The sequence below is a fragment of the Silene latifolia genome, chromosome 9 (genome assembly GCF_048544455.1).
Source record: "Silene latifolia isolate original U9 population chromosome 9, ASM4854445v1, whole genome shotgun sequence".
In the NCBI taxonomy this organism is placed as follows: domain Eukaryota; kingdom Viridiplantae; phylum Streptophyta; class Magnoliopsida; order Caryophyllales; family Caryophyllaceae; genus Silene; species Silene latifolia.
Window position 1 is genome coordinate 8,991,760 of NC_133534.1, and position 144,179 is coordinate 9,135,938.

Sequence of the window (144,179 nt, forward strand, 5' to 3'; positions counted from 1 at the left end):
AGAAACTCTAATGTCAACTTCGTGTAACATTTTTCCTTGAGATTGTATAACCCTTTCAACTCAAGAATATAAAAAATGTCCTTCATGTCCCTCTCGATCCCTTGCTTCTCTAAGATTACGGTGTCCACACACCTAATGGGTGCCATGGACATCTCCGCAAGAGCCATAAATCCATTACGACTCTCCTTAAGCGTAAGAGTTCCCTCCCTATTCGTCGTGGGTCCTTTAGAGGTCTCAAAAGTGTCTGGTATTACAATATCCCTCCCTCCCCCCTTCCCCTTAAAATGAACTGCGTCCCTAAAATTCGCCTCAACTCGCTTTTGACTAACACTCACCTACTCTCTTTATAACATGTTATATTACAAAATTTGTCCATATTTACCACCATTGTCTCACTCTCACCATGTCGCGCCTTTATTCGTATATACACTCTAATATTCATCATGCACATCCCAAAAGCTATTTATCATACACATCACCATAATTACTTAAAGTTAGCACCGTTAAATCCTTTCAGGATGATATCTAGAACGTTGAGAGATAATAGAGAGGGAAAGTAATGGAGAGTATCCATATTGGTATTAATATAGTATTTGCATATAATCAATCAAGAACTAGTGGTTGCTTTTTTTTTGGTACATAGTGGATGGATTTGCTAATGTTTTTGTTTTTTTAACTAAAAAAAGTCGCCACGCGAGATGACGAATCTATTATAATGTCACCACGAGACATGACAATTCTTTCCGGATCCAAAAATGAAGCTACATAGACCCGAAGTTGACAAATATTTTCAAAACATTTCAATTTGATAGTTTCTTGATTTTTGATTATTATATTAAGAAAAAAATCAATTTTTTTTATCAAATCAATTAACTCCCTCTTTTTAAACTTGAAAAAAAATCACCTCTTTTTCTCACCATGTTACCCGACCACATCCATATAATGATTAAAATTTCGAAACATTCAAGTCCAAATAATATAGTCGGTAAATACTTAGAAAATAAGAATGTCTCAATACTTGAGATTCAATGATCACCTCATAAAATTGTCTAAATGTTTCTTCCCATTGTTGGATAAACCTGATGTTGTGTCTGTTTGGATACGTTTATATGATCTGAATTTCAATATTGGGGATTGGCCTTACCTAAGATTGTTGGTTTAATTGGGAAGCCAATACAGAGTGATCAAGCTACTAAGAAGGGGAGTTTCTTGGATATGCTCGTTACATGGTTAAGGTCAAATTAGGCCAACAATTACCTGAATATGTGAAATTCTTTGATGAAAATGATGTAATTAAGAAACAATTGGTTCCTTGAAGTCAATCTTGTGTTCTAAGTGTCATGTATTGGACATGGGGATAGACTTGTAAGAAAGCTAGGGAAGTGAAGAATGTAGCTCAAGTTCAGAAGGTTTGAAAACATAAAGCTGCTCCAGTGGTGCCATACTGCCACCTAAGGTAGTTATAGTACAACACGCACGTAAACCAAGTGTGGATGGTCAATTGCCTATTCTGGATCATGCTGCTGCTGTTACCTCCAATGCATCTTCAAAGTTCCATGCTTAACTTTATAATTTGAGCACATTTTTTCTCCAAGCTCTACATCCCTTGGATCCTTGTACACACATTATACTCTCTCATACAACTACATTTGGATCCATGGGCATGTTCTCAATGAACTCAAAAGCTCCTTCCAAATCACAAGCACTGCCAAACATACGGACAATACTAGCACATTGCTCCATGGTTGAGGTGATGCCGTAAATCTTACTAATCGATTCAAAATAGAAATATCTTCACCGACATCCAGGGGCGGATCTGGACTTAGGCTTCTCGGGCTATAGCCCGAGTTGTTTTTTGAAAGAAAATTTATACTTTACAATGTACTAAAGAGTCATAACATTATATGTGGCATAGTGGTCTAGTTTTCACTTTCCATTATAAGGGCGGGAGTTCGAGACTTAGTTATCCCACTTTTGTTATTTTTTGCTTCAAGGTTCCACATTAAATGATGTAATGCTGTAGAGAATGTAGCATTTGGATTAAATCTTTTTAACTATTACTTTAACCTTTTGCATTCTCTCATTCACAATACCATCACACTAATGTTGTCTAAGTTTATGCTCAATTTCTCAATTTTTTTTATTTTTATTTTTGTTTTTGTTCGTTTTCCCAATTTATGAAACTTCTATGTGTTATAATTTTCTCACTATTTCGTAATCTCAAACAATTATTTAGTTCATTAGACTCTGAATTATCTGTTAAATTCCTAATATCTTACTCACTCCATTCCAATATTTATTTACCCTTTTTTATTTTGTATGAATAGTATTCTAATCAAAGGTAATTAAATAATTGGGAAGGAGTGATTAGTTTTTCATTCCATTTAATACACCTCATTTAATCAAAGGTATGAAATAAGTTCCACCTTTACAATAATTTTTATACATCTTTCAAAATTTCCGTCATAATTTAAACATTTGTTTTTGGATTGGAGTATGATTACATCACTTTAAAAGAATTTAGCTAAAACTTTTTAGGAGTACAATATAAATACTGCGTCACTAAAATAGTTAGAACAATTACTCATTAACATAAATAGTATGAGTAGGTCTCCTGAAAAACTTCTCTCAATAAATTTATTGAGAGACTAATTACAAATATGTAGCTTGAGCGTATTATTTTATATATTTGGCCCATAAATTATAGAAGTAACGCGTAAAATGTTATTATCCATAAAAACCTTTATTAACAATCGGCTTACCATGTCTTATACGATACGTCAGTAGCTTGTATTTTATGCCTAAAAGAAAAAAAAAATTCACAGTATCACTTTAGCCCTAGGTAGGTTGAATTCCTGGTTCCGCCCCTGCCAACATCACCAACAACCCCACACGCATCAAAGACAACAACAAACAATTGACCGTCTGGTTTCAATCCAGTCTATTTGAATTCAGTGAATACATCAATGACCTCCTTCCCAAGACCATTTTTTGCATATCAACTTATCATGTTATCACAAGATGTCAAATTACAAACAGGCATCATCTTGAATGTATCATACGCATCATTCATAGAACCATATTTCTCATACAACTCAAATATCCTATTAAACATAGTTATGGTAACAAGAGAAACATATGTGAGACTATGCTTATGAACAATCTTTGGTTCTACTAAGACTTTTGGCTCTCCACATGTTTTCATCAGAGTAAAGTATCGGGGTCCTATATCGAGTCTCAATGCTTTCAAGCATTTAATTGCTCTTATAAGATCCAAATCCTCACAATATAAATCTAACCTCTTAAGCAGGTAATTCACACTCATACGCGAATCCCCAACTACCCCAACCTGTAATAAAACAAAAATTATCCTTTCAAGCAAACAATATATTTGGCAATTTCTTCAGTTTACACTTACGATTCTCCCACAATTTAGATAAACAACCATGAAACATACCATAATTGTCATAATTAGTAAAACAAATAGTAAAAGATACGATTTTTTTTAAGAGAATACATACTGGCGTCAATAACTATATATTTCATATAATATAAATACTTGGTCCCAAAATTTTGGCCTCAGCTCAAATGTACCGGTAGCTTCGGTAAATAGCCGGCTCCGAAAAAAAGTGAAACTACATTGTATTGACTACTACAAAATGTCCAGCTAGCGTAACTAATGATTGAGATCGAGACACTACATATTTTTTTTTTACAACTGGATATTTTCATAAAAGATAAACAAATGATTGAGAGTCGAAACGGATAAAATATTTTTCAAGGATTATCAAGCAATGAATATGAAACGCTCTTTCTACTCCATATAAATATATATGTTGAGGATATTGGGTTGCCGTAATTTAGAATTTTGGTGCGATAACTATTTTTTTGGATAATCAATAATTATAATAAAAAAAAGAACGGCAACAATAGCAACAACAATAATAACCATAGTCGTGACAAAATATAAACAAAACTAACAAAAGTTATGATAGAATGCAAATAAATCGTGGCAACCCCGTACTCTATATAAACTTATTAGCGTGACTCCTACTTTCCATTCCGTCAAATTGTAACGTTAAATTGATGATTTGGCAAATTTTTCATGTTAACATGGCAATTACTAGACAATTATTAATGAGTTATCAATGATATGGAAACTCAAATAGAAAAAAACACTTAGTCACTCACTCCCTTTCATTATGATCAAAACACTAATGATATTTCACATGCTCCTCTATCTCTTTAAAAATCCCCTCTTACTTCTCATATCCATGGTTTCTAAACCCGAAAAAATTCATCTTTCATAGAAAATCTGCTGCTTCCATCCTTATTCTTTTAGGCATTAATCATTATTTCAATTTTAATTTCGTTTCAAATTAATGGTGTACTGAGTAATTCGTGTTTTTTGGGATGGATGCAAATGTATTGAACTTAATCTGGCGGTTCACATACTTTTGTTGCTTGATTGTTTTCCTTTCATTTCGTAGAAATAGTCAGTTGCTTTGAATATTGTATAAAGTTTTGAAATCAAAAGGAAGATGGGGATGAAGAATTGTGAAAAATGAGAAATTGAGGGTGAAAAAAATACAAGGAAAGGAGGATGTGAGAGAAATGGGTTAAATTAGAGAGAAAATAAAATGAACAAGAAAAGAAATTAAAAGGGGGGTTGTTAATGGGGTGGGGGTGGGGGTGAGGGTGGGGGAGGGGGTAGTCTATGTCAGCATACAAAATATCCAAATCATCATACTTAACAGCCTAATTTGACGGAATGTAAAGTAGAGGTCATGCTAAAAAGTTTTTATAGAGTATAGGGTTATCACGTGTGTTTAATAGAAAGGCAAGGTTATCACGTAGAATTTGAAAAAACACGGAGTTACCTTGTAGAAAATCCCAACAATTTATAGAGAACAATATTTTTATGTTTTGTAATTCAAATACTCGCCTGGCTGAGGTTGGTTTGGCTGAATCACAGGAGGCCACCTCCATGGCAAAGCAAACTGATTAGCTGCCGCTTCCATTGCATTCCTGTGAGGCGTTGAAGCTGCGACCGAATTACTGAACACATAATCTCCTGCAAGGGCATTGATCCTCTGCTCTAGGTAGTGGGCAGTCCGAAGATGGTTGCGATTCTCGACTCTGAAAGACCAAATAGGAGCAGGACCATGCATCACAGCATGCATGGCCGCGAGAGAAGCAGCATGAAGAGCGTCAGCTGTATTTATCCATTCTTGGTCTAAGTCGACACGTCTCTGACACATCTCCTGATGTACCTGTCTAGCAAGGTTCTCTTGATGGTCAGCCGCTGCAAGGTCTTGTGCCTGGCCTACATAAGGAGTCTCAGCTTGGATAGCATCGTAATGATCTTCAGCATCAACCAAGTCATAATAAGCATCCCTGATCATCCAGTCGGCTATAAGCATCTCAATACCCACATGAGAGAAGTCATCAGCTAGGACACGCCCCAAAACGTCTTGGACACGCCTAAAACCGTGTTCTTTTTTTTTTTTAAAAAAAAAACGTGTCGGACACGGCCCAAGTTGGTTGGACACGACCCGTGTCTTTTGGACACACCAAATATTAGATTTTGAAAACAAAATCTGGTTTCTATTCTAATATCGACATTCATTTTCTCCCTTCTCCTCTTACATCTCCTCTGTACTCTTTGACGCAGTCACCACACTCGCCACTCGCCAGTCACCTTTCCCTCGCCTCCTCCGACCGTCGCTATTTATTGGTCGCCGTCAGCCCTTGCCGACGATTTCTGCTCACTAACCAGGTATTTTTCACCTTTCCGTCTTTCCCTAATTTATCAATCTAGATTTAATTAATGAATATAGGTTTAATTTATCAAATCAATCGTTATTATTATTGTTGTTGTTGTCGTTATTAAATCTAAGGGTTTTCAATTTGGATATTGTTTGTTTGATTTGGGGGTAATATCGAAAATTAGGGTTTGGTCGATTTGGGGGTAATTTTCGGAATACTTTCACACTGTCATTCATGCAGTTGCAACGCGCCTAATGTCCAGCTTGTTATAAAAAAATGGTTTTGCATATATATAATTTTATCTACTGGACTGGAGAATATCTGGGTAAATAATACGGATGAGTAGCAGCTTAGATTTGTGGAGACAATGCTTTTTGAATGTCAGGCTTAATTAGTCATGTACTGATGTGTAAGATTCTCCCCAATTTGACATATCCTTGGTTTTGTTGTTGAATACTTGAATGTCCGATTGTCAGCTTAGAGCATCCTTACTTGAGCTCTAATATTTTGATTTAGCATAAAGGCAATTCAAGGTAGCTTATAATAATAATAGCAGCATTCATAGCATTCATTGCAACCCTGCTCTGCTCAATGCATTATTCTGCTCACTGACCTACTCACTGCCTGCATTTCAGGCCTGATTACTTCTTGTTGCTTTTTGTTGTTGAATACTTGAATGTTGTTGCTTTTTAATGTAAATATTTTGCAGACGATATTCAATTTGATAACTATGGATTCTAGTGGTGGTAGTGCTAGTGCTAGTGCTCAAAGTGATGACATTGAGGATACTCCTTTGTGGAGATTTGTTGATAAGGGGCCCAAAATAGCACAAGGTGGAGGCAATTCGAGTTTTAAGTGTCACTTTTGTAAGCTTGTTAGGGGTGGCACTTATACTAGAGTGAGGGCTCACTTGTTGAAAATTCCGGGGAAGGGAGTTAGTACGTGTGAGAATATTTCAATTGATGATCAAGTTAAATTGCAAAAATTGGATGATGCGGTGGAGGCTAAAAAAAGAGCTGCTGCAAAACCAAAAGTTCCTCTTTTTCCTAATGAATCTTCTTCCTCCGATGTTAACTCTAGGCAACCACATATCCAAATTGGTAAAAAAAGAAAATCCACCAATACCATTCCTATGACTTTTAATATACAAAGTCGTAACCATTTGGATGCGGAAATTGCTAGAATGTTTTACACAGGAGGGTTACCTTTTAATCTTGCAAGGAATCCTTATTATGTGAGGTCTTACTCCTTTGCCGCTTCTAACCAAATTCCGGGCTATACTCCTCCGGGATATAATAAGTTGAGAACAACCTTGCTTCAACAAGAAAAACAAAATGTTGAGAGGTTGTTAGAGCCTATTAAGAGTACTTGGAAAGAGAAAGGGGTTAGTCTAGTAAGTGATGGTTGGAGTGACTCACAAAGGAGACCTTTGATCAATGGCATGGTTGCTTGTGAAAGTGGTCCTATGTTCATCAAAGCGGTTGATTGCTCGGGTGAGGTGAAGGACAAAGAGTATATAGCCTCTTAGCTAAGTGAGGTAATAGATGAGGTTGGCGATCAAAATGTTGTGCAAGTGTTAACGGATAATGCAAGTAATTGTAAAGGTGCGGGGGATCGGAGTTAATTGAGGGAAGATATTCACATATATATTGGACACCATGTGTTGTCCACACTCTTAATCTTGCTTTAAAAAACATTTGTGCGGCTAGAAACACTAATAATAATGAAGAAACTTATAGTGAGTGTCATTGGATAACGGAGATTCATGTAGATGCTTTATTTATAAAGAACTACATAATGACCCATGGCATGAGGCTTGCAATTTTCAATAAGTTTTCTCCTTTGAAATTGCTTTCCGTTGCCGACACAAGATTTGCTTCTATTGTTGTGATGCTTAAAAGATTGAAACTTCTTAAAACCTCCTTGCAATCAATGGTAGTTAGTGAGGCGTGGACTACTTATCGTGAAGATCGTCGTGGGCAAGCTATACTTGTGAGGGAAAAGATCTTAGATGATGGTTGGTGGGACAAAGTTGATTATATCCTTGAGTTCACACGTCCTATCTATAACATGATAAGAGATTGTGACACGGATAGGTCTTCACTTCATTTGGTATATGAGAGGTGGGAGGGTATGTCTTTCAAGGTCAAAGAGGCTATATACAAGCATGAGCATAAGTGTGCAAGTGAAGAGTCCACTTTTTTCAAGGTGGTGGAAAGCATTCTTACAAGTCGTTGGAGTAAAACTAGCACTCCTCTACATAGCTTGGCACATTCTTTGGTTCCAAGGTAACTATACTAATTTATTTGTTTTTTTATACAACCATGAAATTTATGTCTACTACACATTTCTAATTAGGTTTCTGTACACAGGTAGTATCTTTTCTATATACGTATTGTATCTTTAAATTCATGCAGAACATTAACATATCAGACCTATAAGCTAGCCATTAACATTTCTGAACATTAACATTAACAACTTTAAGCTGGTCATTTTCTGAACTATAAGCTAGCCATTATTTTCTAAGTTGCCTATTTTCTACTTCTACTGAACAATTGATGCAACTGGCCATTTTCATCCGTAACTAATTTTGTTGTCATAATCCTTAATACTTGTTTTATTTTCTCTAAGGTTCTACACTCAAAAGTGGCTTGATGAAATTCCCGGTCGAGTTTCTCCACATGTTGATAATGAAGTCTCGTCTTCGAGATTGTCTTGTTTTAGGAGACTTTTCCCATGTGCGGATGATAGAAGAAAAGCCAACACCGAGTATGCCATCTTTTCGAGAAGAGATCATGACATTTTTAAAGACTTGGAATGTGTAGAAGACATGTCTCTAATGGAAGCAAAGCATTGGTGGGCTACTTATGGTTCCATTGCTCCTAATCTTCAAGGTTTGGCATTCAAGTTGTTAGGACAACCTTCTTCTTCTTCTTGTAGTGAAAGAAATTGGAGTATCTACAAGTTTATTCACTCTTGTACTAGAAACAGGCTTACTCCAAAACGAGCCGAAGACTTGGTAAGAATTCATAATAATTTACGCTTACTTTCTAGAAATAGTGAAGAGTATATCAAGGGAAGAACCAAAATGTGGGATGTTGGTGGAGATGAGCATGATAATCTTGATGATGTTGGTTGTCTTGATGTGGCTAATCTCTCCCTTGATGAGCCTGACATGGAAATGATGCTCTTTGGTGATGATGGTGAGATTGGTGACCTTGGTGAGTTAGATGATCGTACATCGGGTAATGATGCTTGATGGGGTTTGTAATTTGAAACTTTTCATGCTTTTTATTTATTTTGTAAGACTTGAAAGTTTATTTAAATTTGGCTTTGTAATTTGGAACTTTGTTGTTGGTAAGACATTTGATTTTCATGTATAAGACATTTGTATTGGTTGTTTTACGACTTTGTAACCTTTAAATGACCAAAGTTTAGATGTTGGTTGTAATGGCCTTTAAATTCCCTTTATTTTAATATGTATATTATTTTTTTTTTGCCGTGTCCCGTGTCCTGAAAAAATTGGAGTGCCGTGTCCCGTGTCCGTGTCCGTGTCCGTTTTGGTGCAACCTAGGTCATCAGTAGCTCGATTAAGTTCTATAAAGCATTTCTGGTTGAAGTCGTGATAGTTATCCGCTGCCATGATAGGTACCTAGAAAGAGAAAATGGTCCAATTTCTCAGAAGCCAACATGTTTGACATCAAAAAACTCAAGAGGCAAGAAAGATGGGGATGTGTGAATGTTCTGTGGCTGTAAATAAGAGGAATAGGAGAGGGTGGGGTAACTGGGTAAGTAGGGTATAATTTAATAAAAGGAGATGGTAGGTCACTGTTGACTGTTGCTGTCCCACTTAGTATTTGTTTTTTTAACTTAATAAGAAAGGCAGTTTGGTAACATACTTACAGACTTACAGTATAGTACTATTTTTTGGTAACATACTTTATTATGACTTTTCTCTAGCACTTCCCAAACACAACAAAGAACGAGAGTATTTATGTATTCCCAAAATCTCATTGACGACGGCACGTATCCGTCACTACCATTTTCTCTCACAAATAACCTAAATAGAGGAGAGAGGGAAGCACATGGGGTGCCTCCACCTTATCCCTCTATCCGTTTTGTGAGTGACATTACCCGTCACTTGCTACGACCCGTCTTCAACAAGACTAACTGATTACATAAAGGTATCATTAGGTCTTTTGTCCTTGTTTTTAAGGGACAAAAGAGATTTGAAGACACGAGCATCGCAAGGCTTGACATGGTCAAATTAATACTAATCAGTAATCACGCATCTTAAAACAACACAAACTAGTGCGAATTAAATGAACATCGTAATGAAACTGACGCTAAACCTAATTGCATAAACGGAGAAATTACATGTGATACGTCCGAATTAAATCAATAACAACAAGAAAGATGATTTTGGTGTTCATCTTACATAATCGTAATGAAACTATGCTAAACCTAATTCTAAAACCTTTTCTGAAAAAATCAATTCATTCGATTAAAAGACAGCGTGCGAATTAAATCAACATCGAAAGATTAGTGCGAATTAAATCAACATTGTAATGAAATTGATACTAAACCTAATTGCATAAACGGAGAAATTACATGTGATACATGCAAATTAAATCAATAACAACAAGAAAGATGATTTTGGTGTTCATCTTACATAATCGTAATGAACTGATGCTAAACCTAATTGTAAAACCTTTTCTGAAAAAATCAATTCATTCGATTAAAAGACAGCGTGCGAATTAAATCAACATCGAAAGATTAGTGCGAATTAAATCAACATTGTAATAAAACTTATACTAAACCTAATTGCATAAACGGAGAAATTACATGTGATACATGCGAATTAAATCAATAACAACAAGAAAGATAATCGGAACGAACCTTCGAGAATTTGAGAGCGAGAAAGGGCGAGCGAAGGTAGCTTTGAGATAGAGAGAGCAGAGAAGAAAATAAGTAGAGAGAGAGAGAAATGGTGAATATTTCGGACCTCAACAAATTTATGTAATTAAGACTGTGGGTTTGCCAGGAATTCATTCACTTACGCGGGAGATTTTTTTTTTTTGAATAAAACATGAATATTACATTGATTATCGGAGAAAAAAAAATGAGTCCTGGAATCTTCAGATGCAATATCAGAATAAAGCGTCTTGCTTGTGACGGGGTAATCCCGTTATAAGCTGAAGACCTCTCACAAAAAAGGAGAGGGCCAAGATGGGGCACCCCTATGTGTTTTCCCACTCACCTCTCATGGGCACTAGTTTTAATCCCGTGCAAAAATTGCACGGGGTTATAACTTGTTAAATAATTGTTATTATTAAATTATGAATGGAGAAAATGTAGAAATATTGAAATTCAAATATACAAACTTATTACATGACAATAGACAATATTGAATATAGTAAAGACAATAGCATCAATACAGTCATTATTACATGAGACGGTTTTACACGGTGAGACAATTTCATTGTATATATAAACAACTTATTTATTAGTAGTATTAGATAAATAGTTTATTAGGAGTAGTAGAAATGAATCGTCTCACAGTATGATCCGTCTTACTCTATAATTCGTGTCAATCTAAATAGGCTCAATAACAAACTTTTGGCCCAAAATCTAAATATAATTAAAATAGACTTAAACAACCTAATAATAACCCATTAAAATCCATGTACATATAGCCAAAGGCCCACCAACCCTCCCTTAATGTAATGTTAACCTAACCTACTTCCAAAACATACTTCATACTCCTCTCTCTCTCCCTTGCTCTCTATCATCAAAACACACCCTCACCGGTCATCGTCATTATATCACCCCCTCAAACTCACTCTTTCACGGCCGTCTCAACTTTTATCTCTTGTAAATCTCATTGATTCATAATCTCTATAATTTCTCTCTATAATCCTCATTCTTGTAAACAATATATCATCTCCTTACTCAATAATGTTTACCCAATTGTCAATCTCTCTCACAATCAACTATCTTTGTTTCATTTTCTGTTCATATTTCTCTATTTTTTTTTCCATTCAATTTCGTGATCTTTATTTTTAAAAAGTTGATTTTAAATTTTTTATAAAATTATTAGTGAATATCATAGATCTAATGAGTATTGTTTTTTTTTTTTTTAATAAAATTCATAAATATATGTATGTATGTGTTTTTAAATAATATTCTTTTTACTTTATTTTGTTGCCTATATTAATTATTTTTATTTATTTAAAATTTATTTTCGTTGATTTAAGAAAATCCCATATTTTGAATGTAATCTTCACCTTTTTTGAATTTTTTTTTAAAAAACAATTTGACAAAAAAATAGAATATTTCAAGAACGGAAATAAATTCTATTCAATTTAAATGACTTGGAAATTTTCTGAAAAATATTTATCAAATAAATTCCTAAATCTTATTTTTAAATATGGTTTTTATGGTTTTTCCTATATTTACTTAGAGCATTTTTAAAGAGATTTTTTTTGAAATAAATTGTTAAATCTAGCTTTCGGATTGTTTTGAAGATTTTGAAACATTTTTTTTTTCAAAAAAATAAGTACTTTTTAGATGTTAAATATTTATAATCACTTTTTTGAGATCATTTAAAAGAATTAGATTATATTAATTCAAAATAGATTAGCTTAGATTATACAGAGTACTAATAGATTGATTTTTATTTTAAAAAAATGTGCGAAATAAACGCAAAATCGTTTTCTTCGGAGTAATTTTTCATATTTGAGAAGAGGAGAGGAGAGAGGGTCATTTTTGTACTAGTGTGGTTATGAACCGGTTTCTTAGGAATCAAAGAGATCAGTTATTTATGACAACTGGTCTCTTAAATATGATAAAAGAGACCATTCAAAATAACCGGTTTCTTACCTAAGACACCTATGAGATAGGGCAGAGTACGGATCGGGTATTTGATCCAAAGTGCTAGTTCGGATCGGATGTCCATATTAAAAATCCTGAAGTTAGATATCCAATATCCAAACCAAATGGTTCGGATATCCAATGTTCGGGTATCCAAAATAATCGGATCTGATGCGGATATCCATCGGATATCCATACTTTTGAACTTACTTTAAAATTAAGTTTGAAACACGATTATATTCATTAGTCTTACATGATGATTTTCTTTAGTATTCTTATTCCAATGTTCTCGACATAAAATTGAAGTACCATCTAGATATTTCTCTAATATTTTAAACATTAATTAAGTTGTTATATCAAATAAAATTTTATTTTCTCGAAATTTTACTAGAAAACTATAGTTTCGGATCGGATCGGATATCCAAATGTTTTAATATTAATATCCATATCCAAACCAAAACCAAAGATTTCGGATCAGATATCCAAACCGAACTTAACTTTCGGATCGGATATCCAAACATTCGGATCAGATTCAGATCGGATATCGGATCAGTTTGGATAATCGGATTTTTTGCTCTGCCCTACTATGAGATATAGACCATATAAACTGGTTTCTTAGGCTATTTTCAACCGGTTTCCTAGGCTTTTTTTGTAGTAGTGATTTTTAAAATGTTAAATCATAATATCAATAATCTCAAAAACATACTCGTGCAATTTTGCACGGGTTGAAAACTAGTTTCTTTTTTAATAGTGGTTAGTTTTGATCTTTATAATTTGTTTGCTCTATTAATTTACCGGTCATATTTTTTATCGTTTATGTTACATAAGATGCTTTATTTTTAAGATCATTTTTATTAATTCCTATCAAGTATTTTTCTAAAGGGTATTTTTAAAATCATTTTTATTAATTGCTATCATTTTTTTATCGTTTATGTACATAAGTATTTTTCTAAAGGGTTATTTAATGAAAATACTCTGAACTATGAGTGTCCTTTTCAAATTACTTTGTACTATGAATTAACTATAAATATCACCAACTAATGTAACATTCCTCTCATATTAGAACAACTGGAAAGGCAACCTGCTTATCCGGTTACCTTTGTTAAAAACACAGAAATTAACCTATTTTCTTATTTCTTTCTATCTAACTTACCTTACCGTATTACATGTTCCTTTTTTTTTTTTTACCTTTTCTTCTTTCTCTCCAAAGTTCAGTTGATTCTTTATCATCATTCCTCGTTTTATTCCTTCCTTACTATGATCAAGACTAAACAAATAAGTAATCATCACTAATATCTTTAATTTTCTGATTAATCATAGTATTATTATCAATCAAAATATATAAAATGATTACTAAAATAATGATGCAGTAATTCAATGATAAGTCAATTTTATATACATTTTAACTCCTTATTTTAGCTCTATTTTACATGTCATTTGCACTATGTTAGTGATTTAATGAGATAATTCCGTGTTCTAGTTGTGTTTGCTTGTTCTCATTGTGTTTTGTAAGAAATTAAGCTTTTAGTAGCTTTTTCCCGATAAATTAGCATTCACTCAAGTTCACGAGGCTAATAAGAGCAAGTTTTGATCATGCAAAGGTGTTTCGGGAAGCATATGGGCATTTTGGGAAGAAATTGGAAAACCCGAGCAAGAGGAAACCAATCTTAATTGGTGGATATATAAAGAAATGAAGACCAAATGAAAGGCCATGATAAGAGTTTGCATTGGATACTAAATGATGCTAAAAATACCTTAGACGGACGCATAAAGACATAAGCATCGAAATCTGTATCAATATTAAGTGCAAAGTTAAGATGGATTTAAGAGGAAAATGGGAAATGCCACGACCCCGATCGGGTGGGGTGGCCCCGATCGGAGTTACCTCCCTCTTGATTGTTTACGTTACTCCCTTCACTTCTATATAAAAGGTGTTGATCCGAGACTTCATAGACACTTCTTACACCTCTTACACACCTTCCACACCACTTTTATACTCTCATTTCAGTTCTTAGTTTATGTTAGATTAGGTTTCCCTCAAACATTTCCTTATTGTAATTTGCTTTAAACATTCCAAGTTCATTTGCAATTTCCATTTCAAATATTTGTTCTTCTATATTCAAGTTATATTTTCATTATAAAGGTAATCGTATTTCTATTACTACTTTGTTATTCCTTTGTCATTTCCATTTACTAATTATATATCATGTTTACTTTATCATTTGTCATTAGTTTAGTTTACATTATGAAATAGTAGTTAAAATTGTCTAGGGAAGAAGGGAAACCATGCATAAGTAGTTCTTGCAATTGTTGAACTACGATGTTATAATATCGTTTCTTCACATGTTTGCATTGTATTGTTAGTCTTTGATAAATGATCACTATCTTAGATTAAACTTGTTAATTCACTTTAATAAGTCGAGAGATACGAAATTGAATTAGACTAAGCATGTTTTAGTAGATGACCTAGTCATAACAAGAGTTCGCTAGAACCCGGTCTATGGTTGACAATAAGGCCGAGATGTGGTTGTCTTTAAGCCTAAACAATTAACAATTTTATCAACTCCTATGTTTAACTTGAACATTTACATAATTTGCATGTGTGACCCGACCTCCCTAAACTCTTCCTTTATTGTTATTGTTTACAAACTCAATCATATAATCAATCGATAACCGACCTAGCTAGATAGAATTAACCCCATAACAACTTATATAACAACTCCCGTCTCCTTGTGTTCCGACCCCTATTACTACATTCATTTGTGCCTAAGGTATTTATCTTTGATTAGGTTTGCGACAAATCCTATTATTCAATCAAAATATATAAATGGATTGAATCTTTGTGATAGATGAGCACCAGGAGTTTGAACTCCATACATCCACCATCTGCTACCACCATTTATCCCATAAAGCCCCCTCAACACTCCCTCACACCCAACAACACTTAAGTTGCCAAACTCCCGCAAGATTCTATGGCTAATTAACCTGGCAGATTCAATAGAAACTTGAGCTTTGGCGGCGACAATCTTTTATCCGTCAGCTTCTTGAATTTTGATGCGAGAATATAAACTAAAAATGTATGAGACAATAAACGGGGGAAAATAAATACGATAACTTGAACTATTACGAATTTCTATGGATAATTTTATTAAAATATATTTGGTCTACTTATATTAGGATAATTTTATTAAAATTTATTTTAAATAATAAGAAATAAAAATGTATGAGACAATAAGCGGGGGAAAATAAATACGATAACTTGAACTATTACGAATTTCTATGGATAATTTTATTAAAATATATTTGGTCTACTTATATTAGGATAATTTTATTAAAATTTGTTTTAAATAATAAGAAATCTACTTTTATTAGGATAATTTTATTTATTTAATTTTTTTCAAAATCTACTCTTGTTAGGATTTCTGAAAAAGTTGGACTCTCTAATATCACTCGAAAAGTTTCTGCTTTATATATATGTATAGATTTATATAGATAGATTAGGATATATTATTAGCAAATTGAAAAAGTGTTAATACTCATGAGTAAGAAAACCAACCTTAATGGTTTTATCGTTGTAGCATGCATGTAGGCTTCAACTCAAATCCTCCTGTAATCAAACATACAAACTTGTTTGAGAGTAATAGCCAATGAAGAGTAATCATAACTTCGTATATTAGATTGCTAAATAAACTATGCATGTCACAAAATTAAATAAATAGAATAGACTCCAAATAAACAATATAAAACAAAAATATATATAGAAGATCTAAATTATGCATATAAGGAGAATAAAAAGTCAGCTAAAAATATGCATATGAGAATAAAATCTCATCTTGATTAATTACTTGCATTTACCTACTTTTATAGCAACTAAAAAATCAAATTTTATCTCATCATGATAAGTAGTTTTTGACTTAAATGGTGAGTCTCGAAGTACTTTCCATATTATAGTCAAACTGATGTAAGTATTTCAGAATAATTGGACTCTCTGTATTCGCTCGAAAAAAGCTTTGTTTATTAATATAGATAGAAGATATATATATATATATATATATATACTAGACTAGATTTAATGACTGGGCGATGCCCGGGCCAATTTGTAATATCTTATGATTTTAATATTATTCTAAGGTCATGTTCTTTTGCACTTAATTTTGTTGAACTGAACATATAGAAGGTGTACTGAACATATATGGGTCTAATTTAACTTTTCTAAACTGAACTTATAAAAGTTGAACTGAACTTAGTAATTTCACTGAATTGAATTGAATAAGGTAAACATTCAAATGGGTTTTTTCCTGACTAAAAGTAGTTATGTATAATAGATTAAAAAGTGCATTTTTAACATATATCGATTTTGTTTTTTTGGTGCGTACGTCTATCGATTTTGTGATGAGACTATTATTAAACTACCTCAAGTCTTTATCTATTAGTTCAATAGTAATGACACGAAGATTTTCACTTATGAAATTGATAGGAGTTTTGTAAGACTTTATTATCAAGTAGTTTTCACTTATGATAATATATCTAAACTAGTGTAACACCCGTGAAAATTCACGGGATTATTTTTAATTTTTTCTAAAAAAATCTTCTATAATGAATTTATGAAATGAATTTTTACATGTGAGGTTAAATTTTATAATTAGCGTGAGTAAATGACTAAATTCCTTCCATATCCATTCAAATGTGTTGTTTTTTTACGGTACATTTTGTTTTTTAAGATAACTAGTGTAACACCCGTGAAAATTCACCGGATTATTTTTAATTTTTTCTAAAAAAACCTTATATAATGAATTTATGAAATGAATTTTTACATGTGAGGTTAAATTTTATAATTAGCGAGAGTAAATGACTAAATTCCTTCCATATCCATTCAAATGTGTTGTTTTTTTACGGTACATTTTGTTTTTTAAGATAATGTTAGGAAACAAAGAAAAATTAACATTTTGTTTTGGAATTCAAATTATTTGTTATAATGATGAGCACATAGCCTGACTTAAAGAGTTATAGAACAAACACGCCATTAAAATTGACATGTTTACTAACTCAATAAGAAATTTAAAAGTTCGTTAATGTAAATAAGCCATCGTCATGGTCACATCTTTCCAGTGTTCACCTTTCACTAACACCTTTCACTTAATTACCCTATAATGTTAAGTACTACTCTCCTCTTGTAACACTTTCTATCTCCATCTATCTTTGAAAAATAAGAGGTAATTTTCTACTTGCTACCCCTTAATTAACGGCTGAATGAAAAATAATTAATAAGTAATTAAGTACCATTGTTAAAAATATTTGTGTAGTACCTACATTTGTGTTTTTCAAAAAAATTATACTATTTTGATATTCCTTCTTGATACGGAGTAGTTCTTTATATCCACACGCACTCAGTAACCCAGCTGAGCTATCCCGTTCCGGACTTCCGGTCGATCATTGTCGTCACAATACTCGCTTACTAACCCGGCTGAGCTATCCTGGAAGAGATGTGACCTGACTAAGCTATCCCGTAAGAGAGCTAATAAATGGTTAGTTTATTTTTGAAAGAAGAGAACCGAGACGACTTGGCCAAGTCGACTCACCGAGGTCATTGACATAAAACATGTATATATATATATATATAATATAGTGACTCCATTATTCTTCTCTTCTTCGCCAATGCCGCATTCAATTTTACCCACTGTATTACAACAATATCTCATTTTCTGCAAGAAATACACACGTGCAAACAAATAAATCAAATTCTGCAAGAAATCAACAATTGAAGACTACGACAACGTTGATGCTGCACATCATAGAAAAGACTGAAAAAATCGTGGATGCGGTGAACTCCTGAGTTAATTGTAAGAGGGGCTAAAAGCCTAAAAATGGGGATGATGATGTACATGAGAGTACATACTTTGAAAAAATACATAATTTTCTCCTACATGATGCTAAAATGAAGTATCCTAGAGAAAAATGCATCATCGAACGTTTGATATCATAGCAAACAAATTTGTTCACGGAAGACTAAAATAAAATACGCTTTACAAATTCCGTATGTGCATAAACAGAAATACATAGGCAAATTTTCTCAGAGGAAGACATAGACATAGACGACATCAGAAAGGCCCAAGCGCTTTTCTCATATGAATTTATAATTTTTTCTCAGTCACCATCACCATGTAATAAAATCTTTACTCGATTTGTAACAAACCATTTTCATTCTAAATTTTAGCTAAAGAGAGTGAACCTAAAAAGTTTTCATTATATGTTAAATACATATACGAAGTAACAAATTAGTCGACAAAACTTTGAAATTGTAACAGCGGCCAACTGTCCGTATTCCATGTTTTAATAAACTAAAACTGAGTGCTCAAACTATTGGAATTGGGATGGGTGGACATTAAACTTAACTCCAAAATACACCCTATTTAAAAAAAAAAAAAAAAAAAAAGGACCCAAAACACAATAGTACACAAAAAAATTAGCATATTGAGGATGATAAAAGTGAGTGAAAACTTGATTGCATCTTTTGGAACTCAGTATAACTTAGACCAAGCACTCCACTAATAATACGCAAGAACCATTATTTCAAAAGTTCAATCAATAACTTTGCCGAAAATATTAGGAAAACATGAATGAACTCTTGCCAAATTAGTAAGTCACAAAGAATGGTACGACATCAGACAGAGACATAAAAGAAAACCATCGCAAAGTATAAGATGTAGTATCTTCTCAATTCACCAAAATACAATAAATAATGGATAGACACAATAAATTCTAAGTGGATTAGGATGGATTAAGTGAATGAAATAATATGTCAGATTAGAATCAAGAAGGCTGGAATCACAAATCCACCATTTTAATCCAAAAATTGAATAGTGCAAATCATGTTGGAAGATAAAGAAATCGATATATTACCAATAAAAGAGACTGGAATCTTAGTAGTTTAATGAAGAACGAATCAAGCTTGCTTATATAAACATCAAGGATTCTCAAATTTCGATAGATTACCTGTTTGAACCTGTATTAAACCTCTGGAAAAAATCGCATTCAAGAGGAAAAAACATGTCTTAAACCCCTGGAAAAAAATCATATTCAAGAGGAAACGAATCAGAAAGTAGTTAGCGATTACAATTGCAGAATAAATTGATTATGCCAGTATGTTTGTACATCTAAACTTTAGTTATTTTCTTTTATAAAAGCAAGACAAACAAAGCTAATCTTCTATACATAATGCATTGCTCTTATGTTATTAGTTTCTTTTTTAATTGATTATAAACTCATATGCTAAAGTGGCATGCCCCACAATAAATCAAATAATACTACTCCTAGGCTATAGTCCTATCTAATCTACCTGCAAGTTGAAGTTGAGACCTGCAATTTCGTTTCATCGTTCAATTATATCCATCACAGTACCTTCTTTACTATAAAATGATTCAATAATTACTACTCATCTTTCTACCATCACCAAAATCGAAGATCTTCATCTTTTAATTACAATAATCAAAATCAAAATTCTCCACAAACCCCCAAAATCCCAGACTACTACTGCTCCAATTAAAAATCACAAATCATAACATTAATCCCCAAAATTGGAACTTAAGTATTAAACGTCTATTATGAATTGATTCAATAATTACTACACACTTCAAATCACAAATCAGTGAATCACAACATTAACTTAATTTTAGAACAAAGGTTTCATAATTACCTCAAACAAAAGAAGCTCCGTCGACCGTCGACCGTCTTTAATGGCAGATTTTCAGTTGAAATGGCGACCATCAATATGACAGCGAGATCAGGAAGGAAAACTGAAGATTCTTGAGTAATTTCTTAATAGGAATTAGAATATGGGTTGAGTTTTTTTGAGAATAAATTCAGTAAGTTGTCTTTTTAATTGAAATTTGTAATATATTTTCCTATATTGTAGAGGTTATTAAGGAAATACAACGATTTGTATGGAGCATATTTTTAATTTTAGGAATTAATAGTATAATTATATCCATCTAATTAGTTTTATGGGGTTGTAAATTATTTGTTTCTCAAAACATTTTTTTTCAATGGTTAGTGTGGGATTATGTTGAGAGATCTGATGGAGATAGAAAGTCATGAGAGTACCGATGGATGTTAGGGTGATGATGAATTGATTTGTTACAGATAAAAATAATAATGGTGAGAGGGGTGAGAATTGTGAGAGACTTTGTCAGGCTTCTTTTTGGAAAATGAAATATTTCTTGTAAGTTGTAGGCTTGTAGCGCACGCATAGGGATAGTGGCAAAGTAATAGACAATTTCTCTCTCAAGAATGTCATGTGAATTGAAAAAAGAGAAGTATTGATCATAGTGGTACAATATTGGGAAATGGTAAAATGTTGGAAATGTACATTACTATTTTACCGTTATTAGACTTTGATTTTTTTTTTTTTTTTTTTGTGTGCTGATGTGGCCATATTGCAAAACCGTGATTGGCTCAAGCAAAACTGATTTTGTGAGGTTGAATGTGAGGGCTGAATTACCTTAATTCTCAAAGGAGATTGTGCCACGTCAGCGGTTTTACAAGATTCTTTTATATATATAATGATATGGAATGATATAGGGATTATTAGTCTCGTAAAATTATAGTTGTGAGCTACTCAAATCAACTTAATAATAATTTAAGTAGTTTGCCGTAAAACTCTCAAATAAAGTTTATTAATAATTCTTAAATTGGGATATGATACTAATACACTGATTTAATTTAAATTAGGAAGGAATATTATTTAAAAATACGAATAGAGGTGCACTACTATTGTATTATTACGTACTCCGTAGTATTTATGTGGTAGTCTTGTAAATTTCTCTGGATTTTCTAGACATGCAGTAATTGTTTGAGAATTTCATTGCTTTAAAAATTAACGAAATTCAAATCTTATCTCATAAGATTAATATTCCCTCCTATTCTAAATAACTCTCCCTATTTCCTTTTTCGTCTATTGACAATACTCTCCCTATTTCCTTATTTGACAAACTTTTATACTTATTTTAATCACCCCACCCCACAACAATACCACACAATACTTATACTTTATCTTATTTTAATCACCTTACCTCATAACAATACTTATTTTAATCATCTTACCCCACAACAATACTTATTTTAATCACACAACACCTTCCCTATCTCCAATCTCCTACCCACTACAATACTTTTATCATATAATACTCCCCTCTCTTAATTCTCGTGCCCTGCATGAAATGGGAGGGTTATTAAGAGTAGGAGGGAGTACCTTTTTTTTAACAATAGAGTGATAAAGTTTCTAAATCCCAATTGGGATATAATTTGACTTGGGTCAATTTCACACATTCTATAACAGAATTTGGCCCACGAGATTGGTTTAAAAACACGGTAATAATATTTTAATCTTTTTTAAAGGAAAAGAGAAGTTAGTTTACAAAGATCAATGGTAGACTCCGTACCTAGCTTCATAACAAAATTTGACAAATTACAATCTCGGCCTCCTTTCTCTTTATTTGAAATTTGAATTTCTCGTTGCCGATGCTTGAATTGAAGATAACATACACTTCGTTCACAGATCATCTCTAGAAAGAACAAAGCAATATGACATCGTTTAAAAAAAATGACAATAACTTGAATATAAATAAGCAGATGTAAATAATTTTTTTTCTTTTTTTTTTTTAAAAAAAGAGATGAGACATGTCATGTATATACACAAGAATAATTGTCGTAAAATTATTGTAGACTACATTCGAAAATCGGCAATGGTATAATTTCGTCTTTTCGTTCCCCAGCGTTCATCTCCTCTGGTAATTTCCGCATCCTACCAAAAAAAATTACAAAGTCAAATCATGAAAACTTAATTATATAATAATAATAACAATGAAACTAACATTGAATTGTAAGAAACATAAAAAAAAAAGGCTAATGGAAGCAAAATTACTAGAGCCATCAAAATAATGATATCAATAATGGCAGGACATAGAGTATTTATACACATTCAATGCAATTATATAATCTATACATAGGGAAGAAGTTAAATGTAGTATTTGATTAGAAGACTCCTTCTAGATTAGTAGTCTTTAATTAATTTTCTACTTTAATATTTATTTATTTATTTGATTGATTATGAAGTTATACGTAGGAAAGAAGTTAGCTAGATAGAAATAGTCTTTGATTAGAAGACTTTTTTAGATTAGTAGTCTTTAATTTTCTTCTTTATCTATTTTATTTATCTATTTTTATTATGAAGTAGTATGTAGAGATTAGACTCTCTGTAATCGCTCGAAAAAAGCTTCATTTATTAATATAGATAGATATATATTGATTATATTACAAAAACTAATTAGATAGGAAGAAATTTTAATTAATTTGGTGGGTGTTAAGTATTATGAAAAGTTTTAATCAATTTATCATATAATGTTTAATTAAAAAAATGAATTAAATAGGAAAAAATGTTAATAAAAATGGTGGGTGCATGTTAAGTAATATGAAAAGTTTTAATTTATTAACATGTTTTATTACAAAAATTTCAATAAAAATGTTAATTTTAATTATAAATTATGACATTTATTAACATGTTTTTATTACAAAAGTTAAAGTAAAATGTCAATATTGATTATAAATTATGAAAATTTGATGTAAATTTGTAAGGGTTACATAAATTAATTAAATTATTTTATATAAAAATGAATTAAATCTATAAAAGAAGACCATTACGTGGCAATGAGTTTTGATGCACATTTTCGTGGCATTTTTCGTGGCATTTTTTGAATTCTACGTGGCTTTGTCTACGTGACGTGTATTAGTCATTTTAGGATAGTCTTTTATTATATTTTATAAATTGAAGTTGTATGGTCATTCATACTTCAATGCTTCATCCATAAAACTGAAATTTATACATAATAAAAATTACTAATTTGATGAAATACTCAAATATAACATTAATCATTAATTAGGTCTCTATCTACAAAGAAAAAATTAACTTAGGTTTGCAAATGAATTGCAATTGAAGAGGAAACAATGAATCTCAGGTTAATATAAATAATTTAAGGAGATAAGGGAGTTACAGTAAGACTGTAAAAGGGAGTGGAGTAATATGCTTTGGAACAATCTTCATACCATCTTGCCTTAATCTCTGAAAACCCGAGTATATAGGCATCATGTCCTTATTCTTAACCTCGGACAACGGCCTATCAACTATGTCAACGACATGTATATTATCACACTTTAATATCAAAACATCTATCCTAAAGCACCTGGCTAGGTAAGCCCCAAACAGCATACCCGCTAACTCGCCCCCATTTAGGTCACCGAAAGCCATATCGCAGGCAACCGTCGTGTACCAGAGAACTTCACCCGTGTCCATATCGCAAGCAACGACACCTATATAAGCTACCCAATATCCACTTTCCTTCAACATGGTAGCATCCGCATGTACCACCACCCTCATATTTGGAGGGAGGGCCTGAACCGCCTCAATTGTCGGAGAATGTATCCACTATTAAAATAGAAAGACAGAAAAATGATGATGATAGAGTTTTGGCAATCAGAGTTATTATAAGAAAGGGCTACTGTTAGTTCATCAGAGGGTCAGAGCCCTTAGTCACTATATTTTGTAGAACAATAGTTTCATTATTTATACGGATCAACACCATTTGATAAGATAAATATAATTTTATATGCTCAATAGTTATCTAATTTCACATTTGACAAGTTTTGGGTGGAAAAACCAATGCATGTAAAAGTGGATGAAATAAAATAAACAATTGAATTATTTAACATTTTCTACCTTTTCTTCAAGCTTTATATCAAAAGAACACATAATTTTTTGTCCAACAAATGAGTAACATTTAAGGCAAAACCTATAAGAGGGAGTGAGGGACAATGAAACACAAAATACAAATATATACTATTGGGCCTAATCCACATTGACCCATGTCTTGGTTATTCGATTCATTCTTTATTGTTTTATGTTATTCAAATCGATATTGGTTAAGATTCAGTTAAATCATTATTTGGTTGATTGACCAAGGAAGAATTGGGTCACTTTATGTTATATTCATATATGCCGTAATGTTCGAGTATGATGAATTCATTTCAATATTGATTGGTTAGGTTGAATCATTAAGCAGTCGAGTTAACATGCTCATGACACAATTTTTTTATTGTAGCAATAGGTCTCACTTGTGACGGATATATCCGTCACAAGTTTGTGACAGGTCAAATATCACCTATACGGGTAGATAAGACATAAAGTAGAGTGCATAGAGAATCACAAATGATTTGTTTTTATTCTCCCATGTGGGTTTTATTTGACCCGAAACTTGTGACGGATATCGGCCGTCACAAATAAGAATTCGTGTAAATGATAATGTATATCAACTCATGTTTGGATTTTCTTGTATATATAACCCAAAACGTATATTTTCACAAGCTCATAAATAATACAGGTCAATAAAAATGTACAATAGGGTTCTCAGTTCATGAACTATACAACCAATTATATATGATGTACGGTGTAGAATCTGCGCTTTGTGATAAAGTATCCGAGCTTTATGTTACAGAATATGAGCTTTATTTGAAAGTATTGAGTTCATCCATTTACACATTAAAAACATGAATTTTGAATTAGCTCAGAAAGAATACATATTAGCTCGGATTCTTATACCTTGGTTGTACAATTCTTATGGTACAACTGGATGTATAAATCCTATTTGTGATTCTCTTATTAATATATGAAACTAGTTTTGTGACCCGTGGAAATCACGGGTTTATTCGTTTTAGGCGCGTTGGTTATATTTTTGACCGTATTTTGTTGGGCTGGTTTTTTGTTGGTCGGGTTTGGTAACATTTTTCGGGGTAAAATGGTTACTCTTTACAACAACAACAACAACATTACCCCAATGCTTCAATGGCTCCCGCAAATTGCGGGATAAGGGGGGTTCTTTAGAAAACTAAAATTAATGTTAATCAAGATAACATGGTCAACTCTTGTTGCGTCTCATGTTTACTCCCATGTCACATATATTTGATCAGAACATCTAATATAACATAGTTCAAAAATACTTTTTAACCAAAAAAATGTCATTGAAATATGTGAGATGGCCTATGTGACTATGTGTCACTTAAATTCAAACTAATTGATATAGTAACTAGTTTTGGAGCCCGTGAAAATCACGGGATCGTTAATAATTGACTGTGTTTAAGTGTTTAATTTGTGAATAACTTATATGGAGTAGTCCCCCTCTCTCAATCATTTGTTTAATTTTAATTAAAAACCACTCACAAATAATAAAAAAAAAAGGTAAATAAATGAACACGACTGAGGGACCGGTATTTTAAAACAAAAGTTTAATACACACCAAATTTTTGATTCTGGATGGTACGCAAACCAAAATGTGAATAGCTTGGTTGTTTTGAAGCGAGGACACAATCCGTCAAATTGAATTTTCGGGTACTTCTGGTCTTATGGACAATCTTGACGCCAAAAAAGTATTGGAACATGAAATTGCGCTCCATTGTCGCCCCTTGTTTTCAAAGGACGGGTAATGTTGGATTCGACAACCTGGTATCAAATAAGACAATATGAATTGGTATTTTGATGAGATTTTATAGAAAGAAAATCAATGACTCTCAATTTTCTCGTTTGAGTTGCTAATGATTCTTCAATTGCCTGTTCAATTAATGGTTCTTCAATTGTCTCTTTAATTAGTGATTCTTCAATTGTCTCTTTATTATTTAACCATTGCTTTGATCGGCTTAAAGATTATAGAATATGAATGGTTTTTTTCACCAACAAACATTGCATTTTGCCTCTTTATTGCTTGAATGAAGATACTGTTTTTATTATCGTTTTGGTGCATTTTAAAGTACTTGGCCCTATGTTTATCTTGCAAAGAAACGGTCGTGAACTTTTATGGGAGCAACTTTAACAACTATTCCAAATAATTCCAAGGAAATGTTACATATATTTAAAATATCACATTTTGTGTTATAATAATATACTCCGTAGTATATATAAAATTAGATTTGAGATAAAAAGTAAGAGAGTAAAGTAAGGATCAAAACTTTATAGGTGAACTCTAATAATTATTATTATTATTAGAATAAGATGAACAAAACTAATTACACATTGGTATTGAAACAATGAATTGGAGAATAAGAATCGGTTTCTAACTAATTACTATTTATGCATATTATAACACTATGATAAGATCAAATTGACATGTGTATCGTAATTTGGCTAAGCAATTTGATTTGTAACCTGTTTGACAAAGTAAAAATAGAACATAAGTGTTACAAAGGAGACTAAAGTGTAGGAAAGAGTGAAGGACAATAATGCAACAATCAACATGTCAACAATTTATTAAAGATTTTTGCTACCATTCGCTATTTCTAATACACCATTGTAGAAAAAAGAAAAACTGACAAAAATGAAAGAGTCATCCAAACCAAGAAAAAAATCTGTAAAGAAGATCCATAGCCATTATTTCAAATTTCGTGCATTGTTATTGATATGTGAGTATGTCATCCTCCTATAATATTAATACAAACACACACAAAAAATAACTAATAAAATTCTAATTAATTCAAAACATAATAAAAAGTGAAACAATTAATTTAGTTCTCATTGTATAGTTTACTGATATATGAATTATTTGCACCTTATTTCCTTCTTTCTTTCACGCATTCCGGCTCATAACGAGTCGGTTTCGTGTGCCTTTCCTTGCATTTGTGCCCGATCCCCGTACTTGTCATTTTGTGTGTCCTTTTGTAGGAACCGAGTCGAGTATGGAGGAATTGGGGCAAGAAAAGGCATCCTAATGCCTTTTCATGAAGAAAAGGGAGACGAAGGATTTTGAAGAAGAAATCCTCTGCCGGCAGGCCGACAGCCGGCCCACCGGCAGAGGATGTGGCTATATGGAGAAAAAGAGGAAACCAGCTAAGAGAGTGTTCTCTGCCGGCAGGCCGGCAGCCGGCCCACCGGCAGGGGACACAACCCCCATACTTAGTCAAATTTTGAAGAAGTTTTTGGCCAAAATTAATTCAACGCGCTACCGGCACAGGTAGCCGGCAGCCGGCCCGCCGGAAAAATGCACCTGGCATGAAGAACTGGAAGAAAATCCCAAGAAGAGAAATTCTCTGCCGGCAGGCCGGCAGCCGGCCCACCGGCAGGGGATTACCCAACCTTCATTTTTCTCGCTTTTTTTTGAAAGAACGCGCTGCCGAGGAGAGGGAGGCCGGCCGGCCCGCCGGCACAGGAGCACTTTACACGAGTTGGGCTTTTTCATTCTTTCTTCACTTAATCCAATTATAGCCTATAAATACCCCCTCCTTAAACCCTCTTGGATATAACCCTAGATCTGAAAAACATTCCATATTTATTGTAATACCTCCTTAATCAAGCACTAATCTTTCAATAATTATTATTAATTTAGCAAGAATTAGTTAGTTCTAGTAATAGTCAATTGTTTACACTTGTTTGTTGAAGTTTGTATTGGGGATTTTGAAGGGTTTTCCTTCCTATTAATCAATCAAGCTTCCATCTTTTCTTTTGTTGGTAAAATTTCTCTCCTTTCTTTTACTTGTTTATCATTTGTTTACATTTTCCTTGTCTTTTGATTTTGTTACAACCTTCATTATGTCTCCTCCTTGTGTTGTTTGCTTTTCCTCTCTATTTAGCATAATTTCCCTTAACATGAGTGAGTAGATCCCTTCTAGGGTTTAGGGTGATTCTTTATGGGATTTATGGGCATGATTCTTTGAATATTTTGGTCCTTGGTGAAATTGTTTAACTTTCCTATGCATTGCACTCAAGGTGTTTGTTGATTTGCTCAAGTGAAAGCTTTGGCCTTTCTTCATTTATTGCTTAATTCTCCCTTAGAATGAAAGTTTTTGGGAGTCTTGATGTATGTTAGGAGAGGAGGGATACTTAATGAAAATTAGTAGCCACCCTTAAGATACCCAAGACATTGGTTCTTCATCTTAGGTTAATCTCTCACCATTGACCCTTTTTGATCTTCATGTTTGCCCCCTAAACCATATTGATGACCCCGAAAGCGCTAGCTTTTAATTAACCGTATTCATTATCATCATCTTGTTTGTCTTTTGCTCTAGTGATTATAACCAAAACCTTTTCTTTTAATTTTGATTAAACTTGACTCTTAATCGAACTTGGTAGCAACCCCCGCCGTCCTTGAGTTCGACCCCGACTAAATACTACGCTTTTTCGGGTTTTATAAATTGTTTTGGTATAGGAAGTAGACGACAAATTTCCTATTATCAAATGGCGCCGTTGCCGGGGATGGCGTTAGGTTATGCTTAGTTTTATTTAGAGTCTTTGCTTTAATCTTGTCTCAATTGTCATTTTTGCTTTAGTAGTTGATTGTTGTTTGTAGAGTGTGTGTGATTTTTGCCTTTCCCTAGTGTGTAAAAACACTAGGAGACTTACGATTTGTCAAGTGTATGCCTAGAAGGAATCACCAAGCTCTCCTATTCAACTCCGACCCCGAAAGGCTTTTTAGAACCTTGAGGACTAGGACTCTTGAAAGAGTGAGGAACAATTCCACCAAAGCAAACATTGATCAACCAAACTCACACATCCCACAAAATTTTGATACAACAACTACGATTCAACCAAATACCACAATTGAGACCTTAGTAGAGAACCCCTTTCATAACTTCCTTAATTACAATAGTCCACCTCAAACACCACCACATCAAGAACCAAACCACCCACCACAAATGGCTCTTAGAGATCACAACCTACCTAACCATAATGATTCATGTAATCCCATCAACTTTGGCACTTTGGCCCCAAACAATTTTGAAATGCATCCCGCCCAAGTCGGGTTAGTTGAGAAGGACTTGTTTGGAGGTCATCTTGAGGAGGATGCCCATGCTCATCTCCGGAAGTTTAAGAGGAAAGTATCAATGATGAAGAAGAATGGGGTGTCCGAAGACACCTTGAGAATGATGTTATTTCCGTTTTCATTGACGGGCAAAGCGGACCGGTGGTTGAACATTCACCCACCGGATACTTTCACTACTTGGGATGACTTAGCCCAAGCATTTATGGCCAAGTACTACCCTTCCTCAAAGACCGCGATGCTCCGCAACGAGATCCATACGTTCCAACAAGAGGATGGGGAGTCCTTAGGTGAGGCTTGGGACCGTTATCAAGATTTGATAGCAAGTTGCCCCCACCATGGAATACCGGAATGGTACATTACTCAAACATTTTTCCAAACTCTACTACCAAGAACTAAGGAGATGGTAAATGCCTCCGCGGGGGGAGGTTTTGACCACTTGAATGATGAAGAGGGCACGGCATTGATCAAAAAAATGGTAGACTCGGAGGCAAACTATGGTTCTAGAGGGAACATGCTACGAAGGAACGGGAAATATCCTAAGGAAAATGCCTCCAACTCCGAGACAAATGCCAAGCTCGACTTGCTCACAAAGCAATTTGAGAAGTTTTCAAAGAATCAAGTGAACCAAGCCGCGACCTCATATGGGCCGCCCATGGAAGAAGTTGCTCAAGTCGCGAGTTGTGAACTTTGTGGAGGAAGTGGCCATACATATGACTTGTGTGGGAACAATTACAATGGTGCCTATGAAGAGAATACTCAAGAGGTGAACGCTTTTCAAAGCTACAACAACAATCCTAGGCCACCAAGGCCTCCTTACAACAACCCAAACACCTACAATCCAAATACCAATTTCTACCACCCCGGGTTAAGAAACCACCCCAACTTTAGTTACAAAAGCACCAATGTTCAAAACCCCCAACATCTCCAACCACAAACCCAAACCAATCCACCCGGTTTTGCTCAACCAAGGGGAATTCTTCCAAACCCAAGAAATAATTTTGGAAATCAAAACCAATGGTCAAGCAACAATCCACCCCAAAACTATGGCAACCAACAACAAGGGCACCAAGAGTTTGGAGGAAACCAAAGCAACCAAGGGTTTTACCAAGGGAATCAAGTAAATCAAGCAAATCAAGGATTTGGGCAAGGGTATGTTCAAGGGTCTCAAGAACAAGGTCAAGGATCGAATTTCAACAACTATGGTCCGAGAGGTAACCTCCAAGTGGGGCAAAACAACAACCAAGGTCCCAATGCTAGATATGACTATGGGTTTCCTTTACCCATAGCCAACCAACCTCATCAAGAACCCCAAGGTGAGCTCTCTCAAGTGGAGCTTTTGAAGATGATCAAGAACATGCAACTTCAACATAGCCAAGAGATAGCTAACTTTGCAAAAGCTACTCAACAAGAACAAGCAAACTTGAGAGCTACATTTCTTAAGGACATGAGGGAAATGGAATCTAGGATGGCTTCTCATGCTATGGCTAACCCTCAAAGGCCACCCGGTGGTTTGTTGGCTCAAGGACAAAGCTCCAAAGATGCCTCAAATAGCCACCATGCTCATGCGGTAGTGCTAAGGAGTGGTTTAGAGCTTGAGGACCCTTACAAAGACCTTGAGTTGGAAGTTGATGAAGATCCCAAGGGGAATGAGGTAGAAATGGATGATGAAGAAGAAAGCTCACCCATTGAGGCTTCGGGTAAAGCTAATGAAGACACCAAAGGAAAGAAAGCTTGTGAAGATTTGACTAGAAAAGGAATTCAAGTGGACAAGGATGTTGATGGATATGTGGAAGACCTCCCTTATGAGGAGGAAGCTATTGAAGAAATACCTTTGCAACATTCTAAAAAGGTAACAAAAAGTTCGGCTCCTCCAAAGGTATCTTCCAATTCCCAACTTGTTTCTAAAATTCCTTACCCTTCAAGAGCCATAAAGAGTAGGGAAAACCTCAAGTATGCAAAATTTTGTGATATGCTTGAGAAACTTGAGGTTACCCTACCCTTTACGGAGGTGATAATGAACATGCCAACCTACTCAAAATTTTTAAAAGACATTTTGACAAAGAAAAGAGTCTTGGGTGACCAAGAAATAGTGGCTATGGAAGAAGCATGTAGTGCTCATATCCTTAACAAATTGCCCACTAAACTTGGTGACCCGGGAAGCTTCTCCATTCCTTGTGTAGTTGGCGGTGTTCCCATCTCTAGAGCTCTTTGTGACTTGGGAGCAAGTGTTAGTGTTATTCCTTTGAAAGTTGCAAAAAGGATTGGCATTCAAAACTTGGCTCCCACTACCATGACTCTCCAATTGGCGGATAGGTCCGTCAAGCGCCCTATGGGGGTACTTGAGGACGTGCCCGTCAAGGTTGGAAAGTTTTTGATTCCCACCGATTTTGTTGTCCTTGATATTCCGGAGGATAGCCACACTCCCATCATCCTAGGTAGGCCATTTTTGGCTACCGGAGGAGTACTCATTGATGTGAAGAATGGGCGGCTAACCTTCCAAATTGAGGGCAACAAAATTGAATTTAACTTGCCAAATTTGATGAAAGGTCCAAGTATAGAAAGATTGAGCACAATCGAAGTAATTGATGAAGTAGTGCACGAAGTAGCCCGTGAAGAGGCGGAGATGGAAGAGGTTTTTCAAATCTCTTTGCATGATGAGGAAATGAAAGAGGATCACGAAGTTGATGAGGAACTATTAAAGAAAGTGGAGGGCTTTCTCCCTCCAAAGGTACAACTCAAACCCTTGCCTCCCTCACTCAAATATGCTTTTCTTGATGAGGGAGAGACCTATCCGGTGATCGTTAATGCTAACCTAAGTGAGTCCCAAGAAAAGAAGCTTTTGGAAATCTTGAAAACTCATAGAGGAGCACTTGGGTATAGCATTGATGACATCAAAGGTTTAAGTCCGAGTTTGTGCATGCATAGAATAGTTTTGGAAGAGGGGAGTCAACCCAAAGTTGATGGTCTTAGGAGGATTAACCCAAAGATGGCCGAGGTGGTGAAAAATGAAGTGTTGAAACTCCTAGAGGCCGGTATCATATACCAAATTACCGATAGCAAATGGGTTAGTCCGGTCCACGTGGTACCCAAAAAGGGGGGGATACAAATGGTTGAACAAGAGGATGGCACCACCCTACCCACTAGACCCGTGACCGGGTGGCGTATGTGTATTGACTACCGCAAGCTCAATGCCGCCACCCTTAAAGACCACTTCCCAATTCCCTTCATTGACCAAATGCTAGAGAGACTCGCGGGCCATGCTTACTATTGCTTCTTAGACGGTTATTCCGGGTTTTTCCAAATTCCCATCCACCCGGATGACCAAGAGAAGACGACCTTCACTTGTCCAATAGGAGTTTATGCCTACCGTAGGATGCCATTCGGGCTTTGTAATGCGCCCGGTACCTTTCAAAGGTGCATGATGGCAATCTTTTCGGACTTTCTAGAGAAAAGCATGGAAGTCTTCATGGACGACTTTAGTGTCCATGGAGACTCATTTGATCATGGTCTAGAGAACTTGACTAGTGTGTTGAAGAGATGTGAGGAGCACAACCTCGTCCTCAATTGGGAAAAATGCCATTTTATGGTAGAGGAAGGGGTTGTACTCGGTCACATTGTCTCTAGTAGGGGTATTGAGGTTGATGGTGCCAAAGTTGCGGTCATAGAGAACTTGTCACCTCCTTCCAATGTCAAGGGAGTGAGAAGTTTTCTAGGTCATGCCGGGTTTTATCGGCGTTTTATCAAGGATTTTTCAAAAATAGAAAAGCCCCTAACCTCATTACTCCTCAAGGATTCCCCCTTTGTGTTTGATGATTCTTGTCTTGAAGCTTTCAATAGGTTGAAGAGAGCATTGGTCACGGCACCGATAATCCGGTCTCCGGATTGGAATCTTCCCTTTGAGATAATGTGTGATGCTTCGGACTTCGCGGTTGGTGCGGTACTTGGGCAAGTTGTGGATAAGAAGCATCATGTGATATATTACACAAGCAAGACTCTTGATCAAACTCAATGTGGATATGCTACTACCGAAAAGGAAATGTTGGCAATTGTTCATGCCGTGGAAAAATTTCGGCAATACCTTGTTGGGTCTAAGGTGGTGGTTTACTCCGATCACACCGCCTTGAGACAATTGATGGTGAAAAAAGATGCAAAGCCCCGGCTCTTGAGATGGGTCCTTCTTCTTCAAGAATTTGATTTAGAGATTAAAGATAAGGCTGGTTCGGAAAATGTTGTAGCCGACCACTTATCTAGATTGACCGTTGAAGACCATGGGATACAAGACAAGAGTGGACCCATCAATGAGTGGTTGCGGGATGATGGACTCATGGAAGTTACCGCCAAAACTCCTTGGTTTGCGGATCTTGCAAATTACATTGTAAGCGGTTTCTTGCCGGATGAAATGGAGCCAAGAGAAAGGCGGAAGTTGAGAAATGATGCTAGAAGATACTTTTGGAATGACCCACATTTGTTTCGCAAGTGTGGGGATGGTATGTTCCGGAGATGCGTGTCTAGAGAGGAAGGCTTAGAAATTGTTGACCGGGTCCACAATTCCGCCTACGGGGGACACTTGGCCACTTCTAGAACAATTGCCAAGATCCTCCAAGGTGGGTTTTATTGGCCCTCCATGTTCAAAGACATTCACCACTTGGTTAAATCGTGTGATGCTTGCCAAAGAGTCGGGAATATAGGGAAGAGAAGTGAGATGCCCTTGACTAACATATTAGAGATTGAGCTTTTTGATTGTTGGGGCATAGACTTCATGGGGCCCTTTCCCAACTCTTGTGGAAATGAATACATCTTGGTTGCGGTGGACTATGTATCCAAATGGATTGAAGCGGTTGCCTCTCCCACCAATGATAGCAAAGTTGTGATGAAACTCTTTAAAGGCACGATTTTCCCAAGATTCGGAACTCCAAGGGTAGTTATAAGTGATGGCGGATCTCATTTCCGCAAAAGTACCTTCAAGGCTCTTCTTGAATCACATGGTGTGCGGCACAAGACCGCACTTGCCTACCACCCTCAAACTAGTGGGCAAGTGGAGGTTTCTAACCGCCAAATCAAAGTCATTTTGGAGAAAGTAGCCAACAAGAGCCGGAAAGATTGGTCTCAAAAGCTCCCTGATGTCTTATGGGCATTGAGAACCGCCTTCAAGACACCACTTGGCACCACCCCGTATAAGCTTGTGTACGGAAAAGCTTGCCATTTGCCCGTGGAGTTGGAGCACAAGGCTTGGTGGGCTCTCAAAGAAATGAATTTTGACTTTGATGCCGCCAGAGAAGTACGCTTTCTCCAAATGAATGAGCTTGAGGAGTTGAGATTGGAGGCTTATGAGAGCTCCAAAATCTACAAAGATCAAACGAAGAAATGGCATGATGCCAAGATCATGAAAAAAGAGGTAAGTGTTGGAGACCTCGTTCTCCTTTTCAATTCCAAGATAAAGGTGTTCCCGGGCAAGCTCAAGTCAAGGTGGTCCGGACCCTTTAAAGTGATGAAAGTGTTTCCTTATGGTGCTTTCGAGCTATGGAGTGAAGAAGGGGGAACTTTTAGGGTCAATGGGCAAAGAATCAAGCGATACTATGATGGAGATAGCAAAGGTCCTATTGAAGTGCTCTATCTCGGGGAACCCCTCCCCGAGGAGAGGGAAAGTTGAAATTCTCAAAAGTGAATTGGTTTGGTGGTGTTCCACAAGAACCACCATTTGTAAATAGCATGCATGTAGGTAGAATTTGAGATAGTTTGGATTGAACATTCTTGACGAAGTTGGATTTGGAGGTAGGACCCCTAGCCTCGCCCAAAATCCCGACACGAGTCGTCGGTTTGAAAGTTGAAAACTCGAAAAAAATGGGCGAGATTAGGATTTGATGGTTTATTTGTGAGCATTGGAGGAAAAGCAAGTTGAAATTGGCGTAGTGTAACTCTCTGCCGGTGGACCGGCAGCCGGTGCCCTCCACCGGTAGCGCGTTGAAATTTCTTGTGAAAATTTTGGAGAAATTAAGTTGAAGATAACTCTCTACCGGCAGGCCGGCAGCCGGCCCACCGGTAGAGAGATAATTACCTGTTGAAAATTCGAAAAGCTGAAGGAGGAGAGGAATCCTCTACCGGCAGGCCGGCAGCCGGCCCACCGGCAGAGGAATGCTTATTGAGCCAAGATTGAAGGAAGTATGAGGAGAAGGATTCCCTACCGGCAGGCCGGCAGCCGACCCACCGGTAGAGGATCTCTTTCATTGCGACATCAAGGGAAATTGAAGAAGAAGGAATCCCTGCGCAGGCAGTGAAGGCTCTCACCGGTAGGGGAATCGCTGAACATCAAAAGGGAGTATAGGGGAAATTCTCTGCCGGTGGACCGGCAGCCGGTGCCCTCCACCGGCAGCGCGTTGGATTTATTTTAAAGAATTAAGAATCCCCTACCGGCAGACCGGCTGCCGGTTAGCCAACCGGCAGGGGATCTTTATAACCCGCGAGAATCAGCCCGTGTCACTCCATTTTCTCAAATTCCTTTCTCTTTCTTTCCTTCCTCCCTCACCTCCCTAAACCCTTACCACCATATCCTCCATCTCCACCCGCGCCTTACGCCTCCTCCTCACCATCACCAACCCATCACCACCACCATTAAACCTCCTCCTCCCTTCGTCCTCCTACATTCCTTCCCTCCTCCTTCCATTTTTATCCTTCTTTCCTTCTTCAACCATGGCAAACAAGAGAACCCGGTCTGAGATGGCGGAAGCTCAACGGCTTTTGGTTGAGGCGGCGGCGAGCGACACTAACCCGGATCCCGACTTCCCGGATGTTGAGTTCGTCACTCAAGAGCAAAAAGGTAAATTTATCTTGTTCAAAAATCGCCCCTTAACCCCGACAAAATTTATTTGTAGACCGGCTATGAGAAATATGGGACTAGACAACGAAACCTTTGAATTGTTTAAGGGTGTTGGTATGAAAGGCTTGTATGATTTGCATGAGGAAACTTATCCCCGCCTCACATGGGAATTCCTTAGTAGTTTCCGTCTTGACAAGCACCGACAAACCCGTATGGTCGAGCAAATCCACTTCCGGTTGATGAACCGTGATCATTCCTTGTCCCTAGCCCGGCTTTGCCGAATTTTCGGCCTTAACAATCCCCCTAAATTTAAGGCACCCGAGACCGCTCACTTTTCTCGGGTGTGGAAAGCCATATCGGGATTTGATGACCAAACCGGCGTGAAAAGGCCGGAAATTGCGTGCCACAATGCCCCCATTCGCATTTGGCATCGATTTGTGGGAGGGTCTATTTTTGCGACCCATGAGCCATGGGTTTTTCGGGTTACCGAATTGGAGATTTTGGGGTCTTACTTGCTCACCTCCCCGGCCTATGAAATCAATGTGGGTCACCATTTGGCCCTCCACTTGCAATCACTTTCTAAATCGCCGGGGCAAAAAGTCCCTCTTCATGTGGGTGGGATAATAACCCGAATTGCCAAATGCCTTGACCGCCCGGTCAACTTGAACAACATGAGGTGGATCCGGGGGGAGACCTACATCACCAAGCAATGGTTAACGAAAAACCTAGAGTGGATCAAGGTAAATCCTTTTGATGGAATCGAGTATTGGCAAGTTCAAAAGAAAAATTCCGTCCCAATTCCCAATGCCTCCAAATTCAAAATCAAGCCCGGCGAGGAATCCTACCTCCTTGAAATTGAGGAGGAGCCCGATCAAACCCAACCTCCCCCGACCAACCCCATCACCTATGGTCGTGACAACCGGAGGGAAACTCCATCCTCCCTCCATTACTCCATGCCCTCCTTCCGACCACCCTCCACCTTCCAACCTCAACCTTGGGGAGGTAATTTCGGTGAAGGTTCCTCAAGCAACGTCCCTCCTCCCCCGCCTCCCATGCATGCCGATTTAGTCACTTTCATGAGTGACATGCGGTTGGGTTTGGAAACCGCCGCTAGTGAAAGGCGAGGTATTGAACAAAGGTTGGATCGGATTTACTATGACACCTCCGTGGGTCAATTTCCGATGTATGATGATTATATGAGGAGGAACTACGAGCACCCCTCCCATCTCCACCCCTCCTACTACCTTGAGCCGGATGGTGGTTACCACAAGGATAACCGGTTTGTCTACGCCGACATCAACATTCGGCCGGATTATTTCGCCCCACCCGTTTTTCCCCCTCCCGCTTCTCAAGAGGAGGGGCATGATGCTCAATGGTTCGACGGTACACCCTCCATTTTCTCCCGCCCCGAGGTTGGGAGTAGCTCCGGGGCGGCATCCGGCGGCTTCCTTTCTTCCGGCGGAAATTTCGGCGAACCCATGAACACCGACGACTTCCTTAGAGAGTCCGCGTTAGGAGCGGTGGACGGAGATGGCAACAATGATGATGATAATGATAACAATGATGATGATGATGACGGGGACTTTGAGTCTTAGGCGGCCTCGACTTTGGCCTATCTTTCCTCCCTTTTCAATCCAAAGCCTTCGGTATGCTCCCCGAGTTCAATCCAAATGTTAAGTATGTTCCCCAACAATCCAAACTTCTCATTCATATTTAAATTTTGTATGCATTTAGTTAGAAATTCATATAGTTGCATTCATATAGAATTGCATTAGATTTCAATTTGTAATATATTGTCACATTTACTAATTGCATTCACTTAGAATAGATTGCATTGTCATTTAAATTTTGCATATAGAATAGCGCATGCATTGCATTTTCAAAATAAAAACGAACTAAAAAAATCGAAAAATGACTAAAATCACCAAAAACATGTTATTTTATTTCACTCAATTGCCCTCCCATGTAAATGAATAAGTGTGGGGAGGGCCTAAAAAAAAAACCAAAAACATGCATTTAAATTTCCAAAAATCAAAAATACCAAAAACATGTTATTTATTTTCAAATATTCAAAAATCCAAAAATATGTTTTTTATTTTCAAAAATTAAAAAAAAAAAACCACCAAAAATACGTTGTTTATTTTTCCTATTCTCTCCCTATACTTTGTTCCATTGAGGACAATGTAAATTTCAAGTGTGGGGAGGGAAATATCCACCTTGTGAATATTTATTTGCACCTTTAAATTTGATAAAAATTCAAAAAATGCCTAAAAATTGAAAAATTACAAAAAATTACAAAAATATTTGCATTGTATATATATGTTTGTCTAACAAGTGGTGCAGGCACATACGGGACATTTGAGGCATTAGGAGACTAGAAGACCGCTCGGTTCAATCTTTCTTATCTCTTTCTCCTTTTCCATTCCTTTTCTTTTACAATTGTTGTATGTATGGAGGAGGATGGGCTATGTTGATGAGGATGTTCCATTTTGGAACTTGGTGTGTGTTGCTTACGTGCTGCTAGGTTTAGACAATTGTTGCATGTTTATTTAGGTTGCTAGTACTTAGAAATGCATTTCGTACCTTGTGAATACGTGTTTGTTGCTTTATTTACATTTTGCATCGAGTTTGTACATAAATTTTTGAACAAATTTGGTCTAGGAAGGGAGTATGATACCTCAATGATGATATTGTCTTGACCGTGCCTTCCCCCTCCCCTTGGCTCGCACGCGTGTCACATGGTTAGCATATGGGAAAAAGGGCATGTCCACCAAGTTTTGGCCGCCTTGTGAGACCGAGAGGACCGTAGGCTAGACCTAGACCTCGACTTAGCTACTCTAATGTGAGGATTAGAGCCTCCTAGGGTCGGTGCATTCATACCCGACCCCCAATTAGGTTTGTGAGTAGGTCTCCTCGCGAGACGTGTTATGTCTAGACGCATAAGTGTGTCATTCCGTCCTTAGGCCATGATTTGCATTTCATTTTTTTGTGCACAAGTCATGAAATGAAATTTGTTTCCACATGCATATGAACCTCACATAGCCAAATTGCCTTGTTTTGTCCCTTCCATTATCTCCCTTTTTGATTCACCCCCTTTGAGCCTCAACCTATTCATTTGGCAAAACTCACTAAAATAGCTACATCCCATAACCACCCTTCCTTTATCAAGAATTGGTCGGTCTTGTAGTAGTGTTGTAGGAGGTGATTTGGGTCATAGTGGTGGATAGTATACATATCCACTTGGGTCGGAACTTGGTATGCATTTGGCATTGTATATAATTAAGAGGTTTTGAAAAAGAAATGAAAAACAAAATAGAAAAGTGAAAAAGTTGTGAAAAATCCAAAAAAAGAATTAGTTGTGTTGTATATATACGTCTTAAGAGGAGAAAAAGGCAAGCAACACCCCTCCTCATCATTAAAAGGGGTAGAGAAAGCCGTTGCTAAATAAAGGGGCAAATTGACGTTTTTCCAAAATGAGTCGGGTTTACACAATTTTTGCAAGACTTGAGAAACCGAGTCTTTGTTAGGGTGTAGACGTTACCATTTGTTGAAATAAGAGGAGTACTTTCAAAGTTTTTCCAATTTGAGTCGGGTTTATGCAATTTTTGCATAGTTTTGGTGATCCATGCTATGTTAGGGCATAGACGTGTCTCATGTGTTGCAATAAGGAAATGGATGTGATGTGTCGACAATTCTTGATTTGAACTCCACATGTCTAAACGGTGCTTGCACCAATCCCGTTCCGTCCTACTCCTTAGCCCCATTACAACCCTTATTTCATGGCTTGCGCATTGTTACATTTTGCATCTCAATTGGACATAGGACTGTTTTACACATTAGATTGCGGACACGTTCTCACGAGTCGTAGTAGGAGAGTGTTTGGCTACTTTTTGTACAAAAACACCCGGTCTTTAAATGAGTGACGAGTGAAATCCGTGAGGTTGTCGATGGTCTAAGTCCCCTTAGCCATGGGTCTCTTTTGGTTGAATCTTGCGCGTGTCGTGTCATTCTTGGAGGACTAGCCTTGCTTCCCCTTTTCCCGCCTTAGAATGTGTTTCTTTGGCTTTTGTGAACATATTTGGGTTGCTTGTGCCACGTTTAGGGAGTTGGCACCCCGCCGAGACTATGAGACGGTATCTCCCGACCAAAACCTTTAATCGTTCAAAGTAAAACGGCCGCTTAGATGAGGAAAGCGGTTTGATTTTTGTGATGCGTCATACTTGTCGATTTGTGCTTAATTGAAGGATTGCATCAAAAATTTTGTAGCAAGACCCAACTTGCCTTGCAATAGGGCACTCTTCCCTCATGAGTGTCAAATTGTGAGTTGAAGGGGCGTTGAGTGCGCTAATACTCGATCGGCTTAAGTAGTAGTTTAGTTGAGTGATGCTTATATTGTGCACTCACTCTCCGTACCTATTTTAGTAGGGACTTGTGCATTGATTTTGGACTTACTCGAGGACGAGTAAGGTTTAAGTGTGGGGAGGTTGATATATGAATTATTTGCACCTTATTTCCCTCTTTCTTTCACGCATTCCGGCTCATAACGAGTCGGTTTCGTGTGCCTTTCCTTGCATTTGTGCCCGATCCCCGTACTTGTCATTTTGTGTGTCCTTTTGTAGGAACCGAGTCGAGTATGGAGGAATTGGGGCAAGAAAAGGCATCCTAATGCCTTTTCATGAAGAAAAGGGAGACGAAGGATTTTGAAGAAGAAATCCTCTGCCGGCAGGCCGGCAGCCGGCCCACCGGCATAGGATGTGGCTATATGGAGAAAAAGAGGAAACCAGCTAAGAGAGTGTTCTCTGCGGCGGGGCAGGAGCCGGCACTGCCCACCCAGGGGGGACACAACCCCCCATACTTAGTCAAATTTTGAAGAAGTTTTTGGCCAAAATTAATTCAACGCGCTACCGGCACAGTGTGGGGCACCCCGCCGCAAAATGCACTGCATGAAGAACTCGGAAGAAAATCCCAAGAAGAGAAATTCTCTGCCGGCAGGCCGGGCGAGCCGCCCACCGGCAGGGATTACCCAACCTTCATTTTTTTCTCGCTTTTTGAAAGAAAGAGCTGCCCGCCAAGAGAGAGGCCGGCAGAGCCCGCCCAAGACAGGAGCACTTTACACGAGTTGGGCTTTTTCATTCTTTCTTCCCTTAATCCAATGATAGCCTATAAATACCCCCTCCTTAAACCCTCTTGGATATAACCCTAGATCTGAAAAACATTCCATATTTATTGTAATACCTCCTTAATCAAGCACTAATCTTTCAATAATTATTATTAATATTTAGCAAGAATTAGTTAGTTCTAGTAATAGTCAATTGTTTACACTTGTTTGTTGAAGTTTGTATTGGGGATTTTGAAGGGTTTTCCTTCCTATTAATCAATCAAGCTTCCATCTTTTCTTTTGTTGGTAAAATTTCTCTCCTTTCTTTTACTTGTTTATCATTTGTTTACATTTTCCTTGTCTTTTGATTTTGTTACAACCTTCATTATGTCTCCTCCTTGTGTTGTTTGCTTTTCCTCTCTATTTAGCATAATTTCCCTTAACATGAGTGAGTAGATCCCTTCTAGGGTTTAGGGTGATTCTTTATGGGATTTATGGGCATGATTCTTTGAATATTTTGGTCCTTGGTGAAATTGTTTAACTTTCCTATGCATTGCACTCAAGGTGTTTGTTGATTTGCTCAAGTGAAAGCTTTGGCCTTTCTTCATTTATTGCTTAATTCTCCCTTAGAATGAAAGTTTTTGGGAGTCTTGATGTATGTTAGGAGAGGAGGGATACTTAATGAAAATTAGTAGCCACCCTTATAAGATACCCAAGACATTGGTTCTTCATCTTAGGTTAATCTCTCACCATTGACCCTTTTTGATCTTCATGTTTGCCCCCTAAACCATATTGATGACCCCGAAAGCCCTAACTTTTAATTAACCGTATTCATTATCATCATCTTGTTTGTCTTTTGCTCTAGTGATTATAACCAAAACCTTTTCTTTTAATTTTGATTAAACTTGACTCTTAATCGAACTTGGTAGCAACCCCCGCCGTCCTTGAGTTCGACCCCGACTAAATACTACGCTTTTTCGGGTTTTATAAATTGTTTTGGTATAGGAAGTAGACGACAAATTTCCTATTATCATTTACCTACCAATTTTTTGAATAAAGTTGAAAATTCATTCTCCTGCAATATTAATATAAACACAAAAAAGTAACTAATAAGATTCTAATTAATTTAAAACATAATAAAAATAAAAGGCGAAATAATTAATTTAGTTCTTTAGCTATACCTTACCTACCAATTTTTTTGAATAAAGTTGGAAATTCATTCTCCTGCAATATTAATACAAACACAAAAATAATAACAAATTAATACAAAACATAAGAAAAATAAAAAACGAAACACTTAGTTTACTTTTCTATGTATACTTTAGGTGCTATTTTTTGAATAAAATTGAAAATTAGGGTGAATATAATAGTTATATATATGAAAAATTCTATTACAAATTCTCTCAAAATTTTATGAATGAAAGAAAAATAAAAAAAATATGGTACATAAATATTAAATACGGAGTATATATAGTAACGATGAAAGGAAAGTTAAAAGGTCATTTCATTAAATAAAGGAAATAATGGTTAAATAAATAAATAAAATTATGAGAGGAGTTCAATGGTTTACAATTTTTTTTTCTTTTTTTTTTTTTGTTTACACCTTATATTTTTTAACTTTTTTTACCTTATATTGGTAATCCATATCACTTTTTTTTTTTTTACCATGTCACATTAAAAGTTGTCACGTCACAATTAAACTTGCAATATCACATTTTTTAAGTTAGCCTTTTAATAAGCTTTTATAGATAGAAACTATTATAGGTTTTATAGCCATTATACAACCATAAATTCCAATATTTTAATTTTATTTTAAATTTATTTTGTGGTATTATTTAATTAGATAATTGATTGCCGAGAAACTCAAGAGGTGAATTAAATAGGAAAAAATATTAATGAAAATTATGGGTGTTAACTGTTAAGTAATATAAAGAGTTTTAATCAATTTATTAACATATTATATTATAAAAATTAATTAAATAGGAAAAAAATTTAATTAATTTGGTGGGTGTTAAGTATTATGAAGAGTTTAATCAATTTATTTCCATGTTTAATTAACAAAATGAATTAAATAGGAAAAAATGTTAATAAAAATGGTGGGTGGTAAGTAATATGAAGAGTTTTAATTAATTTATTAACATGTTTTATTATAAAAATTTCAATTTCAATTTTAATTATAAATTATAAATTTTATTAACATGTTTTATCACAAAAAATTCAATTAAAATGTCAATATTAACTATAAATTATGAAATTTTGATGTAAATTTCTAAGGTTTACATAAATTTGGGAAAACAATATACTTAATATACAAAAATCATTTAAGAATATATATCTTTTAATATTATAGATAAGTGAACTAAATTAATATATAGATAAATGAATTAAATTAATGCCATGTAATAATAAATTAATGTCGGTTAACAAAATGAGCGGAAAAAGGGGGATTATCGTTGACGGTAGGAACAACGATGATAAGAGACGGGGTAATTGGGTATGAATGTGTGTGTGACATTTGGGTTCTGCGGCTGAGTTGGGTTTCAAATGTCTGCGTGGCTTTTTTTTATCCTAAGTGGCATTGTCTACGTGGACTTAATTGGACATTTTAGGGTAGCCTTTTAATAGTATTTATAGAAGTAATTGTCGAAATATTATTTCATCAGATAATCCTATAAATTGATTTCCACTATTAAAAAGCGGCACACGAATCAAATACCTTTCTCCGGAAACACTAAACGGATTCAGGTTTAACCATGCCTAGATACCCGAGGATCGATTTTCCAGAAAAAGTAGAAACGTAGCTATTGATATTTCCTAATTCCTTAAACCAGTCCTAATCATTTTTCCCAGCTCTTTAAGTAGTCATCACATATTTTCCTTGAAGTGGAAAGAGAGCTTAACTTGCATTAAATTGATTAATTTCCATCAATACAAATTGATCATATTTCCCTGGATTCTTCATCCAAATTTCATCATCAAATACACATGGTTTGGACTTTGCCAAGAGCAACTTGATTACCACTTGACCAGCATAAGACAAAGTACCAAACTCAAGAATGCCGACGAATGACAATAATACTCTTTAAGATAAGGCCTAATGTGTGGTTTCATGCCCATCAAACATTTCAAGCCCGTCAATAACCTTGAGTGAATCACTCTCCATGCCGAGTTCAGTAAAGTCGGTCTCTAAATTAGTCTTCATTACTAAATTTTATTGCCAAAGCTTTGGAAACATACGCCTTACAAACCTTTAGAGTTACTGACTGCCACTGATAAACAACTCTACCTTGACCAGTTCCCCCCTTGTGTCGAATAAAGCAGCATTAAGGGCTTCCATACTGCTCATGTGACCAAGTGCCGGTTAAAGCAGCATCATAGTTGAATTTAACGTGACCGCCAATCTGGACTAACTAAGTAGCATTTGAGGTATTTCTTTCACCATCCAAAGACCTCTGATCTCATTTAATATGAATAAGGTAAGTAGAATATTGCCTAAATTTAAACAAAGAATATGTAGCAACCAAGATCGTTTAAAAGAAATGGAATTTAATTTTAATCAAAACGACTTTTAGTGAAATGTGAAAGTAAATGGCTCTATCATTAGCCGAATCAAAAAGAGTAATAAAACCCATCTTCAAAAGCATAAATGTCGGAGAGGTGCGAAAAGAATATTTTCGGAAATCTTCAACCATGTAGCCTAGAATCGTCTTACCCATCAATGTGCATCTATGGGTGGATAGGAATGAAAGGTAATCAGTCAATGGAATCTTAATACACACTATCAGTTTAAAAGTACCGAGTAATCAACAAAGAAAATGCAAATCAAGCGAAAACTAAAACTGATCAAAATTTATATTAGATCAACACATTGGTCATAGCATCTCATGCAATACATTACACAGTCAAATACATTAGCTATACTACGTAATAGACATCTTAGAGTATACTTTGTATAGAAGTAGAGGAATTTCATTTGTTAGTTTTAACTTTTAAGAATAGCATGCCTAAAGTGAGTTACTAACCATTCATTTTTAGGTTAACTATAACCATGTGTCCCCTATAAACACTGTAAAAAGAGTAGCTAACATGCTTAACATGCTCCATTTGATTCATTGTATTTTGATTAACCAGATGTGCTTTGAAGTGTAGTCGTTACCAAGAGCCAATATGTATTTAACAAAGTGATCACTGGAGTCACAAACTACTTACCAAGTTCCACTAAAAACTTATGAAGCAAAAAAATGACTACATAAACATATGACAATTTGTGTAGTATTGGAATGGCAAGGATTGACTCATGAAGTGTTGATACATTTGAGTATAGTCTTGGACAGAAGTTTAACTTCAAACTTGAAGAATTAAACTAATATGGTACAATCTACATTAAACATTATCTTACCAAATACCAACACTTTTCCGCTAGAGTTGTTTTGTAGGTCATTGACTCATTTTATCAAATACCTCACATACGCTATTCAACGAAACCAAGCACATAGAACAACAAAGAGTCCTAATTCAGCTCGAGAGTCTCAACCATCTTTTCAGTAACTATTAAGCGTCCTCGTAAATCAATTAAGCAGAATCCATGAGTATATGATGAACATTGAACAATGTCTAAAACTTTCACATTAGGACGGAATATCTAACCTCTTTTAACCAACCTATCACAAATGAATTTTTTTAACTTCATCCAAATGCACCACAAAAGATTAAAAAAAAAAATCAAAATTAATCACACAAAATGGACAGAAGAGAACTATAGAAAATTAAAATCGAGAATTGGATTACTATTATGTAGAAGGCTAACCTGATATCCTCTTGTTAACCAACCTATCAAGCGTTGAATTTCTGTAGTAAGCGCACAAAAAATCTTAGATTACAACATCAAGAATGATGGAAATGGATAAGTCATATATATAAAAGAAATTGAGAGAGAGGGGGATGTGAACTTTACTGTGAAAATAGAAGCAGTTTAGATTTTAGATCATGTACTCGAAAAGTAATATGCCTCACGGCGTATGTTCAAGGAGGTAGTTGTATAAGTTGAAGGGATAGGAGCATTTGGGGGTTTTGTTGGGCGGGAAAAAATTTTACCAGGGATAGACACGTGTACTAATAGCCTAAGGTGGTTTTTGTTTTATAGTATTGTATAGATAATCCGGAACTAAAGAGTAGTGAATGTTTGGCTCCATAAAAAAATGGAAACTGAAATGGTTACTCTCCATGAAATTTAAAAAATGAGATACCTAACATTTGTTTTATTTCTGAAGTCTATCTTTCATTTTTTTCCAAAGAAACCTTGTTGTTCTCTCTTTCTCTTTCTCCATTAAACCCACAAAACTTCGTTGCGCTGTTGCACAATCAAAAATTGAATCAATCAGCAGCCGAGTATATTTGCATGCCTGAGGAGCAAGAAGAAGCTGATGGTCCATCGGTGGGTATTGAATCGATTGTTGTGAAGAATAAATTGCTCTATTCAAAGTTGTTATTACATTAAAGGTTGTTCTTGATGTTGGTCCTTCATTCAAGCCTTTTCCATTGTCTGCAATATCAATAGTCGAATAACATAGTAGAATAACAGGCGGTATTGTCAAACTTCAATGGTTGAAGAAAGTGTGAAATTTAATGATAAGCAAAGTGAGGCGTACTTGAAGGTGGGTTGCTTGATGTGTCGGAACTGTAAACCACTTGTGGGACGCTAGCAGCCGAAACAGGGTTATCAACATGTTGGGGTCAGAGGTGTACACTGCACGTGTTTTTTGTGAAGCAAATAGTTATATGGAATTCGTTAGCTGATGACATTGCTTGAAGAAAGTGTGAAATGTAATGATAAGCATAGTGAGGCGTACTTGAAGGTGGGTTGCTCGCTACCTCGGTATTGTCCATACTTTCATTTGTGGCTGCCACTGTTTTTTTTTTTTTTTTAAGTGTGAGTTTTTTTAACCAATGACGTGTTTATAGTGGATCAATAAAGTACATTCAAGTAAATTAATTATACCTCGAGTGTTCTTTTCGCAACCTAACATCGTTGGTCTCGGAGTGGTAAGGCCGATGCTTGACTTTCCAGGATTTGTAGCCTTGCGTGGTCAGCCTATTGGGCGATAACTCAGCTCCACGTCTCCACTACCTATGTAATTGTAGCAGCAAAAATAATTATTGTTAGGTGAAATAAGCTAAAGTACTAAAGTTAATCAAGTGTCCGGCTAAAAGCATTACTATGAAGGTGATAAAATAGAGTACACAAATAATAAAGTATGGCGTACTTGTAATTGGGTTCATCATCGGCGTAGCAGAGACTGATCATGCATGGAATCGGAGGTGTACCCTTCACCTTTTTTTAATGATTCAAATAATTTAAACATTTAGTGTATCATAAACTGCAACACATAAATAGAGTGGAGTAAGCTTACCGCTTTTTTTGTTTTCGGAACTGAAAACTAATTGTGGGACGCTAGGCAGAAACAGGGTTGTCAACATTTGTTGGTCTCCCTAGACGTCCTCTCCTACGGGGACTGAATGCCGTGTCACCGGTGGCTGCGTTTCTCTTACGTCCTTTGGTATTTAAATTAACCAAAGTGTCTAAGGACCACACACTTAAGTTGGGTATTCACCTTTAGTTGCCTTTCTGGAAAATGACAATAAAAGACAACCTGCAAGCGGAAAGTGTAACTATATCATTGAGATTCTTATCACAATAGATACTCTAACTTACAACTGTTCCTTACACCTAAATACAGTAACAATTATCAGCTTTTTTGACCTTTTGAGCTTCAATACAGGTATGTATGACGATGGAGACTTGATCGGCCAAGATAACATCATAAGGGGGCCACATGAGCAAAATGCATCGGAAATACGCGCATACAACATGAAGTCGGTAGAATATATGCTGTGGTAATAAATTCCCATATACGGTAACCGGGTGAGATGCTTCCGTCTAAACAGAGCCTTGATAGGGTTCCATTAATCATGCATCACACATAATTTCCATATCCATATTATAATTTCCATTTCCGTTTTCCAACCTAGACACCTAGTAGACAGCTAACTAAACCAATGTGTCAAAACTGGCAATCAAATACCATAATCAGATTAATAACTAAATACTATTAGCTCAATTGTGGAGTTAACAATTCAATAGCAAAAACAAAGTCCAAAGAATTGACAACCCCAATCATACAGGTTGTTAATCTACTATTACATGACCACAAATTCTCTAATGCCACAATGGAAATTATAATATTTTTAGTTAAAATTTTTGATCTTTTTTCTAATGTACCTTATTTCAGTAGTAATTAGCCCCTAACGACAGATTCAGGCTCCGTCACAGTTTTCATGATTGAAAAAATTGCATGAAAAAAGTAATAAATAATTAAAAAAAACATATACCATCAGCAATTTCATCATCAACCAAGAGGACCATCATCTACAATACCCTTATCATCATAAGTTTCAACATCATCATCATTATCTTCTGAAATTTATTGAATTACATTAGGAAGAACTGATCAGATGAAGATAAAGCACAACCCAAAATTCGCAAACACGGACGAAACGAATGAAGCACAATTAAGTCCAATATGAACACAAAATTACATCTAAAAATAACACATTGAAGATCAGGCCATCGACTAATTATACACACAATAAACAGACCACCATCCATTAGTTAAGAACACAACCAAAAGACTACCTCAGGCTACCGACTAATTACACAATAAATCGGCCACCATCGATTAGTTAAAAACACAATCAAAAGACTACTTGGTTGCATAATTTCCTCTAATTGGTCGAGGTTGAAAGCTAGGTTTGTGTAATGTCTCTTTGAGGAATGCTTTGAGACCGTATTTAATCATATTGAATGGAATAATTAATCTGGGGGGGCAAAGGGATGAAAATTAAGAGTGTCATCAATGTCGGAGCTAGTAACAGCCAGAAGAGGAACTTGGAAAGGGGCAATAAATTTAAGGCGGCAGTAACACACCTTCGATTAGTTAGAACCGCCACCAACCCCGCACATAAGTAACACCAAGTGATCCAACACGGAGATCATGCGTTGAATAGAATCATAAATCAACGGCTGCGCCGAGAGGCTCACCGAACTGACCATCTTCGGCAAATGTGTGGAGGTTAAATTGGGGGAGATATATTTTTGGGGTTATTTATGTGGGTTGGTTAAAAGAAGAGGGGACTGGGAAGGTAAGAAGACGGGTTAAGAAATGACAGGCAAGAATGGTTAAACGAAGAAAAAGGGATTAGGAAGGCAAGGAGACGGATTAGCGATTAGCCAGGTCCACGGTGTATAAAAATAGTGACGTGTGTTTTTCATAATGCAAGGTGATGTAAGAGCATCCGCAACAATGAGCCTCCCCTTATTTTCTCTTTCCTTTTCTTATTCGTCCACCTTATTTTCCACTAACTTTTCCATTTACCCTCCCCATTTCATAACTACACTATGCAACAATGGGGTTCCCCAACAAATATTTATATTTAATAATGGACATGGATGATTAGAATTTGTTAAATAAATCGATTATTAAGATTTTAATTAACAATTTTAATTAGTAAATTACATTGAGAATTAATTTATTATTGTTAAGTATTTTTTTTATTTGTAAGTAATTGAGTTAATAAGTTGATTAATTCCGAAAATAAGACAAGAAAGATAATTTTTTAAACTTGAATTTAAACACGAGAAAGATTAAACAACCACACTAAATAGATTTGAAGTTACAAACACAATGTTAATTAAGTAAGTCGTTATTTCAATTATTTTACGATCTCCTACAATGTTGCCATATGTGTTGAACCATGTCTGTCTGCAACGCTGTAGCCCTTCTCTGCATATACGATTGTAAACTTAAGTTTTTGTATCGTCCCGGTTGTATGGTAAATGACTGTGTCCTACCCCCATTAGATGATTCACCAATATGCTCAATATTTACTTGCTCAAATTCCGTTGTATCTTGATAATTTTGGTCTACTGCATATTAGTCTAGATCATACTCCCTCCATTCAACTCCACTTTACATGTATTCCATTTCCGTCCATTCAACTCCACTTTACATGTATTCCATTTCCGTCCATTCAACTCCACTTTACAGGTTTCCTTATTTGGCTAAAAAAATGACAATTCTATCCTTATTGAAAATCTTTATTTACAAAAAATGCCACCCAAACCCCACACTAACCCACCATAAAACCCCATTTTTATGTTTTTTTAATATTTTTAACCTCTTCTTTCTCTTTCCCCATGTACTTTTAATACTTTTTTAATCCGCTCCTTAATATCCGTGTAAAAACCAAAGTTGCAAAGTGGAGTTGAATGGAGGGAGTATTAGTCTACTGCAATCTAGAGCATATTAGTCTACTGCAATCTCCCATGTGCAAGAATCAAGTACATCTTGGCCCACTTTTTCATTTGGGAAGCTCCTCCACAAAAAGAGGAACCCCAATTATTGGGGAGCTTAGTGCAATAATGAGGAGCCTCATATGAGGAAAGAAGGTGTATATGGGGAGGTCCGTTTCCACATTTGCGGATGCTCTAAGGTGACATTTACCCAATGCTTACATGGCTTTTTATATCTACCCTTTTAATAGTATTTATAGATAGATGGTTTCCAACTTTAACTATACGAGTTTTTGTACATTTGATACGGGTTTTATATCAGACGCATATAAGCAAATAAACCATATTGAAACGATTTTTAACAATAAAATAAGGGAAATTCCCACTTGTACACCTCTGGTATGAGTTAATCCCACTTGTACCATTACTTTTCAGGAAAGTCCACTTGTACCCTCCAACTTCTTAGTTATTCTCACATATACCCCTTAAGTATAGTAAATGATGAATATTGAGGATGAAGACCATGAAGTGTGTAAAAGGGTAAAGGATGAACGTTGAAGATGAAGTGGAGGCATATAAAAATGAATGTGAAGGGAAAAACGATGTTTGTTGGAGAGAAAACGAATATTTCAATTAAAGTATTACATTGTTTACATAGCTCTTAACATCGTACGTAAGGGTACTTAACAATTATTCCACGCTTAATAATGACAAGCGAGAATTCACTTAACGTCTTAGTTGTTGGTGCTTAGTATTATGATGTTTGAATGTGGACTTTCCTTAAAAGTAAGGGTACAAGTGAGACCAGTCTATACTTGAGGGGTATAAGTGAAAATAACTAGTAAATTAAAGGGATATAAGTGAGCTTTCCTGAAAAATAGGGGTATAAGTTAGATTAGCCCATAGCAAAGGGGTACAAGTGTAAATTTCCCATAAAACAATTTGAAATAGCAACCCCTTGCAAAGTTGCAAATAAGTAGTCCTCGATTAAAAATCAAACCCCTCCCAAAACCCTCAACTCACTTTCCCCAATTAAACTCAATTGAAAATGCCTTAATCAGTTAGTTAGGGTTCTTCATTTCTGGAATTTCTGGGTTTCAATTCAGTTAATTCACAATGTTACTCCATGCTTCACTACTTCTCGTCTTTATATTCGTGCTCAGTACACTCAACAATGGCGTCCAGTCTCTGTCTGGACCTCACATTGCTGACGTCAACATCCTTTTACCCCCTAAAATGACGCACCCTGTTGAATATCGTCTTCTTGCTAGTGACGGTTGCTTCAAATGGTTCGTTTCGTTTTTTTAATTGGTTTAATTAGCTAATTAATGTTTAATTATTGTTTTAAATTAATTTGTCTGCTCGAATTTGATTGGAGTTTATTGTGTTTTGGATTATGTCGATTATTAGTTGTAAGACTGCGTACATTTGACACCACTTAGTGCTTTAGCGGGGTTATTGGGGAGGTGGGTTTATAGGTATCAGGGTAATGTTGTTGATGTTAAGCTACGATTGTCGAATAATGTTGATGTTAAGTGTCGGTTTTCAGGCCTTTTTATTAGCTTCTGTTAATAATAAGCTAGGTTGGTGCTTGTGGGTGAGCTATTTTGTTGTGCATTAGCTGGAGTGGTACTCGTTGGTGCTCTACAATAATGGCCTGCTATAAGCCTATGATTGGGTTTCTTATTCACTTAATTCTAGTGTTGAGTGTTTTATCGACGTTTCTACATTTAGGGTCTGTGATTAATGGCATTTATTGTCATTTTTAGTGGCAGCGACACCGTTATCACAATGGCTCAGATTTTGGGGGGGGGGGTGTTGGGGTTTTATACCTTAACCCTCTGACAAAACCACAAAGAGGCTGTTTAGGATAACCATGATGAAAAGTGAAAACTGCATTGTAATATGGAACGACACTCTGCTACGTCATAGTACGTGAAGTCGTGAACCGTAGGCGGTTTAGTGAGGCACATTTCTAGTGCCTGAAAAAGTAAACCAAGCAAGCAGGTTTGCTATATTTGGGTTTTTGAGTATTTTTGCTGTTTAGATTGCGCGCCTGTTTTTTTCCGTCTCTCCTTCTTTCGCCATCAGCATGTCCCTGTGTAAATATATAAATATTGAAGCTAATAGACTTTTGAGGAGGAGAGAGATTTGAAGTTTTTAATTATCTTTTTTATTTTGATTTTTAATAGGTCATGGGATCATCACGACATCTTATCTGTTGTGCCTGAGTATAATGAAAGCAATCATTGTTCAACTAGTGCTCGGCTACAATCAATTGCTCCTTACGCTGGACGAAAGGAGACAGCAATCTATGCTGCTGATGTTCTCACAGGAATGGTTGTTCGCTGTAAAGTGTACATTGATATGTTTACCAGGATCCAGATTTTTCACAGCTCGGTTAAACTTGATTTAGATGGTCTTGCGACTTTACGTGTGCGTGCTTTTGACAGTCAAGGTAACTTTCAAATGCTGATGATGCAGTGGTTTCCTAATGCAGTCACTGCACATGGTCACTCTTAGGTCTTTGCAGCTTTTATGTGATAAGTTGCTGACTACTTGATAAAATTACTACTTTGCATACTTGTTTCATGCGTGTAACTGTTTTAAAACTTAGAATCACAAGTGGATGCTACTTATATACTCCGTATGAACTATTTACATACATTGTAGTCTCCTCGAATTTGAAGTTTTTTTTATCTCATGTTTCTCTAAAAACTGTAATAATACTTTCGGTTTCTGTTATCTTAGTACCTCCTCTTTCGCAATGTTATTACCATCTGACTTTATGCAGTCTCGAACACAGTAATTTGACCATATTATCTCACATTAATGTATTAACTTTTTTTGTTAATGTATTTTTGGGGATTTGTTTTCTGGTAACTAATGTAAATATCTTTGTATCATATAATACTTTTTTTTTTACCTTTTAAGCATTTTCACAATCGAAGTGTCACTATTTCACCTTAAAATGGGAAGAACGTTATTAAACTGATGAATTATTTGATAGTCTTATGTTTAGTTTTTTTGAAGTTATAGTCTTATGTTTAGTTGATCGCCTGTAAATTTGCATTGATACTATCTGGACATATGGTATTCACCTAAGATTTGCTCTGCAGAAAATGTGTTCTCCTCATTGGTGGGATTGCGGTTCGTGTGGCAGCTGATGCCTGAAAGTGATGGGTCACCTCATCACCTTGTTCATGTCCCTCTGAGCGATTCTCCCTTAAGCGACTGCAGTGGGTATTGTGGCGACCTAGAAATTCAGACAAAGCTTGAAGATAGTGTATGTCTACCATGCTCAGTAGAGGTCTAGTTGTTTTCTGTGAATTCATAATCTAATATAAAACTTCTGTGCAGGGGGTGCATTCAGACCTCTTGGTAGTCAAGGGAACTGAAATAGGCCAGGAAGTTGTCTCGGTTCGCTTGTTTGAAAGAGAGTATGATAGCATGACAGATAAGATTCATTTGACGGTAGCTGAAGCTATGTCACTGGAACCTCCGTCTCCGGTCCTTGTTCTTGTTGGTGCTGCACTGCCTTATAGCCTTAAAGTCATTCGTGGCAACATTCCTCAAGGTTCTTTTTCTTATCTAACCTGACTATGTTGTTTCATGGCTCATCTGATGGTCGAGACATGAAGGAATATGGCAGTTCTTTCCGGTCACATAACTATTCACACTCGGCCTTTCATGATTTCATCTATTGTATGCCATGGCCTTCTTACATATTGATTTGTGTGGTATTTTATGTTTGTTACCGACTTACTGTGCTTATGATGTGGAGATCCCCTAGATTATTGCAAAGCATGAAAATGTGGCCGGTATGTTACATATTGATATTTCGACAGCGACAACCAATAGTTCAAAATATCACCTATACAGCCGAAATTATTGCGGGATATGAGGTGATGGAAAATGAGGCCCTAGGAAAGAGAGCATAGCTTGCTAACATGTAAATTCAACTAAAGTACACATTTCTAGCCATATGTTTTTATAATTATAGCCAGCCTGACTTGGCCTTGTTACCTTGGAATTGTGTCTTTTAGTGGTATTGGGATCATTGTCTTAGGCCAGGAGTGAGTGTTGGCAATAAACAGTGACTGATGTTTGACCTTCATTAGAGAGGGAAGCCACCACTGATCCAACCATTGGCTGCCACCAGGGGAAATACTACTGAGTAGTGCCAAAATTATTTTCTTTACATTTGATATTTGTTAGGTTGTAGATTTCAACAAGCTTTTATTTTGTTTGGCTTTTGGTTGAGTGGTTTGGAAGGAGGCTCTATGGTTGGCGATGGAGAAGTAGTGGGCGTTGGCAAGTGGCTGGCAAGGGAATGATGTTTCTGGCTAGGGGAGGAGAGATAACGATGGATGTTGCTGAAGAGAGGTGAGGGGGGAGCATCCTGGATCGCTCATCATGGGTTGCTTATGTGTGGGTGATGAGGGGAAGGATCGGAAGGTTGTCGGCGACGAGAGATGACAATAAGATTGTCGGCTATGATGATGAAGAGGAACAATACCGCACGAAGGAGAAGAGATTCGGTGGTCTCATGGTGGTTGACTGTGATAATTAAGTGGTTGGGGAGGTGCGACAGGTGTGGGAAGGAGAGGTGGTTGTTAGGGAGGGGAAATGAGGGGGATGACTAATGATGGGAGGAGGTTGGGGAGGGTTTTAATTGGGTTTGGGTTATTTAATTATAAGTGTTAGGCTTAATAAGGATAATTTGGTGGTCATTTTACGAAAAAGCCTACCCAAAGAGGACAAAAATGAAAAAAGATGTCCCAAAAAGGAATGTTGGGAGGGAATATTGTGGATTGGAGGGACTACCTTTTATTCTTTTCCCTTCCCTTCTGCTCTTCGTTCTTCATTTTCTTCGTTTCAATCACACCATGGAACAAACACGCTTTAAGAGTCTACCTCCACTTTTGCAAGATGTGCCTCCGAATCTATATGCTTTCACATATGATCCTTGTAGCCTGTTCTTTGGCCTTTATTGGTCCATTGTAAAATATGTAAGCATGTATGCATAGTTTCTGCAAGGAGGTTATCTTTTGATTCCTTTGATAAATTGTTTCATGACAGTGAGGTTTTTTGTCCTTCAGTGGTGCCTTTGCCTTCTCCATTTCACCGTTGGTCTTCAACAAATTCATCCATCGCTCAAGTGGATTATTCGATGGGCATAGTCCATGCAATGAACCTAGGTGAAACAAGTATTGTAGTTGAAGATATCAGGGTTGCTGGACATGTCCAGATATCATCTCTGAATGTAGTCGTGCCAGATCATATTTATTTATTCTTGTCACCTATATCTATAAATGGCGGTCCTTTGGAGGGGGTAGAACCCGTAGTGTCAAATGGCCGTTGGTTCGTTGTTATTGGCAGACATTATCTTGTTGAAGTGAAGGTGTTTTCCCGAGGGCCTACGGCTCGAGTGATTCATACTACACTGGTACTTGTACTTTTCGTGTTCTCTTTCGTCTTTGGTTACTAATATATTTTCTTAAATTTATCAAACAATTAAACATGTGAATATTATTAGATCAAGCCGAAATTCTGCATTCTGTTTTTTCTTACAGGATGTGCTTGTATATTTTAAGATAACTCTCCCATCTATTGGTGGTTATTATTTTCATGTCATTTTTTTTTCTCATTCCTTTTATTAGTTCACGTGAACATGTATACGAAAATATTTTCACCTTTTATTCTTATATGTACCTTATTCTTCATTTGTGAGATTAGTGCGTTGCCCAATATTTAGTAGTCAGAGAGATTGATTCTGACTATCCAGTCCCGTGCCTTAAACTAGTAACCCTCCCTTTCTATCTCGGATTATTATGTGATACATATGAATTATGCTAGTGCATCTGAATGCAGAATGAAAATGTGCAACTGGATTATTATGAGCCGGAGTATTGGAGAAATTTTTCGGTGCCAGATAGTACTGCTGCGAATTATGGGTGGCAGAATTCAAGAATGCTGGAGCCAATTGCACAAGGACTTGGAAAGTTGTCAGCTTCTTTAACTTACTATACCAGTCACCCTGAAAAAAAGGAGGTGAATATTTCTTTACTGTCGTTCTATGTTCTCCTCATATTGACACTAATGGGCACATTAAAGTGCTTCTATTTACACATTTTTTTCTTGGGTCAGTCCAGAATAAAATTTATTCGTAGGGGAAAAGAAGAAAAGCATACAAGCAGAGTGTAAGAGTTTCCAAAAACTTCGAGTACCCAAATATATAACAAGATTCACTGTCAAACTTCACAGAGGAATCCTCTCTTAAAGGAGGGTGCCTTGTAATTAATATTAAAAAATGTGTGCTGTCAAGGGTATCTGAGTTTCAAGTTCTCTAGTATCACAAGCAGAGCAAGTCGGAACAAGAGCAAAATAAGAGGCAACAAGTGCTCATGACGTGTAGATGTAGTTGGTTGACTCTATGGCAAAAGACCTACTACCATACTGTCAAACCTATTATAGAAAGAAAATTTGGATTTGTATATTAGGAATTTGGGATCAGAGATTACTTGACACAATCACGGTCCTAATGTATCCTCCAATATTTTCTTTTTCTTTTTGACAAGTAAGATACTCCGTATAAAATTAATTAAGTGACATCAAGAGGATGGGCGCCCGTGTACAAAAGGATAGCATAGAGGTGATGTCATATACAAAAAGACATCATGGGGTGACACCTAAATGTGATATCCATATAAAATGAGCGATGGATACTTGTGCTTTCAAACTATCGCTGGTAATATCTACGATAATAAGAAGGGTCAGGTTTCCATTTTGGTGAAATATATGGTTCCGAGTATATCAAAGCTTCAGAAAATGAAACGTGGAACTCTTGGGACTCATAACAGACTAATGTTTTTGAAATGGATCTTTAAGGGTGGATCCTTAAGATTTGTGTTTCGGATCTCGAGTCAACCTTATCGAGCCAGGTGCGGGTTGGGTTGGTTTTGCTAAGTATACCAATATTACCAACAACTAACAATTTTTGAAGTATTGTTTGTTGCAGCCAAAATAGTACTTTTTTTTTTTATGGGATGCTTTTTTTAAAAACAGTAAATGACACAGGGGTAGCTTGAAATTACTGTACATGTACCACAATTCAAAGTGCGGAAATGCCTTATATAAACCAATCTGTGACATATCTTCCCTATTTCATCGTTTTTGCAAGGTTACTAGAAGTGTTATTTAACTTCCACGTCAAAATTGGAGTTATACAGAAGTAAATAGGTCCATCCATACAATTGTCATCATACTCCTAGAGGAGAGGTTGGATTCCTAACCTACTTAACTCAGCGACAACCTCTCAGTCGCTGGATCTGCTACAGTTTTTAGTTAAGGGTAGCCAAAAGGAATCCAAATAGCCTCCTCATACATGACCAATAATGGATCCTTGAAAAGCACGAATAATGTCATAAGAGGTCTACAAAAAACAACATAAACTAATGAGCCATGAGTTACCTTGTGAATTTTTTTACAAAAGTATGAAAGAATAGCTCTCCCGGCTCAGTTAGATTCTTTCCAGCTGATTAGATAAGTCTTAGGATTTGCTCAATACTACCACCTTCTGAGGTTTTTAATAAAAAATTATACGTGTAATTTATACTTCCTTCAAGGGGCACCATGCCACCACTTAGGTTAGCAATAGCGTAGTTGGACTTGTTTTTTTGGCTTGTTTTTACTTTTATTTTCTTTTACACCCACCTTCTCCCTTTTGAGACTCATGATCCCTGAATGTGGACATTTGGCTACAGATTATGAATGTCGTGCAAGAAATTATGGTTTGTGAACAAGTGAGGTCTGTAGATGAAGGAAGGAATACTTTATTGTCATCTCTTCTGCTTCCTTGGTCGCCAGATGTTTATCAAGAGGCAGAGCTACATACTGTTGGAGGTTTCTAACCTAGCCCACCTTCTCTGTCCTCTAAAATATATTCGTCTTTTTTAATACTGGATTTTGTGTCTCTTAACTTTATTCTTCTTGTTTTTGTAGGTTGTGCAAAAACACCTTTTGATTATAAGTGGCTTTCTTCTGATGATAGCATTGTATCTGTATCTGTTATGGGTGTTGTCCAGGCTAAGAGACCTGGGAAAGCGTCTGTTAAAGTTGTTTCAGTATATGACAGTCTCAACTTTCATGAGGTGACAACTTTTATATACAACTATACTATTACGTTTTTTTGTAAAGATTTTCGGGTTCTAAATTCTATGATTACACTTTATAGTGTCCCTTAAGGAGATACATTTAAAATATGCTTTTGTTTCTTGATGATTCGTGATAATTACCATGTTTTATGAGACAATTGTTTATGATGTTAGGTCAATTCTATGTTTGTGACTGTATGAGATGTGTAAACAGTGATTTGCTGTCTATGCATATTATTTCTTGCAGAAGCTATGAAACCTCTACTCACCCAAGTAAATCTGTAAGATGTTATGCTTACTTAAAAATAATTCAACTGGACGAATTAGTGACTAATAAATCTGAAACCTCTACTCACTCAAGTAAATCTTTTGGATTTTAATTATAGATACGATTACAAACAAATGTGTTTAATTGAAATGCAGAAGTTATTTGTCAGATATTAGATTCTTTCAGAGAATCTTCCGTGAAGGATGAATATTGATCCTGAAAATTGGTTCATTATTCGATAGGAAAAAGGAATCACGGATCACTCTTCCTCTTTTGTTTATTTCTTGTTTTTTTCATCGTTGTTGGAATAGTGAAGGTCACTCCCTCCATTTTTCTATTTTTGTCCCATTTGCTTTTACGTGGTCTTCATGACATAACTTTGACAGACTTTTATATGTTACTACTTTTTTTTGTTGAAAATAATATTTGTGAAAGATTTTGCGATAATAACTGTAAATATTTGTTTTATGTATCAATGTTTTTGGATTTGAAAGGTTTACCCCTCAACTATGTTGTTTTGAAAGGTGTACCCCTAACTTTTTGCAAAACTTTTTTGACTGTTACGAGTTTGGAAAAGGTTTATTTTTATTTTTTTCAAACCAAAGATCTTGTAAAGACTGGGAATTTGAAAAGAACAAAATCACCACTTTCTGAACTCTTACATGGGATTTATGGTCAGTCAAAGTTTATTTGAAGTAAAACTTTGGCTTTTCATAACTTTCGGCTGCGAGTTTATAAAGCGGTGATTTTGTTTTCAAACTGAAGATCTCGTAGAGAAGTTCAATTTGAACTCGTAGTCGAGTTATGGAATACCTTAAAAAACGAAATAGCTGAGGGTACAAGTGAGAAAACCCCTAATGATTTTTACTCTCCAATATATTTATGGTCAATGTTTGATAACTTTTACGGTTTTACCCTGAAAAAACAAGTGGGAAGAAAATAAAAAAACGAAGGGATTATATGTTTTCAAGACTTGTTGCACAAAATGTATTTTGATACACATGAATCTGGAAAATTTCTTTTGAAAATGAGAATTTGGTCGCATAATAATGTGCATCATGCCATCATCCGCATGAGGCGCCTACCTTTTTTGCGCTTTGCACCTTGTTGCAAAACCTCGGAAAACTGACCCGACCCGGTTAGATTGGCTTGAGACCCGAAATTGCATTACACAAATATGACCGGAATCTTCAAATTGACGTGACCCGAGCTTGACCCAACTGAATTTGATGGACCTATAACTGTTTGCAATCACTATCGAATTTGTTGGGTCCTTGTTGCCTCAATACACTCTTGCCCCTTTTAAACCTAAGATTACCACACCCGCTACCACTTCCTTATTTTTAAACCATTGTACTACTTTATGATTCATTTCAGTCGAAAGTAAATTGTGAGTAATTGACACCTGAGGTAGCTCACAGTGAGCTTTTGAATTTATGCTGATGGTTTGTACTTATGGTGCTGGGATATGAGTATGTTACATGTAGAAATCCATCTTACCATTACCTGGTCTGGTAGATGAAGTTGCGGAATACTCTTTATTCCTAGGCTCTATCCCTTTTATCGCATTGCCTTTTTTTTGTTTAAAAAAAAAATTACGAGGAAGCAAAAATACCAATAGCCCACTATATACTTTAAAGATGTGAAAATTTCTCTTTGCCAAACATGCTAATTTTTCCTACTAGAGTTTTAATTATACTTTGTACGTACTCCGTAGTAATTTTTCTTGCTTTTTATGGCTCCCTTGATTGAAAATTTTCACGTGGAGGTTCATATTCGTGACTTTGAAATGGTTCCTTTTGTCTTCAGTTACTTATTGCTCCTTTGTATTTAATCTCATCACAGGTAATGATTGAGGTTGCCATCCCTTCATCTATGGTTATGCTTCCAAAATTTCCTGTAGAGACTGTTGTTCAGTCGAACCTTTATGCTGCTGTTGCTATGAAAACATCAAATGGTATTACGACTCAACCCTTGAACGACCCCTGATAACTTTTGCATGGAGCTGTTGTACGTTATGATTGGCAAGTTTTTGTTTACGTTACATAATTTCAAACCCTCGCAGGTGACTATTTCCATAAGTGTGACGCTTTCCATTTATTTGTAAAGTGGTCAACTGGAAGTGATTCGTTTGTAGTACTCAACAACACTGCGGACTCGTTTCACAAGAATCAGCTGAAAAAAGTTGAACGTTCCGACCTTGATCATCAAGCTGCTTGTTCCTGGATCTCTCTTTATGCCTCTAGTCCTGGTCAAGCGATTTTGCATGCAACCTTTTCAAAGCCTATTGATTTTGGTTACAGCAGGCAAATTCTATTGAAGGCATCTGCTTCGATTGCTTCCTTTTTACCAGTTACTTTACATCAAGCTGGGGATGGTAATAAGGTTGGTGGTTATTGGTTTGACTTGGAGAAAGTTGGAAATAATGATCTATCTGGAATTTTAAATGAATTATTTCTTGTACCCGGGGCCTCTTTAGATGTTATACTTGTTGGAGGACCCAGAAGGTGGGGAAAAGGAGTTGATTTTGTTGAAACTGTGGATATTCATTATGAACGGTCTCCTCATAACATTGAAGGCCTTGTTTACCAAGTCCCTATTTTGGAAGGGAATGGATACAGAATAGTATGCCAAAAAGCTGGAAACTTTGTAAGTCCTTTTTTTTTTTTTAATATTTAAATATATTACTATTTGATGTCAAACTTTTCCTTATTATATGAATTTTCTTAATCTATTCCAGACAGTCGTTTTCAAACGTGGGAATTTGATTGGAGATGACCATCCACAACCTGTGGTAGCTAAGACAAGGTTGCATCTTGAATGCAGCTTTCCTTCTTCAATTGTGGTGCTAGCTGATGAACCTGGTTCGTCTCTTATCCTCCGACCACTGTTTTTTTAATAAGCTAACCCATGATTTTGGGTGGGTTACTTTCTCATGGCCACATTGATATTTATCATAGAGAGCAATTCAAGTGGTGTCGATGCTTGTTGTGCCTATTTTGTAATATTTTTTTATTTATATCTGCTATATACTAATCGACTTATGAAAGGACTGGCTAAACTGATATGTTCTATCATTTATCGATTGATATTATAGCATGTATTAGAAAAAAAAAAAAAAATCAATAGCTGGTAAATGTGCTGAGCAGTGGAAAATTAGACCTCAATGTGAAAGAAAAATAAATACATGTGCACGAAACTAATAATGAAGTACTCAGTATCCATGACTAAAAAACAGCACTGTTCCGTGTAGAGAGCGCCAAAGAATATGGAAGCTTACTTACTGTTACCAAATTGAGAAAGATAAAAGTCTATAAGTTCTCATCTCAATAAGTATTTACTGAAGGTGGAGAAAACATGTATCCATGGTGCTTTCTCTTATAAAATATTTCTGTGTTACTTTGAGTTGAGATACGCCGGGGGAATAGGAGTTTCAAACTTTAAATATAAGGCTTCTGCTTGCTTTATCTACATTATAACATGTAACATTTGCAGTCAACAAATTGGATGTCGTACAAAATGCTATCCTAGCTGACCGTGGTCCTGGACGTCTTCGCTCCACACCTGTAACCGTAGCAAATGGACGGACCATTAGAGTATCTGCAGTTGGGATTAGTATGTCAGGAAAAGCCTTTGCAAACTCCTCTTCTGTTCCTTTGCTATGGGAGTTGAAAAATTGTGAAGACCTGGCATCATGGGATGAACCTCATGATCGTGAAGTACCCGTCGTAGGTTGGGAAAGATATCTAGCTTTAAAAAATGCATCAGGCCAGGTACCATTAAATTTATTGCCTGTGGTGCTATTTTTACTGGTGCCATTTACATGCTGGATCAGTTCCTTGAACGTTTTCTGCAATTTTATGATTTTTGTTCACCTTTTATTTATTTTAAGCTGCTGTTTTTGTTAATACTTCTTATTTCATTTACCATTGATGTTTAATTTTTTTGTCGTTTAGTTTCCTCTCATTGATGGCCTCAAACGTTACATCATGTTAACGACTTATTTTGAATGAGAGTGCCTAAGTGCGCTTAAGCTTAAGACTTAGTGAGGCACTATCTTAGACCCTCGGGGAGACCGGGACCTCAGGTGCACCTTGTGCATAACGCGCAACAAACGATGCGCATTACCATGCAAATCCATATTTGCTTCATCCAATACTTTTATTTTACCCTCCTTTTGCTCTGTTATCCATATTTTATATTGAACTAGAGTTTGTGTTCAAAGACGGTGAACCTTTGTGTTTTAGGCCTTCACTGCATTCTTTGTGCCTCATTGTCTCTGGCTCTTGTCGCTACGGTGTGACTCGCCACCTTTTAAAAACAAAGGATAGTCAATTCTGTGTCAGTTTAGGAATAACTTCTCCTCTGGAAATTTTGGATGGAAGCAAAAGGAGGGGATTTGGGGACACCTTTCCTTATTGGTGAGAAAGTTGGGTTGGAGGGAAATGGCTAGGAGGGAATCCACTTTCTTTCCTAAAAAGTCAAATCAAAATCCTTTCAACATAGGACACTTTCGGAAGGAAAACATCATTATAACATTTCCCATCCCCTTGCTTTCCCCCCGTTTACATTTTCTTCATTCTTGTCCCCTCTTATCCACTTCTCTCCTACAATTATATCCAAATAATTGTTATTGTTGTTGGTGCTCTTTTATTTGACTGTTATATGTTTGGGACTTTGGGGTGTTCATCATGGTTTAGGCTTGTCCATCTTGCTAGTTTGTGACTCTTCCAGGAAGAAGTATCTGTAGCCTAATTTTCCCTGCCGATTCTGTTGCCTTGGATTAATTTCATCGTCCCTTATAATAAAGAGCTACAGGACATGTTGTGTTAGACCATGCACCTCTTTAAAAAAAAGGCTTGCCTGCTTTCTTAACAAATGGTTTATTTGCTCATTGATCTTCACATTAGTCATTTATAAGGGTGCTAGAAGCCTGGAAGTGTTTTATTTTGTTTCACCATCTTTTTAATTTACTGATAATGTTATGTATTATGGTCACTGTTTGACATTGATGTGTACGTTAAAGTTGATTTTTATGTCTAAGTTCAGCTTTTGAGAGTGGCATTTCAATAATAAACAAAAGGAATATTACATGTCAGATTTTAATCTGATTCTCATCTGTGTTGTGTACTTTCTTTTGTAGTGTGTTGTTCGTGCTTTGGTTCAAAAGACTCTCTTCAATGACTTTCCTTCTTTATCTGAGAAAGTTCTTACAGATGCTATCTCTCTTCAAGTAAGTTACATATCATGTGTTGCGACTTTTCAAGGTATAATGAAAAATGTAGTCGTTGTTGAAAACATAGACGGAGTAAAAGGATAAAGGCTTTGAAGTTGTGTTACTGTGACACTTCAATTTGGCGATACTAAACTTATGCACATCATTTAAGACTACGAAAATAACATGTTTCACAAAAATGGGTTTGTCCGGCTTACCAACATGTACCCCTGTTTGCACTTGCTCTCGAGTATGAATAACATACCTACGAAGACATCCACGATAGTCCTGGACAGCCGTTAATGCTAACAAAAGTCCGCCTTCCCTCCTAAGAGGGCAACTTTAGCAAATGTACTCAAATGAATATGCCCTTGTATTACTTTAGTCATTCCATTATCAACTGGTCCCTTGTGACCCAAACAAGCTATTATGTCTTTAGAAGAAATAATAAATATTTTAAATTTCTCATAAATCCAGGTTGTTTCAACCATGCAAGTATATCCGGATTTCTGCTTGCTTTTCTTCCATCCCAATGCAAAGGTAATTTGTTTTTGCTAAAGGCTTATTAATTCATTGTAGAGTTGCTTGTGTGTCTCTGGTGGGTACAACTAATTTTTATTTATTTATTCAGTGTGTGAATCATAGGTCTCTTTTAGTTAATTTATGACCAAGCCTTTAATCGATATTCCCCTTCTTTTTCTGTATACGTGTCTGGTGTACAGAGTTTATGGTTTTGGTATATCTAATTCTTCTATGAATGTGTTTGTTGGGCTTAAATATATAATGTTCACTTTAAGGTTCTCCTTGGGAAGTAAAGTAGTAGCTCCTATTTCCTAATGTGTATGGTGTCACGATAACGATTTATTATGTGTGGGCGCAAGTGAGCAATGCTTTTATAATTTATCGAGGCGCCTCTATCTAAATGAAAGCTGGCTAGAAATTTATTTTAATTTATTTTTATTATTGAATTGCTACTAATCTCTTATTCTAATTTCAAGTCCCGTGAATTTGTTGTTTTCAGATGAATCTCTCTGTTTTTGGAGGTAGCTGCTTGCTGGATGCTGTTGTAAATGATTCTCGAATTGTAGAAGTTTTACAACCTGCGCAAGATCTACAGTGCTCACGGTTAACTTTGGTTCCTAAAAGTGTTGGATCGGCAGTTGTTACTGTCTATGATGTAGGACTTTCACCGCCACTCACAGCTGCTTCAGTGGTAATTTCTCCGGTGAAGTGACTGTTTTTTAATATCAGAATGGAAAAGACTTTTATCATGTGAACAAGGCTGTTAATTTCCGTCAGTTTATCTGTGATCCCTTAGAAACCTCATAAGAGTAGGCCTACATTGTTAATGTGCTGATTTTGTAATTAAAAAGTACCAGTAGCTAGTGATTCATGCAATTGTTCCTCTATAATAGTTTTGCTTTTCTTTCTTGGTCGACAAGTAAATATTGACACAGACAACATATCTGAGTGTAGATTTGACACTAGTCAATTGGATAGGTTTCGGTTGCATCTTGTTAGATTGGAATGCTTTGGGTCTTATCTTGGTTCAGTTTGGTTCATTCAAGTCTAACTATGTTTGGGTCTATTTCGAGCCGAATTCTATTTCAGTTCAGTTTTATTTCACGCATGATGCATTTGGTCAACTTAAATTAATATTACAGGGTGGTATGTTGTTGAAGAAAATATCTATATCAATTGTTTATGCTATAGTATTAACTTCATTTTACAACTTTATTTCTTTATTGTTTCCTTAATATTCGAGGTTATAAATCTGAGATATATCAAGACTCCTTTCTAGTTAATTCGGGGTTATGGTCCTTTTTTATCGTGTTTCATCATCGGGCCTGCTTTTTCAGATTGAGTTCGGATTGTTCTGAGTTGGTTCGGTCATAATTGATATTATCATTTTCGTTGTGCTATCTATCAAGTATCGGTCCGTATACTTCAGATCAGCTTATGGCTATGGTTCTCTTTTGCAGGTGTATTAGTTATTTAGTATCATGCTTCTAATATCTTTTCCAAATTGATATACCATTTCCATTGCTGTTCATCTTGTTATACCACAACTTTTACCCCTCAAGAAATTTAAACATTATATAGTCTTCGACTTAAATTTGAAAAATATTAAATGTTGCAGTGTGTTTCTTTAACTTCCCATTTTGTTTGTGTCTTATTCTCTTACTCTTCTCTTAATCTTCCGATGGATGATATACCATGTTTGATACTGACATGTCCAAGTCTCAGGTCAAAGTTGCTGATGTAGACTGGATAAAGATTATGTCGGATGATCTTATAAGCCTGAGGGTATGTTTGAATATCGATGGTGATCATTGTAATGTAATGTGTAATTGACATAAATGACGTATAATTGGGTATGTGCAGGAAGGAAGCACTATTTCTGTTGTTCTACTTGCTGGAACGAATGATGGATATACATTTGACTCTTCGCAGGTTTGACTTTTTTTACCATACCTGCTCGTCAAAAAATCTATCGTGAGACCACCAAAAATACACGAAGCTCTCTACTTAGCTTTTGAAGATCTCATTTAAAAAAATGATCTCACTGGAACTTCATATATATATATTTGTACACAATAGGTTTAGTCAACACTTGAGGAGTTGAGGGGCTCTATAATGCAATGTTGTAGCGACAAAAAGGAAAACAAGTGAATTAATGCAACTATTCGTTGATAAAGCTGTCCCTCAGCTTCTTTTTCTTTAGAATTTTTTTTTTTATATCAGAATGGTCAAATTAAAATACGCTGATAATAATATGCTCTCTAACTTTTTATGAACCTTCTCATATTTGAGTTTTGCAGTATATTTACATGAACATTCATGTACATTTTGAAGACCAGTACATTCAACTTGTAGACAATCATACTTTGTCAAAGAATGACGATGGGAACGGTAGTGCATCTAACTTCACAATATATGGCAGATATGCTGGAGTGACCACGCTCTTTGTAAGTTTCTATATTTCATAATACAACTTGGAATCTGTTACTGCTTGTTCATTGCAGTAATGTTTTTACTGACATGATAACGAGGGTATTACATTTGATAACAATAATCCAGGTTACAGCCAGACAGCAATCTGGTCTGGAGATATTAAGTCAGACCATTAAAGTTGAAGTCTATAATTCTCCTGTGATGCACCCGAGCGATATTTTTCTAGTGCCTGGTGCCTCTTATGTGGTATGAGCTTGATGCTATTAGTTATTAAGAATATTAGTAAATCAATCAAAAAGTAATCATGGGAAGTTCAACACAAGAATGCAATGATTTTTATGGTGTTTCTTTGCTTTTTATTTATGAATTAGCAATTTTTAAGTTCAATAGTCTTAGTTCTGACTGACTGTTCAGGTTACTGTGGAAGGAGGACCCCAAGTTGCTGCCTTTGTTGAGTACACAAGTATGAATGATAGTACTGTGGCGGTACGGGAATCTTTTGGACGGCTATCTGCCATCTCTCCAGGAACTGCTGTAAGATTAATTTTTTTTTGCATGTACCTATTGAACCTTTGTTGCGTTTATAGGGATAAAAATCAAACTGATTTCATGTTTATATGGTAGATGGTTTGCTATGAGGATAAACTGAAACACTCCCGCACTTTAATTTCTCTTCTTTTTCTATTTTACACTTGAGTGACTAGTTGCTATTGATCAGAACCTGCATTTGATTTTAGCTTCTGCTTGTATTTGTTATTGCCAGAGAATTGTGGCAACTTTTTATGGGAATGAGCGTAGAGTTCTCTGCCAAGCGTATGCTAATGTCAAGGTAGGAATTCCAACTACAGCTATCCTGAATGTGCAAAGTGAAGAACTCTGTGTGGGATGTGACATACCAATTTTTCCTCTCTTAAGTGAGGTAAGAGAAGTGTGATCTAGGTTTATTTGTTACCGACCTTCTCTAAATGATCTTCAGATTTTACTGACACCTTTGATCATTCTAGGGTGATCTGCTCTCATTTTATGAGCTTTGTAAGAACTACAAGTGGACTATAGAGGATGAAAAGGTGATTTATGACAATATTTCATTTTACCTACTTGATAATGTCATATTAATGGCCATACTTAATAGGTACTCTGCCTGTAACTAGGTGTTGAGTTTCCATCCCACTGAGGACATGCATGATAATTACCGACTGCCCCTTTCTGGCCATGGTGGCTATCAGGATGAGTATGATATCAACTTTATGAAAGTTCTGTATGGAAGGTGTGCTCCAGACTCCAGTTGCATAACTCTTGTATTTCCTTTGCTTTGCTTGATGTTTTTGATTCATGGACGTACTGCTTACAAACAATCGATCATTTGTCAATTTAGCCGACTAAGCAAAGCACTCCATAACTTATTGTGAGGCATGATTGCTGAAGCCGAGAAAAGCATCATATGGCATATTGACCCCAAATCTTGCATTCTTTTGTGTTAGTGCCAAATGGTTTTTGATCTTTTGTTAGCTTAAAAACAAACAATGTATTAGCACAATATTTGAAACTGGGAATCCCCTAAATCCATTATTGTGATATATCTGCATTGTATAGAACACTTAAGTTTGTATCTGAGGATGTTTCTATTCTCTTAAAGAGGAAAGTCCTATGGAGTATTTGAAAATAAGATTAAATATATGTAGCAGTAACAACCTGAAGGCCAAAATTAATAGCAAGAAAAGGTTTACTGCTTCCTATGATAGCTTATCAATGCCTGACTAAGCTTTTTTGAATTTCATAAGGGTCAAATTTACATCGGTACTAAGTAGGCATGTTTTAACGTACTCTTTTTTCCCGTGCATTCAGGTCTGGAGGAAGGAGCAAGGTTGCACTTACATTTTCTTGCGATTTCCCATCTCCTAGTTCATTTTCAGATTCCAGATCTTACAGTGCATTGGTTTCCATAATGGTGGTGCCTGATCCTCCTCTTGCTCAAGGGATTCCAATAACATGGATTCTTCCTCCACATTACACTACATCAAATCTCTTGCCTGCACATTCTGGATCACAAAGCAAAAGAGATTTGCAAAGTCAAGAGGGAACTGTTTCTTACTCTATATTGGGCTGTTGTGGTCGTGGAGATGATGAACTGCCAAAGGGTATTGTTTCTATATTTGGAAGTAAAATAAAAACCACAGAAAGCAAGAATCTTGCTTGCATCCAGGCTAAAGATCACAGCACTGGAAGAATAGAAGTTGCATCTTGTGTAAGGGTTACTGAGGTAGGCGTGTGAAAATTGCAGCATGGCCTTCTTGTTAGAAATTTCTGCTCATATGTCAATTTCATCAACTATACATACAATAAGTTTACCACCATGCCTTGAGGGATCCTGCAAATAGCGAGGTAGGGGGGTTGGATATACACAACCTTACCATTGTGTTAACATAACACAAAATGGTTGTTTACAGATGGCCCATGATGAAATCGCGTCAATAATTGCATCAGCTGACTGCTATTTTACAATAAGAAATTGCAGCAGTTTGGTGAGCCATTTTATGTTCTATTCCATCAACAATCCAAAACCAAAGAATATTGCATCTTTTGCTCCATTAGAAATAGATAAATGTCCACGTGTTGATCATTATTTTGCAGAGTTCAAGGGTTTAATGGACTCTGTTATAAGCCATTACTATCAATATTACTAATTGGTAATGTGCTTCGTGTACAGGTTGCTCAGATCAGGTTTATTAGGAAGTCAGCAATGTTTGTACTTAATCTTGCTGTTGGTGCTAAAGTTGAACTTCCACTACATTATTATGACAATTTGGGTATGTTTATTTCATGTCAACTTTGGTTAGAAACTACTGAGGTGAAAGCACTGCGATGGTTCACAATTGGATTTCTTTTTGGTCAGGGAATCCCTTTCACGAAGCTCATAATGTGGTAGCCTTCAACATTGAGAGCAACTACCGGGATGTTCTTGCTCTTGATACCGTCAGTCAGGACAATGGCAGTATTATTGTCAAGGTATGATGTAGAATTTTAATACTTCTAGACATATTGATGTCGCCATAAGAACGTTACCTGAATTTTTTTTTGTTCTGTAATAAGCTACTGTTTCAAAAAGTAAGCCTATTTAATACTCCCTCCAATCCCTTTCAATTTACCCATTCACTATTTGAAGTCAAACTTGTAAAATATTGGCCTTGATTATAATTAGTCAAATAAGAAAAATAGAAAACTGAAGTTATTTACATTTGTATAAAAAAAAACAAGTTTCAGAAAATTATAATCTCAACATCAGAAAAATAATACATAAATGAAGACAAACGTGGTCAAAGTATCGTCTCATATACCGTGAAGAGTCCAATGGGTAGTTTGGAATGGACAGGAGTCACAGGACGGAGTAGTATGTTTTTATTTATCCCTTCTCTGCTTATCTAAATTTGGTTTTTCTTTCTCCAATTTATCCCCAAGGCTGTGCGACATGGTAGAGCTCTTGTTGGCGTTAGAATGAATGGCAGAGTGGAGAAATCGGACTACATCATGGTAATTGCTTACCTAAGTCTGCTTATTTACTTGATGCAAGAAGGTTTTTATGGCTTTCCTTTCAATTGTTCAGATTTCTGTCGGAGCTCATATACATCCACAAAATCCTGTTCTGCTGCCTGGAAGCTATGTTAATTTTAGCGTAGAAGGTAAACTTGGTTATTTTATAATTTGAAGCTAGTGCATACCTTATACCTCCATGTGTTGATGATTTGACTAGCTCATATTATTGTTGATGTCTCAGTTTACTAAGTTCTTTTTGGTGACTATGTCTCAGTTTATTAGGTGTGCATATAATATAGATACATACGGAATTACGGAGTATATGGGAATGTTTAGGACCTCAGGTACAAATATTTAACTTAAAAGATGTGAAAACTGCACATATAGCTCCTAGCCTCCTAGCTCGTTCATCTTTCATGAGTATATATATTTCTCATGTTAGGCCAACAAATTTTTTTTTTGTCTTGTTTCATTATAATCTGTCCTCATCTCATCCTTGGTCTGCTTCTCTGCCAAAATTGCTGGCTCCAGTTTCCCCAAATTTTCTCCTCTATTCTCCTTCCTCTACTTGGAGGGGAAAGGTTGTTTAGAAAACACTGAAATGTACCCAAGTATGAAAAATGAAATATTTATCTACTGATGAACAATTAGCAATAGATTGGTGAAAATAGAGTAATAAGTCGATAAAATGTGGTTTATGATTACTGAATGTTTATTAATAAATTATTATTTTTCGGTTTCCATTTAAGAATTAATTTTTATAAGAAACCCAGATTTGTTTGTAAAGAGATGTCCATCTCTTTCTTCAGCCGTTTTCGTCACCTTCTTAACCAGCATCTACCGTCATATCTCAAGGGACATTGGTGTTGGTGATAGTGAAGTACCCCTCGTACATTAGATTCACCGATGTTTTCTTATTAAACAAAAAGAAGCGGTAGTCCCATAATGATGACTTAAATAATAAATTAGTGTAAAGGACATCAGGCAAAAAAAGGACTGCTACCTTATTGTTGAGAGATAAGAAGTCATAAGACTGGAATCACTTAGAAAAAGAAAAAAAAAAGAAAAAAACTTGAACAACTAGATTTCATTTATCTGATTTTGATAGGATCTGATGGTTAATTTGGTTTATTGTTTCTTCATTCTGGTGTTGTAGGGATGGATAATCAAGCAGTGGGTCAGTGGTCAAGTGTCAATGAAAGTGTGCTCTATGTGGACTCTTTATCTGGCAGGGCTTCAGCATTTGGAGAAGGGACAACATCAGGTAGACCTCATTTTTTTTTATTAATGTGAAATTCAAATTTTACTGCTTTTAATTCTTTAGCAATAACTCTTGCATTGGCATTTTATTGTGAATAGTTGCATTTCAAAGTGCCACTATGAAGCTTGAAACAACTGCTAAAGTGATGAATAGGGATATCATATTTGTTGATGCTCCGAAGGACACCTTAACCAATGTTTTTGTCCCTCCAGAAGGATATAAATTTCCAGTGAAATTCAGGTTTTTGACTCACCTTACTTTGTCATGTACTCCCTCCCCTTCACACTGATCTACTTGTTTACTTTTAGGCTATCGACACCTTAACCTTAGATTTTGCAATTTATATTTCTTTTTTTTTTTGGTTGAACCTATATTTTTATGGGACATTTTGTTTTAGGACATGTAAATCTGTGGTAGAGTTTAAGATTGGTTAATTAACATTTTTTTTTTGTTATAGGTATTATTAGGACCACTTAGTAAACTTTTATATACTGGGAAGAAAGAGAAATGGAAAGAATTAGTAAACTTTGTAAAAAGGAATACAACAAGAGAAAAGGCGGTGGAAGGAATATGACAGTGGACTATAAGTCTTGGGAGAGATGGGAATTACTGATTTTTTTTTAATGTATTTTTTTATATTTTACACTCCGTATGTAATATATGACTTCTGCTGTTGTAATTGAATCACTCTGTGTTAACATAAGTGAAGATGCATATGCCCTATCCTTACGATGATTTCCATTCTCTTCAACATCATGCAGTGTCCAAAAATTTGGATCTCGAAGCAAAAATGTGGAGGTTCTTTATGACTGTCGGGTGGATCCCTCCTTTGTCGGGTATGGCCATCTAAAAGAGTGTGTAACAAAAGAACAACCTTGTTACCGCTGTTGACTCTGTGAACAACCTTGTTACTCATTTTCTCTAACCTGTTACTAATTTACAATGCTTGCAGGTATACTATTCCATTGAGGGACCTCAACACCGGTGAATCATATTGTCATTTCTTCCCTCATAATCCAGAACATTTAGCAAATTTTGCACCCAAATCATCATTTAAAAGACAGGACATATCTATTTCTATTCATGCGAAACTAAGAGAAGCTCATGAAGTGTCAGGCTCCGCAACTGCACTTTTTGTTGGCGGTTTTTCTGTCCTCGATATGAATAAGGTTACTTGTTTTCTCAATCATTTTAAACAATAGTTGCAGAATGTGTTATCATGTTCTCTTTTTCCTTTTTTCCATTTTTCTCTTATTATTTTGTTGACCAAAATGAAGATTCGTGTTACCTCAAATAAGTTTGTGATTTACAATTGTCTTTGTCAGGATTCTTTGCAGCTGAATTTGACACCTAATTCCAATAGAAGCATCTTAACAATTTTGGGTAATACAGGTACGTCGTACATGAAATACTTAAGTAGGAGTATGGTACTCAACTTGATGAGCCTGATAAGGAGTATGGTACTTCGTATTCACTGGAGCGGAGCAAAATATAACTAGGCCTACACTTCTTTCCATACATTAATGAATCAGATTTGCTTCATACAGATGTTGGCATCCATTGGTTGAAACGAGATGTGCTGATTGTTCGGAACTTGTTTAAAGAAGCTTTCCGTTCAAACTTTGAGGTATTATTTCCACCTTTTCAGAAATTATGTAACCTCAATTATTCTCTGTAATCTAGATATGGGTTATTGGAGGAATGGTCAATTCAAAAGGTTTGAACAACTCACTGATTGTCGCTTACCGTGTATATTCCAGGTGAAAGTATTAAAACCAAAGAGTTTCAGAGACAAACTCATATTTACTCTACCCGCCAATGGTTAGTCTACTTTATAAGTCGTGCTTTCACACGAGGTTCTGCCAGCTTATTAGTATCTTGACTAGTTATCGTGTTTTACTTTCAGTTTCTATCGTTTGCTGTTATTTTACTATCATTCATTGTTTCAATTGATTGATGATTCAATTAACAGACCCCAAATCAATTTAGGATTAAAGCTCTATTCTTATTGTTGTATGGTACTCGATCCTACAGGTCAGAGAGTAGAGATAGATGTCAGCTATGATGCAGGCGACACGAAGGCGACGATTCTGCTTCTAACGCTGTGGAAAGGACTTGCAGGGTGTTTAGCTCTCCTAATACTGACATTTATTATCTATAAATGTCTCCTGGACAGACCTGGTGGACCCGAGCCATTGCCTACTCCGGCAGGCCCAAGTGATCAAGCACCTAGGACTCCTGAACGTCATAGCCCGGCTAATTCAAATGAACAATCTCCGCGGACACCTCAACCCTTCATGGAATATGTGAGGAGAACAATCGATGAAACTCCATACTACAGACGGCAAGGAAGAAGGTTTGATCCACAAAATACATACTAGAAAGTGGTTTCAACATGTACTATCAAATGTACCGGAGATTAGTGTAAAGATGTAGAGCCGCCGTAATTAGCTTGTCCGTTATTGTGTTTAGTTACCACTCGAAATTTTGCTAATCCCTTCAGGAAACATGTACCGAGTGTCTTGGCATGTGAGTTTTGATTGTGGTCGTATAGTGTACGGAGTAATTTGTAAGCGTCTTTGTACAAACATTCGGACATTTCTATGAGGTTCTCCATTGGATCCCAATTCCCAAGTGTTGGGGCATTTTTATTTCTAAGTATTTGGACCTTACCATTCCGAAATTGTAATCACTATATAGACATGATCAGGTGACATGGTACGATTTAAAAACAGAGAAATTTTTTTTGGCTACGAGATCATTGAGAGGCAGTTTTCTTCAAATTAATTGATGTGATTAAAGAAATTATCAATTTGGGTCGTTTTGAAACTATTTATCAATTCAGAGTTCATGTAGGCTGGGTTTGGGATCAGGAAAGAGTTGCGCCCTGTGGCGACATGGTAAATAAAAGTCGTCACACCACATGGTGACTTTGTTAAGAAAAATTGACTACTCGTATTATTCTATGTGCAATTCAAGAAACAAAAACAACATTAACCATCTCGTCTGCTAGTTCTGGAGGTGGCAACCTGGATGGGGCACGACGGGTGGCCTGAGACCGGCATGACATGGCCCGGGTTACTGTAGCGGGCCACATCACAACTTTTGGTAAAATCCCGTGCCTAGGAAAGCCCCGGCCTGAGGCACGACAGACACAATCAGGCCAAGCCCGAGTTTTAGCCAAATGAAAGTACAAATAAACTAATTATTTCTAATGAATTATAATTATATAATTCAACCAAAAGGACAGTTCTCTCGAACGACACATTTTTTTCACATTAATATATATTCCATTTATTAGAAATTCTTGTTTTAGATTAAAGTTGCCGCTTGCAATTGTGACCTCCCTATAAGTAGCTATATGATAAGCAAATCTTGCTTATGACGGTCTTTCTAAAAAGATCTCTCATAAAGTCATAACCATCTCTCCCGGTTTCTCTTAGTTTAATCAGTAGTGAGAGGTCTTTTTGAGAAAACCTTCTACAATAAGATTTTGTGCTATGTGATATAAAAGGGTATAAAATTGTCAAGTTTCTGAAAATGTTCTTTTATAACACCAATTCGACAATTATTTTCTAACCTAAATGAGTTTGAGAGTTAATATTTTTGTGAGCATTATATTTTTAAGACCGTAACAGAGAGAGTTACCAATAGATATGCCCTGTCAATTTTTTTTGACAAAATAAACTTTGACTGATCATGAATCTCTACTACGAGTCGGGTCCATTTTAAGTGGGTGACTGGGTGATAACGTCATAGTGGTGGCTTAATTTGGGCTACGAAAAGAAGCATGGGTCCTTTACTTGGACATCGGATTAAGTACGAGTCGCGTCAATTTTGCGCTTTTTAACCTTAAGTCCATAACGGAGAGAGTTATCAAAATAAACTTTGACTGATCATGACTCTTTACTACGAGTCGTGTCAATTTTGAGTGGGTGACTGGGTCATAATGTCATAGTGGTGGCTTAATTTGGGCTACAAAAAGAAGCCTGGGTCCTTTACTTGGACATCGGATTAAGTACGAGTCGGGTCAATTTTGCGCTTCCTAACCATAAGTCCTGACTATAAAAAAGTGATATATAGTCGGTAATCTATAAAGGAGTCACCCAAGGCAAGACAACCCACGGGATCTAGGGTTTTAACATCTTCATACTTCAACCATTCATTGCATTCAAACTCCTCTTTTTCTCTCTCCGTCATCTTCTTCTCTTCGATATTCTTTCGAGCTTTCTTCTGCGGAATCAATGGAGTCGAGAGAAGCAGAAGCCATTAACAACTATGAAGGCGGTTACGATGCCGACCAAAACGACGCCGTTCGCGATATGCCTTCTCATCACCATGACTCTGACGATAGGCCTCATCCTCTTTCCGGCGACGGCGCTAGCCCTGGGTTCGTACCTTCCTTCTTTACTTTTCTATTATTTTAATTATTCTTTTAATTATATTTCAATTATTATGTACGAATTCGCTTTTGATTGTCACTTATTTGTAGTTCAATGGTTAGGACTTAGAATAAGACTGTCTTACAGTGCGAGACGGTTTAATTACCCAATAAGACCGTTTTATAGTGTGAGACGGTAAAATACTCTTTTATTACTGTCAATACGCCGGTGTCTATGTATAAAAGAAGTAAAGAACGGTATTTGACTGTTCTTCATGGAAAATTTGCTTTGTTTAATTACTTCATGTTCTTGATTTTGATTGATTGAAACATAGAATTTGATTTCATATGAATCTGTCGGAATTAAATTGGGATAGGTTAATGTTTATGTCAATTTAAATCGGTATTTTTCTTTTGTTTAAATGTCGGAAAATTCTCATTGTCATGTTCCTGGTATTCGATTAATTGGTAATGTTTGCTTTTTAGTTAGTTTACTATAAGGTGGTCTTACACGAATATTGTGTTAAACCGATCCAAATACCAAGAAATCATGACCTGTACTAATAGAGTAGTTATAAAACCAAGCCGTTGGGAAATATACTCGTGTGAAGCCGCCTGTTCAATGTCGATAAGATGGAAGGGATTTGGTGTAAACTGTTCTTCATGGAAATTTATTTAGTTTAATTAGGTTTATGTTCTTGATTTTGAAGGATTGGAACAGAGAATTTAATTTCATATGATGATGCTGGAATTAAATTGGGATAGGCCGTTGGCAAGACATGTCAATCTTAATGCTTACCTATGGGATAGGTCGTTGGCAAGACATGTCAATCTTAATGGTTATGTCAATTTAAACCGGCGTTTTCTTTTTTATATGTGGGAAATTGCTCATTCTCATGTTCCTTGCATTGGATTAATTGGTAATGTTGTTTGGTTAGGCGGTTTTAGATGACTAATCAACTTTTATTTAGACGGTTTTATTCAGTTATTGTGTAAAACGGATCCACCCATCAAGAAACATGATCAGTATTAGTGAGGAACTAGTTGTAAAACCAACCCGTTTAAAAATATACAAGCCTCCCTTAGCAAGTATTTGCATTTGATTTCGGAATTTTAAATAATTTGTACTTCTATTATTGATATGACTCGCAATTGTTTCTGCTTGTTTGATTTGGAGTGTGTATTTTTGATGTTCAATGCCGATAAGATAGAAGGGATTTGGTGCAAAGAATACCAATTGTGCTTGTATTACATTATTACTACACGCCTCTTGGGCATATTGTCAAGAATTTTTATACTTTTTGTTGTGCTGTTATGTGCAATATAGGGCCAATAGTGGTTGTTTTTCTTGTATTCACACTCTTGAGGAGAGGATGTTGTGTGTGCGTTCACAATAAACTCAAGCTCAAAGGAAAAAAGGAATACTAGATAGTTTTTAGTGATATAAATCTTAGATGCATCGCTGTTTATTTAGTCTTCGTAGTGTTGATTTAGTCTCAAATGTTTCAAGTCTAGCTTTTCTTAGAGATGCACTTTAAGTACATCTTGAAGTTACAAGTTTCTGATCATAGTGAACATGTAATTGCAGAAAGATATTCATAGGAGGTTTAGCTAGGGAGACAACTTCTGGTTAGTTGTTTGTTACTGCCGTTCCTGGTAAGATTATAGGAATACATCATTTCCAAAGTGCCTGGTTGTTTACAAAAACTATTTTTCCTGCAGCACAATTTGTCAAGCATTTTGGTAAGTATGGAGAAATCACCGATTCCGTGATTATGAAGGATCGGAGGACAGGACAACCCCGGGGGTTTGGGTTTATTACTTATGCAGACCCTTCTGTGGTAGATCAAGTCATTGAGGAGAATCATATCATAAATGGAAAACAGGTACGTACATTTCTGTTGATGTAGCACAGTCCAATACTGTAATAGTGTCCTTTTTCGTTGTAGTGGATAAGTGATTTATAGATATGAATTTTTGGCCTAAGATAGAAATAACTCAGGAATAGTTATGGAGCCTGTGATGAAGGCTGTTTTGCACTTGTATGCTCTGAAATCATAGCTTCTTCTCTTCTGTTGCATTTTTATTTGATGAAACTCAAGAACATTTTTGTCATATATTTGAACTAGTTTGGATGTTGTGTGTGCTGTATTGTTTCCGTATTGATGAGGACGAATTGAACTCTGGAATAGATGAACTAGTTTGTGTTACTCAAACTTGGTATGGCTGTTGTACATGGGTACATATCCGAGTGTTAGACTTGGCATGACTTTTAGACACATGTACTTGCTTGTAAAATGACGATATGGTCGGCATGTTTCTAAACACAGATATAATAATTTTGAAATATTTGCAAAACTGACGATAGATAGACTTTGGGAAAAAAAGGCTTGAAATGATTCATGTCATACGAAATGCTTTATACATAATGTTCGACTCTTCCTCTACTTAGGCATGTTTCTTCTTGTTTGTCTTTTATTGGTCTAGTGTTTGGAGTGGTAAGGATCATTAAGAAGTGAAGAGTGAGGCCCAAATGGAAAAAAGTTGAGTCATAGTAAAATTTTGGTTTCCATATCATTTATTCAGGCTGCTTATGGTATGTTTCTGTTATTTCAGGTGGAAATCAAGCGAACTATACCCAAAGGAACTATTGGATCAAAGGATTTTAGAACCAAAAAGATTTTTGTTGGTGGAATTCCAACTTCGGTTACTGAAGGTCAATACAATTTACTTCTTGCTATTGTGGCTCGTCCTAATTTCTGTTCCTTTTTTTGAATTATGCTTCTGATGTCATGACACTTTTACATTTACATGAAACACAGATGAGCTTAGTGATTTTTTCTCCAAATTCGGACTAGTAAGAGAGCATCAAATCATGCGAGACCACTCTTCCAACCGTTCTCGTGGTTTTGGTTTTGTTACTTTTGACTCTGAGGAATCTGTTGATGAGCTATTGTCCAAGGGAAACAGGATCGAGTTTGCTGGGACCAAGGTAGTACCTTAATGGATCATTTTGTTTATGTTCTTTTTAGTGTAGCTGGGTTCTGGTAGACTTTGATCAGTACCATAGTTATTGTTATTTAATTGTGTGTATTTTAAAATGTGGATAAATTGCCATCTGTACATTCAGGTGAATATGAATCTAATGTTTGTTGCTGGGTTAGGTATAGCCTGAATATGAAACTTTGTGGAGTTTTGATCTCTTGACTTAATATTTTTCGTGCATTCAGGTGGAAATCAAGAAGGCAGAACCCAAGAAGCCGAATCCTCCAGCGCCTTCTGCAAAACGTTACAATGATTCTAGATCTTCTTATGGTGGCGGTGGTGGTGGATTCAGCAATGATACATACGGTGGAGGGTATGGAGGCGGTGGATTTGGTGGCCCTTATCGTGGTGGGGCAGGATATGGTGGTGGCCGAGCTGGTGGATATGGCGGATATGGAGGAAGTGAATATGGTGGTGGTTATGGAGGAGGATATGGTGGTACGGGTGCAGGTGCAGGTGCCATGGGAGCTTACAGAGGAGGAGATCTATCTTCATATGGATACTCAGGCCGCTATGGCGGTGGTGGCTATAGTAGAGGAGGTTACGACATGGGAAGCGGTTATGGTGGTCCTGGCGAAGGTTATGGAGGTTATGGTGGGGGTGCCGCTGGTGGCAGTGGTTATGGTGGAGGTTATGATTCATCCCTTGGAGGTGGGTATGGAGGAGGTGGCAGTGGTGGGGGTTCCATGTATGGTGGTGGTAGCAGCAGTGGTGGTGGTGGTGGTTCCATGTATGGCGGTAGTGGCGGAAGAGGGGGATTTGGTGGTGCAGCGCCAAATGGGCGCTACCATCCTTACTCACGGTAATAATGTGGGGCATACACCGGAAAGCTGCCGGAAACCAAAAGGACCCCTTGATTGTGGGTCTGTCGCAAAAAGAGCTGCTGTTTTTGCTATTTTGATGTATTATTGAGCTTGTTAGGACTATAGAACACCAAACTAGCTTTTCTAGTGACCTTGTGATTTCGCTTCGTTTTTGCTGGTGGAGAATTGATAGTGAACTCGTGCCTTGAACTTTAGTAATGGAGCTTAGTTTGTTAATTGTACCAACATTCTGAATCCTGATCCTGCTATCAGGAACATTAAGCATGTTACTAGAACATCAGTGTAAACTATTTACAGTTTCATTCTGATAAATCTAACTGTGCACTTTCTCACTTGTGTTTGTTGGTTGCTATTTTGTGTTTGCCAAAGCGTCTTGCTTGTGACGGACAATATCCGTCACAAGCTGAAGACCTCTCACAATAAAGCAAGTGGGTTGGCAAGTGGGAGGGAAAATGGAGCACCCATACATATTGCCACTTGCATCTTGTGAGAGGGACACTATCCGTCTTCAGCTTGTGACGGATAGTGCCGGTCTTCAATGAGATTTTGTGTTTGCGAAAATTGCCAGATTATTTGTATAATCTCTGTTGAATTCCCCAGATGCCTAAGCCAATAATTATTACGCAGTAACTGTATATATATTTGTTGTGGTTCTTGTTGTGGTTATATATTGAGTTCAGCGAAACAGGCTCCATGTACCAGAAAGCGTTTTTTCGTAGCTAACTAAGAAAAAACCTTATTCCTTGCAGTTTTGTTAAATTACACAAAAACTCAAATAACATGTTTGCTATGTTACATTCTAGGTGAACGAAATTTTAACGAGTCAATTAATAAATAGCCTTGAGAGTTTATGCACTGCGCACCTCGTTAAAATATTGCATTGCAAACTCCCTCGTCATCCAAGAAAAATTACTCGGTACATAATAAAATAAATAAAAAACTTAATAATAGTAACAAAAATCTACCTAGTATAATACATAATAAAATAAATAAAAAACTTAATAATAGTAACAAAAATCTACCTAGTATAAAAGGGGAGTTTTTTAGAGGAATTCTATTGGCTCCTCTTTTTTAGGGAATTGAAGAAGAAAACATATATTTTTTTTTAAGATGTAGGACTCCCCATGTTCATATGTCAAATTTAATTACTCTTTTTTTCCCATGTTATTAATTTCTCACCTCTTATGATTTCATTTAATACAAACTTTACAAAACTATATATTATACTGTACATTACGTTGCATAAATATTGCTAATATAAGATCATACATGATTATAAAATTATAAATTAACATATAAAATTATAATATAAACAATACGATTTGTTTTCAAACAAATATTAGTGCTAATAAAAAGCAAAAAACAGATCTAATATAAATGATTTTGTTGATTGTTAAAAATTGTCAAATTTGTTGCGCAATATCCAGCAATTATGCTCTAATAAAATCATTGGTACTGCAAAAATCTTATCATTAGTTGTAAAAGCATAAAATTGGTCAGTATACAGTAAAAAAAAATATCAAATCAAATACCTATTTATAAATTGTTACGTTGCTACGGACCTATAATACTCTGGATTAAATTTTATATAAAAAATAGACGTAAGGAAGAACATTTAGATTTGTATTAATCTTGCTGTTGTACGTCGAGGATGAAAAGACATAAATGCTTCCTATGATAAACTCTACAACTTATGTGTAAGCCAGTTTTGTAATTGGTAGGTAAGGTAAATCCTTATCTCAAGGGAGCATGTATCTTCCAAAGCCGGTCTTTAGTTATGGACAACTTTATATAACGATCTCCATTACAAGCAATTAAGACTTGACGATATTGTCTACTATTACGACCCGTGCATTTTTTTGCACGGGTTTAAAACTAGTTTTAGAAAAAGTTGAGGCCTCAATATTTTATTTTTCTGGCTTTGGTTTGTTCTCCTCCAATCTCCTGCCACTGTTAGCAGAGATTATTATTCCCCAAATTTGTGAGGCTACAAACACAAAACATCATCATCATCATCATCAATGGCGTGGTCAAGCTTGTCTCCATTACCCAAGGTATTACTTCATGCTTTCATCTTTTTCTTAATATTCTTCTTCTTTCAATTTATATCATCAACATTATAATAAGCTAAATTGCTTCAAATCTTCAATTGTTTTGATTTGATGATCAAATTAAATTATATAATAAGAATACTAATATTAGGGTTAAAATTGTAGGGAAATGTGGGTCAAATTGTATGCAAAAAGAGAGAAAAGGAAAAAGAGCAATACCCTTATAAAGTTATTGAGATCACTCCTCCTCCTAAACATCTTGGCGTACGTTGTCTTCCGTTGGTCAGTTCCCCCCTTTTTTTTTATTATTATTATTCTTGTTTTTTCTTTCTGCTTATGAACAAGGTTATTGTGGTTCGCTTCGGAATTATGATGGAATAAAGTAAAATGGTTTATTGAAATGATTGCAGTGGTGAAACTAGGGGGGCTTGCAGGGATGGTCGCCCACTCGTCCCTGAAAAATGGAAATTTTTCGAAACTTTAGTTTAACTTTTTGATTTTTTACCAATTTGCTTTAATCCATAGTAATTTGACTCCCTGAATATGGAAAAAGATAACAAATGACCGGGACAGATGGAGTACATGTTGATTTTTTGGTGATCTAAGTGTAATGAATGCCTGGATGGGTCTAATTACATGAATTCCCCCTCCGTTACACCATTTTATGTCTGGTTCGGGCACTATTATTAAGGATTTTTGGAGGGAGAGTGTACATGGGTGATCTATTACTAACTGAAAATTGGTGTTGGTATGAAATGGACTGGACACCCAACTGACCTAAGTATGGAAAATGTCAAGGGAAAAGAGTTTATGGATAGAAGTTTGTGCTTGTGCATTGTGGTTTTGGGTTGATTAGCAGACACTTAGGTGAAGATTTTAGATCTTTTGCAACGAGAGTACCGTTTTTGAGTGAGGAAGTGAAGTTCTTGAAACAGTTATAACTTATAAGGACAACCTAGAAGTTTGTAAGCTTCACAACTAGTTCCTCGGACCCTTGGTTAGAAGAGCCTACTATAGCAATATCATAATTTTGTAACGGTGTATATTTTCCGAAGCACTTCACTTCCTTTCTGTATATGGTATATGCTTGAAAACTCGTTGTTGAGTGTCGAGTAAAATATTTTTGCACGAGACAATTTTAGCGACTTTAGTTCATTGTGGGAAGAATGTCAATTGTAAAGCAGCAGCATATATCTCTTTCTAACATGGCCACCGACCCACCACTAGTGTACCGCTGTGTGCTCTAGTTGAGGAAAACACTTAACGGGTTATGATCATTTGGGATTATTAGAGCTTTAAGTTTCAAATCAGAGTTTTCTCTTCTTTTGGTTAGGGTTTTCGGATTCAAGTTTTCCTGTTATTTATTTGTTTGCTCTTCAGTAGAGTGTTGGTGTAATGTATTAAGGTCTCTTGGTGGTGTTACGTCCCTGTAATCCAATTCGTATTGAACTTTTGAATTTGTGATCTAGAATGCTAACCTGAATCAGGAATCGGCGAATTGCACTCTTAGTATCCATTCCCTGCATGTCAAATCTAAAGGCTTTTTCTACTGCACAGTTTTCTCATGGAAGAAACTGAATTATCCTTCGGTGATTGTCCTTATAATTTGTGCCTTTGTGGTGAATCTTGCCGCGGAAAATAGAGGCTAGGTTTGAACTCTTGATCTATTAGAAAATGCGATCATCGCTGCCATATTTTTTTAATGGTGGATATTACTTGTCTGTGGTTGGCCTGGATTATAAATTATAATGTTAGCCAACATAGGTTATCATGCATGCCTGTCATGTTTACCTGCACTATTATTCTGTTCATGTAAACTATCATATGATCACTTGCATAATGCTGTACCCGTCATGATTCGAAACATAGGTTTCAGTTGATTGCAAATCACTCATTGTTGCATGATTTCTGTTTTTGCACCATAAAGACCAATATCGCCTCAAGAAACAGTTGCGATAAAATCTTTAACCAGATCAATGTGACCCTTGGACTAGTTTTTAAATCCTTGACTATTGACCCAACTAGATGAAAGCGATTTCAACAATAAATTCAGGACTTTGACAGGGCATCCTGAATTTTATGTTTCGGAAGTTATTGTACTGTTAAGATTTGAGCTCGACTTCAATAGTTTGTTATGTTTCGGATGTTATTATCCTTTGATTTCAACTATACTCATGATTGACCATTTACTCATATAGTTGTTGCTCTTGTATGTATTTGGTAGAATCTTCAATGTGGCGAAAGCGTGACAATTGAAGGACAAACATACACCATCTCAAGCGTAACTCACCGGTACCAACTCCGGAAGGGCAAGTATGAACCTAGTGAAAAAAGGCTTGATGTTCTTTCCACTGGAAGATATATATTGAATTTATATCTTGAAAGTTTATTAGAAAAATCTTGACTTTCTGTAATTAAATTCAGTAATTGAACAAATTATTGTATTGATGGATGTTTGTAGTTAATATAATGTAGGGGTGTAAACAAGCCGAGCCGAGCTCGAGCTTACCTATGATCGAGCTCGGCTCATATTGCAAAAATCGAGTTCGAGCCCGAACCCGAGCTATCGAAATCAGGGATCTGGATCGGCTCATATAATATTTTACGAGCCCGAACCCGAGCCCGAGCTTTGTTTGCGTACCATTTTTTTAATTATAACGTAATTTTTGATTTAAAAATTCAAATTCAAATGAGAATATTATCTTTTTGTTAGCTTATAATAACAATTATTATGTAATTTATCTTATAAACTAATATTTTAATTTATTTATTTTATAATTGATACAATTTAAGTAAATATATTGAAAAATATTAAGTTATTTTAAAAATAACGAGCTCAAACGAGCTCCCGAGCCGAGCCTTAGTGTGCTCGAGCTCGGGTCGGTTTGGGCTCAGCTTAGTTCGAGCCCGAGCTCGAGCTCAGTTTGACCGATCTCGAGTTGAGCTTTGACCGAGCCGATCCCGAGGGCTTGTCGAGCAGGTTCAGTTCATTTACAGCCCTAGTTTTTATAATGCCATTAGTAATTTAGTATTAGATGTACATCATTCATCTGACTTTTTTTATGCCTTGCAGAAGTTCATTTATGTCACCTTTAAGGACTAAGATACCTCAACTTTATCTCCAATCACCATCTCAAAGACCTCAACTTCCTTACTACGGAGTACAAGCAAAATAGTTGTAGCAGAAATGTCTGCATATTTACCAACTTGGCGAATAAGATTGGCTAGTGGAAATGGTGGATAATTTACATTTGTTTTATTTTTCTCTCACAAAATAAAATAAAGGTAAATTATTCACTAGAACATAGGGAGTAATTTTCTCAATAACCTGATAACCGTCAAGAAAACTATTTTCTTCCCAATTCCAGGATCTTGCCGTAACTTGCACTACTTGGTCATGGACCGTTTTCGCTTTTAAGGCGTACTCCCATAGAAGACGACCCGACATGAACACTGATGATCCGTTTAAAGTTGACACGAACACGAACACGACACGACCCAATCTGTTTGCCAGGTCTAGTGGTTGGGTTATCAGATTTAATGCTAGTGTACCTTTGGCCATAAAATAAGGGCCCTGCTATACGTCGTCGACAAATTACTAAATATCGTCGACAATTAACGTAAATTTCCAAGTTTGCCCTCCATATCATAACTCCATATCCGTCTCACCAAAATGCAATTTCCGTCTCAAAACACAAATGCAATTTCCGTCTCACTAAAACACAAGTCACCGTCTCACTAAAATATTTCAAACAAAAAAAGAAGTCGGGTTTTGTAATTAACAACATGAACGGGAACGATTTTAACAACGATTCCAACAATGAAGCTAGTAACGAGGTTAGTTTACGATTTAGTTTTGTTAAAAATTTATGTTTTATTATCGTTTGAATCCCGAATTAGGATAGATGCCATGAATGTAGACGGAATTATGATAGATTTTGTGACGGATTTATTTGAAAAAGCAATTGAAAAAAAAAAAAAAAAAATTACACGGACTTGGCCTGGACGAAGAAATTTTTCGTCCAGACCAGGTATTGGACGAAAAATTCCTTCGTCCATAATGGGCCTTGGACGAAGGAATTTTTCGTCAATACCAGGCCCTGGACGAAAAATTCCTTCGTCCAAGGCCCATTATGGACGAAGGAATTTTTTTTCGTCTGTTTGGTAATTTTGGACGAAAAATCCTTTCGTCCAAGGCCCAAACCGTGTATTTTTTTTTTCTTTTTTTTTTTGTTTCCGACTCGTTTTGTATAAAATAATTAATTTCCGTCTTTGTATTATATTTTTTTATTTTTTATAGTTTCCGACAATTCAAATAATTAATTACCGTCTTTATATTATATTTTTATCTTTAATATTTCCGACTCGTTGTGTATAAAATAATTAAATACCGTCTTTGTATTATAAAACAATTGAAATAATTAATTACCGTCTTTATATTAAATTTTTATCTTTAATATTTCCGACTCGTTTTGTATAAAATAACTTATTACCGTCTTTGTATTATTTTTATATTATTTTTTATTTACTCCGACTCGTTCCGTAGCAAATAATTAATTAATAACAAATTTATCGAAATGCGTGCGCAGGTGATTAACGATGGAGACGGTATTGATTACTCAGATCATTTTAAGACTAGCTTGTTCTTTGCATCTAGTATTCAAGTGTTTAATTGGACATATGAGATCGGACTCCGACTCGGGTTTGGTATAAAAAGAGCAAGCAACAAGAAAGTTGGTCGTAAAACGAATTTGAGACAACATTATTTTGTTTGTCGGATGGGTGGAAAAGGTCCCGTAAATAAGGATGCCGATTCTTTAATGAGGGGTAGCACCGCTACCGCGTGGTGCAATTGCAAATTTTCAATGAAAGTTGTTGAATTAGAAGAGAATAAGTGGCAGCTTGTGATGAGATCTGGGTTTCATAATCATGCTTTAACGTTGTATTGTGACGGCGACAGATACTTTGCAAAGTTTGATGACGAGGAGTTGGCTTATATCGATGCCCAAGTTAGAGCTCACGTTAGACCGGCAATTATTAGTGCGGGTTTGCATCAGCGGAATCCGGAAAAGTCAAGACCTAATCGGCGACAAATCTACAATCGTTCTCAGAAATTAAGGGCCGAGGAAAGAGATGGGAGAAACCTAAGACAATGTGAGATGTTAGCACTTGCGGTTCAAAGATAAGTACGTTCATTATTGGGTCACGATCGGAGACCGATGAGCTAACCCACGTGTTCATGGCTCATCCAGAAGCCGTTAAGATGTTTCGATCATACTATTATGTGGTACTGATCGATTCCACGTACAAGACAAATGAATACCGTCTTCCGTTTGTTGAGATGGTTGGAGTCACACCCGTCGGGAAGAGCTTTGTCATCGCGTATGCTCTTGTGACGCATGAGTCCAAGGAGAAATATCTGTGGATCCTACGGAAACTGAAGGCCCTTCTCAATGATGTCGTTCAACCTAATGCTATTGTTACTGATTGCGAGGCAGGTTTGTTGAACGCGATTCCCACTGTTTTTCCGGATTCGTCTCACTTGCTATGTCTTTGGCATATATATTCTAACGTGGAGACGAAAACACTTGATATCACGAAACAGGATAGTTGGGCTAAGCACATAAGTTATGACTTGTTTAAAGCGGTTGTCGAGGCGGAGACTGAAGATAAGTTTAATGTGGCGTGGGGCAATTTGGCAAGGCAATGGGCGGGAGTGGCGGCTTATATTGAGAGGCAATGGTTCCCGCACTTGGAAAAATGGGCCAAGTATAAAACGAACAAGATAACTCATTTTGAGAACACTTCTACATCCCGGGTTGAGTCGGCTCATGCGAATTTGAAGAGATGGCTGAATAGCGCGAAACTGGCAGTTGATAGCATCTGGATTCGGTTTCATTCTTTGATGGAAACGCAACATGTTGAGATCCGACACTTGTTGGAGTTATCTAGATCGAGGCGGTTGACGGGGATTCAGCGATTATTTTCCAGACTTTCCTATAAAATACCAAAGAATGCCATCAGTGAATTGCGTGAAGAATTCGAAAGAGGTGCCAAGATGACGGAAGATGCCTTGATGATCGATTGCGGTTGTGTAAAGGCTACTACACTTGGTTTGTTATGTGCTTGTTCACTTCATCGCATTGCTAGAAACGGATCTCGGGTCCCTGTTGATGTGTTACATGCATTTTGGAGGAAGTTGGAGTACGATGGTTCGGAGGCAATGCCGACTTGTGACGATGATCGATTGGAGGAGTTATTCGATGAAATTCGGAATGCAGATCCGAGTATGAGATCATCCATGTTCGATGCCCTTTACTCTCAGATACAGCCGGAACAGGAGGATGTAAACGAGCCTCGGGTGAACGAGAACCCTAGAGGACGTCCGAGTAGGGGAACTCGTAGAGATTCGTCCGCCGTTGAGCATGCACGGGTTCGGGTTCGAGTAGGCAGTGCTACGCCCCAAAGAAACGCGTCTTCCCAACGTACTCCGTCTAGTACCCCCTGTTCTACTCCGACGGTTCCTGTTACTCCATCGTCTACTCCCCGTTCTACTCCGACGGTTCGTTTTACTCCGTCTAGTACACCCCGATCCACTCAAACGGGCCCCAGTACACCGTCTACCACTGCTACCACGAGTACGGGGAGTTTCGGCACATCGTATTGCGCACCTCTTGAGGTAGACTACACCATTGGTCATTGGAGGTACTTTCCTTATCATCAATTTTTGCCTTCATGGTTTCACGAGCATTTAGAAGCGTGGTTTAATCCTTCCGGAGACGGTCATTGTGGTTTTCGAGTTATCTCACATGCTGTTCGGGGTGACCAATCTCATTTCACGATGGCTAGAACAGATTTACTTAGGGAAATCTGTAGTCCCGTTTACCGTGATCATATTTATGGCCCAGGGAGATTTGATGCGGAGGTAGCTAGAATTACATTTATGGATCAGATACCGTGTGGCTCGGGTCATTGGATGGACGGTTTCGATCTATATGGTTATGCTACGATGTACAATTGGGTGATATGTTGTATTTCTGCATTTGACGATCGAGAAGGTCAGCGACATTGGAATGATAGTTATACTTATTTGCCTTTACGAGCCCTCCCTCCCCTCCCCTCCCGGAGTACGTACCCCATATGGTGTCTTATGGGTATTACATGCGGGAAACCACTATTTGCGGCTCCGGGTACGCCCCTTGTCACCTATGCCGCCAATAGCCCCTTGTTGGATACATGATGCAAGCGTAACTCATTATAATGGCCTGTATCGACATCAGCTATCTGTATGGCGCGATTTCGCGAGTTGATCTTAGCTTTTATTTGACCGATTATTGTACCTTATATTTTATTTTATTTATCCGATTATTGTAGTTTATTATCCTCTACATCCGATTAAATGACTTAAAACGTAATTTAATTAAAACATTCCTTAAAACACAATTTGACATATTTTAATTAAAATATTCCTTAAAACGCGTTTTGACATAATTAAAACATAAACCAATAAAAACATAATTAAAACATACCATACCCCAAATACCAAACCCTAAACCCTAAATACCAAACCCTAAACCCTAAACCCTAAACCCCAAACCCTAAACCCCAAACCCACACCATAAACGATTATTACTTAAAACATAACATAATTAAATAACTACCGAACTTAATTATCTTCCGATGATGAAGATGACGATTCCTTATCTTCATCATGATCTTGAATCTCAATTTCTTCAGGTTGGGTAGACATATATTGAGTCAACAAATCATTCAAGTAGAGATAAAGAATTCCTTGTCCCGACACTCTACCAGCACATAAGTCTGATAGTCTTGGGTATTCGATCACGGTGAGAATGCGCTCAAAATATGTAAAGATATCACTTTTTAACCTGCGAAACTCCCACATCTTCTCGTTTAATACTTCATCAGAAACAACCTCATCTCTAACTGCTGGAGTTAGAACATGATCCGGGTTTCCTTGTAAAATTATACAAAGGGTACCAATTGGAGGCTCTTGATATACGATTAATTTACTTCTAATTCCCTCTTTCTTTTATGCATACCGACTCGTATCGAGTCGGTTTCGGGTGTTTTTCCTTGCATTTTGTGCCCAATGCCCGTACTTGTTACCTTGTGTATCCTTTTGTAGGAAACGATCCAAGTATGGAGAAATTGGGGCAAGAAAGGCACCCCATTGCCTTTACATGAAGAAGAGGTGAAGAAATGAAGACTGTGTGTTTTCTTGAGAGGCCGTGCCGGTCTAGCCACCGGCAAAACACACCCTTAATCACTCAAGATTTTTGAAGAAAAGCTAAGAAGGTGCTTTTTGCCGGCAGGCCAAGCAACCGCCCACCGGTAAAGCACAACAAGTGGAATTAAAAGAAGAATTGGAGGAAAAACAAGCTTGGCCTCATTGCCGGTAGAGCACCGGAATGGCCAACTAAGCATTTCACACATCAAGAAATAAGAAGAAGTCTGAAGAAGGTGTTTTGCCGCCAGGCCGGCAGGCCCACCGGCAAAACACGGATGCCAGCAATTTTTAATCCTTGACGGTTTTGCGGTAGGACCACCGGCAGCCGGTCCACCAAAAGCAAAAACGCAGCATGCGGAATTTGGCTTTTCTTCCTCTTTTCTTCCTAATCATATACAAGCCTATAAATACCCCTCTCCTTAAACCCTTTGACACACAACCCTAGATCCAGAATATTTACCCTTTCAAGTTTCAAACTTTGTTAATTATTTTGTTAATCATTCCCTAATTAAGCTAGTTCTTCAATTAATTGGGGATTGAAGTTGGGTTGTAAGAACAAGATTGAAAGTTTATCCTTATTTATTCTATCCTATTTCCTTTCTTGCTTTGGATTTGGTATTATTTCTCTCCTTATTTTCATTTGTTTACATTTTGTTCTTCCTTCATGTTTGTTTGATTGTTTATGTTAAAATTGTTGTTGTTGTTTGTTTGTTGTTGTTGATTTCATCATTGTTCATCTTTTCATTGTTCCTCTTTCCTTTGTTTCTCTTTCATTTGTTCATCCTTGGATAGTTGTCCTCAAAGACTTAATCTTTGAGTTGATTTGGTTAAAGATTGTGCCTTTTGGATTAGTTAACCTTGTTATTAGATAAAATCTCTTTCTCTCTTAATTATTGTTGAATTTGTTGCATGATTAGTAGTAAGATTCATCTTCCCACCATGTTTGTGACCAAAGTTTCCATCTTTATTGTTTATTTTGCAATTAAGACCATGATTAGTGAGTAGTCTTCCACTAGGACTCGGTTTGACCCAACATGAGTAATTTCGCTAATTGAATTTCATAAGGGCTAATTATTTGGGGAAATTGGTGAGGGTAGTTTAGAGGATTGACTTGGTTTATGGGTTGACTTTTGGGTAGTGTCGACTTGCGACCCTTGACCACCAACGAGAGTTGGTTAGGTTGTGATTTGGATACCCGAGATTTGACCCTATTGTTGACCTCGGTTGAGACCGAAAGGGAGAACCGGGGTAGGACACCTCTAATCTAGCGTTTGAAATCGACCCTCGAGAGAGGGAGTGGGATGACCTGGGAATTGATGGGGCTTAATGACCTTAGCAAATAACCGGACTACCTTGGGAAAATGCATGTTTTTGGGGTAGTCGGGTATTGAGTTAGGGATTCCGACCTTCGAACCCGAGAGGGGGGTTGGTGGGTAGTACTAGTGTCCTATTTCGAACCCGAGAGGGGGGTCTTAGGCGAATTAGAGTCGTCACCTCCTCACCTAGCTATCCTTGTGATTAGCCTAGAGATTTGATTATGTGGAATTACGAGTTGTTTGGGAAGAACCGAGTCTTAGGTTTTTAATTTATTGGATTTACAACCATTTATTCTATCTTGCCTTTTCTCCTATTTCTTATTTACTTTGTTTTACCTTGTTGTTAGTAGTTCTAGCATAACCTTCTCCCTTTATTGTCGACTTAGCTAAACCATAGAGTTAAAACGATTAGTAGTCTTCCTAGCTCCTTGTGGGATCGACCCTTAATAGTGTACAACGATAAAATCGTGCACTTGCGAGGTATAGCTTGATACCATCAAGTTTTTGGCGCGATTCTTCGGGAGTTCGGCTAGATATTAATTGTTTTCGTTCTTGTTTAGACTAAGTCTTTTGTTACTAATCCCTCTCTTAAGTGTGTAGGACTTTTTGCATGGTTAGGAGAGCTCGAAGAGGTCAACCAATTCGTCCGATTGACCACGAGATCGAAGCAACCGCGAGAAGACTAAATTCACTCCGTAGAAGAGGGCTTATAGAAACACCGATTCCTCAAGAAAATCCAAGGTGAGGACCTTCAAGAAGAACCACGGGTCTTTGAAGCTTTCGAAAATCCTTTTGCAACACCGGAAACGGAAGTAAAAATGGCCGCGGTTCCTATGAGAGACAACTTGGCTCCTAAAAAGGTGGTGAATCCGAGTATCGTCAAACCACCCATTCAAGCCAACAATTTCGATGTGAAAGCCACCTTGCTACAACTTGTCCAAGGGAACCAATTCGGAGGGGGAGCCACCGAAAACCCCAACGAGCATCTCAACGAGTTCTTGGATAGTTGTGACATGTTCAAGGCCAATGGAGTGACGGAGGATGCCGTACGCCTTAGGCTTTTCCCTTACTCTTTGAGGGGAAGTGCCAAGGAATGGCTTAAAAGTTGCGAACCCGACTCTCTTCGGACTTGGGACGATGTCTCTAAGGCTTTTCTCAACAAGTATTTCCCACCCCAACGAACCGCAAGAATCAAGAGTGAGCTCCAAGGGTTCACCCAACAAGAAGATGAGACCCTTTATGAAGCATGGGAGAGGTACAAGGGCCTCCAAAGGCTATGTCCTCACCACGGTATTGGGGATGATGAGCTCATCAACAATTTCTATGAAGGCACTACTACAATAACCGACAAAGAGGATGGTTCAAAACCGTCCTTAAATCTTAAACAAACCGTCCTAAAATCACCCGTCCTCGTTGCCTAAGAGGACGGTTGGCATAAAGTCAAACCGTCCTCTTTTGCTTTTCAAAAGATTACGGTTGTGGATTTGAACCGTCTTCTTTTCATTTAAGAAGAGGACGGTTGCGCGTCTCAACCGTCTTGTTTTGTATATATGACCCGCGTAATTTTTGCGCCAACTTCACAACGGTTTGTCAAGGAACCGTCTTCTATACATTTTTTTTTCAAATCAATTTAGCGCGAATTTATGAATATAGCCCGCACTATTTTAGCACACATCCATGCTCCGATAACTAGATTTTTGAAATGGAAATTGTTTCATTCATACCCTATACGACAAGCTTAAATATTATATTCATCTACATTTCAGAAAATCTTACATTTATACTCTATATCCAACCAAACAAAACGGAATAAGCGTGAACCTCCAAAATACAAACTATCAACACAAGCACTAACACGAATTTTTCATGCACAAACCATCACTTATTAAGCTATCTAGATAACATCCAAGCATTCAGCCAAAATACTTCAAAAACATTGTCGTCAGATACTCGTTCGCTCGCGCCTGAAACTGCAATGCATATTTAGTCCAAATTTTCGGCACCTCATCAATTTGCTCAACCGAATATGTCTTTGGGCTTTAATCATTAACTACATACAAAGTAGCCAAAAAAACACAATTACAATTATTTACATATCTACACGTGTAATTTATGTAAAATGAAGTAAATATTAAAACAAAAGAAACAAATGAAGGACGTACACTTGGAATAATATTAATATATCGCCCTCTGATAATCTGCAACATATATCAGCAGACACATTATCTACATAAGACGGTCCCATAGGGCTGCATAAGACACTAAAATCGAAATCAGGTCAACTACAACGTATAAACAATAACCCACAACAATAAAACATAGACTATATAAGTTAGGAGATAAACGTATTATTATTTGTATCCTTCAAAAATTTACAAGGCTCACACCAATATACTAAATTATCCTTTGGATTAATGGCAGCCAACATCCAATGTTTACTACGAAGTACCATTTATAAAATAAAACAATCATCATATCGTATTAATAAGTAGCATCGAATAATATATTAATAGTAGTATGAAAATAAAAAGGTACATACCCTTCATAATATGGAGCAAAAACAAGCTTTCGACCCCTTTCACAACCCTTATATGTCATAGCCTTAACAATATAGCCGCATTCTTCTTGTTTTTCTCACTAATAATGGCCTGTTTTTCATCCAGAAATATCGTTTTACACTGTATAATCATCAATTTGCAACCTCTATAGTAGTAGCTTACATAACAAAAAATGTATGACAGCATAGAACCATCTAATTTTAGCCTCTAACTAAACATCAATTTATAACATCAGAACAAAAAATTGTGTCATCAATTTGCAACCTCTAACATCAATTAGCTAAAAAAAACCGTCTAACAGCATAAAAACATCTAACTAGTGCCTCTAAATATCAATTTACACCACAAAATTCTTCTGAGAGCATAAAAACATCAATTTGGAGCCTCAAAACATCATTTTACACCACAAAAAATCGTCTTTCAGTAAACCTGAACTGGAACCAAATTTATTTAAGCTTTTTATAACACTTTAAAATTACCTTAAATGCATCAGTAGTATGAGAGGCCACAAATACATTCCATTCATCTTGTGTAATCTGCTTCCACAAGGTCGGTTTGTCCACTGGATAGCTCTCGTCTCCTCATCATATAACCAATCACAGACAAACTTACTCTTCCGTTTTCTCCATAACTCTCCTGCCTTACCAAGAGTCCAAGACACCAATCTTCCTTAATAACTGTGAATGCCCTGATGACCATGAGTCAAAGTATTTAAAAACTAGCTAACTTAAAGATATTCATAAAAACTAACCTTTTGTATTTGAAAACATAAATGAAATTTAAGAACTAAGTAGTTTTCTACATACTCTGATACTATCCAACATATCTTGTCTTGTCGGCTCATCCACATCGTCCCATCTTTCTACCGTGCAGCTAACATGTCCCTTAACAGTAATTCTGATCCAACTACCGAATTTCGCAGCCCAATCTCCAGTCAGCAACGTCAGCTCACTATCCCAATCTAACTTATCCTCATCTCTAAGAGCATTTGCTGCTAACTTCAGGACCGATCAACCCCTCTCAGAATGCTTCTCTCTCTCTCTCTCTCTCTCTCTCTCTCTCTCTCTTTGTCGTACCGTCATCAGATTACCCAGAGCTATTTTTTCTCTTACTTCTTTTTCTCTTTTGTGTTAAGTTGTCATCGATCAACCTGCACATAAATCTTTCAAATTTGAATTAGTATTCATAAATCACAAAGTTACCGCTACTCTTTGCTACTCTTTACAAACTGGACAGTTGGTATAAAAGAAAACTGGCAGCCAAGGAGCAAAGAAACAGATGCAGGACTCCGTTCAGCAGATAAAAAAGGAAGCCAATCAGGTATGATTCGATTAAATATCCACTGAATGAGAAGTAACTTTGCAAGAAGTAACTTTGCTTTTGTTTAACTTAGAATTTCAGGTTCAACAACGATAATAATACGTACTCTATTGCAAGAGCCTTTTTAAAGCCAACACGTATTTTATCTAACTATGGAGCATAAGCAAAACAAGCAACAAATAACAAAATTAAATATCTGCTTACTTTCGGTTGTTCACGCGCAAAAGAGAGGCAGAAAGGTAGAATGTAATTCCGTCTCCCACAACTACTCTCTTGCTTTTAAGTACAAGACTACAAACAAACATATCAGCTGATTAAGAAATTAAACGTATGACCACGAATATAGGCATAATTAAAGTGAGGTATTAGACCTAGTGCACTTACATCAGAACACTAACTCGTACTACCATAAAAGCAGGAAAATAAAGAACGCTTTCACATTGACCAATCCATACAACCAGGAGAAAATTTGATTTTTAGTTATATGTGTAAAACTTGAATGGAAACGGGGGAAGATGATTCGTAATAACCTGTTACTTATACTCACGTTCTGGATATTAGCTTATGTTTACTTGATGCGAAAAAGCCCCAAGTTCTTTGATTTAGATGATTCATTACCTGATACTTATGCTTGGAGCTTGGTGTATATTATATTGCATGACAAAAATTAGAGGATGTAACATTTTATACTCTCTGTAATCTGCTTTGTGTTGACAAAATTAGAGGATGTAAAATTTTATACTCTCTGTAATGATGCTTTAGACGTAGGAACTATGCTAATTTTTATGGCTTTTGAAACCTAACTCTACTTAGAAATTATGATGTCTTGCTAGGCTAACCACACCATACCAAAGTTCTCTATTTTCATTTTCTTTTTGTACTAATGAAGTATTATCCCCAATAACTCCAACACTCACTCAATTTAACAATAATGCAACTTAGAAATAACAAGAAATGGAAGAATACAATAACTTGTTAAATACAAATCAGCCATTAACAGCAAAAGAACCCAAGTTTTCAATGGAAAAAAAAGAACTAATCATCATCAGATTTTACCGGGTTTGTGATAATTTCGCTCAATGAGACGACCCACAAAGAAAACAGTAGACATTCCCAGATTATATGACACAATAATCCTCAAATCAGCAAGTATTTTTTTTCAAAATATAACTACCCACAATTAGAAACAAAAATATGAGCAATATAAACAAAATCGTGAGCAATATAAGCTTGAGTAACTCGGTACCTCGTCAAGGAGATGAAAGAAGGCGATCGATGGTGCTGCATTAGGGCGATGATGAAGGAGAATGCGGTGGTGATGGGTTACGATTGATCGATATAGCAGTGGTGTTTATGAGGGTCGGTGGTGGTGGTGGTAACGAAGCGTGGTGGTGGCAGCGTCAAGGTAGGTGGTGGTGGTAACGAGAGGCGATGGTGGCAGCGTCAAGGTGATGGTGGTGTTATATTAGGGTAGAATAGTGTGTGGTACTGTGTGAGGGGAAGGCAAATGAGCGAGGAGTTTGGGAATATCAACATTATTGGTCATCACTATTAAAAAATAAGAAGACGGTTCTATTAAGTGACCGTCTTGTTTATTAATAAGAGGACGGTTGTATTGACCAACCGTCATTGTTGTTTTTACAATGAGGACGGGTCTATTTTTGAACTGTCTTAATGATGTGTTCATTAATAGCGCGAAATTAATTGGCTGGTATATGACGGTTTCATCACCAACCGTGCTCTAAGGGGCGTCTTCTTAGCCTAAAATTGTAGTAGTGAGGGTTAAACAATGAGATGAAGATGAACCTTGATTCCGGCTCGGGGAAGGGAGCATTGGATAAGATAGATCACAAGACGGCGAAAGAGCTTATTGAAGAAATGGCTTCTCGTACCTTTCATTGGAACAATGATAGGCACAAGAGGAAAGGGAAGTCAACGGTCGAATCGGCCAACAATGTGGAAGTGAAAGAGATGATAGAAGAGCTTAAGCAACAAGTTGCCTTGATGAGCTCAAGCAAAACATCTAGCAATTCTTCTATGAGAAACCAAGTCTATAGTTATGAGCTTTGTGGAGACCAAGGACACCCACCCAATGAGTGTCCTTTGGTGGTTGGAGATGGAAGTTGTATGGAGCAAGTGAACGGGATATGGGAGTCTAGTCCGGCCAAGCAAGCATTTAACAACAACCAATATCACCCCGGAATGAGAGCCCACCCAAACTTCTCCTATGGCTCTCAAAATGTCCAAAACCCAACCTTCCAACAAAAGTCACAACAACCAAACTTTCAAGCTAAAAAACAAAACACAACATTCAACCAAGGTCCACCGGGTTTCCAAGGAAGAACCTTCCAACCAAGACAACAACAATTTCAACCACTTAACCCACCAACCTCCCAACCTTTCCAACAAAATTTCCAACCATTCCAACAACCCACCCAACCAAAGTCAAACATGGAACTCATGATGGAACAAATGATGACATCTCAAACGCAATTCATCAACCATACGACTCAAAAACAAGAAGAGACAACAACATCCATAAACCAACTAAGAACCCAAATGCAAGCTTCTCAACGAATGACGGACAACCAAATCTCCCAATTGGCTTCCCAAATGAGCCAACTACAAGCCTCCCAAGGGAAATTCCCGGGTAAAATCGAGGAAAATCCGAAAACCATGAATGCTATCCACTTGAGGAGTGGTCGAGATTTGGAAGACCGGGAATTTGTCAAGAAGAGGAAGAGTAGTAGACCGGGTGATGTCGTTAAACCTCAAATTGTGGTTGAACCTCCTAAGGTAATTGAAGAAAAGGAGGGAGAAGAGGAACTCGTGGAAATTGTTGTGGAAACTCCAAGAGTGATTGATGAACCAACAAGGGTGGTTGAAGAGCCTCAACAACAAGTAGTAAGAACTTATGTACCACCGGTTCCCTTTCCACAAAGGTTGGCAAAAGCCAAACTTGAACAAAAGTATGGGAAGTTCATGGATATGATGAAGGGTATCAACATTACTATGCCTTTCATTGATGCCGTAAAGGAGATTCCAAGCTATGGAAAGTTCTTGAAGGAGCTCATCTCAAACAAAAACTCCTTAAGCCCGACAACCACGGTGAACTTATCCAAGGAGTGTAGTGCAATTCTCATGAATGAGGCTCCTCAAAAGCTTGAAGACCCGGGGAGTTTTTCCATACCTTGTAAGATTGGGACCGTGCACATTGAGAGGGCTTTGTGTGATTTGGGGGCAAGCATTAGTCTTATGCCTCTAAAAATTTTCAAGAAATTGAAGGGTTATGAGCTTTCACCAACAAGGGTTTCTCTCCAACTTGCGGATAGGTCGGTAAGATACCCAATTGGTCTTGTGGAGGATGTCCCACTCAAGGTGGGGAAACTTGCATTCCCATGTGATTTCTATGTAATGGACATTCCCGAGGACTCAAATATTCCCATCATATTGGGGCGCGCTTGCCTTGCTACGGGGGGTGCCATGATTGATGTGAAGAATGGGAAGCTTTCTCTACAAGTGGGCGAGGAAAAGGTTGAATTCTCTTTGAACAAGGCTATGAAAGAGCCTTCGGAAGAAAAGTCTTGTTATATGATTGATGTGGTCGAAGAATGGGTTGATATGAAGAAATTTGATGAAGACAAGGGTTTGCAAGGGTTCCTTGAGGGCAAGGTAAAAGATTGCAAGGAACACCGGGAGTATGCTTTAGCTATGGAAGCAACGGTTGAAGAAGACCCGGACAAAGAATTTGAAAGCTTGAGAGGAGATGGTAAAAAGGAGGAGAGATCTACGCCTCCTCAAGTGGAGTTGAAACCTCTTCCCTCTACTCTTAAACATGCTTTCCTTGGCCCTAATGACACTTACCCTATTATTGTCAATAGTGCACTCAATGACACCGAACTTCAAAAGTTACTTGATGTTGTAAGAAAATACAAGGATGTCATTGGGTACTCAATTGATGATATTAAGGGGATTAGCCCTTCTTTTTGCACCCATCGCATTCACTTGGAGGATGAGAGTGCATCTTCCGTTGAGCCTCAACGCCGCCTTAACCCCGCTATGAAAGAAGTGGTTAGGAAGGAGGTGTTTAAGCTCTATGATGCGAGCATAATATACCCTATCTCCGATAGTGCGTGGGTGAGCCCGGTGCATGTTGTGCCGAAGAAGGGCGGGGTCACGGTAGTCACCAATGATAAGAACGAACTCATTCCAACAAGGGTCACAACCGGGTGGATAATGTGTATAGACTATAGGCGCCTTAACAAGGCAACTAGGAAAGACCATTTCCCCCTCCCTTTCCTTGACCAAATGTTGGAAAGACTTGCCCAACACTCTCATTTTTGCTACCTTGATTGGTTTTCGGGATTCTTCCAAATCCCGATTCACCCTAATGACCAAGAAAATACCACCTTCACGTGCCCATTTGGCACCTTTGCCTATAGGCGCATGCCCTTTGGGCTTTGCAATGCGCCGGCTACGTTTCAAAGATGCATGCTAGCGATATTTTCTGAGTATGTTGAGAATATCATGGAGGTGTTTATGGACGATTTCTCCGTCGTAGGCACCTCATTTGATGGATGTCTAGCTAATTTGGGTAAGGTCTTGAAAAGATGTCAAGAGAGTGGTCTAGTCTTGAATTGGGAGAAATGTCACTTCATGGTGACATCCGGGGTCGTTTTGGGTCATGTAGTGTCAAGTAAAGGCTTGGAAGTTGATCAAGCCAAGATTGAAGTGATCAAAACTTTACCCCCTCCCACTAATGTGAAAGGAATTAGAAGTTTTCTTGGGCATGCGGGTTTTTACCGGAGATTTATCAAGGATTTTTCTTTGATTGCCCGACCTTTAACATTGTTGCTTGGAAAAGATGTGCCATTTGAATTTACTAATGAGTGTTTGGATGCTTTTAATAGGTTGAAGGAAGCTCTCACCACAGCTCCAATTATGCAACCTCCCACTTGGGGAGAACCTTTTGAGTTGATGTGCGATGCTAGTGATGTAGCGGTGGGAGCGGTGCTTGGACAAAAGAAGAATGGTAAACTCCATGCCATATATTATGCAAGCAAGACCTTGGATGAAGCTCAATCACACTACACCACCACCGAAAAGGAGCTTTTGGCGGTCATATACGCCATGAACAAGTTTCGTTCTTATTTGGTGGGCTCTAAGGTAATTGTGCACACCGATCACACGGCGTTGAGGCACTTGCTAATCAAGAAGGAGTCAAAGCCACGCTTGATTCGGTGGATACTTTTGCTACAAGAGTTTGATATTGAAATTCGAGACAAGAAAGGTGTAGAAAATGTGGTAGCCGATCATCTTTCTCGGCTATTACATGTGAAGGGTAAGGATGGATTGCCAATTGATGACTCCTTGCCGGATGATCAATTATTCGCACTTGCTTTGATGGATGTCCCTTGGTACGCGGATTATGTCAATTACTTGGTATCCGGGGTCATCCCACATGGTTATGACTCCCATAAGAAGAAGAAGTTCTTTCACGATCTTAAACAATATTTTTGGGAGGAACCATGCCTTTACAAGTCTTGTGCGGATGGGATAATTAGAAGATGCATCCCGAATGAAGAGGTACAACCCATAATCTCTCATTGCCATGACATGCCAAGTGGAGGGCATGGTAGTTCACGAAAAACAGCCGCAAGGGTACTTCAATGTGGTTTTTATTGGCCTTCTTTATTCCATGATGTGGCCACCTACGTCAAGAAGTGTGACAAGTGTCAAAGAAGTGGTAACATTTCAAAGAGGCATGAAATGCCAATGAACTACATACTTGAAGTAGAGGTATTCGATGTATGGGGCATAGACTATCAAGGCCCTTTTCCCTCATCAAATGGGAATGAGTATATCCTTGTAGCGGTGGACTACGTGAGCAAATGGGTGGAAGCAATCCCAACAAAAACTTGTGACGCAAAATCGGTGACCAAACTCATGGAGACGATCATATTCCCACGGTTTGGAGTTCCACGAATTGTGATTAGTGACCGTGGAACTCATTTTCGGGAAAGGACTCTTGATGCTCTACTCAAGAAACATAGGGTGCAACATAGGCGGAGTCTTGCCTATCACCCACAAGCTAACGGCCAAGCCGAAATCTCTAACCGCGAGATCAAGATGATCCTTGAAAAGACCGTGAGCCGGTCAAGGAAAGATTGGTCAACCAAGCTCAATGATGCGTTGTGGGCTTACCGGACCGCCTTCAAAACACCAATAGGAACTTCACCGTTCCGGTTGGTGTACGGGAAGCCTTGCCATTTACCGGTCGAGTTGGAGCACAAAGCGCATTGGGCAATCCGCCTCCTTAACTTTGACTTGAAAAGCGCCGGAGAGAAGCGGCTACTTGACATCAATGAGCTTGAAGAATTTAGGCTAGAGGCTTATGAGAGCTCTAGATTGTATAAGGAGAGGACCAAAAGATTCCATGACAAGGCCATCATTCAGAGAGAGTTCAAGGAGGGAGAGTTGGTTCTCCTCTTTAACTCAAGGTTCAAGTTGTTTGCGGGGAAGCTCAAGTCTAAGTGGTCGGGGCCCTTCACCGTGGTCCGCGTCTTTCCACATGGTGCCGTTGAAATATCCGATGGGGATCAATCCTTCAAGGTGAACGGGCAAAGGCTCAAGCACTATGTTGCCGGAACCCCTATTATCAAGAATGTGAGCTCCATCGCCACCTTTCTTCCAAATTATTGATTGCTATTCATAACTCCGTCGAGCCTACGACATAAAACAAGGGCGCTACATGGGAGGCAACCCATGCATCTTTGTATATAGCATGCATTCTAGACTAGTAGAGAGAGATTTGGAGTCGTATTTTGTCTATTTGGATTGGTGACGGAAGTCATTTTTGAAGAACACAAGTATTATTTTCGTTGACCCGAAATCCCGACATCATGCGTCGGAGTAATTGAGGAAAACAAGAATCCCGGGGGCAATGAAAAAGCTCGAATCCCGAGTTGAAGAAAAATTGAGCAAATTGGAAGAACACAACAAAAAAATAGCTGTGTGTTGTGTTTTGCCGGTGGACCGGCAGCCGGTTGGTCCACCGGCAGCGAGGCCAAACGAATTTTTTTGAAAAATTGAAGTAGTGGTGTGTTTTGCCGGTAGGCCGGCAACCGGCTCACCGGCATAACACACCTGGCAAGTTGAAAACACGAAGAATTGAAGATGAGGAGTGTGTTTTGCCGGTAGGCCGGCAACCGGCTCACCGGTAAAACACTCATATATTGAAGTTGGGAAGTTGATTATTGAGTGAGGAGTGTGTTTTGCCGGTAGGCCGGCAGCCGGCTCACCGGCAGAACACACCTGGTATATGGGAAATTTAATTGTGGAGAGTGTTTTGCCGGTGGACCGGCAGCCGGGTGGTCCACCGGCAGCGAGGTCAAAAATTTCTGAAAGAAATTCGAAGAATTGGAAAAAGGGGAAGTGTGTTTTGCCGGCAGACCGGTTGCCGGTTCGCCAACCGGCAAAACACACCCGCAGACCAAAATTAAACCACGAGAAACCCCCCCTTTCTCATTTCATTTCTTCATTTCTTCTTCATCTTTCCTCCTTATTTTCCCCCCCTTTTCAACCCTAACTCCATTAAAACTCAATCAAACTTCCCCCTACCTTCACCAATCTCCTCCAATCATCAAGATGTCGGGAAGAAGGACAAGAGCCGACGTAGCAAGGGACCAAGCGGCATTGATTGCTCAAGCGGCGACTGATACGACCCCCGATCCGGACTTCCCTACGGTCCAATTTGCCACACCAACTCAGAAGGGTAAGTTTATTCTCTTCAAAAATCGCCCCCTCACCCCTACTAAGTTTCTTCATCATCCGTCTTTGTCTACCCTTGGGATTGCTAGGGAGACGGAAGCTTTGTTTACGGGGTGTGGTATGAGGGGGATATTTACAATGCATGAGTATACTTACCCCCGGATCACTTGGGAATTTTTGAGTAGTCTTAAGATTACAAAGCACAGGCAAAACAATATGGTGGCTACTCTTAGCTTTAGACTCATGAACCGGGAACACAACATCACTTTGGGTCGGTTGGCTCACATGTTTGGGCTGGAAAATGCGCCGTCACATACCCCACCCGCTGATTTTCACTATTCCCGTGTTTGGAAAGCGATTTCGGGCATTGATGATCAACCTGGGTGAAAAGGCCCGCGACTAGTTGCCACAACCCCGTCATTCGGGTGTGGCATAGATGTATGGGATGCACCGTTCTTGCGGTAGATGAGCCATGGGTGTTTAGGACCCACGAGCTTGAAATTTTGGGGTCCCACTTGTTCACTAAGCCCACCCCCTTTAAAATTAATGTGGCTCACTACCTAGCCCTTAACCTATCCAAAATTGCAAGTTCTCCGGGGCATAGAACCCCGATACATGTGGGTGGCATGATCACCCGAATTGCCCGCAATTTGGACCGTCCAGTTGACCTTTCCACGATGAATTGGATAGTCGGGGACACTTACTTGTCAAAGCACTACTTGACCACAAAACTTGAGTGGCTCAAAGAGAACCCCGACGACGGTCTTGAATATTGGCAAATCAATCACAAGAACTACATCCGGCTTCCAAATGTCACCGCCATTAAGATTGAGCAAGATAAGGATGATTACCTCCTCCCAATTCAAGCGGAGGCACCCACCGACCAACCTCCCCCTAATCTTACCCGTGTTTATTCACGAGACCGCCGAGTGAACACTCCTTCCACCCTCCAATACCAAATGCCACAAACTCATCAACCTCCACCGTGGCAATTTCAACAAGGTGAGGGGTCCTCCTCGGGCACACCTACTTATCCTCCCTTACCACCATCTCTCACCGAGTGGATGGAGAGTATGGACATTGCCACGGCGAAAGCCGCTAGTGAGAGGGACGTTTTGGGGAAAAAGTTGGACCGGATATACTATGACCAAGCTACCGGTACTTATCCCATCTACGATGATTTTTGTCGGCGGGAATACGTGGGCTATGAGGACCCTCACCCCTCTTACTTCACTTGGCCCGATGGGAACTACTCGAGAGAGGATGGGAGTATGGCCCGCGGAGGTTTGAACCTCCAACCGGACTACTTTGCGCGCCCCGTTTTCCCACCTATGCCCGAGTCTAGACCGGAGGGGCATGATGCCCAATGGCTAGGGGGAGTTCGGCCCTATTTTGCTAGTGATGCGGGTGCGTCGGGATCCGATGGTGGTTTTACGGGAGGTGATGGCGGCGTGATGAATATGAGTGGAGACTTCACGGGAGGTCTCATGGGTACCGGCGGTAGTGGAGGTAATTTCACCTTCAACCCCGATGATTTGATTCAAGGCTCCGACTTCACTACCGGAGATAACAATGATGAAGATGATGATGATGAGATGGGGTCTTAGTCCCCGAGTGGATGGCCTATTTTACTCCCTTTTCAATCCAAAGCCTTGGGTATGCTCCTTATAATCAATCCAAATGACAAGTACGATCTCTCCCTTTTATCCAAATTCTCTCCTTCACGTTTACTTTTTCGCATGCATTTAGTTGATAGTTCATTTAGTTGCATCATATAGGATTGCATTAGATTTCAATTTTGTAATATATTGTCACATTTAGTAATTGCATTCACTTAGCATAACTTGCATTGTTATTTAAATTTTGCATATAGAATAGAGCATGCATTGCATTTTCAAAATAAAAACCAACTAAAAATTGAAAAATGCTTAAAACCACCAAAAACATGTTATTTTATTTCACTAAATTGCCCTCCCATGTCTATAAATAAGTGTGGGGAGGGCCCAAAAAAAAATAAAAAAATAATAAAAAAAAAAAAAAAAACCAAAAACATGTCTTTTCATTTTTATTTCCTCCACACATTTATTTCCATAGGAAACATGTAAATAAATAAGTGTGGGAAGGAAAATCCACCAATTTAAAAATACAAAAACATGTTATTTCTTTTCAATTATTCAAAAATCCAAAAACATGTTCTTTCAATTTTCCAACTTGCCCTCCCATGTAAATGAATAAGTGTGGGGAGGGCCTAAAAAAAAAACAAAAAAAAAACATGCATTTCAATTTTCTAAAAACAAAAATACCAAAAATATGTTATTTTTATTTCAAAAATTAAAAAACCAAAAATATGTTCCTTTCTTTTTCTTATTCACTCCCTATGCTTTCGTCCATTGAGGACAATGTACATTTCAAGTGTGGGGAGGGAAATATCCACTTTGTGAATATTGTTTATATTTGTTCATATCATTATATACTTGTAAATTTGATAAAATTTCAAGAAAATGCCTAAAAATTGAAAAATTTCTGAAAAATTCAAAGAAAATTGCATTGTATATATATGTTTTGTCTAACCTTTGGCATGGCGCATTGACCACTTGAGGCAAAAAGGAGCTAGAAGACCGCTTGGTATAATCCTTCCTATCTCTCACTTCTTTTACTATTCTTTCTTCTTGGTATCTTGGATATTTTGAAGGAGAACGGGAATTTTTGTTGCTTTGGGTGCCTCCTCGGGAGACCGTTTGGAATTTTGGTGTTGATGTGCTGCTAGGGTTAGCCAATTTGTTGCACGTTTCATTTCACGTTTGTTTAAATTTCCGTATGCATTTGTTCATATGTAAATACTTGTTGCATTTCTTCCTTTTTGCATTGAGTTTGTAAATAAATTTTTAAGAAAGAACATGGTCAAGGAAGGGAACCAAGTACCCCCATGATGAGCTAATGTGCCCAATTGTGCCTTTCCCCTCCTCGTGACTCGCACCCGTGGCCTCTTAGTTAGCCGAGGAAGGAGGGCTTGACCAATGAGTCTAGACCGATCCTGTGAGACCTAGGGCCGTTGACTAGACCTTTGGCTCGACTTAGCTACTCAAAGGTAAGGGTAGAGCCTCCTAGGGTGGGTACATTCATACCCCGCCCTCATCTAGGTTTGAGAGTAGGCCTCCTCGCGAGGCGTGTCATATCACTACGCATAAGTGTGTCGCATCGTCCTTAGACCATGAAATTGCATTACATTTTTGTGCACATGATATGAAGCAAAAATCAGTTTTTATGAACCTCACAATAGCCAAATAGCCATGTTTTCTCCCCTACATCGTTTCCCTTTTTGATTCACCCCCTTTGAGCTTAGCCTTTTCATTTGGCAAACCCACTTAAAATAGCTACATTCCCATAACCACCCTTCCTTAATCAAGAATTGGTCGGTTTTCGTAGTTGTGTTGTAGGAGGTGATTTGGGTCGTGATGGTGGATGGCTTGCACGTCCATTTGGGTCGGTATTTGGTATGATTTGGCATTATATATGTAAATAAGAGGTTTTGAAAAAGAAATGAAAAACAAAATAGAAAAGTAAAAAAGGTCATGAAAAAAAAACCAAAAAAAAATGAGTTGTGTGTTGTATATATTTGTTTGTTGTCAAGAAAAAGAAAAAGGCAAGCAACACCCCTACTCATCATTTAAAGGGGTAGAAAAAGCCGTTGCTAAATAAAAGGGCAAATTGATGTTTTTCCAATGATGAGTCGGGTTTACACATTTTTTGCATGGCTTGAAAAATCGAGCCGATGTTACGGTGTAGACGTTACCATTTGTTGAAATAAAAGGAGTTTTATCAAATTTTTCCTACTTGAGTTGGGTTTATGCAATTTTTGTATAGTTTTGGTCATCAATGCTATGTTAGGGCATAGACGTGTCTCATGTGTTGCAATAAGAGATGGGATGTGATGTGTCGACGATTCTTGATTTGAGCCCCACATGTCCAAACGGTGCTTGCACCAATCCCGTTTCGACCTACTCCTTAGCCCCGTTGTAACCCTTGCTTCATTTTTGTGTGCATTTTCCCATTGTTTGCATTTCATTGGACATAGGACGGTTTTACACGTTAGATTGCGGGCACGTTTTCGCTAGTCGAGTTAGTTGAGTGATTTTGGTTACTTTTTGTCACAAAAATCACCTTGTTCTTTCATTGAGTGACGAGTGAAAACCGTGAGGATGTCGTTGCCTTGGTCTCCTTAGTCGTGGGTCCTTTGGTTGAATCTTGTGTCGGATTTGTAATTCTCGGCGGACTTGCCTTTCTCCCCTTTCCCCGCTCTCGAATTTGTTTCTTGAGCATTGGTCACACAAGGGTTGCTTTTGTCACATTTAGGGGGTTGGCACCTCAATTGGCACTTCTGAGACGGTACTCCCGACCAAGACCGTGTTTTGTTGTTTGAAAAATTCGGCCACTTAGATGAGGAAAGTGGATCATTTTGCTAGATGCATTCTATTTGTTGTTTACGTGCTTTCATGGTGAATGTGTCGAAAGTTTTGTAGCAAGACCCAACTTGCCTTGCAATAGGGCACTCTCCCCTCATGAGTGTCAAATTGTGAGTTGAAGGGGCGTTGAGTGCGCTAATACTCGATCGGCTTAAGTAGTAGTTTAGTTGAGTGATGCTTATACTGTGCATCCACTCTCCATATCTATCTGAATAATGCTTTGTGCATTTGGTTTTGGGACTTACTCGGGGACGAGTAAGGTTTAAGTGTGGGGAGGTTTGATATACGATTAATTTACTTCTAATTCCCTCTTTCTTTTATGCATACCGACTCGTATCGAGTCGGTTTCGGGTGTTTTTCCTTGCATTTTGTGCCCAATGCCCGTACTTGTTACCTTGTGTATCCTTTTTGTAGGAAACGATCCAAGTATGGAGAAATTGGGGCAAGAAAGGCACCCCATTGCCTTTACATGAAGAAGAGGTGAAGAAATGAAGACTGTGTGTTTTGCCGGCAGACCGGCAGCCGGTCTAGCCACCGGCAAAACACACCCCAGAATCACTCAAGATTTTTGAAGAAAAGCTAAGAAGGTGCTTTGCCGGCAGGCCGGCAACCGGCCCACCGGTAAAGCACAACAAGTGGAATTGAAAGAAGAATTGGAGGAAAAACAAGCTTGGCCTCGCTGCCGGTAGGAGCACCGGCAGCCGGTCAACCGGCATTTCACACATCAAGAAATAAGAAGAAGTCCTGAAGAAGGTGTTTTGCCGCCAGGCCGGCAGCCGGCCCACCGGCAAAACACGGATGCCAGCAATTTTTAATCCTTGCACGGTTTTGCCGGTAGGACCACCGGCAGCCGGTCCACCGGCAAAACGCAGCAGCAGCGGAATTTGGCTTTTCTTCCTCTTTTCTTCCTAATCATATACAAGCCTATAAATACCCCTCTCCTTAAACCCTTTGACACACAACCCTAGATCCAGAATATTTACCCTTTCAATTTTCAAACTTTGTTAATTATTTTGTTAATCATTCCCTAATTAAGCTAGTTCTTCAATTAATTGGGGATTGAAGTTGGGTTGTAAGAACAAGATTGAAAGTTTATCCTTATTTATTCTATCCTATTTCCTTTCTTGCTTTGGATTTGGTATTATTTCTCTCCTTATTTTCATTTGTTTACATTTTGTTCTTCCTTCATGTTTGTTTGATTGTTTATGTTAAAATTGTTGTTGTTGTTTGTTTGTTGTTGTTGATTTCATCATTGTTCATCTTTTCATTGTTCCTCTTTCCTTTGTTTCTCTTTCATTTGTTCATCCTTGGATAGTTGTCCTCAAAGACTTAATCTTTGAGTTGATTTGGTTAAAGATTGTGCCTTTTGGATTAGTTAACCTTGTTATTAGATAAAATCTCTTTCTCTCTTAATTATTGTTGAATTTGTTGCATGATTAGTAGTAAGATTCATCTTCCCACCATGTTTGTGACCAAAGTTTCCATCTTTATTGTTTATTTTGCAATTAAGACCATGATTAGTGAGTAGTCTTCCACTAGGACTCGGTTTGACCCAACATGAGTAATTTCGCTAATTGAATTTCATAAGGGCTAATTATTTGGGGAAATTGGTGAGGGTAGTTTAGAGGATTGACTTGGTTTATGGGTTGACTTTTGGGTAGTGTCGACTTGCGACCCTTGACCACCAACGAGAGTTGGTTAGGTTGTGATTTGGATACCCGAGATTTGACCCTATTGTTGACCTCGGTTGAGACCGAAAGGGAGAACCGGGGTAGGACACCTCTAATCTAGCGTTTGAAATCGACCCTCGAGAGAGGGAGTGGGATGACCCGGGAATTGATGGGGCTTAATGACCTTAGCAAATAACCGGACTACCTTGGGAAAATGCATGTTTTTGGGGTAGTCGGGTATTGAGTTAGGGATTCCGACCTTCGAACCCGGGAGGGGGGTTGGTGGGTAGTACTAGTGTCCTATTTCGAACCCGAGAGGGGGGTCTTAGGCGAATTAGATTCGTCACCTCCTCACCTAGCTACCCTTGTGATTAGCCTAGAGATTTGATTATGTGGAATTACGAGTTGTTTGGGAAGAACCGAGTCTTAGGTTTTTAATTTATTGGATTTACAACCATTTATTCTATCTTGCCTTTTCTCCTATTTCTTATTTACTTTGTTTTACCTTGTTGTTAGTAGTTCTAGCATAACCTTCTCCCTTTATTGTCGACTTAGCTAAACCATAGAGTTAAAACGATTAGTAGTCTTCCTAGCTCCTTGTGGGATCGACCCTTAATAGTGTACAACGATAAAATCGTGCACTTGCGAGGTATAGCTTGATACCATCAGCTCTTCAAGCATGTGCCATACAGTGTCACTGGGAACCACTGATTCAAGACGCTCAATTAGAATTGGTAAATTTTGAACAATTAAATCGATTCTTATTTGATAAACTCTGATTTTTTGAGCATTTGTGAGAACCATTTTAGGATTGGATGTTGTGAGTGAATAATTAGTATTGTAGTGAGTGAATATGATTGGATGTTGTGATTGAAATTGACATAGAATGGCCTATTTATAAGCTATTAATTGTAACGGTTATTTTTGAATTATAACGGTAATTTTGAATTATAACGGTCACATTTGAATTGTAACGGTTATTTTGAATTATAACGGTAACATTTGAATTATAACGGCTATTTTGAATTATAACGGTAACATTGAATTATAACGGCTATTTTGAATTATAACGGTAACATTTGAATTATAACGGCTATTTTTGAATTGTAACGGTTATTTTTGAATTGTAACGATTATTTTGAATTACAACGGTAACATTTGAATTATAACGGCTATTTTTGAATTGTAACGGTTATTTTTGAATTGTAACGGTTATTTTGAATTACAACGGTAACATTTTTCCCTATATAAACATCTACATAATGTTGTATTTCTGCACTCATCTTCAACTTTTTCTATTTTCCAATCATCTTCATCTTCTTCCATTATCTTCTTAAAATCTTTACTTATGTCAACATCATCCTCAATGTGGGGAAACCACCCAATTGAAGGCCTTGATTTTAAGAATCAAATTTGCAATCGTTGTCAAAGAAACACTATCATCAAGATTTCCGAGTCAGTTACTAATCCGAAGAAAGCGTATTTTAAGTGTGTACCTTGCGATCATTTTGTGTCGTGGTTAACTGAAGATCATTTGACAATAACAAAAAAGTTGAATATAGCATGTGAAGATGAAGGTGATGATGCATCAAGTGAAAATGTCATGAAAGAGCAAGTGATAGGTATAAAAAAGGAGATTTCGGAAATGGCAAGGTTGATGAAGTTTTATTTCAAGTGTATCTTGTATTTGTTTGTTTTCGTTATGTTGGCCATTGTCATGAAGTAGTGAGTATTTCCAGAAATGTATGATTTTGCATCAGTTGCTATGTATTCAAGAAATTTAAGAAATTTCAGAATTTAAAACCGTCATGTTTTTTGAATTAACCAAGGTTCAAATAGTTAACTAACATAATCATCCAACATAAAAAATGTTTTCAAAAACGTACAACATAAATGAAAAAAAAAAAACTAGTCTCCTGACTACTGATCATCCTCTTCCTCGCTATCAGTGTACACACCATCTGCTCTACGCTGAACACGATCACCTGGTGTTTGACGAGGTCCTCGCTCACGTATGATCGCCCCAGCCTTCTCAACCAACGGGTCGATGTTCTTCATCATCTTGCGGAAGAAGGAAAGCTGTTTCTTGTCATCGGTAATTCTTTTGGCTTCGGCAAACTGAAACACTAAAGCACATGCAGTCTGCAAATTGACAAAAACAACTAAAACATTATAAACATTATCGACGAACAGTAAGAAAGTTAAACAATTATTACAACAACTGTAAGTAAAATTATTACCTCAGCAGGAATATCAAAATCATCATGTGGCGCGGGGGCATCATGGTGGTCGGGATCAATGATGAACGGGTGAGAATTCCCATTATACCAAGCCTCATAATCTGGCGCCGTCTCACCCGGGAAACTAACTGGTCTCGATCTACGAGAAATGTGAACCACGTGATGCTGCCAGCAATCCCAAAGATGATCAGTCTCCGCAACCCCAACCCTAACCTCGTACCCTATCCCCGAAGCAGGACGATGCGCTACCAATCTCATAATGGGATTGGGTATGATCTGCACATACCCAAACTGTCGTAAACACCGATCAGGCTGGTACGGCTCGGCTATGTCCATGAAACGAACACAACCGGCATACAGGGTACGAGGATGATACTCCTCCTGACGCGGCCCATACGGATCCCACCTAATGGAAGCACAAGTAAGCCCATCTAACAACCTCCGATACTCCAACAATTTCTCCGCATTTTGAGCGAAGGGACCAACGGATCTCCAAGAACACGACCGAGGCTGAGTAGGGTCAATTGCCGAAGGTGGACCGGGTCTGAACATAGGAAAATACTCATAGATCCACGATTGCAACAAAGTCAAGCAACCACCAATAGTCTTCACACCAGCACGTGAAGCCACACCCAACTGTCGGTACATGAAGGCTAGTACACCGGCTCCCCAAGCGTAGTCGTGTACACCATCAGTATCATACACTAAAGGAAACAACTGAGGACGTAACCTATCACCTGATTTGTCGACAAAAAGTGTCGACCCCAACACCGCAGCCAAAACCCCCTGAGCAAAAACAACATCACAAGTAGCTCTCGCCACTTCACATACTGCATGCATCTACCAATATACCCCCACTCTTGTAAATAGGGACCTTCTTACTAGAGTTTAACGGCAACTTCAACTGGTCAGATGAAATCCAAAGAAGCCACAAACATACATAAGGGGATCCGCCAACGTCCCGTCATTACTCTCCACCTTACAACAGTTACCATCAACCCGAACACCTAAGATCTGCGCAACATCGTGAAGGAGTATGGACATCTCCCCAAAAGGCATGTGAAAACTGTTGGTGTCGGGTTGCCATCTCTCAACAAAAGCAGAAATAAGGGGCATGTTATAATACTCGGCCATGGAATCTAATAGGTGAGAAAGACCAGTACCGTCATAAATAGTCTGAACGGCAGGAGGTAGTTCCCAACAACTCAACAACCTCGTCTTACCAAACCGGTGGTAACCCTTCAAAACTGGTCGACCGACCTCATTAGGAGTCGGCCATAAGGTGTTGGCAATGTGGCCCCCAAAGCTAGGAATCACGTGGGGAAACATCGGACCACCCGGAACACGATGATCGATCAACCAAGAGACATCCTTACCCGACTTCTTCTTCTTCGGAGCCACCACACTACTAGAACTACCATCCGACATCCGTTGAAAACGCCCCTCCTCATTCCGTCTACGTGGCACCCTACGCACTCGCTCATAACCCGCCTCCTCCTCACCTATCACATCACCAGACTGAACCAGCTCCTCCTTCAACCGCTCCTCAGTCCACGAATCGGTACTACCATCTCCAACCGCAGACTCAAACTGGAGCCCCTTTCGAGCTCGAACGTGACGGTCATTTCCTCCACCGGCCATCTATTCAAAAAATAAAACAAAGAATTTATAAATATAAGTTTAAGTAAATTAAAAATTTAAAAAAAAAAACAAAATAACCCGGAACGGGGTTTATTAATAATAATTAATTAATATTTTACGTAAACAAAACGAGACGCAACAAAAATATATTTACAACAACTTGATTACTTAAATTAATAAAACAAAGAATTTATAAATATAAGTTTAAGTAAATTAAAAAATAAATAAAAAAACAAAATATCCCCAAAAGGGGTTTATTAGTAATAATTAATTAATATTTTACGTCGACAAAACGAGACGGAAAAAATATATATTTACAACGACTTCGCCACGGACGACAATTATTATTAATAATTTATTAGTTTATAATGATAACAAAACAAGACGGAAAAAAATTTATTTAAAAAAAAAAAGAATCGAGAAATTCAAAAACATAAAGAAAAAAAAAAAAAACACATGAAACGGGCCAGACGAAGAACTCCTTCGTCCAACTCCTGGCCCAGACGAAAGAGTTCTTCGTCCAGAGCCCATAATGGACGAAAAATTCTTTCGTCTGGGCCAGGTGTTGGACGAAGGAGTTCTTCGTCTGGCCCAAAACTGTGTTTTCCTTTTTTTTTTTTTTTTTTTTTTTCGATTAATTGTTTCGATTATTCCGTTTGACTTTCGCGTAACACGACTAAATCCGATTGAAATCAAAGCATATATCCTAATTCCGTCACAATTTTGGCATCTATCCTAATTCCGTCACACATTTACAAACTAAGCAAAATACTACAAATTTTTTTTAATACTAATCACATACCTTGTTGAATGTTTGAATTCGTGACGGAAATTATGCGGTCGATACGTTTTTTTGTTGAAATTTGATATATGGTTTATTTACACCTAATTTTCCCTCTTCTTTTACGCATTCCGACTCATATCGAGTCGGTTTTGTATGCCTTTCCTCGTATTTTGTGCCCGATTCCCGTACCTGTGATTTGGTGTATCTTCTTGCAGGAATCGAGTCAAGTATGAAGGAATCGGGGCAAGGAAGGCATCCCTATGCCTTTACATGAAGAAGAAGGTGAGAATTGCTGAGTGTAGTGTTCTGCCGGCAGGCCGGCAGCCGCCGGTCCACCGGCAGAACACGTCCCCACCTTGCAAAGAAGAAGAAGAAATGACCCTGAGGTTGTGTTCTGCCGGCAGGCCGGCAGCCGGCCCACCGGTAGAACACAACAGGAAGAATTAAATTGAAGTAGTGATGACCGGGTTTTGCCGTCACTTCCAGTACCAAAAACTATTTATAAAGAACCAAATAAAAGTAGTATTTATTCGGGTGTCGAACACAAAGATGGCGGGGGTTAGATACTTGGTTTGTTTAAGTCTTTAGTTTAGTCAAACAAAAACAAAGTTGATTAATTATAAACTAAGATGCAACAAGGTATAAAATTTAAACTAAATGAAATTGCTTTTAATTAATAAGGGAAGGCTAAGGTCTTTGGGTTCACAAAGGGCAATTAGGGGGAGAAACAAGGTCTAACAAGAGAAGGGTAATAATAGTGGTCAAGGGTTTAAGACTAATTTCTTAGTCACCTTAAGCTCCTCAATAAGTGGTCACTTGATCGAGATGAACTAGCTACAAATAAGCATAAAGACTACCCAATAGCATGAGCACCAAGACGGATCGAATGCATCAAAGAGATGTTCTAACTTTCATTAAAACTCATCTATAAGCACTTCTAAAACTATCTAATAGCACAATGCACCAAGGTAAGCCAAACATGTTAATGAAATGTCCAATTTTCATTGAGGCATTTCCACAAACACTTCAAATGCATTAAGAGTAGAAACCACATAATCACCCAATTCAAAAGGTTAACAACCCAAATTCATCCCCTTAATTACCCAAATTCCCCCTATGACCTTAGATAAGACTACTCACTCATGTTCATGGGTGAGAAATTAACAACAAATTGCAACAATAAACAAGTAAACATTGCAAACATGATAAAGACTAATACTTTTGATGAATAACAATTAAACAACATAAGAAATGTAAACAAATGAAAATAATGTAAATAAAAGATGAGAATTGTACCAACAAAGAGGAAAGTAGCAAGCTTGGAGAATAATGGAAGAATGAATTTCTTCAAATCTTCAAATACAACCCAAAATACTAAGACTAGGACTAAATCTAAACTAATTTGATGAGTAATTAAAGTCTAATTAAGGAAAGATTACAACTTTAATAAGAGGAAAATTGAGAGAGGAGAAATATTTTTCTAGGGTTCTACAAATATTTGAGAGAGAATAATCTAATCTAATTTCTATTCTAATTTCTAAGGTATATCTAAGTTGTCTAATGTGTCTTTTATACTAGTGGGGTCTAATAATAATTCTAATAATAATAATTAATAATAATATTAATAATTATTATTATTATTATTATTATTATTATTATTATTATTATTATCATCATTATCATCATTATCATCATTATCATCATTATCATCATTATCATCATTATCATCATCATTATTATTATTATTATTATTATTATTATTATTATTATTATTATTATTATTATTATTATTATTATTATTATTATTATTATTATTATTATTATTATTATTATTATTATTATTATTATTATTATTATTATTATTATTATTATTATTATTATTATTATTATTATTATTATTATACTACTCGAGTACAACGCGCCCAACATATCCATACACGACCAATCTCACGGCCCAATATCAAATCCCCGACTCTCCTATTATTTTATAATTAATTATCATCTTTAATATAAATGTCTTTTAATTAGTTATTTGAATTACGTAAATTAGTTATATAAACTTCACTAAATTACGGGGTATTACACTAGCCCAAATCCATGGTAGCAAGGAAATACAAGACAATACGAGCCATGATCAAAGACAAAGGCTCAATCAAGAGAAATGACCAAGATCAATATCCAAGGCCGCAGTTATGCCTGTAATCCAAGTCAAAAGAGTCAAGGCTCAATCAATAAGCAAGTCAATATCCAAAGTCAAAGTTATCTTCAAAAACCCGAATCAAGAATCTGAGCAAAAGCCAAGATATATTCCAGACCAAGAATCTGAGTCCTAATTAAGAACGAGTATGAAATAAAATGCTGAACGGAATAATGCTGAAGTCTATATAGAATCAAGACATCGATGAAAATGGTCAGCTAACACCCTCACTTAGCCCATCACACGCCCTAAGTCCTTCTCAAGACCGTCACAGGAGATAGTTAGGAATTTTGAGAATCCTCTCAAGCTCGTCGAGTATACCCATCCTTAGAGCCAAGACATGGAAACTTGATCCCACATCATTTTAACCTGCCTTTATTTGCTCAAGCTATATCAAGTCAGGAGATTCCATTTCCAAGCCATAATCCCCATCGAGCCTTAACTCCACAAAATCAAGCTCTAGAGATTTGCTCATCAAAGCCTCTTATTTCTTAGCCCCACACCCAAATATCCAATCGAGTTTCACCTTGACCCATACACGGAGTCTTCAAATACTTTGCTACCTAGGACGGTACATGCCCAACTCACTCTTAGGGTTCACTTTTAAGTGTGCTCACACGACAAGGAATTTTTTTTAATTATACCTCTTTGGTCTATGATCAGAGGGGGTTATCTCAAATCAATTTTTCGAGTCACCAAAGGAATATATTCTCCTGACCCATGCACTTTAAGGCCCTGACAATATAGCTTAGGCACACCCCTGTACTACTAACATGGTTTGATTTCACCTCTTCAGGTAGATACGTAGGCAGTCCTTTCTTACACAAGAAGGATACAACCGCAACACCCAAACAAAATTAACCAAAACTCAGAACTACGATATGGTTTGATTTCACTCCACGTGAATATGTAGGCAGTCCTCATGGACACAACCATCCCAATTATAAAATTTCAACCTTAAATATCGACTCCCATTTTAAACCCATCCCTTTCCATTTAATAACCTTCCAACCACAATTTCCATTTCTACCTCTTTACTGGGGGCTCATTCTTGTCGCCCAGTCTCCTTTTTACCAAATTCCAGAGTCATCTTTGTAGGGAAATATCCGTAAAATTCCCTTAAAATTAAGGATTATAACGCAAATTTAACATGTGAATAATTGTCATAAATGAAAAACAAGAGAAAACGATAAGAGAATAAAATCAACCTCGGGTCCTTTGTGAATTCGGCCTAAGAACAGAAATCAATATAGATTTCCTCCTAATCGTTGCACCCAAGACCGTCTGAGACTATGCCCCTTGTGCTAGAAATTACTCTCTAATTGCCTTGCAATATTGAGAGAGTTTTTGTGAGTTTTTCTGATGTGAGATCTAGGTTTTCAGAGAGAAATGCTCCAAAAACCTAATTTTTGTGCAAATGAAATGAATTAGGTCAAAAGGAGAGAAAGACTCTCCTTTTGTTCTTCTTTGGTTCGGCCGTGAGTTTCCAAGAGGAGGGAGTGGGCTTTCCACTTTCTCCTTATTTAACTTGTGGTCCGACTCGAATCGCTAAAATGTATATGACGGGTTTTAATTATAAATCGTCATCCGTCATCGGATATTAAAATATCAACTAGTAACATGACTCAGTCGATATATTAATACTTGTCTGACAATGACAATATTGTATAATTAATTAATTCAATATACATTAATTAAATATAATCGTTTATATTCAATTACGAATTAACTGCTTAATTCACCTTAGCCATTATTATTTAATCCGTATTAAATAATTATCTCAACATCGCGTTTTACTAATTATTAGTTAATAACTCCGACTAACCGCTTAGTCATATTAGGCATCAACATGACTGTATTTTCATACCGTCACATCTCTCAAACGTATCATATAGGTGTGACTTTTAGGGACCAGTTGATCACCGCCATCAGTATGACAATAACGTCAAACTTATCTAGCAAGCCAACCGTTATTGATAAACGTGGACCAACTGATAATAATAGAAAAGTATACCCTTTGATCCTTTTAGAGATTTATATGTCATTGCACTAACTATGGAGGACACCAGCCCCAACAAACTCCCACTTGTCCCGTACCGATTACGTGCAATAACGTTATCCGCACTAATCGGAGGACACCGGCTCCAACAAACTCCCACTTGTCTGTACAAGTGTATGTGCGATAACCGATTCTCATATCCATTTAAAATTTCTCCCACTCAATGTAAAACAATTTGCAGATCCGTATCCGCAAAGGTCGTATTTTACAATCGATCTGTATCAAGAGTGGTTTCCCCGACTAGAGAGTAACTTAACTGATAAAACTAATTCGTATTCGAGCATGGCCATGCATTTCGATTCTGACTCCTCGAGTGGCCCCGAGAAATATCGAGTACTGACGATAAAGGCTGAATATTTCCTTCAACTCGACTCCTGCCGATCTAAGCACAGCATGAAATGACCCAGAAACAATCTACTTGGCCCCCTTTTACGGATGATCGTGAGAAAGAAACCAAAGTCACCCAAAATATGCCTTAATCTCAAGAGACAGTCGATAGTCAAAAGAATCGACTCTTAGGATCACCATGGAGGTCCTATCCACGACCTGGCACTGAATGTTATAAAACATTTAGGACTCCACGTCGTTGTCACAATTGTGTCCTACGAGATATCCGTATAACTCGCCTCTGTGATTGGTCAGTCAACCGTTTAACTTATGGCTCGTTGAACCCACCATCAACCAACGTCACAAAATAATTGCAAGAGTTATCAGCTTACGTGGGCAATTAAGGACCATAATATAATGTTTGTTCAGTTCACTTTGTGGTGTTCAAAAATTGTCGTACAACTCCACATGAAAAACAAAATATATAAATATCAAAACGATGATGTCGTATAGAGTACACAAGAAAATGAATCTAATCCATAAAAGAGTACTACAACTCAGGAACACGTTTAATTCCCATGGAATTAACATGCCCTTCATGCTTATCTTGTCGTAATGGTTTAGTGAGAGGATCTGCTATATTATCATCTGTAGCAATCTTTTCTATCACTACCTCCTTTTGCTCCACGTAATCTCGGATTAGATGAGCTTTCCGTTGTACATGTCTAGACTTGTTGCCAGACTTAGGCTCCTTAGCTTGAAAGATGGCACCTCTATTGTCGCAATAGATGGTGATCGGGTCATTCGAACTAGGCACTACAGATAGTCCTTGTAAGAACTGACGCATCCATATCGCTTCCTTTGCAGCTTCAGACGCGGCATAGTACTCGGACTCAGTCGTAGAATCTGCTTTGTAATACTTTGTTTGGAACTCTTCCGGTGATCTGCAGCGCCATTAAGAGTAAAAACGAATCCAGACTGAGATTTCGAGTCATCTCGATCCGTTTGGAAGCTAGCATCTGCGTAACCGGTTGCGCATAGCTTTTGATCGCCTCCATAAGTCAATGCCCAATCTTTAGTCCTCCGTAGGTACTTAAGAATGTTCTTGACAGCCATCCAATGTGATTCACCTGGATCTTTGTTGGAATCGACTTGTCATACTCAATGCATATGCCACGTCCGGACGTGTGCATATCATGGCATACATGATTGATCCTATAGCCGAGGCATAAGGAATCCGTGTCATGCGCTCTTTCTCTTCCAGTGTCTCCGGTGCCGAGACTTGCTCAAATGCACCCCTGGAGCCATAGGAAGAAACCCCTTTTGGAGTTAGTCATCTTTGAATCTCTCTAGGATCTTGTCTATATAAGACTCTGATCGAGAGATAACATCCGACGTGATCTATCTCGATAGATACGGATGCCCAAAATTCTTTGTGCCTCACCCAGATCTTTCATCTGGAAATGGTTCTTCAACCATACTTTTACCGAAGTTAAGAGAGGTATGTCATTCCCAATTAGGAGTATGTCATCAACATACAATATTAGGAAGACAATCTTACTCCCACTCGACTTGATATATAGACATGGTTCCTCGACCGATCGAGTAAATCCATTTTCTTTTATCACTTGGTCGAAACGATGATTCCAACTCCGAGAAGCTTGCTTAAGTCTATAAATGGAACGCTTAAGCTTGCACACTTTTTTAGGATGTTCAGGATCGATGAAACCTTCGGGTTGTACCATGTACAACTCTTCCTCCAAATAACCGTTTAAGAAGGCGGTTTTCACATCCATCTGCCAAATTTCATAGTCATGAAAAGCGGCAATCGCTAAGATAATCCGAATGGAACGCAGCATGACTACGGGTGCAAAAATTTCATCGTAGTGCAAACCTGGCACTTGGGTGAAACCTTTAGCAACTAGTCGTGCTTTATAGATATCTTGTTGACCTTCCACAGAATGCTTTATCTTGTAAAGCCATTTGCATTGAAGGGGACGAACCTTAGCAGGCAAGTCAACAAGATCCCATACGTTGTTCTCATACATGGAGTCCATCTCGGATTGCATGGCCTCAAGCCATAGCTTTGAGTCGGAACTAGTCATGGCACCTTTATAGGTTGCGGGTTCATTACTCGTTAAGAGCAGAATGTCATCTATGTCATGTTCCTCGACCATACCAATGTATCTGTCCGGAGGAATAGAGACTCTTCCCGACCTCCTAGGTTCCTCAGGAATATTAACCGCAGCCGGGATTGAAGGAACTGGTTCCTCCAATGGTTGCTCGACATTTGGTTCTAGAATCTCCGACAGCTCGAAGGATTACTCTTCGCATTCTCGAGAAACTCCTTCTCTAATAATGTCGCACTAGCCGCAACAAATACACGTTGTTCGGTTGGCGAATAGAAGTAATGACCAAATGTTCCTTTAGGATAACCTATAAAGTATGTCTTGACCGATCGCGGGCCGAGCTTATCCTCGTGTCTCCACTTGACATAAGCCTCGCAGCCCCAAACCCGTATAAAGGACAAGTTAGGGACCGTTCCCTTCCATAGTTCATATGGAGTCTTGTCAACAGCTTTAGACGGACTTCGGTTAAGTATTAGAGCAGCTGACAGAAGAGCATAACCCCACAATGAATCAGGCAACACGGTGTGACTCATCATGGATCAAACCATATCAAGTAGTGTTCGATTTCTCCGTTCGGACACACCATTCAACTGAGGTGTTCCAGGTGGAGTTAACTGTAAGGCAATCCCACAGTCCTTAAGGTGTTGATCAAACTCGTGAGAAAGATACTCGCCACCACGGTCTGATCGTAGTGTTTTAATCTTTCTACCCAGTTGGTTCTGCCGACCCGATTCGGTATTCTTTGAATTTCTCAAAGGACTCACTTTTATGCTTCATCAAGTAGACATAGCCATATCTACTTAAATCGTCCGTGAAAGTGATGAAATACCTATAGCCTTCTCGTGTGGTGATTGACATAGGTCCACACACATCCGTAAGTATGAGTCCTAATAGGTCAGCAGCGCGTATTCCAACACCTTTGAAGGAAATTCGAGTCATCTTACCAATGAGACATGATTCACACGTGCCAAATGATTGAAAATCAAAAGCCGAGATAGCTCCATTCTTTATGAGCTGTTTAACGCGTTTCTCATTAATGTGTCCCATACGGCAGTGCCATAGATAAGTTTGATCTTTGTCACCAACCTTTAACTTTTTATTCATTACGTGCAATATTTCAGTGGTCTGATCTAAAATATAAATTCCATTCATGGAGACTGCCTTGCCATAAATCATATCGTGTAATGAGAAAATGCAGCTATTATTCTCTATTACAAATGAAAAACCAAGTTTGTCAAGTGCGTAAACCGAAATAATGTTTTTGGATAGATGGGTACATAATAGCGATTATATAAAAATAACTCAAATCCGCTAGGAAGTGGATCACATATGTTCCCCTCGAGACGCGACCACTCGTGATCCATTCCCGACACGCAGTCCACCTCACCCTTTACGAGGGGTTCGATGTTTCGGAGGCCCTGCACATGATTGCACAGATGAGAACCACAACCAGTATCTAGTACCCAAGTTCCGTAACTTGCGTGGTTAATCTCAATCATATGAATAAAAGAAGAAGAAGAAGAAGACATACCAACAGGGTTAACGCGGCCTGCTTTTATGTCCTCATGGTATACAGGACATGTACGCCTCCAATGCCCAGTCTTGTGGCAATGATGGCATTCCATGTTACCGGTCTTGCTCTTTGTCGCGCCTGATGAGGTGCTCGACTCACCATGCCCACTCTTACCTGATCCCGACTTCTTAAACTTTGGTTTACCTCTCGCTAGGTCCGCTCGAGCTTTGCCCTTACCCTTGCCCTTGTTTGACACAACGAGAACATCCTGTTTCAGGCTCCCACTAAACTTCATATCCTTCTCTGGTCCATACGAGAAGGAGTGTAGTGCATGAGGACTTTTCTTCAAATCATTCATATAGTAATTGGCTCTAAAGAGCGCAAAACCATCATGGAGTGAATGAAGCATGCGGTCAATCACGATGTTCTCACTGATCTTACAATCAAGTGCCTCCAGTTTCTCGACATTCTCAATCATGCTGAGAATGTGTGGGCTAACCGGTTGGCCCTTCTGGAGTTTCGCCTCAAAGAAGTGACAGGTATGCTCATAAGTCACGATTCTCGGTGCTTTCGAGAATTCCTTAGTGAGCGTGGTGAAAATCTTGTTCGCACCTTGGGCTATGAAGCGTTTCTGCAAATTGGATTCCATTGCAAAAATGAGTACGTTTTTAATCGCACCCGCTTCCATGACGAAATCGCTATACGTGGCGATCTCGTTAGCTCCAGCCGTGGGGCCTGGGTTTGACGGGATGGGCTCAGTCAGATATCTGAGCATCCCGTCAGCAATGGCAGCATTCCGTAATGCCGCCTCCCAGTCCGCGAAGTTTGATCCATCATTCTTCAGTCGAGTAGACTGATTCATCTGATTCATGAAGATCCGAAGCCAGGACTCAAGGTCCAATGTGGCACTTGGCTTTGGGTCGTTCATACGGCCAGCCATTTTGTTATACGCAGTTTAAATGATCGTGATCTACACTGAAAAAGAAAGGAAAAACAAAACGAAATAAGCAACTCATCGAGGTGATTTTAAGTCTAATTAAAGTTCATGTTAACGTGTAGACTCATTGCACTTGTATAATCGATCTACCTCAAGAACTATACAAATGATCCCAAGACTCAATTTCTGTAAATTGATAAGCCAACTGTTTGGCTAGTTCTACCGTTAGAACTCTCGGTCGATGGATTTCCGTAAATCCTATCTATAGTCCACCATAATCACAGGATCGTACGAGTGACCATAGTGTTGAGATAAAGATCGGAAATTCTCTCGTATCTCGGGACGGGCTCGGGTGGCCATTTTTATTTTTTTACTAGCTTTAGCTTTGTTGCTAAGGGTGTGGGGAGCCCTTTTTGTTTCTCGCTCCCCCAATTTTTCATGTAAACTTTTATTTTCTTATTTTAATGAAAGCTGCGCGCATCCCCTTATAAAAAAAAAAAAAAAAAAAAATATTAATAATAATAATAATAATGATACTAACAGTGCGCCATAAATGACGACCAAAATCCAAAAGACAAAAGGGATTTTGGATTCTTTATACACACAGCAAAACAACCAAATCAGCGAAGTGTAAAACAAAACGAATCACGCAGCAAGGGATGCCCAGCCGGTTGGCCGTCCGCCGGTCATGGCACCGGCTGGGAACCTCCTGGAAACTTGGTGAATATTTGATGTATTCCCAGCCGGTGGTGAGGGCGGCAGACGGGTGCCCGTCTGGGAGAACAAGTTTGTGTTGTGAGCCGGTTGGGAGGCAGCCGGTGACCCGGCTAGGAGTGCACTTGTCTTCAATCGTATCCAAATGACTCGGTTTCGATTCCGAGTCCAATATTGATGGTGGCCGTGATTGATGGATGCCGTGGTGATGATGAACAATGGCGGTGGTGATGTCGATGACGATTTGAATGGTGTCGGGTTTCAGCTATGGTGGTGTTGCGGATTGGTGATGGTGAATGTCGAGGTGATGATGCATATGAAGTGGTGTTTGTGGAAAGTGTATGAAAATGGTGGTGAATGGTTGCATTTTTTTGTTGTTATTGATTGAAATGGATGAAGGGATTATAGGTGGTTGGGAAATGACGGTAATGGTGATGAGTAGAAATGGTAGTGATGATGTAGAAGTAAGGTGATGACGGTGGATGCATATGGTGATTCACATGGTCAAGCTTGAGTTTGACTTTGTCTAATTTTGCTCCATTGCATCACATATTACTTGATTCCGTCCATCTTGACCCGCTTTGCTTGTTGAATCGTCTTACTCCTCGTTCCTTCTTATTTATCCCATCTCACCTACGCATTATAGTAATAATACTAATATTATAATAACAATACGACTAAATATTAAATGTAACCAATACGACTAATTATTATAAATTAGTAATTAAATGAGCTTTTTAGACATTTAAGCACACAAAATCGAGTTGGAATAAGGTATAAATGCGGGGTAAAATACAACTAAAATGCTACTTATCAAATCTCCCCACACTTAAACCTTACTCGTCCTCGAGTAAGCTCATTTATTAAACTAAGACCCTTAATACAAAATGACTAACTAAACTACTAATAACCGATGAGAGGCAATTAACGGGCCTTCTCCGTCCCTTCAACTCACAACGAAACACAATGAGGTATGTGCTCCTTTGCAAGGCAAGTGGGGGCTTGCGGAAAATTTTGATACATCCAACATTTAAGCACGAATCAACATATAAGATGCATCACAAAAAGTCAAACCGCTTTCCTCATCTAAGCGGCCGTTTTTTTTTCTTTCAAAAATTGAACAAAGAGAATCGTTAGTGGAGGATGTCATCTCCGGGTCTTACCAAGGTATCGATTCCCTAATTCAAGCTTAAGTAGCCAACATTGACAACACGGGATGCCAAAGAAACAAATTCTTGGCGGGAAAGGGGAAGTACTTAGCTATACTCCCAAGAATGACACGACACACGCAAGATTCGACTCCATATCAAACCTTTGACCAAAAAGAGACCAAAGCCTGACTCTCACGGGTTTCACTAGTCACTCAAATGAAAGGACGGGGTGATTTTTGTGACAAAAGTAGCCAAAATCACTCTCCTAACTCGACTTGCGAAGCATGCCCGCAATCTAATATGGTACTATATCCAATTTCCGCAAGAGAAATGCCAAATGATGCACATACAATAGACAATCGGGTTGTAATGGGGCTTGGGTTAGGTGAAAAGGTATCGGTGCAAGCACCGTTTTATGACATGTGAGGCTATCGGATCGAGTAGTCGCCACATCTAACCAATTCACTAAACTGTACCAATGCAAAAGAATTCTTCCACAATCACTTGACAAAGATTGCCATTTCTAACCATTCATTTCATTCTTTTCAAAATAAGACTCAATTGCAAATCCATCAACCCTTTATTTTGCACAAAAATATAAATTCTTTTCTTTTTGTTTTTTTCATTTCATTTTTTCTTTTTCTATTTGTTTTTCTTTTCTTCATTTTTTTTCTTTTTGATTTTCTTTCTTGCATTTTTCATGACTTGTTCACCTCTTATTAAGCAAAAGTAGCCAAAGTTGAAGCACGATTTCACTCATGTGGCATTGAGATCATACACCTCAAGGTGAGCCAAAATTTCAACCCAAATATACTCCACAAAAGAACCACAATGACGAACTACTCAACCAAGGTGAGTTGTTTATGGGATGTAGTTATTTTGTTGACAATAGAAATGATAAGGCTTAGGCTCAAAATAGGTTAACAAAAGGAAACAATTGACTCAAGGGTAGAACAAAAGCTTATATGGTTATTGTGAGGTTACTTTATTTGAACAAAATTGTCTCAATATGCACACTGACACTTCTACGGTAAGGAATGAGCACCATACTTGTGCGTTTTGACATGACATACCACGTAAGGAGGACTACTCACATGACCTAAACGGGACCGGTTTGATGGACCGGCCATATGGAGGCTCTATCCTCACATTTTAGTAGCTATGTCGGACCTAGGTCAAGTCTCGGGCCTAATACGGTCTCACAAGGTGGTCGCAACTTGGTTGTTAAGCTAGACTTCCGGGTTTTTGCAAGCAAAAACCCTAACATGTGTCATCAAGTGGCACGAGCTATCAAAAGGGAAATGACACGGGCAAAACAAATTATCATCATTGTCAACATATGCCCTCCACTTTTAGACTCACTATGCAAATTTTTACAAACGAAATGCAACGTGTATGGATGCAAACTACACGTATGAACAAGCTATATGAATGTAAGAGTGAACACATATATACATGTCTAATCTAAATGCATACAAGTTCTAATCCTAACAACACACCAACAACACAAGCATATCCAAAACGGTTCCCATAAGGAACACCCACATCACATATCCCGTCCTCCTCCATACTTATATATACAAAAAGGAAAGGAAGGATAAAAGAGAAAGGATTGGAAGAATTTTACCAAGCGTCTTCTCCGATGATTCATGTGTTGCCTATCAAAATGGTTAGGACAAATGCAATATATATAATATAAACAATGCAATTTTTTTGAAATTTTTCAATTTTTAGTCATTTTTGTAATTTTTCAAACTAACGAGTATATACAAATATGAACAAATATAATATAAACAAATATGCACAAAGTGGATATTTCCCTCCCCACACTTGAAATTTACATTGTCCTCAATGGAACAAAGTATAGGGAGAGAATAGGAAAAATAAATAACATATTTTTGTGTTTTTCAAATTTTTCAAAATTAAAGACATGTTTTTGATTTTTTGAATATTTGAAAATAAATAACATGTTTTTGATATTTTTAAATGATGGAATTTCCTCCCCACACTTATTTATTTACATATTTCAAAAGGAAATAAATGTGTGGAGGAAATTTCGAAATAAAATACATATTTTTTGAAGATTTTTTTATTTTTCAAATTTTTAGTGGTTTTTGGTTAATGAATGTAATGCATGAACTATTCTATATGCTAAATTTAAATGACAATGCAAACTACACTACATGTATGCAAAGAGAGCTAATTTAGATTAACTCCTACTCGGATCATGTCACTAAATGCAAAATGCGGTAAAGACTTAATTAAAGAGAAGGAGAATATATACAATGCGGTGGTTCTTAAGTAACTCCACCAAACCTCTTCATTAAGGAGACTTCAATCAACCGGGATCCCCCTCTTGGAATCCCGCTATCCCTTTAACAACTTCAAACTTTCTCATGGAGCAAGAGCTCCCAAGCTTTGATAACACTTCATGTACACCGTTTATGGCATGGTGCACTTCCGACCATTTTCGGGCAATTTCTTCTTCAAACTTCTTCTTGTCATGGACAAGAACTTCTTCATTTTCTAGGCTTGGTTCACATTTCCGTTTTCTTTTCGCCTTCTTTCTCCATCTTTTTGGTTTCTTATTCTCAACCCTTGGCTTCATTTTTGGAGGGGCATTAGTGCTAGAATCAAATTTGGGAGGGATGACATTGGGGTGATCCTCTCCAACATTAAGCTTCAACTCTTCTTTCCCTTTTTCATCTTCTATCATCAACACTTCACCTACCCGTTTCTCATCAATCTTCTTTGGGGTTTCTTTGCTTGAAGTGACCGAGCTAAACTCTTCAAGGCAAGTAAATTGGTAGGAGGTGGGAGGTGGAGGAGTCAACTTCTCAACATTGAAGTTCACGATGTTGTCATTTTTAACCTCATTTTCTTGACCCTCCAAATGAACCGAACCATTTCCAAAGAGGAGAGTTTCAATATCTTCCAAGCTAGTGTCAAAACTACAAATATCATAGTTTTTCTCATGGCTCCTCAACTCCCCAAGTATGGCAAGTTCAAATTCATCAACCTCCATTTCCAAAGTCCTAACCTCTTCCCCACACTTATCATTGACACACACTTCATCTTCATGAATTTTAGAAGGAATTGGTGGTGGGAGGTCTTCCTCATCATCATAGATATTCTTTTGCTTTGAGATAACTTCTTCAAGAAAGTTGGTGTAGTGAGGTGTCTCTTCCGTGGATGGAAGAGTGACTTCCATCATTTTCATCAAGTTAAAGAACTTATCAACACATGAGTATTCATTGGTCACTTCCACCCTTTGAGGAAAAGGCAAAGGTGGTACATAAGAAGGTTTTGTTGTAACCTCGGGTTCCTCTACTACCAACTCACTAACTTCTTGCTTTTCCGGTGAGTTTTCCTCCCACATAACCATTTCTTCCTCTTCTTCATCGGTTTCAACTTCTTTTATCTCAACTTCTATCCCCATAATTTCTTCAAGAACAAACTCATCCTCAATTTCACACCTTCTTTGATCAACAATTTCGGAGGTAGTTGATACAATCAAATCATCATTCTCTTCACTCACTTCAAATGATATTGGCATTGACTCATCACCAAGATTAGGGGACATGCATGCTTCTTCCATTGCTACTTCTCCTCCCACAATGATTGTGTTGACCTCATTTACCTCTATAGGATCCTTAGCATTTTGCCCTTGCCCTAAAAATCCATCCGGTGGTGTTTGAGGGTCAACAAGAGCTTTGGAACCCATTAGACGAATAAGGGTACTTTGGGAGGCATAGAGTTCCTTTATTTGTTCGAAGACTTGGGTCTCAAGAAATTTTTGATGGGTGGAGAAGTTATTCATGCTTTGTAGGGTTGAACTTGCTAAGTCTTCTATCATCTTAAACAATTTGTCATATTGAGCATCTCCTAAGAAATTGCTTGCTTGAGGTGGTGGCTCTTGATTGGAATATTGGTTGGCAAGTGAGAAAGAGGAATCATGGTTATATCGGTTTTGAAAATTTGAACCTTGGCCTTGGTCAAAGCCTTGGTTGAATCCTTGATAGTTTTGATTGAAATTTTGGTCTTGATAACCTTGGTTGTACCCTTGCTCTTGATATCCTTGATTGTACCCTTGGTCAAAACTTTGATAGTTTTCATTGCAATTTTGATCTTGGTACCCTTGATTGAAGCCTTGATTGGCTTGGTTCCCTTGGTTTCCTTGGTAAAAGTCTTGGTAACCTTGGTAACCATGGTTGAAACTTTGGTGATTCATGTTTGACTTTGTGGTGGGTATTTGTATGTTGTGAAAGGATTTTGTAGGAAGGAATCAATTGTGTTTTTTGGTTGTTCTTTGGTAAAGGTTTCTTGGTGTGATTGGGTGGGTGTGCTAGCTTGGTTTAAAGTTGCCAAGTCGGAATTCCCAATCCTTGCTAATGTCCTTCTTCTTAAAGCTCTAAAGAGCCTTTTCGGTTCCGGGTCACTAAGCAAAGGATTACCATTTCCTCTTAGGCATATACTTCAACAAACCGTTAGTCTCCTAGTGTTTTTAGGCACTAGGGATAAGCAATAACACACTCACTCTACAAGAAACAAATAACTACTCAAACAAGCAAACAACAAGTAAAGACTAAAGCTAGAAACTCCAACTAACTAAGCATAACCTAACGCCATCCCCGGCAACGGCGCCATTTTGATGACCGGGTTTTGCCGTCACTTCCAGTACCAAAAACTATTTATAAAGAACCAAATAAAAGTAGTATTTATTCGGGTGTCGAACACAAAGATGGCGGGGGTTAGATACTTGGTTTGTTTAAGTCTTTAGTTTAGTCAAACAAAAACAAAGTTGATTAATTATAAACTAAGATGCAACAAGGTATAAAATTTAAACTAAATGAAATTGCTTTTAATTAATAAGGGAAGGCTAAGGTCTTTGGGTTCACAAAGGGCAATTAGGGGGAGAAACAAGGTCTAACAAGAGAAGGGTAATAATAGTGGTCAAGGGTTTAAGACTAATTTCTTAGTCACCTTAAGCTCCTCAATAAGTGGTCACTTGATCGAGATGAACTAGCTACAAATAAGCATAAAGACTACCCAATAGCATGAGCACCAAGACGGATCGAATGCATCAAAGAGATGTTCTAACTTTCATTAAAACTCATCTATAAGCACTTCTAAAACTATCTAATAGCACAATGCACCAAGGTAAGCCAAACATGTTAATGAAATGTCCAATTTTCATTGAGGCATTTCCACAAACACTTCAAATGCATTAAGAGTAGAAACCACATAATCACCCAATTCAAAAGGTTAACAACCCAAATTCATCCCCTTAATTACCCAAATTCCCCCTATGACCTTAGATAAGACTACTCACTCATGTTCATGGGTGAGAAATTAACAACAAATTGCAACAATAAACAAGTAAACATTGCAAACATGATAAAGACTAATACTTTTGATGAATAACAATTAAACAACATAAGAAATGTAAACAAATGAAAATAATGTAAATAAAAGATGAGAATTGTACCAACAAAGAGGAAAGTAGCAAGCTTGGAGAATAATGGAAGAATGAATTTCTTCAAATCTTCAAATACAACCCAAAATACTAAGACTAGGACTAAATCTAAACTAATTTGATGAGTAATTAAAGTCTAATTAAGGAAAGATTACAACTTTAATAAGAGGAAAATTGAGAGAGGAGAAATATTTTTCTAGGGTTCTACAAATATTTGAGAGAGAATAATCTAATCTAATTTCTATTCTAATTTCTAAGGTATATCTAAGTTGTCTAATGTGTCTTTTATACTAGTGGGGTCTAATAATAATTCTAATAATAATAATTAATAATAATATTAATAATAATAATAATAATGATACTAACAGTGCGCCATAAATGACGACCAAAATCCAAAAGACAAAAGGGATTTTGGATTCTTTATACACACAGCAAAACAACCAAATCAGCGAAGTGTAAAACAAAACGAATCACGCAGCAAGGGATGCCCAGCCGGTTGGCCGTCCGCCGGTCATGGCACCGGCTGGGAACCTCCTGGAAACTTGGTGAATATTTGATGTATTCCCAGCCGGTGGTGAGGGCGGCAGACGGGTGCCCGTCTGGGAGAACAAGTTTGTGTTGTGAGCCGGTTGGGAGGCAGCCGGTGACCCGGCTAGGAGTGCACTTGTCTTCAATCGTATCCAAATGACTCGGTTTCGATTCCGAGTCCAATATTGATGGTGGCCGTGATTGATGGATGCCGTGGTGATGATGAACAATGGCGGTGGTGATGTCGATGACGATTTGAATGGTGTCGGGTTTCAGCTATGGTGGTGTTGCGGATTGGTGATGGTGAATGTCGAGGTGATGATGCATATGAAGTGGTGTTTGTGGAAAGTGTATGAAAATGGTGGTGAATGGTTGCATTTTTTTGTTGTTATTGATTGAAATGGATGAAGGGATTATAGGTGGTTGGGAAATGACGGTAATGGTGATGAGTAGAAATGGTAGTGATGATGTAGAAGTAAGGTGATGACGGTGGATGCATATGGTGATTCACATGGTCAAGCTTGAGTTTGACTTTGTCTAATTTTGCTCCATTGCATCACATATTACTTGATTCCGTCCATCTTGACCCGCTTTGCTTGTTGAATCGTCTTACTCCTCGTTCCTTCTTATTTATCCCATCTCACCTACGCATTATAGTAATAATACTAATATTATAATAACAATACGACTAAATATTAAATGTAACCAATACGACTAATTATTATAAATTATTAATTAAATGAGCTTTTTAGACATTTAAGCACACAAAATCGAGTTGGAATAAGGTATAAATGCGGGGTAAAATACAACTAAAATGCTACTTATCAAATCTCCCCACACTTAAACCTTACTCGCCTCTCGAGTAAGCTCATTTATTAAACTAAGACCCTTAATACAAAATGACTAACTAAACTACTAATAACCGATGAGAGGCAATTAACGGGCCTTCTCCGTCCCTTCAACTCACAACGAAACACAATGAGGTATGTGCTCCTTTGCAAGGCAAGTGGGGGCTTGCGGAAAATTTTGATACATCCAACATTTAAGCACGAATCAACATATAAGATGCATCACAAAAAGTCAAACCGCTTTCCTCATCTAAGCGGCCGTTTTTTTCTTTCAAAAATTGAACAAAGAGAATCGTTAGTGGAGGATGTCATCTCCGGGTCTTACCAAGGTATCGATTCCCTAATTCAAGCTTAAGTAGCCAACATTGACAACACGGGATGCCAAAGAAACAAATTCTTGGCGGGAAAGGGGAAGTACTTAGCTATACTCCCAAGAATGACACGACACACGCAAGATTCGACTCCATATCAAACCTTTGACCAAAAAGAGACCAAAGCCTGACTCTCACGGGTTTCACTAGTCACTCAAATGAAAGGACGGGGTGATTTTTGTGACAAAAGTAGCCAAAATCACTCTCCTAACTCGACTTGCGAAGCATGCCCGCAATCTAATATGGTACTATATCCAATTTCCGCAAGAGAAATGCCAAATGATGCACATACAATAGACAATCGGGTTGTAATGGGGCTTGGGTTAGGTGAAAAGGTATCGGTGCAAGCACCGTTTTATGACATGTGAGGCTATCGGATCGAGTAGTCGCCACATCTAACCAATTCACTAAACTGTACCAATGCAAAAGAATTCTTCCACAATCACTTGACAAAGATTGCCATTTCTAACCATTCATTTCATTCTTTTCAAAATAAGACTCAATTGCAAATCCATCAACCCTTTATTTTGCACAAAAATATAAATTCTTTTCTTTTTGTTTTTTTCATTTCATTTTTTCTTTTTCTATTTGTTTTTCTTTTCTTCATTTTTTTTCTTTTTGATTTTCTTTCTTGCATTTTTCATGACTTGTTCACCTCTTATTAAGCAAAAGTAGCCAAAGTTGAAGCACGATTTCACTCATGTGGCATTGAGATCATACACCTCAAGGTGAGCCAAAATTTCAACCCAAATATACTCCACAAAAGAACCACAATGACGAACTACTCAACCAAGGTGAGTTGTTTATGGGATGTAGTTATTTTGTTGACAATAGAAATGATAAGGCTTAGGCTCAAAATAGGTTAACAAAAGGAAACAATTGACTCAAGGGTAGAACAAAAGCTTATATGGTTATTGTGAGGTTACTTTATTTGAACAAAATTGTCTCAATATGCACACTGACACTTCTACGGTAAGGAATGAGCACCATACTTGTGCGTTTTGACATGACATACCACGTAAGGAGGACTACTCACATGACCTAAACGGGACCGGTTTGATGGACCGGCCATATGGAGGCTCTATCCTCACATTTTAGTAGCTATGTCGGACCTAGGTCAAGTCTCGGGCCTAATACGGTCTCACAAGGTGGTCGCAACTTGGTTGTTAAGCTAGACTTCCGGTTTTTTGCAAGCAAAAACCCTAACATGTGTCATCAAGTGGCACGAGCTATCAAAAGGGAAATGACACGGGCAAAACAAATTATCATCATTGTCAACATATGCCCTCCACTTTTAGACTCACTATGCAAATTTTTACAAACGAAATGCAACGTGTATGGATGCAAACTACACGTATGAACAAGCTATATGAATGTAAGAGTGAACACATATATACATGTCTAATCTAAATGCATACAAGTTCTAATCCTAACAACACACCAACAACACAAGCATATCCAAAACGGTTCCCATAAGGAACACCCACATCACATATCCCGTCCTCCTCCATACTTATATATACAAAAAGGAAAGGAAGGATAAAAGAGAAAGGATTGGAAGAATTTTACCAAGCGTCTTCTCCGATGATTCATGTGTTGCCTATCAAAATGGTTAGGACAAATGCAATATATATAATATAAACAATGCAATTTTTTTGAAATTTTTCAATTTTTAGTCATTTTTGTAATTTTTCAAACTAACGAGTATATACAAATATGAACAAATATAATATAAACAAATATGCACAAAGTGGATATTTCCCTCCCCACACTTGAAATTTACATTGTCCTCAATGGAACAAAGTATAGGGAGAGAATAGGAAAAATAAATAACATATTTTTGTGTTTTTCAAATTTTTCAAAATTAAAGACATGTTTTTGATTTTTTGAATATTTGAAAATAAATAACATGTTTTTGATATTTTTAAATGATGGAATTTCCTCCCCACACTTATTTATTTACATATTTCAAAAGGAAATAAATGTGTGGAGGAAATTTCGAAATAAAATACATATTTTTTGAAGATTTTTTTATTTTTCAAATTTTTAGTGGTTTTTGGTTAATGAATGTAATGCATGAACTATTCTATATGCTAAATTTAAATGACAATGCAAACTACACTACATGTATGCAAAGAGAGCTAATTTAGATTAACTCCTACTCGGATCATGTCACTAAATGCAAAATGCGGTAAAGACTTAATTAAAGAGAAGGAGAATATATACAATGCGGTGGTTCTTAAGTAACTCCACCAAACCTCTTCATTAAGGAGACTTCAATCAACCGGGATCCCCCTCTTGGAATCCCGCTATCCCTTTAACAACTTCAAACTTTCTCATGGAGCAAGAGCTCCCAAGCTTTGATAACACTTCATGTACACCGTTTATGGCATGGTTTGCGGATCTTGCGAACTACATTGTGAGTGGTTTCTTACCGGATGAAATGGAACCAAGAGAAAGGCGGAAGTTGAGAAATGATGCTAGGAGATACTTTTGGAATGACCCACATTTGTTTTGCAAGTGTGGGGATGGAATGTTCCGGAGATGTGTTTCAAGAGAGGAGGGCTTGGAGATTGTTGACCGGGTTCACAATTCCGCCTATGGGGGACACTTGGCCACCTCTAGAACAATTGCCAAGATCCTCCAAGGTGGGTTTTATTGGCCCTCCATGTTCAAAGACATCCACTACTTGGTTAAGTCTTGTGATGCTTGCCAAAGGGTTGGGAACATTGGGAAGAGAAGTGAAATGCCCTTGACTAATATATTGGAGATTGAGCTTTTTGATTGTTGGGGCATAGACTTCATGGGACCCTTTCCCAACTCTTATGGAAATGAATACATCTTGGTCGCGGTGGATTATGTATCCAAATGGATCGAAGCGGTTGCCGCCCCCACCAATGATAGCAAGGTTGTGATGAAGCTTTTCAAAGGCACAATTTTCCCAAGGTTCGGAACACCAAGGGTAGTCATAAGTGATGGCGGATCTCATTTTCGCAAAAGTACTTTCAAAGCTCTACTTGAATCACATGGAGTGCGGCATAAAACCGCCCTTGCCTACCACCCTCAAACTAGTGGGCAAGTGGAAGTTTCTAACCGCCAAATTAAAGCCATATTAGAGAAAGTCACCAACAAGAGCCGGAAAGATTGGTCCCAAAAGCTCCCGGATGTCTTATGGGCATTGAGAACCGCCTTCAAGACACCCCTTGGCACCACCCCGTATAAGCTTGTGTACGGGAAAGCTTGCCATTTGCCGGTGGAGTTGGAGCACAAAGCTTGGTGGGCTCTTAAAGAAATGAATTTTGACTTTGATGCCGCCGGAGAAGTGCGCTTTCTCCAAATGAATGAGCTTGAGGAATTGAGATTGGAGGCTTATGAGAGCTCCAAAATTTACAAGGACCAAACGAAAAAATGGCATGATGGGAAAATCATGAAGAAAGAGATAAGTGTTGGGGACCTTGTTCTCCTTTTTAACTCCAAGATCAAGGTGTTTCCGGGCAAGCTCAAATCAAGATGGTCGGGACTCTTTAAAGTGATGAAGATATTTCCTTATGGTGCTTTCGAGCTTTGGAGTGAAGAAGGAGGAACTTTTAGGGTCAATGGTCAAAGAATCAAGCGCTACTATGACGGTGATAACAAAGGTCCTATTGAAGTGCTCTACCTCGGGGAACCCCTCCCCGAGGAGAGGGCAAATTGAAACTCTTGAAAGTGATTTGGTTTGGTGGAGTTCCTCAAGAACCACCATTTGTATATAGCATGCATGTTAGGTAGATAATGAGAGATTTGGAGTCGTACTTTGTCTATTTGGATTGGTGACGGAGGTCACTTTCGAAGAAAACAAGCATTATTTTCGTTGACCCGAAATCCCGACATCATGCGTCGGAGTAGTTGTGGAAAACAAGAATCCTGGGGTCAATGAATAAGCTCGAGTCCCGAGTTAAAGAAAAATTGAGCTGATTGGAAGAAAACAACGAAAAAATGGCTGTGTGGTGTGATTTGCCGGTGGACCGGCAGCCGGTTGGTCCACCGGTAGCGAGGCCAAACTTATTTGCTGAAAAATTGAAGTAATGGTGTGTTTTGCCGGTAGGCCGGCAGCCGGCTCACCGGCATAACACACCTGGCAAAGCTGAAAACACGAAGAATTGATGATGAAGAGTGTGTTTTGCCGGTAGGCCGGCAGCCGGCTCACCGGCAGAACACACCTGATGACTTAGACGATTTTGGAAAATTGGTGAAGAGGAGTGTTTTGCCGGTCGGCCGACAGCCGGCTCACTGGCAAGACACTCATACCTTGAAGCTTGGAAGTTGATTTTTGAGTAGAAGTGGTGTTCTGCCGGTAGGCCGGCAGCCGGCCCACCGGTAGGACACACCTGGTATATGGGAATATTAAGAGAGGGGAGTGTTTTACCGGTGGACCGGCAGCCGGTTGGTCCACCGGCAGCGAGGTCAAGTTCTGAGGAAGGAAATTCGAAAAAATTGAAAAGGGGGAAGTGCGTTTTACCGGCAGACCGGCTGCCGGTTCGCCAACCGGCAAAACACACATTCAGACGCAAAATATAACACGAAACTCCCCTTTTTTCTAATTCATTCCTTCATTTCTCCTTCATCTTTCCTCCTTATTTTTCCCCCTTTCTAACCCTAACTCCCTCAAAACTCAATCAAACTTCCCTCAACCTTCACCAATCTCCTCCAATCATTAAGATGGCCGGAAGAAGAACAAGAGCGGATGTAGCAAGGGATCAAGCGGAGTTGATTGCTAGGGCCGCAAGTGATACAAACCCCGATCCGGACTTTCCTACGGTCGAGTTTGCCACTCCAACTCAGAAGGGTAAGTTTATTCTCTTCAAAAATCGTCCCCTCACCCCAACTAAGTTTTTGCATCATCCTTCCTTGTCGGCCCTTGGGATTGCTAGGGAGACGGAAGCTCTCTTTACGGGGTGTGGTATGAGGGGAATATTTACCATGAATGAGTACACTTACCCCCGTATTACTTTGGAATTTTTGAGTAGTCTTAAGATTACAAAACACCGGCAATCAAACATGGTGGCTACTCTTAGCTTTAGACTTATGAACCGGGAGCACAACGTCACTTTGGGTCGGTTGGCTAACATTTTTGGGTTGGAAAATGCGCCGTCACATACCCCACCCGCTGATTTTCACTATTCCCGTGTTTGGAAAGCAATTTCTGGCCTTGATGATAAAGTTGGTGCGAAAAGGCCCGCGATGAGTTGCTACAACCCCGTCATTCGGGTGTGGCATAGATGTATGGGTTGCACCGTTCTTGCGGTGGATGAGCCATGGGTGTTTAGGACCCATGAACTTGAAATATTGGGGTCCTATTTGTTCACAAAACCCACCCCTTTCAGAATTAATGTGGCTCACTACCTAGCCCTTCACCTTTCAAAGATAGCGAGTTCTCCGGGGCAAAGGGTCCCGATACATGTGGGTGGCATGATCACCCGAATTGCCCGTAATTTGGACCGTCCGGTAGACCTCTCTACCATGAATTGGTTACCCGGGGAAACTTACTTGACAAAGAACTACTTGACTACCAAGCTTGTTTGGTTGAAAGAAAACCCCCTTGACGGCCATGAATATTGGCAAATTAATTACAAGAACTCAATCCGGCTTCCCAATATCACCGCTATCAAAATTGAAAAGGACAAGGATTTCTACCTCCTTGATATTGAAGAAGACCCACCCGCCGACCAACCTCCCCCTAATCCTACTCGTGTTTATTCGCGAGACCGTCGAGTGGACACCCCTTCCTCCCTTCAATACACCGTGCCTCAAACCCACCAACCACCACCTTGGCAATTCCAACAAGGGGAGTCCTCCTCCTCGGGCCAACCGTCTTATCCTCCCTTACCACCATCTCTTACCGAGTGGATGGGGAGGATGGACATTGCCACGGAGAGGGCCGCTAAAGAGAGGGAAGTGTTGGGGAGAAAGTTGGACCGGATTTATTATGATCAAGCTACCGGTACCTATCCCGTCTACGACGACTTTTGTAGACTGGATTACGTGCCCTTCGATGCCCCCCATCCTTCCTACTTTACTTGGCCCGATGCCAACTATTCAAGAGCGGACGGGAGTATGGTCCACGGAGGTCTTAACCTCCAACCGGACTACTTTTCGGCCCCTATTTTCCCGCCTATGCCCGAGTCTAGACCCGAGGGGCACGAGGCCCATTGGATAGGAGACGTCCGGCCCTATTTTGCTAGTGATGCGGGTGCATCGGGATCCGGTGGTGGTTTCACGGGAGGAGATAGCGGCGTGATGAACATGAGTGGAGACTTCACGGGAGGTTTTCCGGGTGCCGGCGGTAGTGGAGGTAATTTCACCTTCAACCCCGAGGATTTAGTTCAAGGCTCCGACTTTACTACTGGAGATAACAATGAGGACGATGATGATGATGAGATGGGGTCTTAGTCCCGAGAGGCCGAGTTGTTGGCTTATTATCTTCCCTTTTAAATCCAAAGCCTTTGGTATGCTCCTCATATTCAATCCAAATGACAAGTACGATCTCTCCCTTTTTATCCAAATTCTCTCCTTCACGTTTAATTTTTCGCATGCATTTAGTTGGTAATTCATTTAGTTGCATTCATATAGGATTGCATTAGTTTTCAAATTTGTAATATATTGTCACATTTAGTAATCGCATTCACTTAGCATAACTTGCATTGTCATTTAAATATTGCATATAGAATAGAGCATGCATTGCATTTTCAAAATAAAAAAAAACCAACTAAAAATTGAAAAATGGCAAAAACCACCAAAAACATGTTACTTTCCTTCCCTAATATGCCCTCCCATGTCTATAAATAAGTGTGGGGAGGGCCTAAAAAAAAAACAAAACAAAAACATGTCTTTTAATTTGAATTCCCTCCACACATTTATTTCCATTTGGAAGTAATGTAAATAAATAAGTGTGGGGAGGGAGTTCTTATATCGAAAATTAACAAAAATATGTCTTTTTAATTTTTCAAAAACAAAAATCACAAAAATATGTTATTTTCCCTTTGAAAAATCAAAAATTAAAAAATATGTTCCTATCTTTTTCTTATTCACTCCCTATGCTTTTGTCCATTGAGGACAATGTACATCTCAAGTGTGGGGAGGGAAATATCCACTCTTGTGAATATTTGTTTATATTTGTAAATGCTTGTAAATTAGATAAATTGCCTAAAAATTGAAAAATTTCTGAAAAATTCAAAAAAAATTTGCATTGTATATATATGTTTTGTCTAACCCTTGGCATTGCGCATTGACCACTTGAGGCAAAAAGGAGCTAGAAGACCGCTTGGTATAATCCTTCCTATCTCTTACTCCTTTTACTATTCTTTCTTTTTGGTATCTTGGATATTTTGAAGGAGAATGGGAATTTTTGTTGCCTTGGGTGTCTCCTTGGGAGACCGTTTGGATTATTGGTGTTGATGTGCTGCTAGGATTAGTTCAAATTGTTGCATGGTTACCTTGCGTTTATCCCCTTTTCTTACTTGCATTTGTTCACTTGTAAATTTGTGTTGCATTTCTTTCTTTTTGCATTGAGTTTGTATATAAATTTTTAAGGAAGAACATGGTCAAGGAAGGGAACCAAGTACCCCCATGATGAGCTAATATGCCCAATTGTGCCTTTCCCCTCCTCGTGACTCGCACCCGTGGCCTCTTAGTTAGCCGAGGAAGGAGGGCTTGACCAATGAGTTTAGACCGATCTTGTGAGACCGAGGGCCGTAGACTAGACCTTTAGCTCGACTTAGCTACTCAAAGGTAAGGGTAGAGCCTCCTAGGGTGGGTACATTCATACCCCGCCCTCATCTAGGTTCGAGAGTAGGTCTCCTCGCGAGGCGTGTCACATCATTACGCATAAGTGTGTCGCATCGTTCTTAGACCGTGAAATTGCATTACATTTTTGTGCACATGATATGAAGCAAAAATCAGTTTTTATGAACCTCACATAGCCAAATAGCCTTGTTTTCTCCCCTACATCGTTTCCCTTTTTTATTCACCCCCTTTGAGCTTAGCCTTTTCATTTGGCAAACCCACCTAAAATAGCTACATTCCCATAACCACCCTTCCCTAATCAAGAATTGGTCGGTTTTTGTAGTTATGTCGTAGGAGGTGATTTGGGTCGTGACGGTGGATGGCTTGCACGTCCACTAGGGTCGGATTTCGTTGTGTATTTGGTTTTGTATATAAATAAGAGGTTGTAAAATTGTAATGAAAAGCAAAATAGAAAAGTGAAAATGTCGTGAAAAAAATCGAACAAAATAGTGAGTCATGTTGTATATATGTTATAAAGAAAAGAAAAAGGCAAGCAACACCCCTCCTCATCATTAAATGGGGTAGAAAAAGCCGTTGCTAAATAAAAAGGGCAAATTGATGTTTTTCCAATGATGAGTCGGGTTTACACATTTTTTGCATGGCTTGGAAAATCGAGCCGTTGTTACGGTGTAGACGTTACCATTTGTTGAAATAAAAAGGGTTTTGTCAAATTTTTCCTACTTGAGTTGGGTTTATGCAATTTTTGCATGGTTTTGGTTATCATTGCTATGTTAGGGCATAGACGTGTCTCATGTGTTGCAATAAGAGATGGGATGAGATGTGTCGACGATTCTTGATTTGAGCCCCACATGTCCAAATGGTGCTTGCACCAATCCCGTTTCGACCTTCTCCTTAGCCCCGTTTTAACCCTCGCTTCATTTCGTGTGCATTCTACCATTGTTGCATTTCATAGGAAATAGGATGATCTTACACATTAGATTGCGGGCACGTTTTCGCTAGTTGAGTTAGTCGAGTGATTTTGGTTACTATTTATCACAAAAATCACCTTGTTCTTTCATTGAGTGATGAGTGAAAACCGTGAGGATGTCGTTGCCTTGGTCCCCTTAGTCATGGGTCCTTTGGTTGAATCTTGTGTCGGCTTTGTAATTCTCGGCGGTCTTGTACTTTCTTCCCTTTCCCCGCTCTTGAATTTGTTTCTTGAGCATTGGTCACGCATGGGTTGCTTTAGTCACGCTTAGGGGGTTGGCACCTCAATTGGCACTTCTGAGACGGTACTCCCAACCAAGACCGTGTTTTGTCGTTTGAAAAATTCGGCCACTTAGATGAGGAAAGTGGATCATTTTGTTAGATGCATTCTATTGCTCAGTTACGTGCTTACATGATAGTTGCATCGCATTTTTGTAGCAAGACCCAACTTGCCTTGCAATAGGGCACTTTTTCCTCATGAGTGTCAAATTGTGAGTTGAAGGGGCGTTGAGTGCGCTAATACTCGATCGACTTAGGTAGTAGCTTAGTTGAGTGATGCTTATATTGTGCACCCACTCTCCATATCTATTATAGTAGGGACTTGTGCATTGATTTTGAACTTACTCGAGGACGAGTAAGGTTTAAGTGTGGGGAGGTTGATACATGGTTTATTTACACCTAATTTTCCCTCTTCTTTTACGCATTCCGACTCATATCGAGTCGGTTTTGTATGCCTTTCCTCGTATTTTGTGCCCGGTTCCCGTACCTGTGATTTGGTGTATCTTCTTGCAGGAATCGAGTCAAGTATGGAGGAATCGGGGCAAGGAAGGCATCCCTATGCCTTTACATGAAGAAGAAGGTGAGAATTGCTTTGAGTGTAGTGTTTCACGGCAGGCGGGCGGCAGCCGCCGGTCCACCGGCGCAGAACACGTCCCCACCTTGCAAAGAAGAAGAAGAAATGACCACGAGGTTGTGTTCGCGGGCAAGGCAGGCGTGCATGCCCACCGGTAGAGAACACAACAGGAAGAATTAAATTGAATTAGAGAAGGAAAAGAGGCTTGACCTCGCTACCGGTTGGAGCACCGGTAGCCGGTCCACCGGCAAGACGCAACATCAAAGGAGTTTGAAGACTCTGAAGGTAGTGTTCTGCCGGCCCTGCCGGCAGCCGGTCCACCGGCAGAACACACTTGCCAGCTTAATTTCCAAAATTGAAGTCATTTTGACCGTTCTGCCGGTAGGAGTGCTTGCGGAATGGTCCACCACCTAACGAACAGCAAAGAGCAGCGATTTGGGCTTTTCTCTTCTTTTCTTCTTAATCTTGGGCAAGCCTATAAATACCCTCCCCCTAAAACCCTTTGACACACAACCCTAGATCTGAAAAACATTCCATATTTATTGTAATTTTTCCTTAATCAAGTTCTAATCTTTCAATAATTATTATTATTATTTAGTAAGAATTAGTTAGTTCAAGTAATTGTCAATTGTTTACACTTGTTTGTTGAAGATTGTATTGGGAATTTTGAAGGGTTTTCCTTCTTATTATTCAATCAAGCAATCATCTTTCCTTGTGTTGGTATATTTCCTCTCTTATTTACTTATTAATCATTTGTTTACATTTCTTTTGTCTTTCATAATTGATATAATAATCATCATGTCTTCTCTATATGTTACTTGTTCTTCTTCTCTTATTAGCAAGATTATCTTCAATATGAGTGAGTAGATACCCTTCTAGGGTTTAGGGGGAGTCTATATGGAATTTATGGGCATGATTGTATGATTATTTGGATCTTTGGTGGATTGTTTATCTTTCTTGTTCATGCACACAAGGTGTTTGATGAATCGCATGAGTGAAAGTTTATGCCTTTTTTTCATTATTGCTTAATTCCCCCATTGAATGAAAGTTTGTGGTGGTCTTGTTGTATGTTTAAGAGAAGTGTGACGCTTGATGAGAGTTAGTTGTCACCTTTGGGATAATCAAGACATTGATTTTACATCTTAGGATAAACTCTTATCTTAGACCCTTTGATTCATCATGTTTGCCCTTAAACCATTTAGATGACCCCGAAAGCCCTAGCCTTTAATTAATCGTATTCATTTTCATCAATTTGTTTGTTCAATTGCTCTAGTAGTTAAAACCAAAACCCCTTCTTTTATTATTGATTAAACTTGACTCTAAGTTGCACCTAGTAGCAACCCCCGCCGTCTTCGTGTTCGACCCCGACTAAATACTACATTTAATTGGGTTTTACAAATAGTTTTGATAGAGGGAAACCGCGACAAATTTCTACTTATCAAAATTTGAGTCGGGTTTTTTTTTCAAAATTTGGAACGTGAAAGGTAGTTATTGAATAAAAAGGAAAATATAAGGGGGAGTGTGAGGGAGGGGCAAATTTGGAAGTTTATTAAAATTGTCGACGATATTTAGTAATTTGTCGACGACCTTTAGCAGCTAGGTAAAATAATCCCCTAATTGTACTCCATTCTACCCAAACCTATAAACAATAAAAAAATTCACCCCACTTGTACAAGACCCGCCCCATTTGCTTGTGAAATGGCACTATTCACTCCGTCTCTCCCTTATGACGGATATAGGCCGTCACAAATGAGAATTTGTGTAGCAGAATTTGATGACAGGTTTGACTAGCATATTCGATTAGCAGATTTTATTAGAGGTATTTCGTAGTAAATGAGTAGATTGTCTTAATCATTTGTAAAATGACAAATAAGG

General features: G+C 37.9%; 4 protein-coding genes, 2 long non-coding RNA genes and 2 other non-coding genes across 13 annotated transcripts; 4 read left to right on the top strand and 4 right to left on the bottom strand.

Moving 5' to 3' along the window:
- Positions 1 to 5,637: 5,637 nt before the first annotated feature.
- On the top strand, positions 5,638 to 9,174 carry LOC141602405 (uncharacterized). The gene is made up of 3 exons (XM_074422700.1): positions 5,638 to 5,779; positions 6,479 to 8,057; positions 8,401 to 9,174. Exons 2-3 carry the CDS (start codon positions 7,567 to 7,569, stop codon positions 9,026 to 9,028), a joined length of 1,119 nt encoding a protein of 372 aa, XP_074278801.1. The 5' UTR covers positions 5,638 to 5,779; positions 6,479 to 7,566; the 3' UTR covers positions 9,029 to 9,174.
- A 20,553-nt stretch (positions 9,175 to 29,727) lies between these two features.
- On the bottom strand, positions 29,728 to 29,834 carry LOC141603427 (small nucleolar RNA R71). Its single transcript, XR_012525305.1, has one exon. It is a non-coding gene; the product is annotated as a small nucleolar RNA R71 (small nucleolar RNA).
- Positions 29,835 to 44,276: 14,442 nt separating this feature from the next.
- On the bottom strand, positions 44,277 to 47,523 carry LOC141602406 (uncharacterized). The gene is made up of 3 exons (XR_012524430.1): positions 47,403 to 47,523; positions 47,053 to 47,310; positions 44,277 to 46,946 (listed from the first exon to the last, which is right to left on the bottom strand). It is a non-coding gene; the product is annotated as an uncharacterized LOC141602406 (long non-coding RNA).
- A 4,221-nt stretch (positions 47,524 to 51,744) lies between these two features.
- LOC141599015 (nuclear pore complex protein GP210) lies at positions 51,745 to 74,766 on the top strand. Of its 2 annotated transcripts, none has more exons than XM_074418881.1 (36): positions 51,745 to 52,042; positions 52,946 to 53,211; positions 53,873 to 54,039; positions 54,114 to 54,330; positions 55,856 to 56,202; positions 56,628 to 56,807; positions 58,520 to 58,658; positions 58,758 to 58,906; positions 61,023 to 61,134; positions 61,243 to 61,826; positions 61,918 to 62,041; positions 62,673 to 62,950; positions 64,321 to 64,410; positions 64,870 to 64,932; positions 65,414 to 65,605; positions 66,640 to 66,699; positions 66,778 to 66,846; positions 67,215 to 67,361; positions 67,474 to 67,593; positions 67,762 to 67,881; positions 68,111 to 68,266; positions 68,352 to 68,414; positions 68,499 to 68,614; positions 69,193 to 69,607; positions 70,055 to 70,154; positions 70,241 to 70,353; positions 70,804 to 70,875; positions 70,949 to 71,024; positions 72,035 to 72,142; positions 72,238 to 72,379; positions 72,901 to 72,975; positions 73,092 to 73,308; positions 73,465 to 73,531; positions 73,687 to 73,766; positions 73,900 to 73,960; positions 74,174 to 74,766. In XM_074418881.1, the coding sequence occupies exons 1-36, from the start codon at positions 51,870 to 51,872 to the stop codon at positions 74,518 to 74,520; spliced, it is 5,805 nt and encodes a 1,934-aa protein (XP_074274982.1). In that variant the 5' UTR covers positions 51,745 to 51,869; the 3' UTR covers positions 74,521 to 74,766. The 2 variants fall into 2 exon arrangements, with proteins under 2 accessions (XP_074274982.1, XP_074274983.1); XM_074418882.1 differs by having other exon boundaries at positions 51,761 to 52,042; positions 55,836 to 56,202.
- A 1,466-nt stretch (positions 74,767 to 76,232) lies between these two features.
- LOC141599016 (uncharacterized) lies at positions 76,233 to 80,721 on the top strand. Its single transcript, XM_074418883.1, has 6 exons — positions 76,233 to 76,529; positions 78,109 to 78,149; positions 78,243 to 78,406; positions 79,137 to 79,236; positions 79,343 to 79,512; positions 79,751 to 80,721. The coding sequence occupies exons 1-6, from the start codon at positions 76,384 to 76,386 to the stop codon at positions 80,369 to 80,371; spliced, it is 1,242 nt and encodes a 413-aa protein (XP_074274984.1). The 5' UTR covers positions 76,233 to 76,383; the 3' UTR covers positions 80,372 to 80,721.
- A 1,547-nt stretch (positions 80,722 to 82,268) lies between these two features.
- On the top strand, positions 82,269 to 85,157 carry LOC141599017 (uncharacterized). Its single transcript, XM_074418884.1, has 3 exons — positions 82,269 to 82,443; positions 82,606 to 82,722; positions 84,665 to 85,157. Exons 1-3 carry the CDS (start codon positions 82,411 to 82,413, stop codon positions 84,842 to 84,844), a joined length of 330 nt encoding a protein of 109 aa, XP_074274985.1. The 5' UTR covers positions 82,269 to 82,410; the 3' UTR covers positions 84,845 to 85,157.
- An 8,037-nt stretch (positions 85,158 to 93,194) lies between these two features.
- LOC141603177 (small nucleolar RNA R71) lies at positions 93,195 to 93,301 on the bottom strand. Its single transcript, XR_012525071.1, has one exon. It is a non-coding gene; the product is annotated as a small nucleolar RNA R71 (small nucleolar RNA).
- Positions 93,302 to 93,735: 434 nt separating this feature from the next.
- On the bottom strand, positions 93,736 to 97,444 carry LOC141599018 (uncharacterized). 5 transcript variants are annotated; one of them, XR_012523698.1, is made up of 7 exons: positions 97,132 to 97,444; positions 96,090 to 96,176; positions 95,372 to 95,715; positions 95,045 to 95,253; positions 94,547 to 94,655; positions 94,170 to 94,268; positions 93,736 to 94,057 (listed from the first exon to the last, which is right to left on the bottom strand). It is a non-coding gene; the product is annotated as an uncharacterized LOC141599018 (long non-coding RNA). The 5 variants fall into 5 exon arrangements; XR_012523700.1 differs by having other exon boundaries at positions 94,170 to 94,205; positions 95,372 to 95,727; XR_012523697.1 differs by having other exon boundaries at positions 94,170 to 94,256; positions 95,372 to 95,727.
- Positions 97,445 to 144,179: the final 46,735 nt, after the last annotated feature.

Bases quoted from the DNA above. Each gene is read 5' to 3' on its own strand.
- LOC141602405 (XM_074422700.1), top strand. From the start codon at position 7,567: ATGACCCATGGCATGAGGCTTGCAATTTTCAATAAGTTTTCTCCTTTG. The intron at 8,058-8,400 runs GTAACTATACTA...ATTTTCTCTAAG, and splicing joins GCACATTCTTTGGTTCCAAG to GTTCTACACTCAAAAGTGGC.
- LOC141599015 (XM_074418881.1), top strand. From the start codon at position 51,870: ATGTTACTCCATGCTTCACTACTTCTCGTCTTTATATTCGTGCTCAGT. The intron at 58,659-58,757 runs GTTTCTAACCTA...TTGTTTTTGTAG, and splicing joins AGAGCTACATACTGTTGGAG to GTTGTGCAAAAACACCTTTT. The intron at 70,155-70,240 runs GTATGTTTATTT...CTTTTTGGTCAG, and splicing joins ACATTATTATGACAATTTGG to GGAATCCCTTTCACGAAGCT.
- LOC141599016 (XM_074418883.1), top strand. From the start codon at position 76,384: ATGGAGTCGAGAGAAGCAGAAGCCATTAACAACTATGAAGGCGGTTAC. The intron at 78,150-78,242 runs GTTAGTTGTTTG...TTTTTCCTGCAG, and splicing joins AGCTAGGGAGACAACTTCTG to CACAATTTGTCAAGCATTTT. The intron at 79,237-79,342 runs GTCAATACAATT...CATGAAACACAG, and splicing joins TCCAACTTCGGTTACTGAAG to ATGAGCTTAGTGATTTTTTC.
- LOC141599017 (XM_074418884.1), top strand. From the start codon at position 82,411: ATGGCGTGGTCAAGCTTGTCTCCATTACCCAAG. The intron at 82,444-82,605 runs GTATTACTTCAT...TTAAAATTGTAG, and splicing joins GCTTGTCTCCATTACCCAAG to GGAAATGTGGGTCAAATTGT. The intron at 82,723-84,664 runs GTCAGTTCCCCC...TGTATTTGGTAG, and splicing joins GCGTACGTTGTCTTCCGTTG to AATCTTCAATGTGGCGAAAG.